Source organism: Lithobates pipiens, unplaced genomic scaffold (genome assembly GCF_037356315.1).
Source record: "Lithobates pipiens isolate NorthernLeopardFrog02 unplaced genomic scaffold, aLitPip1_a1.2 Scaffold_16, whole genome shotgun sequence".
In the NCBI taxonomy this organism is placed as follows: domain Eukaryota; kingdom Metazoa; phylum Chordata; class Amphibia; order Anura; family Ranidae; genus Lithobates; species Lithobates pipiens.
Genome location: NW_027507748.1, coordinates 119,460,273 through 119,604,451, shown reverse-complemented (window position 1 = coordinate 119,604,451; position 144,179 = coordinate 119,460,273). Strand labels below are relative to the sequence as shown.

Here is a 144,179-nt window from a genome sequence, read left to right as displayed (position 1 = left end):
ATTTATAGTGTACCCTTTTTGTATTCTAAACAAAATAATTTCTCTTCCACCAATTATTGGCTCCCCTGAAGAAGCCTAATGATAGGCGAAACATGTCGGGAATATTCCAGCTGTGTAATGTGTTGTGGTTTTCAACATGTGCTTCAGAAACAGCTCCCGTGGAACAGTCCATAATGGTCTTACCGTATTGTGTTTTTCAACATGTGCAGAAACAGGTTCTATGGAGCAGTCCATAATTGTGTTACCGTGTGGTGCTTCCCAACACGTGCCGCTTTGCCACTGAGTGATACACCACCATCATTCTTCAGCGACAGCTTCCATGCCACCATTCTGGATCTTCGTATCTTCAGGACGGCAATACGGGCAGGGGGTGTCCATTCACTCACCAGCACACATTCAGAGTAACATATCAACCAGCTTTCAAATACCGAGTCTTGAGGAGGGCCTTTCTTGCCCATATTACTAGCCTACAATATCCATAGGTCACACTCTACCACAAAAATAAATCAACTTATTACCATAATATATACATATGTATTACGCACCCTGCTCCCAACCTCCTATAGCCCTTTACTGTAAATACGGGTTGGGATTCGGCAGGCTTGCTCACAACGGTATTGCAGGGCTCTGACTTGACCGCAAAGTCTCTAACTTGTACACAGAGACCTTACCGTCAAATCGTCCCTCAACTTGCATAGACAAATGGGAGACCCTTCTAGATAAATATCGCTTAACTACACATATAAGTTTACAACAATTACCCAACCCACACAATTCCACCCCTGTGCCTGTATTTCAGAGATCATGCCCATTGTATACCATGCACCTCTACCTACGGTTAGGTTCAAGGAACCCTCTAGTTCCATGACTAACACTACACCGGTAGAGCAGTATCAAATTCTTATCCACAATATCTGCTCGCTTACCATGTTTACTTATAGTTCCCTCCTTGGAGCTCAGGATCTCAGTATTCCTGGCTTCTGCAACTCTGACCAAACTATCCAAACAACCATGACCTCTTTAGGCTGAACCCACTGTAAAATGGATCCCCATGGTATGATCAAAAATGTTTAAAACTGAACGTCAATGTTGCTTCTCAAAAACTTCAAATTTTACAAGCAACAAAAACAATGCATCTATCTGTATCTTTACGATGTATGCACTACCCCCTTTCAGGTGACTGGTTCTAACTGAGGGCATTGTCAATTCCCCCCCTTTCAGGTGGATTAGACCTACTACTTTTCCACCTGAATAAAAATATAACTTACATAGAGGACTAAACCAATATCAGAAAAAAAAATTTTAGAAGAAAAAAAAAAAATAATAATAATAATAAAAATAATTAAAAAAAATGTAAAAAAAATTTAAAATCTGGCCATGATCATACAAATAACATGACAAGACAACCACCATACAACAATGACAAACACTCAACTTTTAGTTCATAGCCATGGACTTTTCTCCTGAAAAGAGTGCTCCTTCCGAACTGAAATACAATTAGTTAGTGGGGAAACAAAAACAAAACAAAAACAAAACAAAGCATGTGTATCTCATCACAACATTGTAGCTTCATTTATATCTTTTTAGTACTATTTATTTTTCATTGTTTGCAAACAATTACTAACTAATGAGCTCATGGTACCATGTGATAATCGATTATGCATTTACAATAACCTAACCCATGTTCTGCTATATTTTACCACTGTTGTTCTCACTTTGACAGACCTGCAAACAAACGCAAATGTTAGTATCTAAAGCCGTTTAACTTCTTCCATGGTTTCTGGAAGAAAAAAAAAAAACACAAAGACAGTGATTACACACAATTATCATGACGATTGACTTTTTAAGTCCCCAAAGCCTTTCCCATTAATGCAATATAGTTGCCATACCTTTCTATATTACGCAGTGGTATTGGAAATCTTTGCCATATTACTCAAGAAAAATGTCAATGCCATTTGCGTCCAATTACATACAAGCCAAAATGGTAGATTAGCCCAGGGCGCAAATATTGGAATGTTCATCCAGTCTTGTTGCTGGCTGTGCTTAGGGTGTGGATTGTCATTTCTTATCTCTCCTTCAGCACTGTGTAATCTGTCCTGGCTGCTATCTCTCATATCAGGCCTTTGAGTTACGCTGTCCCTGTCCTGGGTGGGGGTTTTCATTGTAGATACCTGTACTTCTGGGGTTTCCTGTTCCATGCTAGCAATTTTAAGGGCTTTATGAAATCTATGTCTATGCCTATTCCATTTACTATGTCCGAACTTTCTCTGCCTTCCTGTACCTCTGCTTATTACGGACACATCTGCCTTTGACCCATACTCCCTTTCCCTGGATTCTTGACAGAAGTCGCGTAGGGTATTGACAAAATTTTGGTAGGATCTAGCATTCCTCAGAGCCATTCTAGTGGGATAGCTTACATAACACTTATTGGCCATTGAGTATATGAAACTTGCATCGTCCTCCAATAAGTCAGGACAGTTGAACACTTTCATATACAATGCAAGATACTCACTGCAGAACAAAATTGGGTCATCTCCTCTCCTAAATTTCATACGTTGCAAATCACTCATACCATTATCACGACTGTCCACAATACGCTGCAACTCTTTCCTCCGCCCCTCTGCATCTGCTAAGTTATCATTAACTTGTGCCGATAACTGGCCTACCGAAGGTCCTGGTAGCCATGCTTTCAGAAGAGAGCATGCATCCTCATTACTCAAATGGAATTTAACTACTAGAGCTTCAAATTTATTGGACAGACTCATTGGTGATTCCAGGGCATTAAATTCACCCAAAATCTGGCACAAAGTAAGTCTCTCTTGGATTGTAATTAAACTCTCATTCTGTCTTGAAGCTATAGGTGCCATAGCAGACTGTGTTTCATCACGGCCCTTCTCCTCATTGATTGAGCAGATATCGGCCAATTGGCATGTTCCTTTGTGCTCATTGAGCGATACAATAACTTTCTCTGTAGTAAGAAGCTGGGAGCGTACATTTGCTAATTCTCTTTCTAAAGACATAACCAACTCTTCCATCTCTGACAACTTCATTCGCAATGACTCTAAAACTTTGCTCTTCATATTACAGTCCATCCTGTAACTGTGGAGCTGTTCTTGTAGTTCACCGTTTCTCTCTGACAAATCTCCTGCTTTTGCCCGCAATTCATCCATCTCATCACTGGAGGCTGTTGCAATCTTTAGAAGGTTTTCACTGACTTTCACTATGTCCTCACCCAAATGCCTCCTCTCTACTTCCCACTTCCCCCCCATTTGCTCAGATATAACTTTAATTCTGAGCAAAACTGCAATTTCATTAGCCAACTTTTCTTTCTTAACTTTTTTTAGCTGTTTGCCCGATAATCTGCTATTATGTTGCTGACACTGAGATCATAGAATCTTATACTGGCTTTCAAGAGTTTCATCTGCACATGAATGGTAACTGGCAGAGGCATACTTTTTAACATATGTATACACAAGTTCCATTTCACAACCATACAATCCACACAATACACACTTCTATTTGTACTAACGTACCAACACTGCATTGAGTACTAAATCAAACTCAATTATCGTTAGCTCTTACAACTCACACAAAACAAAAACAAATCGCTCTTCTAGCATTCACTATTCTTAATTCGTTACCACTTTTACCTGATATCATTCAAAACAATTCAATTTTTGCCTATCCATAGTACAGACTCACCACACTTATTGTGGCATTATCAGCTGCCTTGTACCTGAGCACTTCTGTCCTGTAAGTTCTATGCAGCTTTTAGGATTGCCACATGTTATCTGGGGTGCCAAATGAAAGACATTTTGTGCTCTACAAACTATTATTGCCTTGTTTCTTCCCATAATTATCTAGTTTACACAACCCTACTAGGCACACTGATATAAAATTACTTATGAAACCACACACATTGCTGCTAGTAAAACACTATCTTATTTATTTCCCAAGAAATTAGGAAAGCTAACAAAGTAGTAAAAGGACATTACAATATCACGCAGCTTACAATCAGAACATATAATACAATAATATGAAAGATACTTATCACACGGTCCTCCTTGAGGCTTTGCTGCATCGGCTAGGCTCAGACCAGGAGAGGGCCTTCACCATGAGGTTTAGGCCGGAGCCATCTCCCAAAGTAGGCCGAGTCACCACATGGCAGGGTCTCACAGCAAACAGGAAAACATTGTCTGTGTGTGAGCCTTTTCATACAAACATACACACCCACTTGTAGCCACCCCCGTTTGCCTTCCATCCAATAGATTTCGCCAAGAGGCATTCCTTCACATGTATGTCCATTCTTCAGGAAGCATGCTGTATTGTCCACTATTGATCAGTGTTTTCAACGATGAGCCACCCAGCTTGATTTTACTCCCTTTGAAGCCTGCAACCACACACACATCACAGCAGGGGGGGTCCGAGTCCAGCTATTGTTCTTCTGATTACAAAGCTTTCATGTGCTTCATTCATTTGAGGCTAAGTGGCTACCTCAACAATGAACAGATAACATAAGTATTATATGAATTCAATCCAACAAGGGAGGTCTGGTGGGGGGGGGGGGGCTGGGGAAAATGCCCCTTTTGCCCCATTATAAACCCAGCACTGGCTGTGATCAGACTTCCTGTTAGAGGGTGGCTGCGTTCATTCTCCATGGTCCCTCAGTATGTTGGAATGTGGCCACCCTTTCTTGCTCGCTCCTTAACATGCACTGCTGGGGGGAAAAGGAGAGGTTTGGGAGCTCACAGTGGATGTTAGAGGGAAGCAGAAAAAGTCAGTGAGAAACAATTTCTTGAGAAATAAATTACAGGGCCAATAAGTAGTGGGTGTGTATAGATTATTTTTGGAAAATAAGGATATTGTTCAGTGTCACTTTAATACAGCATTAAATATATTTGTTAAACACAAGCAATTTAGCAGTTGAATATCTCTTGTGGATTCTGTATAACAGAGCTGGAGTATGAGAGGAGGAATCTGTACATGAGCCAATCAGTTCATAGGCTGATAAAAAAGCATGCGAATAGGAGGAGTTACAGATGGCTCTGGCTGCTGTCTCAGCCAATGAGAAGAAAAAGACCTGGGAGAGCCGCTGCTCTTGTGTACATCGCTGGATCACTGGGGTGCAGGTTCCAGGGTCCATCAGCACAAAAAATGTGCTAAATACTGCACTGTCCAAAAAGGTGTGTGGGGGGGGGGGGAGCACCGCAAATTACAATTGAAAAGAGTAAAAGTGGAAAAGTGATGGTGCAGTGCCAATAACAATTTGAAAATATAAATGGGTGATCTAAAGTGCATACATAACCTGATACACAATTAATGTATCAAAGTTAGAATAAGTGTGAAGATATCTAACAATATACATGTGCAGTATTGACATGATATCAGGTGATTAAACCAATGTATACCATACACATACAATTCAGTGATATCAGGTGAATAAACCAATATATACCATACACATAAAATACAGTGATATCAGGTGATTAAACCAATATATACCATACACATAAAATACAGTGATATCAGGTGAATAAACCAATATATACCATACACATAAAATACAGTGATATCAGGTGAATAAACCAATATATACCATACACATAAAATACAGTGATATCAGGTGAATAAACCAATATATATACCATACACGTAAAATACAGTGATATCAGGTGAATAAACCAATATATATACCATACACATAAAATACAGTGATATCAGGTGATTAAACCAATATATATCATACACATAAAATACAGTGATATCAGGTGAATAAACCAATATATACCATACACATAAAATACAGTGAACAACTTATTATAAACTCAAAAGCAATAATAGAAAAAAATGAATAAAGGAAAAAGTCCACTGAGTGAGAAAGGGTGTTTGATCAAATGGAAATGTTCAAAACGTATGTATCTTGACACCCCAAATAGTAATTTTCAAGCCACCACTGAATGTGCATGAAAAGGGGAGATGGAACACCACCACCAATAACACTGAGGCTTACCGGAAAGTATGGATTCAGTAGGACATACGCTCTATGAATCAAACAGACTTGTCGCTGATTCTACACCAAAAATAGTAGACCCCGGATAGATATAGGCGTTGATATAATTGGATAAAATAATCTTCTCACAAGGACCACCGGTCAACAAGAAAGGAAGCTCCAAGATGTATAAAATGTCATGTGGATTCAAACTTATAGGGCCAAAAAGGAATAAAAAACGCACATAGCGTGAATCTGCATAACACAAAATGTATTTTTAAAAATTAAAGATTTACACTCACATTTTGGAAGAGGTAAAACAATCGCTTGTTAATCGATAAAATGACACAATGGGAACAGCAGGCTCGACCTATATCCATACGGGCTCTACTATTTTTGGTGAAGAATCACCGACAAGTCTGCTTGATTCATAGGGCGTATGTCCTATTGAATCCATACTTTCCGGTAAGCCTCAGTGTTATTGGTGGCGATGCTCCATCTCCCCTTTTCATGCATGTTCAGCGGTGGCTTGAAAATTACCATTTGGGGTGTCAAAATACATACGTTTTGGACATTTCCATTTTTTATCAAACACTCTTTCTCATTCAGTGGACTTTTTCCTTTATTCATTTTTTCTATTATAGCTTTTGAGTTTATAATAAGTTGTTCACTGCATTTTATGTGAATTGCATAGATTGGTTTAATTATCTGATATCATTATTTCAATACTGCACATGTATATTGTTAGCTTGATATCTTCACAATTATTCTAACTTTGATACATTTAGATGTGTATCAGGTTATCCATGGACTTTAGATCACCAATTTATATTTTCAAATTGTTATTAGCGCTGCACCATCACTTTTCAAATTATAACTTTTGAGCAAACCAATCAATATACGCTTATTGCGCTTAACCGCAGAGGTGATCAAATACCACCAAAAGACAGCTTTGTGGGGAAAAAAAAAGAACATCAATTTTGTTTGGGTACAGCGGCGCATGACCACACAATTGTCAGTTAAAGCGAAGCAGTGCCGTATCGCAACAAATGCCCTGGTCATTAAGGGAGTAAATCTTTCCAGGGCTGAAGTGGTTAAAGTGATCTAAATCCTCAGGTTAAAAACAATATTACTTACCTTTTTTCCCTAATCCTATACTTTTTTACCCTTTTCCATCATGTTTTTTTTTTATGAAGCAGCAAAATCTTTAATTGGAAGTCTTGCACGCACTATATTGGGCGGCACTGTTGTGACCCTTCCATATGTGTTTCCATACACGTGCAATGAAAGAATGGCATGATAGGACAGGCTGTCCTGCCACACCATAGCTAAGATGGCACATAAAATCCCTGTACCTAGAGGGACCAAAACAGTCCTCCACTTGAGATAATTGGCATCCCATTTCAAAATGATCCTCCAAGGCTGCCACACATGTGGTTCGGTTCACATATATGCAAACGTGATGCCTTTTTAACCGCATCCAATTTACATAACGTGAATCAGATCGGCTTTCAATGGAGCCAGTTGCCACAGCCACGGTGCAGTTTTAAAAAGGGTCCTGTGCATTTTTGGGCCTGGTTCAGGTGCGAATTCAGGTAAAACTTCATAGCTGAACAGGTGAACAGAACCACACCGGACTGCTGCACTGAAACAGTGGCCGCATATGTGTGAACCCAACCTGAGTCCACTTCAGATGGGGGTGAAACAATGCTTCCAGAAAAAGAATAATAGTACATTTAAGTGTAGCTTAATATCACAATTGACAGTGATAACATTTTGAAATGTATGGGTAATTAAAAAAAAATATGGTGTGTTATATTTTCTCCTCTGGTTTGATTCCATGTTTAAGGCTGGGTTCACATACACTGTATCATCAAAAGTATTGGGACACCTGCCTTTACATGCACTTTAATGGCATCCCAGCCTTAGTCTGTAGGGTTCAATATTGAGTTGGTCCACCCTTTGCTGCTAGAACAGCTTAAACTTTTCTGGGAAGGGTGTCTACAAGGTTTAGGAGTGTGTCTATGGGAATGTTTGACCTTTCCTCCAGAAGTGCATTTGTGAAGTTAGGCACTGATGTGAAGGAGAAGGCCTAGCTTGCAGTCTCCACTCTAATTCATCCCAAAGTTGTTCTATCAGGTTGAGGTCAGGACTCTGTGCAGGCCACTCAAGTTCCTCCACCCCAAACAAACATACTCATCAGTGTCTTTATGGACCTTGTTTGTGCACTGGTGCACAGTGATGTTGGAACAGGAAGGGGCCATCCCCAAACAGTTTCCACTAAGTTTCCACCAGCAACCAAACCCCTCAAAAAAAAAAGGGAGGGGGGTAAAAACTCCAACATTCAATGCTCAAGTGACTCAATGGCATTTGAACTCGTACCACCATTATAAATAGCTAATAACCAACTTGCCGTATACACAAATAAGTGAATCAATAAATAAACGTATCCCACTACTAGGCAGTCCCCGCTACAGACACAAAGAAAAATGCTTCTTGTTCATTTAAAATGCCTGGAGCGCATACCACCATGTATGCACTCCAGGTCACAGAGATGGGGGAGGGAGGACAGGCCACAATCCAAGAGCTGCAGCACTCAGTAGACTGCTCAATAAAGCTGCTCAGTTTGTACAAGCCGGCATTACAAATTATAAGTCATACATAGGCGTCCTTACCATAAATGTGGATATGTCCTCCCCTAGCTGTGCGGGCACTGCTACAAGCGCGTCCGCTGTATGAGCACTACTTCCTGTGAGTACACAGTCCCTGGAAAGAATGCTGCCATGTCTGCTATCCAGGGACAGGAAGGGGTGGGTCCGATGTCCCTACCACGCATCATACTGTGCTCACAGACGACGCAGGTGGCCAGGGGATGAACGCGGCCATATTAGTGCAGACTGAAGCACAGAGGCCAGAGAGACACCTGCCTCAGTCACACAGGCACCACCAAAAAACAACAAACAAATAATAAATAATGGATTATAAATAATTCATTGGATATAATGAGAAAAATAAATAAATAAATAAAAAAGGCAATACTGACCACAGTGCCACAAATATGTGCACACACATATCACTACTAGGTGGTGGGGGAGTATCATATGTATATATATATATATATATATATATATATATATATATATATATATATATATATATATATATATATATATAATATATTATACACATTTTTATATATTAAAAAGATAAAGTCACTACAGGAGTGTCATAGCAGACATACCCAACTAAACGGGATGCTGAAGAGGTGAACATAAGCTGTAATAGATAATTATAAAAATAATAATAATAATAATAATAAAACAACAAATCACTCATGAGTATAATACATTGAACTATATGCAGCATATGAATGTGACAGTAACAAAACAAAACAGTAAAACATTATTCATAGAATTGGACCATACTCGTGGCTGGTGACACAGCAAAAAGCAGTAATAGACCAACTAACTAATATTAATGACACATCAAGTCACATAAACCTACAAAAAACTCCATAAATATCACTAATATATAACTAATATATAACTATATAATTAATTATAAAAGGCTGAACAAAAATAAATAATTATTATACTAAATATCCTAAAAAAATGTAAATGGAGGGGGTAAACACCTCAACAAACTTATACAATTTTGTGAATCTCAGGGTCTTCATTGAGCCCCCTGGGGGTCAAACTCCAGAGGGTGAAGATCCAATACGCTTCACGTTTACAGAGCCTCTGATGTCTTCTACCTCTAAAGAGGTCATTCCCTATCGACTCAATCCCAAACAGCCAACAGTGTCTACAGCCAACAGTGCTGGTTGTGGGTACTGTGCATCCTCAGCACCTGGCCGTGGGGCACGCTTGTCCTTTTTTCCTGCAGCTGGCCATGTTATTGAGCCACAACATGCAGAAGAATTGGTGGAATGGATAACAAAGCCCTCCTCATCCTCTGTTTCCCAGGCTCAGAATAGTTTGCCTGCCAATGCAGCTGCCAAAGCAGCCTATTCCATCGGCTCAATGTCATCAGTCACCCTTCCCTAGCCCCACCATCATGCACGGAGGATTCCCCTGAACTGTTCGAACACAGTATCAGGTAGATGCTGCAGGAGGATGCGCAGTGTTTTGAAGGCTCTGATGATGGTACCCCGGTTGAAGAAGGCAGCAACGTGTGCCCAGAGAGGGGGTGCACATAAAGGACAAGAAACCGGCAGTCATGTTCCCCCAGCTGCAGCATACTGCCAGGTTTGCTCCAGTGACGAGGAGGGAGGGGATGATGATGTCACTGACTCTATGTGGGTGCCTGATAGAAGAGAGGAGGAGGAGGGGGAGGCGGCACATCTCCAACGGGGCAGGTTAAGGACAGCCATCTGACTGCATCACACTGCAGAGCTCCGCATGTCCAAGGCGCTGCTGACTCCCCACGTAGTTCTTTGGTGTGGGCCTTTTTTGATGTGTGTGCAGCAGATCGCACCGTTGCTGTTTGCAACATATGTCTGAAGCGTATCAAGCGTGGCCAAAACAGCAGCAGCTTGTTGTCGACCTCCCATGCAGTCTGTTGGCAACAGTACTTAAAAGACCCACACCAAAGAACAAGGCAGACCTCTCCTTGCTCCTCATCAGCTGGGATCTCCAATCCTACTATACCTTCAGTACTCTCATAAACCTGCACCGAGAGGAATGAAGGTGCAGAATTAGGTGTACCAAGTACTTGCGGGCAATCTGCTATCGCTACACCAACATCCGATGGTGTACGGTCCCAGCCATCCACATGCTCAGCAGCTGAATGCTAGCTTGTCTAAATTGCTAGCACTCCAACTGCTGCCTTTTCAGCTGGTAGACCCTGCCCCCTTTCATGAATTTGTGGAATGTGCGGTACCTCAGTGGCAGATTCCCAAACTCCATTTCTTTTCAATGAAGGTCATTCCGCCTCTCTACCAGCATGTGGAAGGCAATGTCTTGGAATCGTTGGACAGGGCGGTCAGTGGTAAGGTGCATATTACCGTTGACTCATGGTCCAGCAGGCATGGACAGGAGCGTTACCTTTATTTCACAGTATAACTCTGCTGGCAGCTGGGAAGGATGCAGGACAGGGTGCAGTATTGTTGGAGCTTGTTCTGCCACCATGCCTCCAAAATACTAGTAGTGGTGATTCTGCCACACCTCTCTCCTCCACCCCCTCTCTCTTCTTCTTCCTCTGCAGATTTGTCCTTGGAACCAGCGGTGCTCCGTAGGCGTTCAAGGGGCTACACAAGCACTCAGGCAAAAAGATGCCATGTGGTGCTTGAGTTGGTCTGCTTAGGAGACAGGAGCCACACTGGGGCAAAGATTCTGTCAGATCTGCAGGGGCAGACTCAGAGGTGGTTGACGCCACGCCAGCTTCAGCCAGGAATGGTGGTTTGTGACAATAGCACCAACCTCCTCTCCACCCTCCGACACGGACACTTGACCCATGTTCTCTGTTTGGCTCACTTCCTTAATTTGGGGGTGCAGCAGTTCTTGTGCAGGTACCTGGGCTTACAGGATCTCCTGAGGCAGGCCAGGAAAGTCTGTGGGCAATTCCGCCAGTCATATAATGCCAGTGCACGGCTGGCTGACCTTCAAAACAAATGTGACCTGCCCAAAAACCGCCTCATTTGTGATATGCCCACCAGGTGGAACTCAGCACACGCAGCACAGGGTCATCAATGAGTACCTGTGTGAGTATGGCACCAGGACAGGGTCAGGGGAGCTTGGCTTTTGTTCGCCATGCCAGTGGCTGCTGATCAAGGATGAATGCACTGTCCTGTCAGCATTTGAGGAGTCCACAAGGATGATAAACAGTGACAGCGCATGCATTAGTGATACTGTCCCTCTTGTTCTCCTGTTGGAGCACACGCCTAGTGGAATAATGGAGAGGCCACTTGAGGCAGAACAGAGGGAGGAAGAGGAGGACTTCCTTAGCTCTCAAGGCCCCCTTTATCCAGACAGTATATGGAGGTGGAGCTATGCACTCAGCATTAGCAGCAGTCTTCATGGGATCGTTTTCGGTCCCCAGAAACCCATGGACTTGTACGTGGCTGGGAGGAGGTGCCTGTGGATCATGTCATCCTTAGTGACCCAGAGGACTCCAGATCGAATGCCTCAGCAAACCTTTGCTGAATGGCCTCCCTGATCCTGCAAAGGCTGCGAAAGGACACCTCAGATTTGTGGTATCAAGGAGAGGCATTATTACTGACTGGCTGAAAGGTTTGTGCAATGCGTTTCCAGAGCCTAGGAGGTTACAATTTCCTGGCCCTCCTGGACAACATGTTGCTGAGACTTCGGTCAGTCACAGAAGGAGCGGTGGAGAACGTGGTCATCTGACCGATGCGTTCAGACAATTCTTTAGTCCACAGCCCCAAGGTCTGATCGGTTCCAGCAACCATTGCCAGCATCTGATTTACAGGTTGCAAGAATATCTAGGGGCAAGATCAGACTTGGAGACCTTTCCAACCGAAAACCCACTGGTTTGCTGGGTGTTGAGGACGGATCACTGGCCAGAGCTTGCACAATATGCAATTGAGCTACTGGCCTGTCCTTCATCCAGCATTCTTTCTGAACGCACATTCAGTGCTGCTGGAGGCTTTGTAACCGATCACAGAGTGTGCCTGTCCACAGACTCAATTTATCTGCTCACCTTCATAAAAATGAATCACTCTTGGATCATCAGCTACCAAGCACCTGATGCAACCGATTAATTTTTCTATGAATGTGAGATCCCTTGAAGACTGCCTATGCTGAGTGACTATTCAGTTATGCTGAGTGACTATACTATTCCTCCTCAATGTTCATGTTGATAGCTTCTAAGAACATTTTTGTTTCAGGGCACCACCACCAGTGCCTAAGGCCCAATTTTTCTGCCCCTATTTAACAGGGGCGTATAATCATAATTTTTGCTGTAATAGTTTGCAGCAGGGCTTGTTCTTGCGCTCAACTACAGTATCTGAGAGGGGTTGCAGTGTTGTGGCACCACCACCAGTGCCTAAGGCCCAATTTTTCTGCCCCTGTTTAACAGGGGCATGTAATTACAATATTTGCTTAAATATGTCACACCAGGGCCCGTTCCTGCGCTCAACAGTATCTGTGAGGCTTTACAGTATTGTGCCATCACCACCACCACCACTGCCTAAGGCCCAATTTTTCTGCCCCTGTTTAACAGGGGCATGTAATTACAATATTTGCTCTAATATTTGACAGACGGGCCCGTTCCTGTGCTCAGCAAGAGTATCTGTGAGGCTTTACAGTGTTGTGCCACCCCCACCACCCAAGGCCCAATTTTTACGCCCCTGTTTAACAGGGGCACGTAATTACAATTCTTGATATAATATTTCACAGCAGGGCCTGTTCCTGTGCTCAACAAGAGTATCTGTGAGGCTTTACAGTTTTGTGCCACGGCCACCACCACCGCCTATGCCCCAATTTTTCTGCCCATTTAACAGGGGCATGTAATTACAATATTTGCTCTAATATTTCACAGCAGGGCCCATTCTTGCGCTCAACAAGAGTTTCTGGGAGGCTTTACAGTGTTGTGCCACTACCACCACCGCCTGAGGCCCAATTTTTCTGCCTGTTTAACAGGGGGCATGTAGTTATTATTATTATTATACACGATTTATATAGCTCCAATAGTTTACGCAGCACTTTACAATGTATAGGGGGGACAACACAATTACAGTTGTCACGATCTGGAGTCAGGCTCAGAGACCAGTAGCTATAGCAGTAGAGCAGATATTCACACAGGTCACCCTGGCTGATGGCACGGGTTCACCTGAGGTGCGGGGTCTAAGCACTAACCGGTATTCACCAGAGCTCCCAAAGGTGGAGATGGGCTTGGCTGCGTGTTAGTGCCAGGTCGCGGTCCTCAGGATAGCCCCACCAGGAGGTGAGCAAGCCGGGGGTCTGGTAGCAGATATAGCAGGTAGAGATCAAGCAGAAGCGTAGTTGAGAAACAAGCCAAAAGTCGGTAACCAATAGTTGCAGGTTGGGATTCAGCAGAAGCGTAGTCCAGGAGCAAGCCAAATGTCGGTAACGAAAGGTAGCGAGGATATGGTCGGCAGCAGGAGAGATAGAAGCAAGATATTGGCTGGTAAAGGCACAATATTCTGGCAAGGAGGAAGTGCAGAGACATGGCTTATATCAGGAAGTTCATGGGAGGAGCAAAGGGTTCAAGGTTCAAGGCAAACAAGATTCAAGAAAAGATCACTAAAGGAATTGTCCAAGGAGCTGTCCAAGGAGCTGTCCAGCATTCCAGGTGGCTCAGCAAGCAGAGTCACTGCCAGACACACCAGAGGTCCCAGGTTCAAGCCCAGGTCCTAACAGTACTCCCCTCCTCCCAGGACGTCCCTTGGACGTCTTAGGGCCAGGTTTCTGAGGAAACCTCTGGTGGAATTCCCTTGTTAATTTAGGGGCATGAACATTCTCCTCAGGCTCCCAAGAATTTTCTTCTGGCCCATATCCTTCCCATTGAACCAAATATTGCAATTTGTTCCTAGAGATCCTGGAGTCAAGAATTTTTCCCACCACAAATTCTTCTTCACCCTGTACCTCGACAGGTGGGGGAGGAGGATAAATTCTTCCAGAAAAAGTATTTTCATGAAATGGTTTGAGTAGTGATATATGAAACACAGGGTGAATCTTCATATTGTCAGGAAGTTTTAGGCGAAAAGTGACCGGGTTGATTTGAGCAGAAATCTCAAAAGGTCCCATAAACTTTTGACCCAACTTAGCACATGGAACTTGAACTTTTAAATTTTTGGTAGATAACCAAACTTTCTCACCTACTTGAAAAGTGGGAATAGACCTACGATGTCTGTCAGCAGCCTTCTTGTAATATTCCTGCGCCTCCTTCAATGTATCAGTCAATTTCTCCTGGATCTCATGTAATGAAGTTAGTCTGTTGGTAATAGCAGGAATTGAAGTTGAGATGGGGAGATCAGGAATAAAAACTGGATGATACCCGGTGTTTAAGAAAAATGGGCTTTGGGATGTGGAACTATGTTTAGAGTTATTATAAGCAAACTCTGCCGTAGGAAGGTAGTCCACCCAGTCATCCTGAAGATAACTCACGAAGCATCGAAGGTATTGCTCCAGAGTTTGATTGGTCCTCTCGGTCTGACCATTAGACTGCGGATGAAAAGCCGAGGACAGATTAACTGTTACACCCAAAGCTGAGCAAAAACTTCTCCAAAATTTTGAGGTAAACTGTACCCCTCTGTCAGACACCACATCATCAGGAATTCCATGAAGTTTAAAAACTTCTCTAACCATTACCTCAGCAGTATGTTCGGCGGAGGGTACCCCTTTAACTGGAATAAAATGAGCCATCTTAGTGAGACGGTCAACGACTACCAGAATGGTGGTCATCCCTTTTGAAAGAGGAAGGTCAACCACAAAGTCCATAGAAATTGACCCCCATGGTCTTGATGGAACAGGTAGTGGTAGAAGTAACCCCAGAGGAGAAGATCGAGGTGTCTTATTGCGAGCACAGGTTAGACATGAAGCCACATAACTCTTAACATCTTTCTTGTACCCAGGCCACCAAAAGGAACGTGATAAGAGTTCTTCTGTTTTAGAAACCCCAAAATGACCAGCAAGCTTAGAGTCATGTACCAACCTGAGGGCTTCTACCCGAACTGATTCAGGTACATAGAGGCAATGCGCTTGAGTCCAAAAACCATTGTTGTACTTGAGGTTAATGTCCTTAGGAGGATTATTAAGAAGTGGGTCATTCTCATACCCCTCCTTGAGAAGATTAAGAAATGTCTTTGAACTCATGGCCCCTAGAAAGTTCTTTTGAGGCAGGATTTTACATTCAGAGGTGCTTTCCTGGAGAGGCCCAGACAACATCCGTGATAGGGCATCAGCCTTACCATTCCTTGACCCAGGGCGGTATGAAATAACAAAATTAAACCTGGAAAAGAAAAGGGTCAAACGTGCTTGTCTAGATGACAACCTTTTAGCAGACCTAATAAATTCTAAATTTTTATGATCGGTGAGAACGGTTACAGGGTGCTTAGCTCCTTCCAGCAGATGCCTCCACTCAGAAAATGCTTCCTTAATTGCCAGCAGCTCCTTGTTTCCAATGTCATAATTCATCTCGGCTGAAGACATCAGTCGAGAGAAATAAGCACAAGGATGAAGCTGCATTTTTTCTCCCATTCGCTGAGAAAGGATAGCTCCCACAGCAGAATTAGAAGCATCAACTTCTACGATGAAAGGTAGTTCTGGATCTGGATGTACCAATATTGGTGCAGAAGTGAAGAGAGTTTTCAGTTTACTAAAGGCAGCCTGTGCCTCAGGTGACCACAAAAAGGGCACCCCTTTCTTTGTCAACTGTGTGATTGGAGCAATTACCCTAGAGAAATTCCTTATAAATCTTCTGTAAAAGTTGGCAAATCCAACAAATCGCTGTATCTCTTTAACATTCTTAGGGGCGGGCCAATCCACCACAGCTTTGATCTTATCGGGATCCATGCTTACCCCTTCAGAAGAGATTATGTATCCCAAGAACTGGATCTGAGTTTGTTCAAACTCGCATTTCTCTAATTTTATGTAAAGTTGATTTTGCCTTAATCTCTCGAAAACAATACAGACATGCTTGCGGTGTTCTTCCAAAGTATCAGAGAAAATGAGAATGTCATCCAAATATGCTATTACAAACTGATCAAGCAAATCTCGAAAAGCATCATTAATAAAATGTTGAAAAGTTGCAGGAGCATTACAAAGCCCAAAGGGCATGACCAAAGACTCAAAATGTCCATATCTGGTTCTGAAAGCAGTTTTCCATTCATCACCGGAACGAATGCGGACAAGGTTGTATGCCCCCCGTAAATCTAATTTGGTAAAGAGCTTGGCAGAGCAGAGTTTCTCAAGCATTTCTGGAATCAGTGGGAGTGGATAGCGATTCTTAATTGTGATCTTATTTATATCTCTGTAGTCAATACACGGACGCAGGGTGGAGTCCTTTTTTGTCACGAAGAATAAGGCTGCGCCAGCAGGAGAGGTTGAGTGTCTGATAAAACCCTTCTCAAGATTCTCATTAATCCACTCCCTGAGCACTTTCAGTTCAGGTTCTGATAAAGAATAAAGGCGACCAAATGGTATTTCTGCCCCTGGAAGCAATTCAATGGGACAATCATAAGAGCGATGAGGAGGCAGCTGATCTGCGTTCTTTTTATCACAAACGTCCCGAAACTCAAGATATTGTGGAGGTAGCTTGTCGTATGACTGGATAGTTGCCAAAACTGCTTGTAAATCTTGGGTTGGTGGAGGGCTTATTTGATAAGATTCTTTGCAATGTTTCTTGCAATGGTCAGATGTAAAGCTTAAAGAACGTGTCTCCCAGTTGATGGAGGGATTATGGATAGAGAACCAAGGAATGCCCAGGATAATAGGGAACTTGGGTGATGTAATCAGCTCAAAGCTGATAGTCTCCTGATGGTCAGTTTCAATTAGGAGTTTAAGTGGGATTGTCTCGTGGGTAACAGGGCCTGAAGTCAAAGATGAGCCATCCACAGTTTCCATATCAATTGGGGCAAGTTTATTTCTTATTTGAATGTTATTACTTTGGGCAAATTCGATGTCAATGAAGTTTCCCCCAGCCCCTGAGTCCAGCATAGCAGAGCAAGGTATTTCATTGCTTTCAACAATAAGCTTTATAGGGATGACAAAATGAGTTGATAAAGAATTTACTTTATTTGCTTCCTGAATCAAAGGAGAGATGGACTGAGAAATTGAGTTTATTTGTTCAGATACTGTAACATCCATTGCTGCAATTGTTCTTTTAAATTTATTGGGACAATTAACTGTGTAATGTCCAGAGTCTCCACAATAAAGACATAAGTTTTCTGAACATCGTCTTTCTTTCTCCTCAGTAGTAATAGATCTTTTAATAGCATCCACCTGCATAGGTTCAGGAGTGTCAGAATCAGGAAAAACTCTTGGACCCTTAGGAGGATACTGAGTAGTAGAAAAACGCATGACACCATTACTGCCTAGGATTCCCAGTCTCTCCTTTCTCCTTTCAGTAAGTCTCTGATCAATTCGAATACATAATTTAATAAAAGCTTCAAGGTCATCAGGACTTTCTACTCTGGCAAGCTCATCTTTTACTTGTTCCGAGAGTCCTTGACGGAACTGACTCTTCTGTGCTGCTGGATTCCAATTGGTATCTGAGATCCAACATCGGAATTCAGTTGTGTACTCTGCAACAGAGCGTCTTCCCTGCCGTAAATTGTGCAATTTTGCCTCAGCAGTAGCACAGCGGTTAGGATCATCGAAAACTTGGTTCATCGCAGTCACAAAAGAATCAAAATTATCCAGGATGACATCATCTTTCTCCACATAAGGGGAGGCCCAGGCTAAGGCTTCCTCAGTCAGGAGGTTGATAATAAACAGCACCTTTTTCCTGTTAGAAGTGAATGCAGCAGGTTGCATCTGAAAGTATATACGACATTGATTAAGAAATCCTCTATAATGGCGGCGGTCTCCGCTAAACTTGAGTGGTAGGGGCATTCGTGCATTAGTTTCTATGGCAGCAGTATCTCGGGCATGAAAATCCCGCAATTGTTTGTGTAGATCAAGGATTTCCTCTTGTAGACCTTTCACTTCAATTTGTAACTCAGAAAATTTTTCCTGGTAGTCAACACCAAATGCCTGTAACTCAGCGATTTGAACCCTGAGAGGAGCCACGGCAGCTGATACAACGAGGATGGGAGAGGCTCTGGAGAAGTCTTGAAGGCGAGCATGGGAGGCAGTAACAAGGGAGCTAGAGAGCAGGAGGTCCTGAGAGGAGGGGGCGATTTGGGCGATGTCTGCAGATGAAGTTGGTGATGTAGATGGGGGAGATGTTGTGAATGGCATTGTATGTTATGGTTAGCATTTTGAATTTTACACTGTGGGGTAGGGGGAGCTAGTGAAGGGATTGGCAGAGAGGAGCAGCAGTCACGGATCAGTTGGTGAGGTGTATTAATCCAGCAGCAGAATTGATATTAGACTGAAGGGGGGATAGCCTGCTTAAGGGTAGGCCATTAAAGAGAGAGTTGCAGTAGTCAAGGCGGGAAATAATCAAGGAGTGAATAAGTTGCTTTGTGGTGTCATTAGTGAGGGAAGGTCGAATTCTAGAGATGTTGCGGAGGTTAAGGCGGCAGGATTTAGCCACTGATTGGATATGGGGACTGAAGGAGAGGTCAGAGTCAAGGATTACATCCAGGACCCTGGCCTGTGTGGAGGGACCAATGGTTGTGTGGTTGATATTAATGGTGAAGTCATGGGGGGGGGGGGGGGGGCGTGAAGGAGGAAATATAACAAGCTCAGTTTTAGAAAGATTGAGTTTGAGGAAGTGGTGTGACATTCATATCGATATGTCCTTCAGTAAGTTTGAGATCCATGAGGAGATCGAGGGGGTGAGTTGAGGAGCGGAGAGATAGATCTGGGTGTCATCAACATAGAGGTTGTATTGGAAGCCATGAGAGGCTATCAGCTGGCCCAGGGAAGAGGTATAAAGTGAGAATAGGAGAGGCCCAAGGACGGAGCCTTGGGGTACCCCAACAGAAAGAGGAAGGGGAGTGGAGGAGATGGAGTTGTAAGTGACACTGAAAGTGCGCTGAGATAGGTAGAAGGAGAACCAGGATAAAGCAGAATCACGGAGGCCAAGGGAGTGTAATTTGCTGAGGAGGAGCAGGTGGTCAACTGTGTCAAAGGCAGCAGAGAGGTCTAAAAGTATGAGTATGGAGTAGTGTCCATTGGTTTTAGCAGTTAGTAAGTCATTGGTGAGTTTTAGTAGTGCACTTTCAGTAGAATGTTGTGGGCGGAAGCCAGACTGTAGGAGGTCGAGAAGGTTGTTATCCGTGAGGTAGCAACTCATTTGGTCATAGACAAGGCATTCGATGAGCTTGGAGGCAAACAGAGCAGGGAGACGAGTCTTAAGTTATTCAAACAAGTGGGGTCTAGGGAGGATTTTTTGAGTATAGGGATAACCAGTGCATGTTTGAGCAGGGAAGGAAAGGTGCCAGAGGAGAGGAAAAGATTGAAGATGTGGGTTAGGGAGTTTAGGAGTCCGAAGGTGGTCACAGTAAGAGAGGGGACAGGGTCCAGGGGACAGGTAGTGAGGTGGGCCATGGAGAGGAGTTTATCAACTTCATCTGTGGTAAATGGGCAAAAGGAGGAGAGTATGGAGTGTGGCGTTCGACCTGATGTGTTGGGTAGGGGAGGAAGTTGAATGCTGGATATCTTGCGAATTGGGTCGATTTTGCTATTGAAATGGTTGGCAATCGGTTGAGCGGTAAGCAAGTTTGTGGGTGGGGGCAGTGGAGGGTGAAGTAAGGAATTAAGGGTAGAAAAGAGTTGACGAGGTTTGGATGAGAGTGTTGTAATAGGTTTATTTAGCAGTGTGGAGGCAGGAGTTGTATTTGAGAAGGGCAAATTTGTAGAGGGTAAAGTATTGCAGGAATTTAGATTTATGCCATGCTCGCTCAAGAACACTGCTGTGTCTCTTGAGACTTCTGGTGTCGTCTGTTTGTCAGGGTTGTGGCAGATGGGGCCTGGTTCTGCATGGAGAAAGAGGAGAAAGTATGTCTAGGGAGGATGACAACGTGGTGTTGTAGATGGAAGTAGTTAGGTCTGGTCAGGACAGGGGTGCAGTTTTGTCATAAAGGCCATCAGTAGCAGAGTGAAAACGGGAAGGGTTGAGGTTGTGAAGGTTTCTGCAGGTAGTGGTTTGTGGGTTGGCAGCATGGGATGTAGGAGACAAGGAGAGTGTGAAATGGATAAGGTTGTATTCAGAGAGAGGAAAGGGTGTGTTAGAGGAATTGCAGGGAGTGCAACGGTGGGAGAATACGAGGTCAAGTGTGTTGCTGTTGGAGTGAGTGGTGGTTTGTGTCCATTGTGTTAGGTTAAAAGAGGTTAGGTTGTGATCAGAGAGAGGAAATTACAATATTTGGTCTAATATTTCACAGCAGGGCTTGTTCCTGCACTCAACAACAGAATCTGTGAGGGGTTACAGTGTTTTGGCACCACCACCACTGCCTCAGACCCAATTTTTCTGCTCCTGTTTAACAGGGGTGTGTAATTACAACTTTTGATCTAATATTTCACAGCAGGGCCCAATCCTGTGCCGACCAAGAGTAACTGTGAGGGCTTACAGTGTTGTGACACCACCACCACCACACCCCCACCAAAGGCCCAATTTTTCTGCCCGTTCAACAGGGGCATGTAATTACAATTCTTGATATAATATTTCACAGCAGGGCCTGTTCAAGCTCCTATCAAGAGTAACTGTGAGGGTTTACAGTGTTCTGGTACCACCAACACCTAAGGCCCAATTTTCTGCACAGTATATAGGGCAGGCCTACTTTCAAACATCTGACTTACAAAGGACTCCTACTTACAAACGGAGAGAGACAACAGAAAGTGAGAAGAAATCTACCCCTTGGAAGGGAAATTCTCTCCTGTAAGAGTTAATATGGGAAAAGCTGTCTACACTGATGCTTTATCACCAAGCCCTGTTTCCCTAATAACCCCAAATTTTCAAAATCCAATTGTCATTGGAACAGAAAGTGAGGTGAAATGTTCTGAACAGGGGCACAGGCAGCAAAACAAATGTTACAGGGGTGATAATCCTTCCCTATGTTATCCAAAAAGCTTAAAAATAGATTTTTGGCTTGAGCTACACTTACAAAATGTACCAACTTAAGAACAACCCTACAGTCCTCCCTGTCTTGTTTGGCCTGCCTGTATACTGCTGTTCAGAGTATATAGGGCCTGGGTGCCCCACTCCTTTTCTTTTTTTAATTTAGGTGCGGGGTTCCCCTTAATATCCATACAAGACCCAAATGGCCTGGTAATGGGCTGGGGGGTGGGGGGGTACCCATGCAGTTTTTCTCAATAATTTTCATCCATATTGCCGGGACCCAACATTACATTACAGCAGCAAGCAGTTGTAAGTGACTTTTATTCCTTTAGAAATGTCATTTTGTGCAGGGACTGTTCTAAACACGGGAAACACACCCAATTTACAGGCATACTATAGTCACCCCCCAGGTACGATATTTAAAGAAATATTTCACTTTTATTTTTTCACTTTAAGCATTATTAAAATCACTGCTCCCGAAAAAATGTCAGTTTTTAAAACTTTTTTTTGCATTGATACTTGTCCCCTGGGGCAGGACCCAGGTCCCAAACACTTTTTAGGACAATAACTTGTATATTAGCCTTTAAAATTGTCACTTTTGATTTTTCACATTCAGGTCCCATAGACTTTAAAGGTGTTCACGCAATTTTTCAGTCTGTTCGGATGTTCTGCTGCGAACCGAACTGGGGGGTGTTCGGCTCATTCCTATTCAATACTTCTATTATGAAAAAAGTTTTGTTGAAGGTGTTAATGTAATTATTTCTCATCAGGCAATGTATGCCTTTTCTGAACTCTTGAAATACCTTATCTTTGCTGACCTCTTTTAAATTGTTGTTTTGAACAAACGTGAAGTGCTTTCTAAGCAAATTGCACAAGGTCTTTTCTCCAGAGTCTGCTGAACCTTGTAACTCACTGGTGGGACAATGAGGAAGGGAAAAAACAGTGGAAATGAATGGCACAGTTTAGACATGAAAACAATGGAAAGATTTAGAATACTTTGAAATATTAACCCCTTTATGACTTGGCAATAAAAACATGACCCTTTTTTCCGTTTTGCCAGGTTTGGTTTTCTCAGCATAATAGGCGAGCTTCTAATGCATAAACTGTTATGTTAGGATAAAAGCACTAGCACTAAAATACATCAAAAATGTTACATGACTAATTGGTCTCAACTCACAGGGCACAGGAAACAATACACTAGACCAGGATTATGCAGACATTGTACTACTTAATGGTTGACCATTAAAGTGAATGTCTTTCATTCTGATTGTCTGAAATGAAAACTCCTTAAAACCTGTCATTCCCTCCAACGTCCAAAAAAGCCTCTTCAGCGTCCGGACAGAGATTGCCTTCAATTTTCTAGGGAGGTCTCAACTTCAGGCTTATTCCCCATCCTGGCATTAACCTCTGCCCACTTACTAATCCCATGCACAATTAAAGTGCCTTGCTGGTCAGTTACAGCACTCACATACAATTGGTGATGGCATATTGCATTAGGGATACATATAGACTACCGGTGCTGCTGTCACTCAGGTCAGAATAACGGTCTATTAACCACTTCAGCCCTGGAAGGTTTTGCCCCCTTCCAGAACAGAGCACCTTTTACAATTTGGCACTGCGTCACTTTAACTGATAATTGCGCAGTCATGCAATGCTGTACCCAAACTAAATTTGTATCTTTTTTTTCCCACAAATAGAGCTTTCTTTTGGTGCTATTTGATCACCTCTGCAGTTTTTATTTTTTGCGCTATACACACAAAAAGAGCGACAAGTTTTTGAAAAAAAAAAATATTTTTTGCTATAATAAATATCCCCAAAAATGTTTTTAAAAAATAAATTTCTTCATCAGTTTAGGCCAATATATATTTATATATTCTTATACATTTTTACCAAAAATAAGGAACCCCATATACACACACACACACACACACACACACACGGTTTCACGCAGCAGTGCCATTGTGTATATGCATGTGAGACGGTTGGGAACCGGTTAAGAGCTCCTCACAGAAATAGTTTGCTTTTGATAAATCACAAAGTTTACATTAGAAATTTAGTTTTCAGAGCCTTGAGATTAGGAGGAAAACCATCACGTTCCTTAATTTAAAAGGTAAAATAACACTTTGGGGGCATTTTACTTTCTTTGAATCTATAGAGGATTTTTTTAGTATATTATATTTTTTCAGCACATACAAGCTTTACTTGGAGTTTTTGGAAGCACTATGGATTTTTAGAGTGAAAATGCAGCAGAAGCTACATAGCTTTAGGAGGAGTTTGTCTGAAGCCTTGGAGAAAGACATATGCGGGTCAGGATGAGGAACTCCCACTCCAATTTGTTACCTTATGTAAAATTTTCAGCTTGAACTACTAAACTATGTAAACAGTCTTTGTAAAACAGGAGAAACTGAATAACATGTGAAAATGACCCTAAAGCTCCATCTGCTGGCTAGATGTAATACATAATAGGCAGTATTTCACATTTTCCAAACTGATGGTCCACAAGTACAACCCACCCTCACTTGTACTACCACCTCTGTGCTCCTGGATAAGTGCAATGTGATTCCTACAGCTGTCACTTGGATAAAACAAATATGTGAACAGTATTTAATCCTCTATTCAAATGGAAAAAAATAGTGGAATAAATAGTGGTGCTAAAACTAAAAACCATAAGTGCAAAAATTATTATTGATGAAATGACACAATATTTCTCAATGAAGAGAAACAGTGAATGAAATAATAATTGTGTTATAATTGTTAAATTACCCTGTGACTGGTGCAAAACAGATATACAAAGGCGCTCCAATAGTGTGATACCCTATAAACAAGTTATTAAAAAAGTTTAGTAATCTACCACCATTGTACTCACATAAGTAAAATTCACTGCACGCAAAAGATAATCACAGCAAGGAATTCCATGCACTAGTTGAGCCATATATTGCAGTCGCGGCGGAACCAAGGTGTGTGGTGGCTGATGACACTCTCACCCACTCCTAGAACAGAGCCTCCACTTCCCGGAGCAGCGTGTCACATGACAGCATCTTACGTTACGCATCGGTGATTGCCATACAGCCACCCCCGGATATGTTTCATCACAAGGACTTAATCATGGGATTCACATTTACTCAACCAAATTTATTTTTATTTATTTATTACTCCTGAGCATCCAAAAAAAAAAAAATCCTATTTTATAAATAGCTGTGACATTTTCTAAAATCCATAGCAGCAGTGATGGTATTCTATACAATAATGGTAGCCAATTAGGGATGAGCTGAACACCCCCGGTTCGGTTCGCAGCAGAACATGTGAACGGACCGAAAGTTTGAGCGAACATTCGAACACCATTAAAGTCTATAAGACCCGAAAGTGAAAAATCAAAAGTGCGAATTTTAAAGGCTAATTTGCAAGTTATTTTCCTAAAAAGTGTTTGGGGACCCGGGTCCTGACCCAGGGGACATATAAATGCAAAAAAAGTTTTATAAGCGGCTGTTTTTCGGGAGCAGTGATTTTAATAATACTTAAAGTGAAAAAATAAAAGTGAAAATATTCCTTTAAATATCGTACCTGGGGGGGTGACTATAGATTGCCTGTAAAGTGGCGCGTGTTTCCCGTGTTTAGAACAGTCCCTGCACAAAATGACATTTCTAAATGAGTCATTTAAAACTGCTTGCGGCTGTAATGTAATGTCGGGTTCCGGCAATATGGATGAAAATAAATTGAGAAAAATTGCACCCCCCACTCAGCCCATTACCAGGCCCTTTGGGTCTTGTATGGATATTAAGAGGAACCCCGCCCCCAAATTAAAAAAATAAAAGGCTTGGGGCCCCCAGGCCCTATATACTCTGAACAGCAGTATACAGGAGGTCCAAACAAGACAGGGACTGTAGGTTTGTGCTTAAGTTGAATCTGTTTGTAATTTGGAACAGGTACATTTTGTAAGTGTGGCTCCAGTCAAAAAATAATTTTTTAAGCTTTTTGGATAACATAGGGAAGGATGATCACCCCTGTAACATTTGTTTTGCTGCTTGTGCCCCTGTTCAGAAGATTTCACCTCACTTTCTGTCCCAATGACAATTGAATTTTGAAAATTTGGGGTTATTGGAGAAACAGGGATTGGTGAAAAAGCATCAGTGGAGACAGCTTTTTTCCCTTTAATAACTCTTACAGGAGAGAATTTCCCTTCCTAGGGGTAGATTTCCGCTCACTTCGTGTTTTCTCCCTCCGTGTGTAAGTAGGAGTCGTTTGTAAGTAGGGTACCATCTGTATATACTATATGGCCTACCCTATATACTCTGCAGAAAATTGGGCCTTAGGTGGTGGTGGTACCAGAACACAGCAAGCCCTCACAGTTACTCTTGGTGGGCGCTGGAATGGGCCCTGCTGTGAAATATTATATCAAGAATTGTAATTACATGCCCCTGTTGAACAGGGGCAGAAAATTGGGCCTTTGGTGGTGGTGGTGCCACAACACTGTAAGCCCTCACAGTTACTCCTGGTGGGCGCAGGATTGGGCCCTGTTGTGAAATATTAGAACAAACTATTGTAATTGCATGCCTCTGTTAAACAGGGGCAGAAAAATTGGGCCTTAGGGGGTGGTGGCGCAACACTGTAAAGCCTCACAGATACTCTTGTTGAGCGCAGGAACGAGCCCTGCTGTAAAATATTAGAGTAACAATTATAATTATACGCCCCTGTTAACCAGGGGCAGAAACATTGGGCCTTAGGCACTGGTGGTGGTGCCCTGAAGCAAAATTTTTCTTAGAAGCTATCAGCATGAACATTGAGGAGGAATAGGATAGTCACTCTGCATAACAAGATAGTCACTCAGCATAGGCAGTCTTCAAGGGATCTCACATTCATAGAAATATTAATTGGTTACATCAGCATCAGGTGCTTGGTAGCTGGTAATCCAAGACCGATTCATTTTTATGAAGGTGAGAAGATCAACCGAGTCTGTGGACAGGCAACTTCTGATCGGTTACAAAGCCTCCAGAAGCACTGAATGTGCATTCAGAAAGAAAGCTGGATGCAGGACAGGCCAGTAGCTCAGTTTCATATGTGCAAGCTCTGGCCAGTGATCCATCCTCAAGACCCAGTATCCCGTTGGATTTTCGGTTAGAAAGGTCTCCAAGTCTGATCTTGCCCCTAGGTATTCCTGCACCATGTAAATCAGACGCTGGTGATGGTTGCTGGAACCGATCAGACCTTGGGGCTGTGGACTAAAGAATTGTCTGAATGCATCGGTCAGACGGTCACCTCCACCACTCCTTCTGTGACTGACCGAAGCCTCTGCAACACGTTGTCCAGGAGGACCAGGAAATTGTAACCTCCCAGGCTCTGGAAATGCACTACACAAACCTTTCTCCAAGACCTCGCAAAGATGTTTCATCCTCTGCTCCCTCTATGAATGCTGGATAAGTTTTGCAACCTTACCCTTGTAACATGGATCAAGAAGGGTTGCCAGCCAGTAATGATCCCTCTCCTTGATACCACAAATCCGAGGGTCCTTTCGCAGGCTTTGCAGGATCAGGGAGGCCATGCAGCGAAGGTTTGCTGAGGCATTCGATCCAGAGTCCTCTGGGTCACCAAGGATGTCATGATCCACAGCCATCTCCTCCTAGCCACGTACAAATCCATGGATTTCTGGGGACTGAAAATGATCCCTTGAAGACTGCTGCTGAGTGCTAGGCTCCACCTCCATGCTGACACAATCCTCATCCTCCTCCTCCTGTGTGATCGGCAGGCCCGCAGGAATACTGTCTGGATACAGGGGGCCTTGAGAGGTAAGGAAGTCCTCTCCATTATTCCACGAAGCTTGTGCTCCAACAGGAAGACAAGAGGGACAGTATCACTGATGCATGCACTGTTACTGCTCATCATCCTTGTGGCCTCCTCAAATGGTGACAGTACAGTGCATGCATCCTTGATCAGTAGCCACTGGCGTGGCAAAAAAAAAAAAAAAAAAGCCAAGCTCCCCTGACCCTTTCATGGTGCCATACTCACACAGATACCTATTTATGACCCTCTGCTGTGGTTCTTGGGCAGGTTGTATTCCTTTTGAAGGTCAGCCAGCCAAGCACTGGCATTATATCACCGGTGGAAATGCCCAGACTTTCCTGGCCTGCTTCAGGAGATCCTGTAAGCCCACTGCATCACCAAATTAAGGACGCAAGCCAAACAGGGAACATGAGTGAAGTGTCCCTGTCGGGGGCGGAGAGGAGGATGGTGCCATTGTCGCAAACCACAATTCCTGGCTGAAGCTGGTGTGGCGTCAACCACCTCTGAGTCTGCCCCTGCAGAGCTGAAAGAATCTCTGCCCCAGTGTGGCCCCTGTCCCCTAAGCAGACCAACTCAAGCACCACATGGCCTCTTTTTGCCTGAGTGCTTGCGTAGCCCCTTGAAAACCTATGGAGCATCGCTGGTTCTGAGGACAAATATGCAGAGGAAGAGGCCATAGAGGAAGAAGAAGAAGAGGGGGTGGAGGAGAGAGGTGTGGCAGAATCATCACTACTAGCATTTTGGAGGTGTGGTGGCGGAACAAGCTCCAACAATACTGCATCCTGTCTTGCATCCTTCCCAGCTGCCATCAGAGTTACCCAATGTGCCGTGAAAGAAAGGTAACGTCCCTGTCCATTCCTGATGGACCATGAGTCAGTGGTAATATGCACCTTACCGTTGACTGCCCTGTCCAACAGGGCCAAGACATTGCCTTCCCATCACATGCCGGTAGAGAGCCGGAATGGCCTTCTGTGAAAAGAAATGGCGTTTGGGAACCTGCCACTGAGGTACCGCACATTCCACAAATTCACGAAAGGGGGCAGGGTCTACCAGCTGACAAGGCAGCAGTTGGAGTGCTAGCATTTTAGCTAAGCTAGCATTCAGCCGCTGAGCATGTGGATGGCTGGGAACAAATTTCGTTAGATGTTTTAGCAACTGGGGTAGGGAAATTTGGCTGCTACAATTGGATGTTGGGGTAGCGATATCAGATTGCCCGCAAGTACTTGGCACACCTAATTCTACACCTTCATTCCTATCAGTGCAGGTTTCTTAGAGGACTGAAGGTATAGTGGGGTTGGAGATCCCAGCTGATAAGGAGCAAGGAGAGGTCCTCCTTGTTCTTTGGTGTGGGTCTTTTAAGTACAGTTGCCAACGGACTTCATGGGAGGTTGACACATGTCTGGCCAAGCATGTGGTGCCCAAGCGGCTGCTGTTTTGGCCACACTTGATATGCTTCAGACATATGTTGTAAACAGCAACGGTGAAATTTGCTGCACACATATCAAAGAAGGCCCATACCAAAGAATTTTTCAAAATATGCGGGGAGTCAGCAGTGCCCTGCACACGTGGAGCTCTGCGGTGTGATGTAGTCGGATGGCTGCCCTTAAGCTGGCCCCAGGAGGGCATTCTGCCCCATTGGAGATGTGCCTGCTCCTCCTCTCTTCTATCAGGCACCCACGTAGAGTCAGTGACCTCATCATCCCCTCCCTCTCATCACTGGAGCAAACCTGGCAGAATGGTGCAGCTGGGGGAACATGACTGCCGCTTTCTTGTCCTTCGTGGGCACCCCCTCTCTCTGGGCTCACATTACTGCCTTCCTCAACCTGGGTACCATCATCAGAGCCTTCAAAACGCAGCACATCCTCCTGCAGCATGAACCCACAACACTATGGTCGAACAGATCGGGGGACTCATCCATGCATGATGGTGGGGCTAGGGAAGAAGTGACTGATGACATTGAGCCGATGGAATATGCCGATTTAGCAGCTGCAGTGGCAGGCAAACTACTCTGAGCCTGGGTGACAGAGTATGAGGAGGGCTTTGTTATCCATTCCACCAACTCTTCTGCATGTTGTGGCTCAATAACTCGGCCAACTGCAGGAAAAAAGGACAAGTGTGCCCCACAGCCACGTGCTGAGGATGCAGTGTTCATGACCAGCACTGTTGGCTGTAGACACAGAACCTGCTTGCCCTCTTTTAGTGGCCTGTGAGAGTCTGCCTCTCCTTGGTGGCCTTCCAGACATGCTGTAAAATTATTAGTAAAACTGCCTTAAGTTTACTAGAAAAAGTAGACCAGCAATGGCCTGCAGTCAGATATAGGCTTGGCTAGACTAGAATGCAGTGGATATATATGTAGGAGACTGTATATATATATTTAATGCACTGCAGATCACTGAATCACCTGCCTGCCTGAACGTGTATTTGAAAATGTACACCAGGAATGGCCTGCAGTCAGATATAGGCTTGGCTAGACTGGAATGCAGTGGATATATATGTGTCAGGGCTGGCTGAGCCCTTCCTTCTCTGAGCTGGCTGCTCAGCTGTCAGCTAATTTCCAGCTCTCTCCACAGTTACCCAGCTGTTCCTGATCCTGCTCGTCTGACCTGCCTACTTAAAGCTGTCCAGCTCACTTCATCTCTGCCTTCGCCTTTGTCACATTACAAGAAACCATCTCCTGCGTTCCTGTTTAAAGACTGGCTTTGCTGACATCCCTTCTGGCTCCATATTCTGCATGCTGTTTCTCTACTTAGATCCCTGACTTCTGGCCTGGCTGATTACCCGATCTGGTTACTGAACTCTGGCTTGGCCGATTACCCAATCTGGTTATTGAACTACGCGTGCTTGCACTTCCAAGCTGGATTCAGTTCCGGTTCCTGTAATTCCTCCTGATCGTATCCTGGCTACGGTTCGCACCAGTCTTACTTCTCCTTTGGGTGACAAAATTCTTGCTGCTCAAGTCCATGCTCCTCCTGAGAAACCTTGTGACCACTGCTTTGTCTATGAGAGTCTCCATAGGGCTGTGCTCCAGACTTACCATTCTCCCAAGGCAGCTGGCCACCCTGGGAAGAATCAACTGGTTTGGGCTATTTCCCAACAATTCTGGTGGCCTAGTCTATGGGCTGATGTAACTGCCTTCGTAGCTGCCTGTTCTGTGTGCTCAGAGTAAGACTCCAGGACACTTTCCAGTGGGCCTCCTACAACCTATACCCAATGGAGAGAAGCCCTGGACCCACCGGTCTATTGATTTCATTGTGGAGTTGCCCAACTCCCAAGGCAACACTGTTATCCTTATTGTGGTTGACCGGTTCTCAAAGATGTGTCATTGTATTCCACTTAAGTTGCCTACTTCTAAAAGGAACTGGCTTCCATTTTTGCTCGGAAGATCTTTCACTTACATGGGCTACCCAAGGTGATTGTCTTGGACAAGGGCAGTCAGTATGTGTCCCAGTTCTGGTGAGCCTTTTGTGCACAGTTGGGAATTCAGCTTGCCTTCTCTGCGTATCACCCGCAGTCTAATGGGGCCGCAGGGCGAGCCAATCAGTCCTTGGAGCAATTCCTACATTGCTATATTTCTGACCATAACAACTGGTCAGACCTATTACCATGGGCAGAGTTTGCACACAACTGTGCCTTGAATTCTGCCTCCCGATTGTCTCCATTTATGGCGAATTATGTTCCATGTTGCCTGACTTGTTTTCTCTGCAGAGTATTCCTGCATTAGTGGAGCATCTCTGTGGTCTTCGTTCCACTTGGGTACAAGTGCAAGAGGCTTTGCCTGATGCTACATGCTAATGATAGGTACAGACTCCATGCTGACCTTTCTACTAGGTTGAGGACAGGGTCTGGCTGTCATCTCGCAACCTCCAACTTCGTGTTCCCTCACTGAAATTCGCACCTCGATTTATTGTGCCTTTCCGTATCCTTCGCGGGATTAACTCAGTGGCTTACACGTTAGACCTTCTTCCTAACATGCGCATCTCAAATGTGTTTCACGTCTCCTTATTGAAACTGATTAACCACCTTGGGGCCACGTTCTAACTCTATACAGGGTGAGAACCATGAGGAGTATGAGGTACAATCCATTGTTGACTCCCGTAGGTTCCGTGGGTGCATACAGTACCTGGTGCATTGGAAGAGGTACAGTACGGAGGAACGCTCCTGTGTCTTCTCGGGTGTACATGCCCCCGCCCTCCTCCACAATTTCCATAGACGTTTTCCCCTCAAGCCCAGTGGTCCTCCAGGGGAAGGGATCGTTGAGGAGGGGGTACTGTCAGGGCTGTCTCAGCCCTTCTTCCTCTGAGCTGGCTGCTCAGCTGTCGGCTAATTGCCAGCTCTCTCCAGTTACCCAGCTGTTCCTGATCCTGCTCGTCTGACCTGCCTACTTAAAGCTGTCCAGCTCACTTCGCCTTGGTCACATCACAAGAAACCTCCTTATCCTGCTTGCTGTTCCTCTACTTGGATCCCTGACTTCTGGCCTAGCTGATTACCCGATCTGGTTACTGAACTCTGGCTTGGCTGACTACCCGATCCGGTTACTGGACTCTGGCTATGCTTTGACTAGGCTTACTCTATTTACCTTTTTTTTTTTAATTAATGAAGTGAGATTTTACTGTACTTCTGTCTCGGTCTGGTTCATGGTTTCTAACAATATGTAGGAGACTGTATATATATTTTATGCACTTCAGATCACTGAATCACCTGCATGCCTGCCTGAGAGTATATTTGAAAATGTACACCAGAAATGGCCTGCAGTGAGATATGGGCTTGGCTAGACTGGAATGCAGAGGATATATATATATGTAGGAGACTATATATATATATATATATATATATATATATATTAAATACACTGCAGCTCACTGAATCACGTGCCTGCAAGAAGTATATTAGAAACAGTACTCCAGGAACGGACTGCAGCCAGATCTAGCTAAACTGGATACAGAGAGTGTGTGTGTGTGTGTGTGTGTGTGTATATATATATACACACACACACACAAGCCTGGATGTATATTTATACTGAATACACTGCGGTTAACTGAATCTCCTGCCTGCTCAATCTAAATGAAATTACACTTTTGGTCAACAGCAACACACTACACAGGGCCGACGTGCAGGCGGCCTTATATAGTGTGGAGCATGGACTTAACCCCCTGAGCAATAATTGGCCAAAGGCACCCTGCCTTTGGCCAATTTTGGCTCTTTGCTGACAGCGCTGCGATTGACCAAAGCATGCGGGTCATAGTGCATGCTTGGCCAATCATCAGACAGCAATGCACTGTGATGTCGCTCTGCTCAAATGTGGCGTAAACGCCCCATAATGTTCGTATTACTACGAACGTTTGAACAGCCAATGTTCGAGTCAAACTCATGTTCAACCTGAACATAAAGCTCATCGCTATAGCCAACCTTTTGGACCCCCAACATGAATTTTACATGCCTTATACACACACAATGCTCTGGCTCTCTGCCCCCCACCCCTCCTTATTTAGCCATGTGCCTGAGCTCTGCGCTTCCTCCCAGTCTGTGATCAGCGCTGGCATTGGAAGTGCCCTCCTTTACCTCCCGCTTTCTGAACTTCTCCTGACACCTTCCACTGAGTTCACAGGAGCAAAACTACAAGAGGAGGCATTGGTTATCAATGTCCTGTGACAGTATTGACTGTCAGCACGCATTGAGAATAACACAGGAAACAGCATTGGGTGGTATATATCCGCCACAATGTTGATTTGCAGCAGAATCTCTGGGGAGCACTAAAATTTTCCTGGAGATATTGGTGACCGCCGCTATACAACATGTACAGCACACCCCATGAATGTAATTTTCTTTTTATTTACTTTTCTGATTGGATTGCTTATTTTGTGGTCACAGGAATTATCTAGTACACATTTAAGTATCCACCCAAAAAAAAAAAAAAAAGAATGCAGTGAAGCGTATTAACATTCTTTCAATGCATATAACCCACACAGATATTTTTTCTCTTCTTATTGGAGCTTCCCTTTATCCCCTGGTTTACATTTACCTGATCTGCATAATACTTTGATTTCTCGCTTCAAATTTACACGTATTCAAGCTGTTATTTATGTTAATTTCTTCAGAACCATTATTTTCAATGTAGCAAGTCCTACCTAAAATTTGTCGGAACGGTTTTGAAAACAAATGAAGCTGATGGGAGGTTCTTGGCAGGGCTTGCAGAAAAGATATAGAGATCAGGATGGATGTTTCCAGAATGACAGGAGGTGAAATCATGGAGTCAGAAGAACTGCATATTCCTAAAAACAGCATGACATAACATAAGGAGGAGACAGCCCGTATAATTAAGTTGAGTTCCACCCCAAAAAAAACGAAAATGTATTAATGTGCTTAAAAATAAAAATTTTTTTGGAGAAATGTACACTTCCCTTGGCATAGGAAGGGAGATCGCCTCCCCCCCCCCCCCCCTCCTGTCAATCATCTGGGACATGTGACCAGTCCGTGATGATTGTGCAGCCAGTGACGGCTCGTGCATGCGCAGTGGATGCTAGGCTGTGAAGTCACATCCGGGCACCCACAGTTAAAATGGCGAGCAGGGCTTCGATCCCCCCTGGACCCCAGGACAGGCAAGTGCTGCTGTATTTGTAGCTGCTGACTTTAATATTTTTTTTAAGTGGGAACCCCTCTTTAGGTCATATGGCTGGAGTTTTAGCTTAAAAAGAAACTAAATTGTTTATTTTATTTTTAGGAGGTAGAGCTTTTTGGCAAAAAAAAAAAAAAAGATTTTTTTTTTTAATGTCTGAAGGTAACTGCATGCACAGGGTGAGTGGCTGAAGGGGGAAGATGCTGAACTCAGAAGAATTGGCAGAAAACATGACAGCAATGGTGCAAAAATTAGCATAAACCTGTCAATGACTGAGGCAATTTAAAATTGAAAGAACCATTATGAGCTTCAGTAACAATATCAAACCACACATGTAGCAAAGGGTAAATCAAATTTATTAGCTTTACTTAGTCAACCCCATTTAAGCATTGAAATGAAATACATATAGACATCTATGAAAACATAAGTCTTAGGTTGCCAATCTAAAATGCCAACATACAACTATAAAATGTAATGTAACGTTACTTCTCAGTCACTTCAAACACCCATAAAAAAATAAAAAAAATAAAGCAAAGAACATACTGTCCAGCAATGCCTACATCATAAAAAAAAAAAAAAAAATAAAATAAAAAGAGTCCCCAACGTTATTAAAGTAGTAGAGGGTCAACGTCATGCATGCTTAAAGAGCAATGTAGAGCGTAGTGTGAGGAGAGAAGATTATTGAAGTGACAGGAGAGTCCAGAGAGAGAAAGAGTGGGAAGAGAGCTATCCTATCCTGAGGTAAAGACGTGGGCGGGCAGGAGTCACATTGTATGAAATGGAAGTGCAGCGTTCTTTCACCCCCCAATACACAACCAACATCGTTTGCGGTATAATAATATGGACAGCCCTCGATATATCCATGATAGTCATCAGGGTTTTATACTTTGATAAATGCCCCATGGAGCCCAGGATCCCCAACTCCCTTATTCTGGATGGAGCACTTACTATACTACATTTCTTGGTCTCCGCACTGAAATTTCATTTTCGACAAATTTAGGTATGCCGTAGAGGGGATTCTGGCCCCGATTTCAGTCACTTGGTTTGTTGCAGGAAGTGTCTGGGTGTTCTCTATCTATAATGTCACCCCCAGAGACTGCGATAACACTGTATATAATTTGGCACTGGCAGTCTTATTGATCCATTATATACCCTTATGTGGCATCATATTTTGCCCCTGCCTTTGCCCATGCCAGTGCTGGTTCAGTGCTAACTGTGCAAGATGCATGTGCAGCCTAGACTGGATGGTTAGAAGGGAACTTCTTTCGCCCAATGAGGAACCCAACTCCACCAATAACCCAGCGGCCAGGATGGATAGGCAGGTGGAGGGCGGTCCTTTTGGGGCAGAGTGCCATGTTCTCCAGATGGCCCCACCCCCCCCAACAAGGGACATTGAAGTATCGGCTGTAGAGTCCCAGGGGATGGAGAAGCATGAATGCATGGAGAGGGGCAGGCAGGAGAGGGTTTAAAGATGCCAGCTTACACCTTTAGTGCACTTTGGATCTTGTTGTACAGTTTGGGATTCCCTAGTTCCCACACATTCCTTATTCACTCAGCACACTCCCCCAAATCCCTGTACTCAATGCACTTCTCTACTCAGAACACAAGGTTATCTCCCCCCCCCCCCCCCACCGGTTATTGCTTTGTGATTAAAACAATTAATGTAAAAAAAAAAAGAAGAGCAGCAATGTAGAAGCACGCCAGGGACTGGACTGCATTTGCACATGCTTGTAGAGGATAACTTTCGAGAATATGTAATGTAAATGGAGACGTAGTTACTACCCAATTTTACTTGATGCAAATTAAACATGTGCATGTTCCCTTCAGGTTTATGTCTTAATCCAGTTTAATGCCCTTCAAAAGGCTTTGAAACCAGCCTTATCACATTAATAGAAGCAGGCATTAGTGCTATGCTCCAACCTGGGCACCTGGTCAATATAAATGGGGTAGTGTGTACTTCACTTTGGGTTTACAATAGTACACTAGCGTGCACCCCCTAAGCAAGCATTCTACATACCCAAACATTCCCATCACCATAATACATGTATCTTTGCTACGCCACAGTGAAGAGGACACAAATGAGAATGCAGCTCAGCCAAGGCCAACTGCCACAAAAATTTAGTCATTAAGTGCTTTGTGGACACCAGTGATAACCAGTGCACATTTTTTTTTTTTTTTTTAACTAAATTTTGTCTATAAAAAGGCTGCCCTCTGAACGTCAGGTGCTTTATTTTTTTGCCTAATTTGTTAACGTGATTGTTATTTTTATAGGAATAAAAACAAGACTTTACAAACATGTTATATTTACCTGCTCTGTGCAGTTGGTTTTGCACAAAGCAGCCCTGACCCTCTTCGGTGCTCCTGGCCCCTCCCTACTGTTGAGTACCTCTCACAGCAAGCAGTTTGCTCTGGGGGCATCCGAGCTGAGCCACAGCTTTGTGTACACATTCAGAAAATCTGTAAGCTGAACTTGCACTAGACCCCCTCCCCATCTCCCCCCGGTCCCACCAACCTGGAATCCGGTGATTCCTCACACTGACAGCTTGCATCGCCACTGTACCGGTCTGGGGATTTTAAATCTCGGCGGCTCTTTTTCCTCTTTGCTCGCGGTGACCGTACAGGCTACGCAGGCCCTGATTGGTCAGCACTAACCAATTAAAATGCTCCTAAAAGCACCTCCTGACGAGGTATTACCCAGGGGGTGGATTTCCAAGTCCTGTACGGTGAGGCGGCGACCTGTGTCAGTGCAGGTGATCGCTATGCTCCAGGTCAGCAGGGCTGGTGGGGGGGGGGGGGTGATGATTGAGGAGGGCATCCTGTATAAGTTTACCTTAAAAGTTAAGTACAGAAAAATCTAAGGGCACATAAAACAGGACAACATGGTTCAAAGCGAAATATTCAGGATTATATAAACATCTTTTCTGCTTCTTTAGAAACTGCAAGTGGGGGCAGAGGCAATAAAGCTTGATGTGAATGAGCCAATTTAGAACTTAACGTTATTGTGTCCTTGACATTTAGAGGAGGGTAACCTCTTTGCATTATCATGCCTTTTACAGGCGTTTATCTGCATAAATACAGCATTGGAGTAACATATGAGGCCTAGTTATAAAGACAAAGTAATCGTTTTTCATTATGCTGCACTTTGCCCAATTTCACCTCTGAATCATGAAGAAGGCAGCATAAATTGTCCATTCAAATTTTGCTTAAAAAAAATAAAAAATAAAAATAAAAGGGGGGGGGGGGGGGGGAGGAGATTGAATGATGCAACAAAACAAATGCCCAAACCTGTTTTATAAAAACATGTACCCGTCAAAAGCAAGAACATTGAAAAATATAAAACTTCACTTTTGAATAGAATCAGGATTTAAAATGATTTTTTTTTTCTCATTTGTATGCATGCAGTATATTCCAAACTTTAGACAGCAATGAGTTGGGGAAAAATATATAGGAATAGGTTTAGAGGCCAACAGGAGCTTTGAACATCTGCAGAACACATTTATAATTGCCTCAAAATAGGCAGTCTACAGACTTCAATTTTTTTAATAGTGTAACGATTTGCAAGGCACACACTACAAAATCAGGGCAACTGTGCCATTTATGCTGTAACGGTGACTGCAACATGATGTAAGGGGGTTGATTTACTAAAGACAAACTAGGTAGGTAGACTGCATTCCTTGCACTTTGTGAATGTAGTGCAGCATCATTGTGTAAAGAATACAATCAGGTGCAATGAAAATGGAAAAAACAAACAAAACAAAAACACACAGCATGTTTGCTTGAACATGATTGGATAATGGAAATTAGCAGAGCTGCACCACATTCACTAAGCTCTGGGGCAAATTAGTGCAACTGCATTTGCACAGTCTATTTTCCTTTAGTAAAACAGCCCCATGATGTGGGATGGCATCTAAAGCAGGATATAGCTAAAATTGACAATTGTCTTGAGTCCAGCTGGTTAGCCAAACTACAGCTTAGGCAGATATAACTGGAAGAGCTTTAAAGGAGATGTACAATGAGAGACATAAGGGGTCTGCCATTGCTGACTTGTTATCAATGCTAGTTACCTGGCTGTCTGTGGCTTCAATACTTTGAGTCACTGACCGGCAAAGCCTGAACTACATACATCTTCCAGTTTATGGTAACCATTCAACAGCCAGGTAACTAGTATATTCAGAAGTATAAGTCAGCAATGGCATGCTCAATATAGTTTCAATACAGATTACTTCGTTTCTCAGATTTTCTACTTTAAAAGTAGAAAAGGGGCGAGGAGTTCACAGAGAGCTTTAAGGTTTGCAGCCCTCAACATAAAAAGAATATAAACATCTTCTATATGTGCTACAGACGTGGACAACGTGTTTGTACCCTTACAGCTCATTAGGTAATCTTTATTCCTCCCAAAAAGTAATGAAATTAAAAGAAATTGTCTCGTGTATACCTGCATGCCTTTGTTATGACATAGGGTAAAGCAAAGAAAGTGTGAAATAAGATTTTTACTTATTCTACAGATATTTTAAAATGGTCTGGGCGGAGTTGTTGGTACCCCTAGAAAAGTTTATAGTTAATATGATCATAGTGATATTATAAAAACGTAGGCTCCTTTCACCCGGAGTGGAGTCAATTTCAATTTGTGAGCTGAATGAGAAATGCCACATCCAAGCCCATTTATTTTTGGCCCAACTGACACAGGCAGATCCCTGTCAGCTCTATGGGTGGCGGGTCGGCATAAACAGACTTTGCTGTTCATTTACACCAGGCTATCTCCAATCAGGCCCTCAAAAATGGAAAAGGCTTGTTTTTCCACACTTGGACAAACTCAGAGGTTGACGGATGTAAATTGACATTCGCCTGTCCATAAGGCTCCATGGACCTTCCAAACAGGCCCATCTGATCAGCATGCACAGGTGAAAAGGCACCTAATTTCTTTAAATTAGTATCACAAATATCTTCAGTCAATTCAAACTATGTATAAGAGCAATAGTTGTTTGCTTAGTGTGATGCACACAATGATACCACAGAACAGAGAAAGCACAGGAAAGAGTGAGCTGTCCAAGGAAAATGGGAAAGAAAATTATAGACCAGCATGTCAAAAAGGTAAATGGAACCATTTCACTTCATGTTCCTCTGACTACAGCTGCAAACATTTATTTTAAAGTCCATCAAAAAGCGTAGCCAACCTCCACAGACATTGTCAGAAGGGGAAAAATTGATGCAGATTCAACAGTAGAAATAGTGTGAATGATAACCAATGAGCTAAGGAAAACTTCCAAAAAAGAGATACAAGCTGAATCGCAAGGTACATTAGCATTGGCTCTAACCTCCCTTCACTTTTTGCGTGCCAGTGGACTCAATGGAAGAAAACCCAGGACAAAAAAGAAAAACAAGTTGCCTTTAAAGAAAAGAACACACAGTGCCTAATGTAAATTTTATGGAGACTCAGTTATGTTTTGGGGCTGCTTTGCTACCCCTGGCATGGGGTGTGTCTTGAATCTGTGCAAGACACAATGAAATCTCAAAACTATCAAAGAATTCTGGGAGGAAAACACTGCACGATTTTGAAATTACTTTCAACCCTGGGTCACATTGGTGCAACATTGAAATCGCACTACTTCAGCGATTTCATTGCAGCTTTGTTTAACAAAAGTCTATGCAAGTTGCAATGAAATTGGGAAAAAGTAGTGCTGGAACCTTACATAAATTGCTGTGCCATGAGTTGCGCTGATATAAAAAAAAGTTATATTGCCGGAAATGGGGTGCGACTTGTCATGCAACTTGGAAAGGTCAAATCACACTGGTGTGAAGCATGTAGTCTGGAGAAGGCACCCTTCAAACATGACAGTTGAAGCCCTTCTCTCAAGAAAAGTGGGCCAAACTATGTGTTAGTAGGTGCAGACGTCCCCCTGAAAGCTACAGGCATCACATTGTGCAACAAAATATTAGATTACTGGCCCCATCAGTTTAGTACATACAATTTTCATTTGTTTTATTTTGTACAATACTCTGCTATATCAAAAGCAAAGTCTGAGTTTCATAACTGCGGAACAAACAATGATGGATTCAAACTACTTTTGTCAGTTTCATTTTTTTTTTTCCAGAAGGGTTTTTTTTTTTTTTTTGGTCAGAAGGGTACCCACCAATTTGTCCACTGCTGTAAATGCCCTATGGACATAGTTCACATCTGTGCATTTTCTGGAAAGGGACTTTTTTCTGTTATTTGGTTCCATAGACTTCAATGGATCAAAAATGTGTATTGAAAAACGTCAACAATAGGTGTGAATCGGGCCTAAGGGTGGGTATACAGACATGCAGCCGCTATATGGTGCATTTATTGCACAGCAAAAACGAACGTTAGACTTTCCGGTAACTCTGTTTCTAGGAGTCGTCCAGGACAGCACTAGAGAGATAGGCTCCACCTCCAGAGGCAGGAAACACAATCCAGATCTTTAACCGCTTCCTGCCCGCCCTATAGCCGAATGCCGGCCTTAGGGCGGGCGGCTTCCCGTGCCTGGCCGTCCCTGGACGGCCTGGTGTTTACTTCCGCAATGCGCGCCGCCGCGGGCGCGCATCGCGGAAGTTCTGTGTTTGCCGTGTCCCCCGGGGACAGGCAAACACAGATCGCTGTAAACGGCCAATCACAGCGGCCGTTTACAGCGTGATCGGCGTGTCCAATGGGAGATGATCTCATATGTAAACATATGAGATCATCTCTCAGCGCCGCTCTCCCTCCTCACACAGACAGCGTGTGAGAGGGGAGAGAAGAACGGCTGCAGCAGCCGTCAGTGTAAAAAAGAAAAAAAAAAAAAAAAAAAAAGTAAAAAAAAAGTTTAATAAAAAGTGCCATCCTCCCCCAGAGCCATCCTCCCCCAGTGCCACCCCCCCCCCCCCAGTGCCATGCCCCCCCCCAGTGCCATCCTGCCCCAGTGCCATCCTGCCCCAGTGCCATCCTGCCCCAGTGCCATCCGCCCCAGTGCCATCCTGCCCCAGTGCCATCCGCCCCAGTGCCATCCACCCCAGTGCAATCCACCCCACCCCAGTGCCACCTGCCCGCAGTGCTATCTGTCCCCAGTGCCACCTGTTGTCAGTGCCATTTGTCCCCAGTGCCATCTGTCATCAGTGCCACGTATAAGTGGCATCTGTCATCAGTGCCACGTGTTATTAGTGCCACATAGTGCCATCTGTCATCAGTGCCACGTATTAGTGCCATCTGTCATCAGTGCCACGTATCAGTGCCATTTGTCATCAGTGCCACCTGTCAGTGTCACGTGCCATCTGTTGTCAGTGTCACGTGTCATCAATGCCACTTATCAGTGCCATCTGTCATCAGTGTCACGTGTCATTGGTGCCACGTATTAGTGCCATCTGTCACCGGTGGCACGTATTAGTGCCACGTATTAGTGCCACATGTCATCAGTGCCACGTATTAGTGCCACGTGTCATCAGTGCCACATATTAGTGCCACGTATTAGTGCCACGTGTCATCAGTGCCACGTATTAGTGCCACGTGTCATCAGTGCCACATATTAGTGTCATCTGTCATCAGTGCCACGTGTCATCAGTGCCACGTATAAGTGTCATCATTGCCACGTATCAGTGCCATCTGTCATCAGTGTCACGTGTCATTGTCCTGGTATTTCAAAAGTGTAATAAGTAGTCAACAAGTTAGATGTGTAATTTATGCTCCTAGAACACGTGATGGCGCTCCCTGCATGTTGGGCCTCTCTATGTGGCCAGGCTGCGAAAAAGTCCCACACATGTGGTATTGTAATACTCAGGAGGAGTAGCAGAATTTTTTGGGGGGTGTCATTTGTGGTATACACATGCCACGTGAGAGAAATAACCTATTACAATGACAATTTTGTGGAGAAAAATAAAGAAAATGAAAAATCTTCATTTTGCAAAGAATTGTGGGAAAAAAATGACAACATCAAAAAGCTCACCATGCCTCTTACTAAATACCTTGGAATGTCTACTTTCCAAAAAGGGGTCATTTGGGGGGTATTTGTACTTTCCTGACTTGTTTGGGTCACAAGAAGCGAGATAGGCCACCAGTACATCAGATGTGATCAATTTTGTGCGATTCGCACCACAGCTTGTAGACTCTCTAACTTTCACAAAGACCAAATAATATCCACTAATTTGGGTTATTTTTACCAAAGATATGTAGCAGTATAAATTGTGGCCAAAATTTATGAAGAAAAATTAATAATTTGCATAATTCTGTCACAGAAACAAAGAAATATGCGTTTTTTTTCAAAATTTTCGGTCTTTTTTCATTTATAGCGCAAAAAATAAAAACCCCAGAGGTGATCAAATACCACCAAAAGAAAGCTCTATTTGTGGGAAAAAAAGGACACAAAATTCATTTGGGTACAGTGTTGCATGACTGAGTAATTGTCATTCAAAGTGTGAGAGCACCGAAAGCTGAAAATTGGTCTGGGCAGGAAGGGTGTTTAAGTGCCCAGTAAGCAAGTGGTTAAAGGGTGGTCTCCGTCCCTTCCCCTTGTAACCGAGAACTTCCCCGGAACGGCTTCTGTAACAAAAACACTTGTCCAGCATTATAACAGCATATAGGGAGTAGAGGTCGACCGATATATCGGCCGGCCGATATTTGCCGTTTTTTAAATAATCGGCATCGGCCGATTGTGCTGCTAAAAAGCCGATTTATAACTACAGCGGGACTTTGAAATGACTTCTGTATAGAAGTCAGTGTAAGTTGCCTGAGTCGTCATAGCAACACTTTCCTCCTCTCTGGGCAGACTGCCAAGAAAAGAACTAAATGATACAATGTTTACACTTCAATGAATGAAGTCATCTCAGTGTGTAGAAGTTCTCAGTTTAACCATTTAAAGACTAAATCTTTTCTGACACTTGTTGCTTACAAGTAAAAATCCTGTATTTTCTGCCAGAAAATCACTTAGACCCCCCAAAAATTATATATATTTTTTTAGCAGAGATCCTAGGGAATAAAATAGCGGTTGTTACAATATTTTATGTCACACGGCATTTGCACAGAGGTCTTTCAAATGCATTTTTTTGGGAAAAAAATACACTATTTAAAAATAAAATAAAAACAGTAAAGTTAGCCCATTTTTTTTTTTTTTGTCCAAAAGTTTTGACTACCTGTTTTTATTTAATACATAGGTTTTTTTTTTTTTTTTTTTTTTTTATCTAAATCATACATACAAGTAAACTGATTGGAGGTTTGTTTTGTTTAATAAATGTTTAAATGTAAGAAATTTTCTGTATCACTTATGAAGGCTGCTTTCACACTGGAGCGGGCAGGCGTTGATGGTAAAACGCTGCAAGTTTTAGCGGCTCTTTACCATCATTTTAGCGGTGCTATTTGGCTGCTAGTGGGGCACATATAACCCAGCTAGCGGCCAAGGAAGAGGTTAAATGCGCCCATGAAGCACTGCTGCCAAATCGCATTGCATGCGCTTCGGCAGTGGTGCCCATTCATATCAATGGGCAGGAGTGGTGGAGGAGCGGTATACACCACTCCAAACGTGCTGCTTGCAGGACTTTTTTTTTTTTTAAGATCCTGCCATCGCATCGCATCGCCTCAGTGTGAAGGCACTCGGTCTTTCACACAGACTGCAGGGGAGCCATTTTGCAGGCACTTTACAGGCGCTATTTTTAGCCCAAAAGCGCCTGAAAAACGCCCCAATGGGAAAGGTGTGTTAGATCAAGGGGGATTAAAAAAAAAAAAAAAAAAGGAAAAAAATAAATAAAATAAAATCGGCCTAACATATCGGCCCAAAAAAATCGGCATCATATATCGGCTATCGGCCGCCATGATTTCTAAATATCAGCATCGGCCAGAGAAAAACCCATATCGGTCGACCTCTAATAGGGAGGGAATCCATGCTGTCCTGGACGACTCCTAGAAACAGAGTTACCGGTAAGTCTAACTCTCGTTTTCTCTAGTCGTCTGTCCAGGACAGCACTAAAGAGGATCAACGAGAACTTACCAGATTGTTTCTCCCAAACGCATGGTCTTGCACTGAGATAAGGTCCAATCTGTAATGCTTCATAAACGTCGAGTAGCTTGACCAAGTTGCTGCTCGACAAATTTGTTCTGGTGTCGCTCCAGCTCGCTCTGACCAAGAGGTCGATTCCATTTTCATCACTTTGTAAGCTTCTATAATAGCTTGTTTGATCCACCTTGCAATTGTATTCTTTGAAGCTTGTGACCCCAATTTTTTACCCGCATGTAAAACAAATAATGCATTTCATTTTCTAATGCTTTTTGACATCTCCAGATACTGTAAGACACAGGCTCTCACATCCAGTTGGTGAAACTCTACCTCCTTAGGATTAGTGGGGGACCCACAGAACGAAGGTAAAACAATTTCCTGTGTTCTGTGGAATTTTGTCACTACTTTGGGTAAAAACCCAGGGTCCGTGCGCAACACCAGCCCGTCTTCAAAATTTATCAAAAATGGCTCTTTCACCGAAAGTGCCTGAACCTCACTAATGCGTCTCGCTGTGGAAATAGCCACTAGGAACACTGTTTTGAGCGTTATTCATTTCAAGGAAAGCTCTTCTTCCTGTGACCTTTTTACCCATCCCTGTAAAACAATTGACAGGTCCCATTTGGGTAAAATTTTGAAAGGAACAGGTTTAATCCTGGACAACCCCTTAAAGAACCTGCTAACTAGCGGGTCTGCTGCCAGAGGTTGCTCCAAAAAACAGACAGGGCTGCAACTTGTACTTTTAAGGTACTAATGGCCAGTCCCTTATCCGCACGGTCTTGTAAAAACTCCAAGACTGTCGGGATACTTACAGGACACCTTTTTAGTGTCTAGCCATGAACAAAAAACCTTCCAAAACTTAAACTGCTTGGGTTAACTTCTTTCTACTAGAAAGGAGAGTTCTAATCACCCTATCAGAGAGCCCCTTAGACTTCAAGAGGCTCTCTTCAAACGCCAGGCTGATAACTTCAGGGTCTGTATTTCTGGCAACAGAACTGGGCCCTGGGACAGCAGATCCTCCCTCTCGGGCAGCATGAGGGGAGGCTCGTCTGTCGGGCCCAGCAGCATTGACAACCACAGTCTCTTTGGCCAATACAGAACCACCAGTATCAATGTGGTCCGTTCCTGCAGAAATTTCCTCCGGACTAGAGGAATTAGCTTGAATGGGGGGGAAGGCGTAGCAAGTGCGAAACACCCAGTTTTGTGCCAAAGAGTCTATCCCTTTTGCCCCTGCCTCCCTCTCTAGGGAGAAGTATACTGGGACCTGGGTGTTCACTTTCCTGGCGAACAAGTCCACCTCTGCGAGACCCCATCAGCTGGAAACTTTCCCTGTTCAGGGACCATTCTGATTCGTACACCTGGTGTCGACACAGAAAATCCACCAGGTGGTTGTCCACCCCCTTTAGATGGACCGCCGAAACAGACTCTAGGTTTTCCTTGGCCCAGTGCAGGATTGTACTTGTTAGTTTGATCAAGGACGGGCATCTCGTTCCTCCCTGTTTTTTTTTTTTTTTAGGTAGGAAACCGCCACCACGCGGTCCGAGGGGACCTGCACATGGTGGTCCCTCAGATCCCTGGCAAACGCCCTTAAGGCTTCCCAGGTCGCCTGCAACTCTCTCCAATTGGTCGACCTCTGGGACTGTGTCTTCCCCCAGCATCCTTGGTATACTTTCGACCCCAAATGGGCCCCCAGCCCCAAGCACTGGCACCCGTAGTGATGCGGACAGACACTGGAGGAGACCACCATAGACCCCGTACTAGGTTCTCCTCTTTCCTCCACCACCATAAAGACCTTCTGGTCTTTGAGGATAGATGGATAATCCCGTCCAGGGATTCTTGTGCTCCATCCCAGCTGCTCAGAATATTGGCCTGAAGGCACCTGAAATGAGCCCTTGCCCAAGGAACCGCAGGGATTGTTGCCACTAATAGTACCAACCCTGCCATAGCGGAGCGGAGGGAAATTGCCTGATTGGTCTGCAAAAAGGTTACCATCGTCTTCACCTTTTCTACTTTTTCCTCTGTGAGGAAGATTTTCTGTGACACCGAATCTACCAGGAAACCTAGATACTGTATGGCCTGTGTTGGTGTAAAGTGCGACTTTTCTTTGTTTATTAACCACCCCAGCCTTTTTAGACAAGAGATGGCTACCCTCAGATCTCTCTGCAGTTGGAGCTTTGAGGGGGCAAAGAATAAAAGGTCATCCAAGTATGGTATGACTGCGACCTCTTTCAGTCTCAGGGGAGCCAATGCTTCCGCCAGGACCTTGGTGAATATCCTGGGGGAGGAAGATAGACCGAATGGCAGAGCCCTGAATTGAAAGTATGGGGTCTGCCTTCCCCATAGAATTGCTATCCTCAAATACTTTTGAGAGTTCCCGTGAATGGGGATGTGTAGGTACGCGTCCCTCAGATCGAGAGTGGCCATGAAACAATTTGGAGGGAGTATTGACCTCACTGTAAAAATTGTTTCCATACAGAATTTTTTGTAAGTTACCCACTTGTTTAGTAACTTTAGGTTAAAAATTAACTGGAATTTGCCTGACTGTTTCTTCACTAAACACATGCGAGTAGAAACCGTGGCTTATTTCCTGTGATGGAACTGGCACTAGAACCCTCTGGTCTATTAGATCGCCAATTTGCAACAGCAAAGCTGTCGCTTTCTGAGGATCCTTGGGAGGCTTGGTCAGACACATCCTTGTAGGTGGGGTGTGTTTGAACTGTATTTTGTAACCCTCCCTGATGATCCTCAGAATAAAAGTATTTGGGGTAGTCTTTTCCCCACTGTGGGAGGAACTGCCCCAGTCTCCCCCCACAGGAACCAAGTCACTGGGATTTAGTGTTTTTTTTTTTTTTAGAAGAGGAAAAAGGATTACTTTTCTGTTTTCCTCCCATCCACTGTTTTTTTAGGTGTTGACTCCTTAGAGGTCTGTCCTTGTGACTGTCCCTGCCTTTGGGGACGAAAAAAGCGTTTACCTGTAGTCTTTTTGGTTTTAACAGGAAAGGCCTTCTTGTCCGCAGTACGGTCCAGGACCTTCTCAAGATCCTGCCCGAACAAGAGGTCTCCCTCAAAGGGGATGCCACATAACCTCACTTTTGAGGCTGAGTCTCCTGACCAAGACTTCAAGCAAAGTGCCCTGCGAGCTGCGTTTGCGAGGGTAGCAGTCCTGGCTGACAATTTGACCACTCCGCAGAGGCATCTGCCATATAACCTGCTGCTTTATGTAGCATAGGAAGGAATTTCAGGATTTCCTTTCTGGAGGTTCCTCCTTCCAAATGGCTTTGCAATTGTTCCAGCCAGACCTCCAAATTGCGAGCCACTATTGTGGCCATTGCAGGTTTTAAATTAGTCATGGTTACTTCCCATGACCTCTTCAGCAGCACCTCCATCCTCTTATCCATGGGTTTCTTAAGGACACCCATGTCCTCAAAGGCGAGGTCTGTTGATTTTGCACACTGGGAACAAGCGGTGTCTACTTTAGGTACTTTGTTCCAGACGCAAGTGGGGTCCTCACTGAAGGGGAATCTCTGCTTCATACTTTTAGGTAAAAAGAGCTTTTTCTCTGGCTCCTCCCACTCTCTTGATTGAATCTACCAGTGTGCTATGAACCAGAAAAACCCTGGCTGAATCTTCCCTTAGGGTTTGATATATCCGGTCATGTAAGGACAGGGAGACTGGCTCTTCTTTAATTTTGAGCGTCTCATAAATCACCCCCAGTAAGGCATCTACCTCCTCGAGTGAGAGCTTGTCCCTTGAGCAGGAATATCTCTGGATGATGCCGTCTCACTTAGGCCATCCACTGAATCGAATTCCTCTTCCCCTGAATCGTCACCTTCCTCTGGGGTGGAAGCAGGGGGGACTGCGGCTGGTTTTGGGGTCTCAAGGTTCGCTAGCATTGTCTTGATGGATTGAATTTCTTTCTGTACCCCAGAAATCAAATCCTTACAAGCCCCCGTAGCTTCCTTATAGACCAATTTATCTATGCACGGTTTGCAAAGGGGCTTAGACCATCCTTCTTTTAATTTATTCATACATGAAGGACATCTCTTCTTCCCCCCTGACCTCTCTGGTTCTTTGGGCAGAGCCTAAGACAAGAGAAGGAGAGAAGAAAGGAAGAGAAAAACAGACAAGCTAACATTAGCAAAAATAGGATGCTTTCACCAAACACCTATGTGCACCCCACCAACAGGATTCGCAAGACACTTTAGTCCGGATCCTGTTTGAGAGAGAGAGAGAGAGAGAGAGAGGGAGGGAGGGAGGGAGGAAAAGCACACCTGGACCATTTCATAATTCCTTTGCATTGATTAGTCCATCACTCCCAGCCCTGTAGGTACAAGACACCTCTGTGTTTGCCTACCTGAGCTGGTTCGGCTCCACTGCCACTCTCTACTGCATCCATATCAGTTCGGAATCTTGCCTGACCGCCTGGAGGCTTTTCTCTTAGTTTGCAATGCAGTACGATGGTTACGTGGCCGGGGCTTTTTAAAATAGCCGCCAAGGTTCTGACCGTCCACGCTCGCCATATGACCCGGAGCTGGAAGTGGATTGCCAGAAGTCCTCTGTCCTCCACAGGCCTGAACTCGATGTCTGTGCCCACCCCCCGCCTGACTTTGTGCCCAAATCCGAACCTATCGTCAGGCAAGGGAACACCAGCCCTCCCCGGGCTTCCAGAAGGAGAACGCCGGTTCATAGCTGCTGTCAACCTGACCGGAGGACCTCAGATGTCTGCTACCTAAACAGGTACACAGAACTCCTTTCCGGTCCCTTATGGGCACTCCCACCGTCAGGGAAAGGAGAGCTCCTGATCCAGCCTCCTTCTCCGGTGGAGGAAATACAAAGCCTGAAGGGGAAGGGATGGAGACCGCCCTTTAAAGATCTGGATTGTGTTTCCTGCCTCTGGAGGTGGAGCCTATCTCTCTAGTGCTATCCTGGACAGACTAGAGAAATATTAAATTATGGTTTTGTTTTTGCTGTGTCCTATTCCTTTTTAACCACTTGACTTCTGGATTGTTTTACCCCCTTCCCGACCAGAGCATTTTTTTTTGCTATTCAGCACCAAGCTACTATAACTGGCAATTGCACATGCAACATGCAGTACCCAAATTACATTTTTTTTCCCACACAAATAGAGCTTTCTTTTGGTGGCATTTGATCACTAGTGTTTTGTTTTTTTTTGTGATAGAAACAAAAAGAGACTGAAAATGTTGACCTCCCCTAATATTTTCTACTTTGTTATAAAACATTCAATAAAAAATCTCTTAATAAATTATGGTCAAAATGTATTCTGCTACGTGTTTTTTTTTTTATTTTTTTTAAACCAAACTCTTACTGGTCTGTGCAAAGGTTAGAGTCTACAAACTATGGGATATATACTAGACTTTATGCAGCTATGACACCATACTTTGTAAATGATGGTAAACAGCAACTTCTAGTGAACTGTGATAGTGTGGAGGACAATATGGCACTAGCTGATGCTGGCTGGAAGGTACACTAACTGACTGCAATAGTGACACTAATTCAGTGATCAATGCCAATACTGTACTCCAACACTGGCTGGCAAGGGTCTAACATCTAGGGGCAATCAAAGGGTTAACTGAGCCTATGTGTAATGTGTTCTGCTTTTCTTCCCTGATTTGCAGGGAGAAGTCAGACTGCTTTTCACAGTGCACAGTGTGTGTGATTGGCCGCAGCCGACTTCAGCCAATGATTTTGCTGCCAAACTCATGCTCTGTCCAATCACATCACAGGTGGGCAGGGGGCGCATGTAAGCACGCCATGAACCTGGAATAAATGGCCGTAATGTACAGGTACATTGCCCCGCCTGACATCTGCTTGTATTACAACTACTGTGAGTGGGCGGCAAGCGGTTACATCAATAAGGATCTCAAACTATAAATATTTCTGCCACCTGAAACCAAACAACAAAAAGGAGTGAAGAGCAGTGGCACAGTTAACTGGGCCTTATAAAATGTTGCAGTTCATGGGTTTTCCCATCAGTTCACAACTTTGTCATACTATGTGTCATATGCACTGAAACACAATAATTTTGCATGTGGGTGCTATGAAATATTTTACAAAAAGTCACATCCTCTGTGGAAATCATGTCCTGGGATACAAAAATAAGAAAACAAAAACAGTTTTTTACATTTTTCAGCCACAATATGGAACACAACCTTGACTCCGCTGCAGAGAAATGTTTTATTAACAAGTTATTGATTTAGAACATAATACTGAACCAGTATGTATTAACAGTGATGTACATGCCTTATTTCAACCAATAAAAACTAGAGAAGTCTCCACCCCGCCCTACAGCAGAGTGATCCCTCTGTTGCACATTATAGATTTTTAAATTGCACAAACAATAAAACATTTCCTGCATTAAAGGCCCAGTAACAAAAAAATGTAGAACACCAACTTTGTATCAAATAAAACATAGTATAGAGACAATAAAAAGAGCAAAATTGAGAATTAGCAAAACTGAAATGATTTTCTACTCAATAAGGTCTTCCAGATTAAACAAAAATCATTATAGATTACACGACATGTGAAAGAACCAAAAATAAGGACGAATGTTCTATTTGATTAGCAGGTAAACAGTTTTTGTATTACAGGCCTTTAACTGAACCACTAAACCAAGAATACAAGTCATGTAACAGACTAGTCAAGAATTTGCATTCACTTTCATCTTTGTAAAGATTTTAGGAACAGGCTATATTTTTTCCTAGTTACATCTTGCAACCCACCCAAAAAGGTGCAGTAGAACCGAACACTCCATTGACACCTGTTATACCATCCTATGGACATGGTCACTTCAATGGACAAACTGCACATTTCAGTTCTGTCACTGTGCCAGTTAGTTTTAGAACTGTTTTGCAAGTATACATCAACCTCCATTCCCCAAATAACTGAACAGAGGTTTCATTGTGTTGCAGACAACCACTGCCATCTGCATAGGATAGACATAATGAATATCAAATCATAAAGGCTTGACGCCAGGGCACATGGAGCCCAAGAGTCTGGGCATACTGTGTCTGTACTGGAGTTGCCATCAAGGTTACACAGGGAATAGACCTTGGCCAACTGTGACTATAAGACTGAAAAATGACTTGAGAGCCTGTATGGACTTCACTCTGACCAAAAGTGTTCAATAACCACCTGTCCTATCTACAGCACAATTAACCTACAAGCAGCAATGTTAACTTTGTAACGCAGGAACACAAACCCTAAATAAAAATGAAGGCCATCACGACTCATGACACATTAGCAGCATATAGTTTGCTGCGGTCAGAGGCAGCTATGTGCTATAACCGCATACAAACTGGCCGATTACTTGCAACCAGTTTGTTGCAAGTAAAACTCCATAGAAACGATGACCCTGGACACACTGTTTGCTTCCAGGTTTACAACCACCAGCATGGATTTATTGATTTTTACCAATCACCACCCCTAACTACTGCAATGAATGTAGCCTAAATTAAGAAAAATAGGCACTTCCTTTTCACTGCCTCCTTCCCTCTCACATAATTAAAAAAAAAAAAAAAAAAAAGTATTTAACAAGCTATAAAACTTTTTCATATTTACATGAATGCACTTCCTGAATCCTCACCTAGGCGAGGTTTTGTTCACCAACTTGCTGCCTCTTGGGACATCTATGTCACATCCCAGGATGCAGTATGTTGATGTTTCAGTGCTAATCTCACACATGCAAACATGACTCCCCTGCACATGCACAGATCGCTGTAGGTCTGTCAGCCTATGGCTACTGGCACAGAAGTGCAGCAGTCTGCGCATATGCAGAGCGATGCACAGTGTATATGCACATCTTGGATATTGTTCCAAGATGAAGGCATAGGAACCTTTTCTCTCTTTTTTTTTTCCATTATTTAGATACAGGAAGCAAAGTTCTTCTCCTTCAAGAACCTATCATGAAAGAAATAAGTGTGCTGCTATTCTCTGCCCCTTTACAATGCCAATTACCTAGCTGATACTAAATTTCAGATAGCACTTGCTATACCATAAACTAATAATACCCAAACAATTGTGACATGCTGTGAACACCGCTGCAGTGACAATAAGTACCACACAACAATACATAAACAAAAATGATATATAATTATGAATTAAAAAGTGACATAGTGCAAACAGTCCTTAATGCAATCTTAAGTGCACCGTGCCTCATTCCCAGGGTTCCACGTGTAATAAGTACACACCGCACAGATATCGGTGACTTCCTAGCCGTATAACAAGGAAGTTCAGCAAGGCTTGTAGGATACAATTCCTGGTGTCTCGTTTCCACTAATTCAGTGTTCCTCCCTGTTGCAATCCAAGAGGTTATCCCACATGGTTATTTGACAGATGAGGAATAAATGGAGAAATAGTCTCCTATAGTATAAAATCCTTTGTAATTTTAGAACAACAAACCAATGTATAAAATCGCAATATATAAATACCTCTGGTAGTGTGCAGTGATGGACGCTGCCTGGAGCCCGGCTTGTGTTCCACTCACTGGGCCGGAGATGAGGCATAGTAGCATCAGCTTGATGCGTTTCGTCAACAGGCAACATCAAAAGCAGCTGCTTTGACATTGCCTGTTGATTAAACGAGTCTTGACGATTCTCTAGTGTGTCATCTTTGGCCCAGTGAGTGGAACGCAAGCCAGGCTCTAGACAGCATCCATCCCTACATACTACCAGAGGGCAGTTTTGTATTTATATGGTGACGATTATATACACTAAAATTTTACAAGAATAAATCAAAGCATTTTATAGTATGGGGGCTCGCTCTTCATTTATTTCTCATTTGCCAAATAACCGTGTGGGAGAACCCCTTGGAATGCAACAGAAACACTGAATTTGTGGAAACGAGACACCAGGAATTGTAGGGAAGATCTACAAGCCCCGCTGGCTCTCCTTGCTATAAGGCCAGGAAGTCATCCACATCTGGTGAGTGCGGTGAGCACATATTATGTGGTGGAACACACAGAGGGAACCCTGGGAACGAGGCATGGAGCACTCCAGATTGCATTAAGGACTGCACTATGTCACTTTAATTCATAATTAAATATTATTATTCAGTACTCATCACTCCAGCAGTATGTCACAATTTTTTGGGTATTTGTTTATGGTATAGCAAGCGCTATCTGAAATTATCGGTTAACCCTTTTTGACACAACAGATAGCAGCTACATATAAAATTATCTAGTGTTTGTTTTCCCTGCGTGCAACCATTTCTTAATAATTGCTTAGCTAACACGTCTACTCACTCATTATAAAACTGTTGCTTGAAAAAAAAAAAATGCTGCCAGCTGTCGCTATACTGTCCTTTGAAGGGCAATCCAGAGCGGATCAATTTTCAGGAGGTGGTAAGCATTAGTGCATGTGAAAGAAGCTTCAGTTATCCAGTGAGCTATTGACTAGTTTGTAACGATGGAACCCCTGACTTACACACACTTCAGTCACTTACCCCCAAAAAATTGTGCAAGTCAAAAGGTTAGGTTAAAACATGTTTGTTCTAGGTTAGCTGAGGAGTGGGCTCAGCTTATTAAATCAGACTAGAGCTGAGCACTCCAGGCCTGTACAGCAGCCAACATTTAGCCGACATGCAAAAGGTATACAGCATTAATGGCCCATTCACACTGTTGTGGTGCACTTACATACATTACGTTGCAGGTCAACATGTGTTGCGTTAAGGCAACTAATTTATTTGAACAGAAACGCACCAAAAAAAAAAAAAAATGTTTCATGCACCATTTCTGGCAGCGCACAGCAGCACACATCCATTGGTAAACTGCACTGAGTTACCATTCATTTTAAATAGCATTTCAGAATTAATGCCAATGCACAAATGCAAGCAATGTTCGTTGACGCTTGTTACAACATAATAGTGTGAATGGGCCCACGGGAGAAGAATGGCAAAAAAATGTTATATATATATATATATATATATATATATATATATATATATATATATATAAATATCTCCATCCATATCCTGATCAGCTTGATGGCACTCCATGGACACTGCGCATCAGAAAGCTTTTCAGAGAGATTTGTATTGGAAATCTTCACATTAGGATAAGGTGTTGTGCCTAGACCATTTTGAGGAGTGCTTTGCTGGATTGGGAGCAGAGAGGTAACATTTGCTTCTGACCCCCTATGCACTCATCAATGAACCTTTTTCACCTGAAAATGTGTTACATTACGAACCACACTTTAAGCTTTTTTTCTGTCCCTTTAACATGTATTTTAGGTTTAGTGCCTGACATATGTTTGATTCCCAAATTTCAGTATGATGTATGAGACCATAAATATACAGACTATGTTGCAGACAAGACAAAGTAAAATGTCATTGTTTCATATGGCAAAGCTAAAACTAGCTTTAGTATGTTGCCAAATAAGAAACATTGATAAACATTTGTCGCCATTTACAGGCACTGTGTATTTGAGCATTAAGATGTCGTCCCACTTCAAGGACTAAAGAAAAAAAAAAAAAAAAAAAGATAAATTAAATGTATAGGCAACCTAAAATTTTATTTTAAAATGGTAAACGATGCTTTGGATGTCACCCACTTTTACACTTGTTGCATAAACTGGTGTTTCTACTAAACCAGAAAAATATAAATTGTAAAACATAGCAAAGGAAACAAGGCACAGGTACAGTACTGTTTTCAAACACCAAGAGTTCTGTGCATGTTTCCTGTGCTAAAATAACTGAAAACTAGATTTTAGGTGTTTAAAACAAAAATATTGGAGGTGAATGGAGCAACATTTACAATGAAATTTTCTCAGTGACAAATGCTTGCCAAGAGCAATGTGCAGCAAAACCTTTTTTTTGTTGTTGTTTATTAAAGTGTAACGCCATCTTTTATCACATTGACAACATTTTATATTACAAGGCAGGCCAGTAGTATAATAAACCTTGTGAATTCTATTATTTACCAGTTTGGTTACTTTATCCCTTTTTTCACTGTTAAAGTGGACCTTTCAATAAATCTACATGAATTACCTGCTACAATAAATAGCAACGGCATAATTTTTCAAAAAGCTCTAACTTTTTTTGCAGACTTTGCACTAAAACCAATTATTACATTAAGTCCCCCCTACAAAATCACAGTAAAAACAAAAACATATGCAAGGGAAAAACAAGGTAAAAAAACAAAAACCACATATGCCTGCCTTACTCCTTTCACCTAGGCAAGATGACATCCTAATACTTCCAGTATCTGGGAGCAAGCAGTGAAATCCTGTCACTGTGCTGGAATGTCAACCTGGACAGATTAGGAGATGCTCAGCACTAGTCAGAATCTTGCTGCAAGGATCGTGATGTCACCCTAGCCTAGCCACAAGGAGTGCCTTTTTTTTTTTTAAACAGGTGTCTTATATTACACTTTACCACTGCAATTTTGTATAAGGGTGGGGGTCATGATGTGATAAATGGACCCTTTTATTGCATAGCCTGCTTTAAAAAGCAGCCTTTGAACTCTAGAAAAGGCGTTTTGCCTAGGCCGAAACATCATCAGCTTTCTACAGGAAGGAGGAAACATCTTCTCTACACCAATAATCAAACTGCCATATTATAGAAAACCACAAGGTGAGAGACAGCAACAGGGGACTGATCGGTGTCTAACATTTATGAGCACAAAGTGCTGCACAGGCACAAAGATGGTGCCAGGCTTCAGAAGAGATAAGCAGATGAAGGCATTGCCATGGGGTGCTGTGAACTTTGTTAAAGGAATGCCATTTGTAAGTTTTGCAACTACACATTACCTAGCCTGCATTCACTAAAACAGAATTTTTTTTTTTTAATATCTTTATGATGTTGGGTCCATTATTGAAAGTATCCAATGTGCCGAAAAGGAAAATAAAAAATAAAAACACACATGAAAGTAGTACTATTATACACCAGTTGGCGAAATGGTGGAGCTGTCGCTGATGCTCTAGGGAATGAATATATATACACACACACACACACACACACACACACACACACACACACACACACACACACACACACACACACTGACCCTCTGACTTCAATGTCTTTTTAGTTACTTTACTGGAACAAGTATGCATGAGGAGTGTCAAAAGCCCTGCATTACCAATCCTGAATTAGTGGCTAAAAGTATGGAAGCAAAAGGGTTAGCATGACAGGCAAATAATGGGCAGAATGATTTTCAGCATTGACAGCTTTTATATAGAAAATAATTTCTTTTAAGTGAAGACCGCTGTAATCTGTTCACATTTTGAACACTTCACAGCTTGTAACAGAAGAAAACAGGCAAGGAATAGCACTAACAATCCCTGCTACTGGAACCATCTTCTAATGTCACTGTGCTCAGACCATGGACATTTGTTTTACTTATTCTTAACAATTATCAGTAAATGAGCTTTAAAACAAGCCTTTAATAACCTCTGTAGTCAGTCTGTAGGTACTGCGAAGCATTTCATCCTTAAAAGAACACAACCGAATGTGAAGCCCAGTTGCAGTATTGTTCATATTAGAAGGCTGCCACATCAAGGCTGCTAAAGAAAGCAAGGAGAGACATGAGCTGCAATTCCAATGTTTCAGTTGTGAAATTTGAGGATTTCTCTACAGTACTTGGGGTTACAGAGGTCAGTAAGGGCTTTTAAAGGTAATTTACTGGTTAAGAAAATGTAAAAAAAAAAATATTTAAATGTCCATATTCCGGGGACAGGTTTACTTTAAGTGTAGACTGCTGCAGTCAGACAACATGGCTACAGTTAAAATATGAACACCTCCTATTGGGCAAAATGGATACTTATAGGAAGTACAAGAACACAGGTGAGGAGTATTATTTAAATTCCTGTTAAAATTTGCCATTTCACTGTTCTGTTTTATAATATGTCTCTCTTTCTCAAAGAAAAGTGCAAAAAAGGCAGAGCTACACTTTAACCTGAAATTCAATAGTAAACTGGTACACAGCATCATCTCTACAATTGGTGTTTAGGGGACTTCTTGCAACCAAGAGATTAACCCCTTCAAATATTGGAGGGGCCCGCAACATTAAAAAATATTCTATGTATATAGCACCATTCTATTCCAAAAGACATTTTGTGTTTCATTTGCAGAGGCACTCACAACTATTGCTTGCATAGAAGCCCAGCTCTGTGCAATCCCAGGGTGCTCCGCGAGGCTGATCAAGATAAAGTAAACAGGCAAGGACACTGCCCAAAGACAACGCAACAGTTATAAAGCAAAAATGCCCTAAAAGGAGGCAAAATTTAAAAAAAACAAAAAAATAAAATAAAAAAAGTTTCTCTAAACCTGCACCCATTCTGTTACAACTCTTCTAGTAACCAATGCACTGCAGGCCACTCTAAAGGAAAGGGTCAATACCTTTATTGCTCAAGTCCCGCTTCCAATATTGTCCCTCAAGTGAAGAGGGAACGGCCAATATTTTTAGAAAATCATTAAAGACATTTGTAGCATACAGTTAAAAGGAAAAACTAAAATGAAAACCCATGGCGCCACAAATGTTGCTGTAGTTGGTGGATATCCATGAAACCCAAGGAAACATAAAAGCAGAAAACTAAATCGGATATTTTCAACACACAGTGGGATGAAGCAGCCATAGTGCACAGCTGCCTCACTCAACTTGCTCCCCTTTTATACAATGACATCAAACAGGGAACAGATTTTACTCTTTATATATCTTTTAAATATATTAAATGCCTAAATAGATTACTTTATTTTGAGTTCGCTATTTTTTTAAATCTATTTTTTTTTTTTTGCTTTTGTTCTTTACGTTTAAAGCATTTCTGTTTACTAGTCTTCAATGGATGGGACAAATTCCAAACGGTCAAACTTAAGAAACCTGCTTGTCCGAATAGTTTTTTTTCCAGAATTCAAAAAGTGCGTCTCCAGTTCCAAAAAATCGTGAAAAATTGTGTTCAAAGACAGCTGTTTTTTTTTTCCTTTTATAGTCGTTACTTTTGAAGTCTCAGAAGAAAACAGAAAGAATTAAAAAAAAAAAATTATATATAAACTGTTATTTTCAAACCTAAAAATGTTTTTTTTTTCTTTTTTTTATATTTTTTAAGCAGGGATACGTGTTGTATGTAGAAGCCAGTAACATAAAGATACATAAAGTGAAGTATAAGACTGTGGCTGTTGGAATATTCCTCAAACACGATGTGCTCTCTCTGGTTGTTGGCAAATTAAGCAGATAAGCAATATTTTTTTCTTCTTCATGAGACTCCGCACAAGTTATCCCAATGGTAAGAGCATGCCTGCGAAGATACTTGTCAACTTTATTCACTCAGTTTTTAAGATGATGGAAAAAAAAAAAAAAAAAAAAAATGAATGAAAAAAAAAAGTATGGTTTAAAGTGAGAAAAAAAAAAAAAAAAAAACAACATGTACCAGTGATTAAATAATTTTCTTTTTCCCCGGGAAAAGATGTTTTGCTTCCTGATTGGATCAAAGATTTTTGAATATCATTGCTACTTTTAAATTTGTTTAAATAACTATATATTTGTATATATATAGAATTTTGTATACATAGTTATCTAAACAAAAAATATATATATATATATTTGTATGTATATATATTTATTTATATAATTATATATCCAATGTCCTGATTTTTTTTTTAGGTTCCTTTTGTGTTTCTCTCCCTTGTGGTTAAGCGCACATTAAAGAACGGGGCATGATAGCCAGATATTGTCTCTCATGCACTGATGAAATGACTTAGGAAAAAAGCCAGCAATCCCAAGGCAGTCTCAGAGATCAGGGTGGTCCATGGCTTCATTATAAGTGATTATCCTATTGGGATCTGAAAAAAAAAAAGAAAAATTCAACTTTCTTGTATAATAAATCAATAATGCTTGCCAAGCCTAAACTTCCATATTTATTCTGTCCATTGGTGATCAAGCAGTATGAAAAATTGCAGAGCTATAGTACCAGGTGAAAGCAAACCAGAGGCTTACTATGCACCCTGTGTTGTGCTAGGGAACATGTGTAAAGACATAAAATTACACTTTCCTTTGACGTTGCCATCAATAATGCATTAAGATGATAGACATTTGAACTAAACCTTCAAGGTGAGCAACACGGCTCACCCACATATCCATTTCTCTTTTTTCCCCATTTCTAAAACAGTGGCCTTACAAGTGCACTGCCGCCAACATAGACATTTCCTGTAGTGTAGACTGCAGCTTTTTACCATGCATAAAGTGTGCTCGGGGGTAAATCTGTACCCAGAAAGATCAGCTTCTGATTAATGGACCACTGACAGGAGTCACATGATCACCAATTCTTCCTGCCTCCTGGGCATTCCCAACTATTTGAATAAGTACAGGTTTTAAGATTCTACAAATAATAATAATAAAAAAAAAAAAAAAAAAATCCTTCTTGAAACACTGACATTTTAATAGCGAAAGCGTTTAAAGGATAAGTTCACTTTTGGAACATGTTGCATCCATTTTTAGGGTGGAACATGTAAAATGTTCCAGTGTATACAGCTGTGCCCTGCTGACCCACTCCCCCCCCCATGACAGCTGGCTGGAGATCTTCTCTCTGCACTCACTGTCACTATTTAAAAACAGCGCCGCTTTGCACACACAGCCGTTTCATTCATTGTGCTTCCTGGAAATGGATGCCTACAAGTACCGTCAGGCTGCGCCTGACAGCTTGTAGTTTCCAATCAACAACAAGGACGTTGGCGAGCTTCCTTGTAGTCCACTGATTTTTCCTGTTTTCAGGTAACTGTCCATACGAGGTGCGGGCAGACAGCCATGCTGAGAGTCTGCAGGAGCTAAACATTGCACCCGTTGCCTGCTGATCACAGGTGCAATGCTCTACAGGTCCCTTAAAATAAAATAAATGCACATTCTTTATCCTGAAAAAAAAAAAAAAATGCATTTTATATTTTCTTTTTAAAAGGTGACCTGATCATTTAAAAAGGAAAAAATAAATCAAATAATTACTGATTCAATACCAGGGAACTGCAAGAAGATGCATCTGGACAGGCAGACATAGGTTTACTAGCAGCCAGTACACAGGGGTAAGTAATATACAGGCTAAAAAGGATTTTACACAACCCATTCAGCTCCCCTTCATATGGGTTTTGGGGAGTGGAAGCATTCTTTAAATCATATATGTGATTACAACTCAAGTAGAAATCTGGCACAATTTAGCTAATTCGAGTGGAACACCAGCTAAAACATTCTTAATTGTTAATTTATTCCTAATATGCAAAGGTTACAACCCCTGCCAGGTTCTCACTGCTACATCTCGACTAGGTTGATTTGACCTTGTCTTAAGGATATGGCAGAAAGCAGTTTGAAACCTCCCCAAAGTCAGAGAACCTACCATCTCTGACAGTTGTCAGCAAACCGATGCCCCCACTGGGACATTTCCCCTCTACTCAGGTTCCAGTTGGAACTATAAAAATCGGATTCCTTTTTTTTTTCTATTCCAGTCACAATGACCACCAGGACAATGAGAACCTTTCAGAACCTAACATTTCTCTAAAATTAGTGAGAGTTTTTGCTGGAGTGCTACATGATGGTAGAAACTAAAGTTATCCAAGGCAAATAATCATTAAAATTTTGTTTATAAACATAAGTCCTTACCTTGTTTTTGCAAGTTCAAAATAGATTCCATTTCTGTAAAGAAAACATAAAAATAACAGGTCAGGATGCTGGAATGAGGAAAGAGAAAATACTCAGGAAGGACATTCCTTCTGACAATTATTTCCTTGCCACATTAAACCGCAAAGCAACATGTGGTAAATAGTTATCCATGTTAATAGGAAGAGGATAGAATAGATAAATATAGCATATTGACAGTACAATTGCTTCTCATCAAGAATCCTTTATAAAGAGGTAATCTGTACCTCCATTAGAAACACACAAACCCGTTTAAATCGATTTAGAAAAGATAGTGGCACAAGGACATGAAAGATAGTTACATGAACTTTACTCAGGGACTGGCTACATTCCACAGATGGAAACAATGTATACAGAGGCTACAAAGGATTGTCCAGATTGCCTACCAGCGTAAAATCAAAATGTGCACAAGTGAAACAGAACTTTGCTTATACTTGGTGGTTTTTGTGGTTGGTGGTTTTTCTAACCTATAAAAAAAATCCTGAGCCCAATCTTGATCCAGCAGTAGCTCTCTTCATTGGATAGAAGCACAGCAATCTGGCTGTCAATTACAGCCGGTGGAAAGAGTAAGGGGGCGGGCCGTGCCTTGCTCGGTCTGTGTCAATGGACACAGAGCCGGTTTGGGAGGGAACACACACACTCAGCTTGCTGGGGGGGCACGTGGCAGGAACTCAGCAGGGGAACTGAGGAGCATTAGGGCTGAACTGTGAAAAAACATTACAAGGAGCAAGCAAGTAGAACATGTTTATATATACTTCCAGATAGTGGGCGACATTCCTTCCTGCCTCCCCACAATGCCACGCTTGGTATGTGTGCGTCCCACTGCCAGTTTATATTGGAAAGAACACAAACCTAGGTAAATGTTACCTTGCTCAGCACATGAATGGTCAAAGTGGAGGCTTGCTTTAAAAAAAAGTCTCAGAATCATGCTATAGCCCAGGGGTTGGGAACCTATGGCTCGCGAGCCAGATGTGGCTCTTTTGATGGCTACATCTGGCTCTCGCCTCTCAATCCGTGGATTGCGTGGTGTGCCGATCTGCGGATTGAGCCCATAGGAAAGGCCGCGGCTTCGGCCTAGCTCCGGAGCCGCAGTCATCTTGGTACACCCGGCGGCGGCCTAGGTGAGCGGCGTGTTGACGTCATCACCGCCTGCCTCATCTGCTCCAGGACCTGCCAGCAAGCAGAGTCAGACATAGGGAGGTGTGCATATTGTAGTGGGGGAGATGTGGATATTACAGGGGGGGGACGATGTGGACATTAAAGGGGGGGGGGGGGAGATGGACCCCCCCTCCCGCTGGATGCGGCGGTCCGTTTCGCTGCAGGAGCGATCTGGGATGAGGGGATGGCCGTTGGTTTCTGGCCATCCCCTCTCGATCGCTCCTGGCGAATGAGAAGCTTCCCCCGCTGTGTATAGTAAACACAGGCAGGGAGGAAGGGATGTCATTCTCCTCGGGGCGGTCTTTTTGACCGGACTACGAGGAGAACAGTGAAAGTAAGTGTGCACCAACACTACACTGACATGTAGGCACACAAATCCCCCCCCTCCCCCTCCCAGTCACAGTGCCACTGATTGTAGTGATCATTTATTTTCTGATCACTGCATTTAGTGTCAGTTGTGACAGTAAAAACTATCAGGGCAGTTAGTGTTAGGTCCAGGGTAGCCCCCTACCCCCCCCCAATAAAGGTTTAACTCCTAGATTGCCCATAGAGTTAACCCTTTCACCCCCTTTTGCCAGTGTCACTAAGCGATCATTTTTCTGATCGCTGCATTAGTGTCGCTAGGTAGCTAGTTATTTTTTTAGGTTCACCGCCAGGTTTTTATAGCGCTAGGTACCCCCATATACTACCCAATAATGGTTTTAACCCCCTGATTGCCCCTAGTTAACCCTTTCACCAGCAAACACCGTATAAGTGTCACTGGTGACGCTGGTTAGCCAGTTATTTAGGTTCCCCGTCAGGTTTTTATATAGCGCCAGGGACCCCCATATACTACCGAATAAAAATTTGAACCCCATGATTGCCCCTAGTTAACCCTATCACCAGTGATCACCGTATAAGTGTTACGGGTGAGTCTGGTTAGTTAGTTTGCTTTTTATAGCATCAGGGCACCCGCCATTACCCAATAAAGGTTTAACCCCCTGATCACCCGGCAGTTGATATCAATTAGGTTTTAGGGTCAGGGCCTGCGTCGCCCCAGGCAGCGCTAGGTTAGTGCCAGTACCGCTAACACCGACGCGCAAAGCATAAACCTCCCGTAGTGGTAAAGAATCTGAACAGATCAATATCTGATCTGATCAGATCTATACTAGCATGCCCAGCAGTTTAGGGTTCCAAAAAAACGCATTGTTAGCGGGATCAGCCCAGATACCTGCTGGCACCTGCGTTTTGCCCCTCCGCCCAGCCCACCCAAGTGCAGTATCGATCGATCACTGTCACTTACAAAACACTAAACACATAACTGCAGCGATCGCAGAGTCAGGCCTGATCCCTGCAATCGCTAACAGTTTTTTTTGGTAGCGTTTTATATTTAAATCCGGAAGGCAGTGCTTGGTTTCGGGGTCCCGTACGTGGCTAGGCTCCCATAAAGTCCCCCACATGTGGTATCTCCGTACTCGGGAGAAGCAGCAGAATTTATTTTGGGGTGCAATTTCACTTATGCCCATAGCATGTGTGAGCAATATATCATTTAGTGACAACTTTGTGCAAAAAAAAAAAATGTAATATTCCTGCAACTTGTGGCAAAATATAAAATATTTCATGGACTCAACATGCCTCTCAGTAAATATCTTGGGGTGTCTACTTTCCAAAATGGGGTCATTTGGGGGGGGGGGGGGGGGGGGTTGTGTTATTTTGGCATTTTATGGCCTTCGAAACTGTGATAGGTAGTGAGGAGTGAAATCAAAAATTTGCACCCTTAGAAATCCTGAAGGCAGCGATTGGTTTTCGGGGTGCCGTACGCGGCTAGACTCCCAAAGTGTCCCACATATGTGGTATCCCCGTACTCAGGAGAAGCAGCAGAATATATTTTGGGGTGCTATTCCACATATAACTATGGCATGTGTGAGCAATATATCATTTAGGGACAACTTTTTGTAAACTTTTTTTTTTGTGTCATTATTCAATCACTTGGGACAAAAAAAATTTAAAATGTAATGGGCTCAACATGCCCCTCAGCAATTTCCTTGGGGTGTCTACTTTCCAAAATGGGGTCATTGGGGGGGGGGGGGGGGTGTTGTACTGCCCTGCCATTTTAGCACCTCAAGAAATGAGATAGGCAGTCACAATTTAAAAGCTGTGTAAATTCCAGAAAATGTACTCTAGTTTGTAGACGCTATAACTTTTGCGAAAACCAATAAATATACGCTTATTGACATTTTTTTTACTAAAGACATGTGGCTGAATACATTTTGCCCTAAATGTATGACTAAAATTTTGTTTATTCGATTTTTCTTATAACAAAAAGTAGAAAATAAATTTTTTTCCCCTCGAAATTTTCGGTCTTTTTCCATTTATACTGCAAAAAATTAAAATGGCAGAGGCAATCAAATACTATCAAAAGAAAGCTCTATTTGTGGGAAGAAAAGGACGCAAATTTCGTTTGGGTACAACATTGCATGACTGTGCAATTACCAGTTAAAGCAGTGCAGTGCGAAATTGTAAAAAGACCTCTGGTCCTTAGGCTGACAATTGGTCCGGGGCTGAAGTGGTTAATCGATAAAAAAAAAAAAAAAAACACAACATTAAGACCAACCTACGATCACGTTTAATAGATGGAAGTCTCAACGTCTGCATGAAGCTTAACCTCACCACGTATCAACCAGACTACAAAACCATCAGCAAAACCATGCAGCACCAGAAGTCACATTAACTGCAAGAAGCACTTTATTCATCATTGGTTAGTAACAGCATAACAACGTTATTAAAAAGAATTCAGAGGTCAGGTCATGTTTGGCAACTTTGCCGTATTTCTTTGTTCTGTGATTTATCTCTTAATAAAGAACACCTGATTGTTTAATTCAGAGATTGTACTTTAAGGGCCGGTTCACACTGCGGGCGATGCGAGGCGACACGACTCGCCTCGCCGCAGTGTGACAAGTCGCCCCCGTTCTGTACAATGGAACCGTTCTGAGAGGAGCGACTCGAGTCGCTCCGACTCAGAAAAAAGGTTCCTGTACTACTTCTGGGCGACCTCGGGGCGACTTGCATTGACTTATATACAGAAGTCATCTGCAAGTTGCCGCTGAGGTCGCGGCAGGTCGCGGCGAGGCAAGTCGGTGTCGCCTCGCATCGCCTGCAGTGTGAACCGGCCCTAAAAGTGTTGGTCTTACATAAAATGTAAACATTTACTTGTATTTAGTTTGAAAAATAATGTATGGCTCTCACGAAATTACATTTTAAAATATGTGCCATTCATGGCTCTCTCAGCCAAAAAGGTTCCCTACCCCTGCTATTTTCCTACAACAGAGGAACCCGACAGTGACTGTTGATACCCTTTACCCATTTCTGGAGTGCCCCAAATCCAGAAGCCATCTAAAATATGCCCTCCTATTTCTTAATTGAACTGTATTTAAGTGTACTATCTTCCTTTATATTGTAAAGCGCTGTGTAAACTGTTAGCACTATATAAATCCTGTATAATGATATGCAAATTTCAACATGGTTGATTTGTATTTGCTTTCCCACTGGCCAGTAAGACTGCTTGACATTTTTCCTTCACTATGTTAGGGAGTTAGAATACACCTGAAAAGCATACTGTATGCAAGCCCCTCCCGCTACTTATGCATCCTATTTAGTACCAATACAATACTGACAAAAAGGCATGGTCACATAACTAATCCAGTCATCTGCTCTTGGCCTGGGAACACGATTGAACCTCCCATGCTTCACAGTACATCTGTGGTGGCCATTAACCGCTTCAGCTCTAAAAGGTTTACGCCCCTTCCTGACCAGTCCATTTTTTTCTTTTAAAGAGGGCCGGTTTAAAAAAAAAAAAAAAAAAAAATAACCACTTCCCGACCAGCGCACGACGATGTACGTTGACAGAATGGCACGGGCAGGCATATTGGCGTACAGGTACGTCCAATATTCAATGCCGCCCTGCCACGCTGGTCGGGACCCCCGTGAGTCCGGTCGCGGGACCCGCGGACTCGATCGCCGCGGGCATCCCCGCGATTGTCTCACAGAGCGGCCGAATGGAGGAAATGCTGTGTAAACAGCATTTTTCCATTCTGCCTAGCAACTAGTGACGCTGCAACCCCCCCACAGTTAGTAACACACCCCTAGGAACACTTAACCCCTACACTGCCACCCACTGGTTAACCCCTTCACTGCCAGTGTCATTTACACAGGAATCACTGCATTTATATAGCAGTGATTACTGTATAAATAACAATGGTCCCAAAAATGTGTCAAAAATGTCCGATGGGTCCCCCACAATGTCGCAGTCACAATAAAAATCGCTGAACGCCGCCATTACTAGTAAAAAAAAAAAAAAAAAAAAATGATTAATAAAAATGCTATAAAACCATCCCTATTTTGTAAACGCTATAACTTTTGCGCAAACCAATCAATAATCGCTTATTGCGATTTTTTTTACCAAAAATATGTAGAAGAATACGTATCGGCCTAAACTGAGGGAAAAAAAATGTTTTTTTATATATTTTTGGGGGATATTTATTATAACAAAAAGTAAAAAATAATGCGTTTTTTTCAAAATTGTGTTTATAGCGCAAAAAATAAAACAGCAGGGGTGATCAAATACCACCAAAAGAAAGCTCTATTTGTGGGACAAAAAGGACGTCAATTTTGTTTGGAAGCCACGTCGCACGACCGCGCAATTGTCAGTTAAAGCGACGCAGTGCCAAATCGCAAAAAGTGGTCTGGTCTTTGACCAGCAAAATGGTCCGGTCTGCAAGTGGTTAAAGTCAGCAGCTGCAAACACTGTAGCTGCTGACTTTTAATAAGCACACTTACCTGTCCAGGGCGCCCGATGTCGGCCGCCTGAGGCTGACCCGTCCCTCGGCTCTCGGGTCCCGACGCCGCCATTTTGGCTAAAGGAAACAGGCAGTGGACCCTCGCGGCTTCACTGCCCATTTCCTACTGCGCATGCGCGAGTCGCACAGCGCTTTGTGAATGGGGCGCGCTGTGTTCTGGGACACACAGTGTGACCCATTACCCAGAAGACGCCGCACGGAGGAGAGAAGACAGAAGATCTCCGCGGAGGAGGAAGAGGCAGATTAGGACGATGTGCCTAGCAACATTTTTTTTTCAGATTTTTTTCTAACTCTTAAACCACTTGGCACCCATACTACGTCTATTGACGCCATGGGCTTTCGGTGGTTATATCTGAATGATGCCTGAGGCCACAGACATCATTCAGATATCGGCGTTTTCAGCCGGCGATTCCCTGCACCATAAGAACGGTCATAGCGGCTGTTCCGCCGCTTGATCGTTCTTACAGGCGGCGGGAGGGGACCCGCCCCCTCCCTCCGGTGCTTGTACCGACTCACCGCTTCCATCGTTGAGTCAGTGATAGGATCCGTCGGCCGCCGCCAGTTACCATAGAGATTTCCGGCAGACCAGATCGTCCCCGGAGTCTCTATGATCGTTCAGAGGCCGGGCGCGATGTTATGACGTCACGCCCGGCCTCGGTATGCAAATTAACAGCGCGGATTTGGCAGGGAAGCAAGGATCTTTTTTTTTTTATTCTTCCCAGCCTAGAGGTGAGATATGGGGTCTTATTGACCCCATATCTCACTGTAAATATGTACGATCGTGCCATATTACGATTACAAGGGATGTTAACATTCCTTGTAATAGGAATAAAAGTCATCAATTTTTTCATCAAGTGTCAAACTAAAAAAATAGCAATAAAATTAACAATAAAAAAAAAAAAAAAAAAAAAATGTAAAGCGCCCCTGTCCCCGTGAGCTCGCACACAGAAGCAAACGCATACGCAAGTCCTGCCCACATACGAAAACTGTGTTCAAACCACACGTGAGGTATCGCCGCGAACGTTAGAGCGAGAGCAATAATTCTAGCTCTAGACCTCCTCTGTACCCCAAAACATGTAACCAGTAAAAAAAATTTAAAGCGTCGCCTATGGGGATTTTTAAATACCAAAGTTTGGCGCCATTCCACGAGCGTGTGCAATTTTGAAGCATGACATGTGGGTATCTATTTACTCGGCGTATCCTCCTCTTTCACATTATGCAAAAAAATTGGGCTAACTTTACGGGTTTTTTTTTTAAAGCATGAAACTGTTTTTTCCTGAAAAAAACATGTTCGAAAAATTGCTGCGCAAATACCGTGCGAGATAAAAAGTTGCAACGACCACCATTGTATTCTCTAGGGTCTTTGCTAAAAAACATATATAATGTTTGGGGGTTCTATGTAATTTTCCAGCAAAAAAATTAGGAATTTTACATGTAGGAGAGAAATGTCAGAATTGGCCTGGGCGCGAAGTGGTTAATGTATTTTTTTTTTTCAGGGTGGCCCTCCACTTTAACTGGAAAATTGCGTGGTCATGACGCTGTAGCCAAATAAAATTTTAGTCTAAAAAAACAAAAAAACTTTTCAACGAAAATTAAACATTTGTGTAAACACAGTATTATTCAAAAAATGGCAACTGCCACAATTTTACAAGGCCTCTGCTTTCATAAAATATCACAACGGGAGGGGGTTGAAAAGCAGTTATAAAAGGCATTTTTTTTCTCTTAAAATTACCAAACATGTATACTTACCTGCCCTGTGCAATACAATTGCACCTCCTCTTCTGCCCCTGACAGCACTCTTGGCTTCTCAAGTTTCAGCTACCACAAGCAAGCCATTTGCTATGGGGGCAGAGGCACAGGCTCCCTCCCGAACCAAACTGTGTGCATGCATAGACACATACATTGTGGCTCGGCCCCGCCCTCCCGCTCTCAGAATTTGATTGACAGAAGGAGCCAATGACTCTGGATGGTGCCTCTCTGCCTGTGGATGCATAGAGAAAGCCACTACAGATGGGCACAGCGCTGGATCGAGTAAGGACTTAAGTATTTAGGGGAATTAAAACAAAAATTGTTCAAATGCCCTAGGCAAATGGTTAAGCCAACAAACTTTGGATCAGGTAAGCAGCATAACATTATCCTGAATGTATTTCTGAGTATGTTTACTGATTGCAGCGATCACCTGGGAGCAGCAGGCCTTAAAGTGGATGTAAACCCTCACAAATACCCAGTGAACAGCCTCATGGTACACAGAGATGAAACAAATATCCCTACATAAGTTCTACATGTGCATCTGTTGTCTTTCCCTTTCTATATTCTTTAGAAAGTGCACCTTGTGAAATTTTTCTTCCAGTTTCAGCAGTGGGAGGGTAATCTGGGCTCACACTGTGTGAGAGCCGATTGGTGGAAATGCAGAGGAATGAAGAAACTTGCAGATCTGTACTCCGAATAGACAAGCTCTCTGACATTTCCAGCTGCTCTCATCTCATATGTAAGGGAACTTGTCAGAAGTTATCATGCGAATAGAGGAAGGGGGTATCAGAAAGACACAGCACATAAGAGTGTTGGAGAGAGATAAGTAAACATTACAGAGATGTGTGCAGGTCAAATTTCATAAATGGTGTTTACATCCACTTCGACAATAAAGCAATGTGTGGAAACAACAAACATTGTTTGAGAGGTAAACGTTATATTGTACATGTGGGAGGAAAAAACCCATGCATGATGATATTTGTACATGAATGTAACTTTTCCAAAGTGGCAAATACAACAGACTGAGCTAGTGTGCTCCTATGAGACAACCACTAGGCTTTACGCATAAGCATTCATCACTTTCTCCATTTTTATATTAACAGTGCAACACAGTAAAGAGGATTGATCCTGGTTCACACTGAAGCGATTTGTCATGTGATTTGACAGTTCTAAAATCGCATAAGTCCCACCCCATTTCTAGGAATGGAACCGATCAAATAGGTGGAACTCATGTCACAACGACTATGAAAAAGGTTCCTGCACTACTTTTATGCCCAATTTCATTGGGACTTGCATAGACTTCTGTTAAATGAAGTCGCAATGAAATCGGAGGTGCAAATTGCACTGGTCTGCAGCTTTGAAATCGCACTAAAAAGGGAGAGTGATTTCAAAGCTACACTGGTGTGATCCAGGCCTGAAAGACAAAGTACAAGCTGTTCAAATAGTAATAATTCTGATCCAGAAAGGGAATCCATACCTTGGTGAGGCAGCCATCAATTTATTTTTAAACATTATCTCTCACTGTATTAAAGAAGATTTGCAGACATTGGCATGTTATACAAAGTTACACTGGCTCAGCTTGGACCAGTGTAACTATGCATATGACATATCTGGTCAACATCACTGGAAATTACCAACACAACAACTTCAATCATCTCCACTTGCTTCTGGGTCTCATGCTGAGTGGCCAGCTTGATGCACTGTGAATACAGGCAGTCGACAGTTCAGCACAGGTGCCATTCAGAGAATGCTTTGCATCTTCCTAATTAATGCAAAGCTTTCTCAGGTTGGATGTGGTGAGTTGGGCGGTGATGTCACACACTCCACCTTGTCCAATTACCGAATGCTTTGCATTCAAGGGATTCTACAAATTATACCTGAACAAACAATTCTTAAAACACTCGGTACAGTTCCTTGCGAAAGTATTTGGCCCCCTTGAACTTTTCAACCCTTTGCCACATTTCAGGCTTCAAACAAAGATATAAAATTTTAATTTTTTGTGAAGAATCACCAACAAGTGGGACACAATTGTGAAGTGGAACGAAATCTATTGGATATTTTAAACTTTTTTAGCAAATAAACTGAAAAGTGGTGCATGCAAAATTATTTCAGTGCAGCAAACTCACTCCAGAAGTTCAGCGAGGATCTCCGAATGATCCAATGTTGTCCTAAATGACTGATGGTGATAAATAGAACCCACCTACGTGTAATCAAGTCTCTGTATAAAGGCACCTGCTCTGTGATAGTCTCAGGGTTCTGTTTAAAGCACAGAGAGCATCATGAAGACCAAGGAACACACCAGGCAGGTCCGTAATACTGTTGTGGAGAAGTTTAAAGCCGGATTTGGATACAAAAAGATTTCCCAAGCTTTAAACCTCACAAGGAGCACTGTGCAAGCGATCATTTTGAAATGGAAGGAGTATCAGACCACTGCAAATCTACCAAGACCTGGCCGTCCCTCTAAACTTTCAGCTCAGGCAAGGAGAAGACCGATCAGAGATGCAGCCAAGAGGCCCATGATCACTCTGAATGAACTGCAGAGAACTACAGCTGAGGTGGGAGAGTCTGTCCATAGGACAACAATCAGTCGTACACTGCACAAATCTGGCCTTTATGGAAGAGTGGCAAGAAGAAAGCCATTTCTCAAAGATATCCATAAAAAGTCTTGTCTAAAGTTTGCCACAAGCCACCTGGGAGACACACCAAACATGTGGAAGAAGGTGCTCTGGTCAGATGAAACCAAAATCGAACTTTCGGCCCACAATGCAAAACGATATGTTTGGCGTAAAAGCAACAGCTGATCACCCTCAACACACCATCCTCACTGTCAAACATGGTGGTGGCAGCATCATGGTTTGGGCCTGCTTTTCTTCAGCAGGGACAGGGAAGATGGATGCAGCCAAATACAGGACCATTCTGGATGAAAACCTGTTGGAGTCTGCAAAAGACCTGAAACTGGGACAGAGATTTATCTTCCAACAAGACAATGATCCCAAACATACAGCAAAATCTACAAAGGAATGGTTCACAAATAAACGTATCCAGGTGTTAGAATGGCCAAGTCAAAGTCCAGACCTGGATCCAATCGAGAATCTGTGGAAAGAGCTGAAAACTGCTGTTCACAAACGCTCTCCATCCAACCTCACTGAGCTCGAGCTGTTTTGCAAGGAAGAATGGGCAAGAATTTCAGTCTCTCGATGTGCAAAACTGATAGAGACATACCCCAAGTGACTTGCAGCTGTAATCGCAGCAAAAGGTGGCTCTACAAAGTATTAACGCAAGGGGGCCGAATAATTTTGCACTCCCCACTTTTCATTTTTTTATTAGTTAAAAAAAAATTCAAAAATCCAATAGATTTCGTTCCACTTCACAATTGTGTCCCACTTGTTGGTGATTCTTCACAAAAAATAACAATTTTATATATCTTTATGTTTGAAGCCTGAAATTTGGCAAAAGGTTGAAAAGTTCAAGGGGGCCGAATACTTTCGCAAGGCACTGTATATAGGATATATAAAATATTTTTTGGTGTGTGGGGCGGGTGGACGGTGTCTTTTGTAAAAAAGTAATAAAAATTATATGTATGTATGTATGTATGTATGTATGTATGTATGTATGTATGGAAGAAGAAAGAAGAAAGAAGAAAGAAGAAAGAAGAAAGAAGAAGAAGGAAGAAGAAAGAAGAAAGAAGAAGGAAGAAAGAAGAAAGAAGAAAGAAGAAAGAAGAAAGAAGGACATGTGCCACTGTCACGACATTAAAAAGTATGGGCATTGGAGAGTACTTGAAAAAGAAAAAAGTATCTTTACTGGTACTCGGTCTTAAAAAAAAAACGGTATCGGAACAATCCTAAAAACTACGGAGCTCAAATATCTGCAAAAAGTTAATAACTGATTAGAATGAAAATATTTTTCAACAATTGCCGTTCTTGTGTAATTGGGCATGCATGGCTTCCAGTGGCACTGGGTCATTGGTGTTTATTGATGTGACAGAAGCAGCCAGATGAATTCTGCAGTGTTTCGAGATTTGCGGTCAGCCCAGATTCAGCTAAATGCAGCAAAATTGATTGGACAGCGCTTCACAGTACAGATGGACAATGATCCAAAACACACTGCAAAAGCAACCCAGGAGGCTTTGAAGGAAAAAAAGTGGAATATTCTGCAATGGCCGAGTCAATCACCTGATCTCAGCCCAATTGAGCATGCAAGACAAAACAAAAAAATAAATAAATAAATAAATGAAAAAAAATATGTAATTAAAAGAACTGGAGACAGGTGCAGTTAGAGCCTGGCAAAGCATCAGAAAGGAGGAAACCCAGTCTTTGGTAATGTCCATGGGTTCCAGAATTCAGGCAGTCATTGCCAGTAAAAGGATTCTCAATAAAATATTAAAGAAAGTAACATTTTATCTAGGATTATATTCATATAGTCATTTGTCCAATTACATTTGAGCCCCTGAAAATGGGGGGAAGAGACTGTATAAAAATAGTTGCTTTTTTTAAATTTTGTACTTGATATTTATCTTCAACCCCTTGAATTAAATTAAATTTGGATTGTTTCAGTTTAATTTAGGTGGCATACAGAGACAAAAGTATGAAAATTGTGCCCGTGTCCAAATATATAAAAAAAGGACCCAACTGTAAGTATTGGAGACAGCTCTAGGTGCTCAGCCCAACCAGCTTACTCAGTCAGTCTTCCGATACAGGCAAGATAATGCCAGCAGCTCTGGAGCTTGAAAGAATGCCACAGCTCACTTTTCAGTCAGCAAACGCCCTTAACGGATGCCGGAGCCCAAAGGCTATCTCCCAGTCAAGTCCAGATGCAACACCCAAAAAGTCAGCCTAAAGACAGCTGAGCCAGACAGCCCACAGTGAAAGGGCAAGTTCTTACAATATTGTAATCAAGTTGATTTTGAGAGAAAAAAAAAAAAAAAAAAAGTTGCTAGCAAGACTAGGATTAGTCTAGTTGACATTCATTATCCTAGCAAGAAGTGCTGGGGCTTAGGCAAGACAGGTTTCCAGTAACTGGGCAAAACCTGCTGCTCTTGCCAGAAATGTAGGGCCCTTGTCACGTTCTGTTCATTGTACTGGAAGCATAAAACAATGTCATCTTTCTGTAAGCAAATTTTACAACCCCTATGCAAACACGGGGCAAACTAAGCTGCAACATATTACATTTTTTCTTTGGGTATAGAAACACTTTAGCAAGCATGCGCTTTTATATCTTAGATGCTAACCAGAAGTGGTCAGATTTCACAGCTCATGCAGGTCAAATATTTTTGGCTGGGTTCACACCATTGCGAATTGGATGCAGAATTTTCACATCCAAATTCGCAAGAGCAGGAGAGGTTGACTCTCTCCACAAGGAACCGGTTCACATATCTCCGCAGCAGGTCCGGTGTGCGTTTTTACAGAAAAACGTCTTTCAAGTCCAAAATTCGGGCCGAAAGCTGACCTGAAACTGTGAACCAGCTTGCACCGGGTTAATACCAAGTTGGAACCTCTCCGAGTACCAGCCCTAGCTCGCCTCCGTGGTTAACTTGAAAAGAAGAAACAGCTGCACATCCAGGGAGGTACCAACTGCCTTTTTTGATCACCGTAGTGACACTGAAGAAACCAGCATGCAGTCACGTAGACACGTTTCACACATACATCTTGTGCTTAATCATTAATGAGTGTAATGATTAATCACAAGATGTATGTGTAAAACTGTGTCTAGATGACTGCATGCTGGTGTCATGGGTGATCAATAAAAGGCAATTGTTACCTCTGGATGTGCAGCCATTTCTTCAAATCCACATTCTAAGACTAACCTAAGGAGTATACATACCTTTTCTGAAGCTGATCCGACCCAAACTTCAGGGGCAGAAGCTGTGCAGAGGACACAGCCAAAAACAGCTGTGAAATTAATGGGGAGCGACGTTACCCATAGACTTACTATGGGGCTTCCGTTGTCAGATGTGTCTTCTGCTGCCGCCTCCACATTGAAGAAGCGTCTGACAGCTCAGCTGCAGAAAAGGTATACAGATTCCTTGTTTACAGGGCTATATGGGTTTGCGTTAGATCGTGTATATCTGTAGATGCAGGGATTTTAGTTTTAGGATGGATTTCTACTTTAATATACAAAAATGTCTGTTTTTTAAGTTAGCTCTTTCATGACCAAAACTTTTTGAAACTTTTGTTTTTCTGGGTGTGACAAGGGCACTACATTTCTGCCAAGATCAAGAGGTACTTGTCTTGCCCATTTGTTGAGGTTTCAACTAACTCTGGAGGGCAGGGTAGACATTGGGGCCAATGTCTCCATAAAGAGTACCTGTCACCTGCCCAATGCCATCTCATGGGGGTTTGCAAACCCCTTGTGATACCAAGGATGATAAAATTTTATATGAAAAAAAAAAAAATAGATAGATATACATCTATGTGTGTATATATGTGCGTATATATATATATATATATATATATATATATATATATATACACACACACACAGCATCCCAGAGAGTCGTGAAAAGTCATGTTCAGGGTTTATACGTCTCCCAGGCTCCTCTCATATAGGGATCTCTCCTCAATGGTCCAATTTGTCTCAAGTGAATTTAAATTGGCCTGGGGAGAGGACCAAGATTCAGACAGCCAGTGCCCTTGGCCTGGGAACCTCAGACTTCTGTCTAGGAGAGCAAAATGTTGGTAAAAGCCATTAAGCTGTATATGTGGATACTGACAAGCTGTAGGCGGACCTGTAAATATTGTGTAGTTAGTGCCGAGACACGGCTAGGTTTTTGTTTGGCTATTTTTGTTCCCAATAATGGTTTTCTGGAACACTGTACAGCACCTTTATATAGTCCTGTAATAAAATAGAGAGAGAGATATATATATATATAGAGATATATATAGATATATATATATTTTTTTTTTTTCCTCTATATATACATCAAACATTGCACTGTTTGTCACCAACTCACTGAATTTGGTACAGTGCCTTGCAAAAGTACTCACCCACCTTCCTTGGCATTTTACACATTTTGTTACATTACAGCCTTTAGTTCAATGTTTTTATAATCCGAATTATGTGCAATGGATCAGAACACAATAGTCCAAGTTGGTGAAATAAAATTAGAAAAATATATATATACACATAAAACTAATTTTTCAGAAATTAAAAACTGATAATTGGCATGTGCGTATGTATTCACCCCCTTGTTATGAAGACCATAAAAAGCTTTGGTGCAACCAATTACCTTCAGAAGTCACATAATTACTGAAATGTATGGAGGAAGGTGCTGGTCTGACGAGACTAAAATGTAACCTTTTGGCCAAAAGAAAAACGCTATGTCTGACGCAAACGCAACACATCACCAAAGAGCACCATCCCCGCAGTGAAACGCGGTGGTGGCAGCATCATGCTGTGGGGATGTTTTTCAGCAGTCGGGACTGGGAAACTGGTCAGAGTTGAGGGAAAGATGGATGGTGCTAAATACAGAGATATTCTTGTGCAAAACCTGTATTACTCTGTGTGGGATTTGAGGCTAAGACGGAGGTTCACCTTCCAGCAGGACAATGACCCCAAACACACTGCTAAAGCAACACTTGAGTGGTTTAAAGGGGAAACATGTAAATGTGTTTGAATGGCCTAGTCAAAGCCCAGACCTCAAGCCAATAGAAAATCTGTGGCCAGACCTAAAGATGGTTGTTCACAAGCCCAAACCATCCAACTTGAAGAAGCTGGAGCAGTTTTGCAAGGAGCAATGGGCAAAAATCCCAGTGGTAAGATGTGGCAAGCTCATAGAGACTTATCCAAAGCGAATTGAAGCGGTGATAGCCGCAAAAGGTGACTCTACAAAGTATTGACTTGAATAGTTATGCACATTTACTTCTGTTATTTTGTCCTGTTTGTGGTTTGCTTCATAAAAAATAAAAAAAATGTATAAAATAAAAATAATAAATCAATCTTCAAAGTTGTGGACATGTTCTGTAAATTAAATGATGTGAATCCTCGAACAATCCATGTTAATTCCAGGTTGTAAGGCAACAAAACAAAAAATGCCAAGGGGTTGAATACTTTTGCAAGGCACTGTATCTGTGCTTGAAAGACTGCTCATCCCAGCGAGCTTTGTACCTGCTACCTGTCCCCCAAGTTTAATATGGTGGGGGCTGCAACCAGCAGTAGTAAGTTACTACTTAAAGGGCCAGTTCCTAAAGTGTCTAAACATGGAGGAAATCCTCAAATAAATGGTGATATCCAACGCTGCACTAGAGCTGCCACGACACGTCGACATAATCGACTACGTCGACTAAGAAAATTCATCGACGTGCGTAAATGGCGTTGACGCGTCACGCACGTGTCATCTCGTGGGTAAATGGCGGTAATGGTGGCGGCAGCTGCTGCTCCTGCTCCCGGGAATGGGGAAAAAAGTTCCGGTGCAGCACGAAAATCCAGACCACGACTTTCAAAGGTATGGGAATTCTTTAAACAGAGGCCAGATAAAATGGACCTTTGTTCCTTCTGCAAAACCGAACTGGCGTACCACGGCAGCACTACTGCGATGCGCGAGCACCACAGAAGAAAACATCCTGGCGCACTACGGCCTCAAACGGACGAGTCCTCTTTGCAAGTACTTACTAGTATTTTGTTCATTTTGGGAGTAATTTGTGGTCAATATTTATTAATATATTTTATATGCTCATGCTGCTACTGCTAGCAAGTAAGATACATATTATTAGTGCATGCTCAGGGGCCAGGGGTACATATTTGTTGCTGTGCTGCTTTGCTAATTTCTTTTTTTTAGTGGCCATCTCATGTTTTTTTTTAATGTTTCACATTCACAAGGCACTTTTTGCACTGCAGCCCTCTTGCTGATCTGGGGATCCCTCAGGGCATGGTTTGACAACTTCCTGCAATGTATGAGCTGAGAGAAGAGATGCCATGCTTTTCTTCCAATACACAGAGCAGCAACAATATAATATTAATTTAATTGCAGACAGACATTTACTACACTACCCATCCCGTACCCTCTTTTAAATACGCAGTACAGGTACATTATTAGCAGCATTGAGCATTCATGTTGGTTAAACTTGGTTCAGGTTCCTAAATGTTTATTGTGTGTCTTTTTTCTTTTCTCAGGAAGAGGCAAAGTTGTGTACAGGAGTACTTCTTCCATAAAAAGGATGTCACTGTTTGCTCACCCCAAATGGCCGTTGCATATACCAATAGCATACTCAACATGATTGTAAAAGATATGAGACCAATTTCCATTGTAGACGATCAAGGATTTCGTGAGATGATCAACACGTTTTACCCAGGATACACACTTCCCTCCAGGTCCCATTTCACTAAGCTGATGGAGAAGAAATATGAGGAGATTTTTGAAAGATTGAAAGCATCACTCAAAGATGTGAAATCAAAAATAGCTCTCACCACAGACGCATGGACCAGCATTGCCACAGAGTCATACTTGGGTGTCACATGCCACTTCATCAATGAAGACTGGAATCTTACATCGTACAATCTGACCACTATGCCACTTGAAGATCGGCACACAGCTGAAAACATTGCTAACTGGGTGGAAAAAGCAGATGAAAAGTTTGAGATATCCATGGCCAATGTAAATGTAGTTGTCCATGATAACGCTGCAAATGTTGTCGCTGCTCTGCGTATTTTGGAAGAAAAGCATGGCATCTCTTCTCTCAGGTGTGCTGGTCATACATTGCAGTTAGTTGTCAACCATGCCCTGAGGGATCCCCAGATCAGCAAGACCCCAAGGGCTGCAAAGTGCCTTGTGGAACATTTTAAAAAAAGTGAGCTGGCCACTACAAAGCAGCAACAAATGGGTACCCCTGAGCATGCACTAATAAATGATGTATCCGTAAGATGGAACAGTACTTTACACATGATCAGCCGCCTGCTTGAACAGGTGGCCTGTGACTGCAACTCTTTCCGATCCCGATGTCACACCATGAGGGAAGCGCTTCCTAGATTTAAAACATGATCAGTGGCGCTTACTTGAGGAAGTGGAACAAGTCCTGAAGCCATTTGAGTGTGCTACTGTTTTCTTGAGTTGAGAGTCCTACCCAGTTTCCCCTAAAATAAGACCTAGTGTGATTGTCGGTGATAGCTGCAATAAAAGCCCTACCCCCCAAATAAGCCCTAGTTAAAGTCCTTGTAGGTCTTCTTTTCAGGGTAGGGCTTATTTGTGAGGAAACAGGGTAGGGCTTATTTGGGTGGTAGGGCTTATATTGCAGCCAACACCGACAATCAGGCTAGGTCTTATTTTAGGGGAAACAGGGTATGTGACTGCTTCCACTCTACCTCCTCTGGTAAAGGGCCTCCAGAAATCCATACAGAGCACAATTTGCGAGACAGCAGCAGTCAAAGCTTTCCAAAGTGTTGCTGCACAGGAGATGACATCAAGATGGGAGCGGGAAACTAAATTCAGAGATGATGGTAGAGAAAATATATGTCTTATTGCAGCAGCCCTGGACCCCAGATTCCGCAAACTAAAACGCCTGCCAGCAGAGGACAGTTTAAAAGGTCACCTCAAGCTCCAAGCTCTTGCTCTTGAAGTGAAAAGAAGATACGAGGAAGAGCAAACACAACATCGATGTGAGGAACAACGGTCAACCAGTGCAGACATGAAATTTTCTAAGAGGCAAGTGTCTCCGTTAGACACTTTGCTCGGTTCTTCAGATTCAGATGACCACCACAGTAATGGCGAAGATGACATGACTGGTCACATCCAAGATCAAGAAATCCACAGTGAAGTTGTGTGGAATGATACACATGTATTTCAGTGAGCAGGCTATTCTAAAGGAAGAAAATCCGCTGAAATGGTGGAAGGAAAATTAAAAGAGGTTTCCCATCTTGGCCATGCTGGCAAAGAGTTACTTGTCTGTGCCTGCAACATCAACACCATCTGAAAGGCTTTTCTCAGTTGCTGGCAACATCGTGACTAAAAAAAAGAGCAAGCCTAACATCAGAGCATGTTGATATGCTAACCTTCCTCCATTGCAATGCTAAAATATAGTAACACAGGCCCCCAACCTTTTGCACTTGTCATGACTGTGTTGTGTTCTTGTTGGGCTGTATTAGTGTATTTATGTTGAGATGGCTCATGGCTGCCTTCAGTGTTGTATTGGCCATATTTTTGCACAGCCACACAGTGTTGAGCAGTGCTTTTGGTGGGCTTGGTTCCTCCTTGCTTCCTTCCTTGAAAACTTACCTCCTCAGGTATGTTTTACATTACAATTAAAGTAACACACCACAAAAATACTGCTCAATCAGCACTGCAAATACTGTGGGCTTGACAAACCCCGGGCGCCAGGTGCAATAACACTATATATTCAATCATCAATGATTACAATTACATAGTGTTATTGTATGTTGACCAGCATCTTTGTGGTGTTAAACAACAACACTTTAGGTCAAGAGGCATAATGCCATATAAATTCTGCCTAACACTTTGCAAAAGATTCATTCTGAAGGCATTATGTGTGGTTGAGGAGTAGTAAGGTTACCCAGCACAATGCCTTCTGAATTCATCTTTTGCAAAGTGTTAGGCAGAATTTATATGGCATTTTCATGCCTCATACCCTAAAGCGTTACGTTTTTTTTTGGGGGGAACTTGTGTTTTTGCACAGTGTTGAGCAGCAGTTCAGACTTCAGACTCAGAGCAGCAGTGCTTTTGTTGGATATGGCTCCTTCTTGAAAACTATGTTACCTCCTCAGGTATGTTTTACATTACAATTAAAGTAACATACCACAAAAATACTGCTCAATCAGCACTCTGACTCTACAATAACACTATCTATTCAATCATCAATGATTACAATTACATAGTGTTATTGTATGTTGACCAGCATCTTTGTGGTGTTAAACAACAACACTTTAGGTCAAGAGGCATAATGCCATATAAATTCTGCCTAACACTTTGCAAAAGATGCATTCTGAAGGCATTATGTGTGGTTGAGTAGTAAGGTAACACACAATGCATCTTTTGCAAAGTGTTAGGCAGAATTTATATGGAATTTTCATGCCTCATGCCCTAAAGCATTACCTTTTTATTTTTGGGCACTTTATTTTGGTATATTATGTCTTTCATGTGTTTTGTACACACTACACAGTGTTGAGCATGAGCAGCAGTGCAGAGCAGCAGTGCTTTTGTAGCATTTTTTTTAATGCTTCAGGCTCTGAATTAATGGCAATGGCATAACCATTATTCGTGCCTGATGCTAAAGTGTTGTTTACATTTTATTTTTGGCACTTTTTTTATACTGTAAAAACTTTACCACATTGAAGTACTTTTTGGAAAAAATTTAATAAAAGTTGAAATATTATATTTAGTTGTACGTATCATTTTTTTGTAAAGTTATCCAAAGGATTATCTAATCACAAAAAGAACACACTAGATTCATTTAAAAAAAAAAAAAAAAAAATTATATATATATATATATATATATATATATATATATATATATATATATATATATATATATATATATATATATATATATATATATATATATATATATATATATATATATATATATAAAATCGGATAGTCGTTGACTAATCGAAAAAATAATCGATAGATTAGTCGACAGACGAATTAATCGTTAGTTGCAGCTCTACGCTGCACAACAGCAAACTGACAGCTAGCCACTGACACAAAAGCGAATTGGAAAACCCCAGACTAAGGTTGTGGAGATGCTAGCATAGTGGTCACCTGCTAAAATTGATAATGTTGGAGACAAGCCCTCAGTCATCCATGTGGGTCGATTTCTTTCAAAGATGACTGCAGATGATGATCCAGAGGCCTTTCTGCCAACATTTGCATGCACCGCTGAGAGGGAAGGTTGGCCTAAAACCTAGCGGGCAGGACTTGTTGCCCCCTTGCTTTTTGGAGAATCGCAAAAGGCCTACTATGATTTGGAATGATCAAAAGGTCAAGCAGGAAACCTTGGCGCAACTCGTGCCACCTTGGCAGGTCGAACACAGCGGGTCCACAGCTGGTTCTTCCAAGACAAGAGACCCCCTAGATCGCAGATGTTCGACCTAATCCACCTGGTGTGGAAATGGCTATAGCCAGAGTCCCTGTCTGGGCCACAAATAGTGAAGTGTGTGGTCATGGACGGACTGCAGGAGTCACTACCAGTTCCCCTGCTGAAGTGGGTGAGTCAGTCAAGGAGACTCCAAGTCAGCCACAACCTGGGGGAGCTTGTGGAGAGATTTTGCTGCAGAGATCATGGTCACCACCCTTACAGCCGCAGACTTTCCACCGAAAGCCATTGTCTCCCCAGGCAACTGATAAGACTGTTCCAGGGGAAGTACATTGTAAGCTCTTCTGAGAAGGGCCCTCTTAATCCTCTTGTATTTTATTGTATTGTATCTGGGATCCTCCCGACTCAGTCACAGTAACTGACTCCGAGCAGAGATAAGTCCCTACCCTTGCCGGGGCCTGGGAAAATGTAGTACTGAATAATGATGTACCTGTTAAAATCAGGGGACAGGCCCAGTTTTCCTTATTTCAGCAGCAATGAGGATTTACTGGCAAGAGTATGTAAAAAGAATGATGAAATTGCTTTACAGTTGGTGGTCCCTAAGACATACAGACGGGTGGAGTTGGAACTTGCTATGTCATTAAGTTGAGAAAACCACGGAAAGGGTGTTGAGCAGGTTTTACTGGCCCGGGATACAGAAAAATATTGAGAATTGTCAATCCTGTCCTGCGTGTCAAATGTCAGCCCCACTACCCCACTTCCGAAGTCCTTTAGTGCCCTTACCCATTACTGAAGTGCCCTTTGAGAGGATCGCCATGGACCTTGTGGGCCCACTCCCCAAGTCTGCCCAGGGTCATCAACATATCTTTGTAATTTTGGTTTATGTTACTCGTTAAGTTTAGTTTAAGGTGACGCAGTTGCGAACCTCTGTGTACCACCCTTAAACTGATGGCTTGGAGGAACGCTTCAATAAAACATTAGAGAGCATGTTAAAGGGGAAAAAAAAAAAAAAAACTGACTGCCGATTCCATACTTGAAGTTTAGTAAAGGTTTTTAACCACTTCCAGCTCAAGGATGTCATAACGCCCTGGACTTTAAGAGGGGATATCCGAACGATGCCTGCAGTTACAGGCAGTGCTCAGATCTATTTCAGCCAGCGTTTCTGTGCACCACAAGAATAAATAGCAGTTCAGCCGCTGATCGTTCTTACAGGCAGCAGGAGGGGACATTCTCTCCCCCCGTGCTACTACCGGCTTGCCCGTGCCATTGGCAAGCTGGAGAATGTTGAGCATAGACATTTCTGGTGACCAGATGGTCCCCAGTCATCTATATGACCCTCAGAGGCCCAGGCGCAACGTTATGACATCATGTATGGGCTGGCAAAAGTAAACATTGCCAGGGACTCGGCTGGAAAGTGTTTAAAAAAAATTGCTGTGCAAATACTGTGTGGGCTTGACAAACCCCGGGCGCCAGGTCGCATTTGCAACTAGAATTAGTGACCTGGCGCATCCTGTCTACGTGCACTACCCTCCTGGCGCGATTGCATTGGGCCACGCCGGCCAGTAATTGAGGCCGCGGCTTTGCGGCCTTCTGCAGTCCTATGAATGTAAAAATCCATTGTAATACAAAAAAGCATGACAGATCCTTTTAAATATGAGATCTGGGGTCAAAAAAAGACCTCAGATCTCATATCTATAATAAAATGCAATAATAATAAAAAAAAAAAAAAAATTGAAATGTCCCTTTAAGAGCAATGGGCTAAAGTGACAATTTGACGTTGCTCCCACCCTGCAATGACTTGGAGATGGGCGGGGGGCCCCCATCTTCCCATCACTCACCTCCATGTCAGGCCAGGGACAGGTCCAGATCGCCTCTGCCATTACCGATGGCCACGGTAAGCAGTGAAGGGAACCGGAGGGTGGTGGGAGGGAGGCCCCTCTCCCGCCGGTGATAAAAGTGATCTTGCAGGGAATCCGCCTTAGAGACCACTTTTATCTGAAAGAGAACCGCAGGCTCTTGAAGAGGATACTGGGGTGATGGTAGCTACCTGCCACCATAACAGTGTTTCTCTGCAAAGACAGGTCATACATATAGAGTTGTCCTGCGGGAAGGAAGCAGTTAGTTAAAATGAAATTATTTGTCATCTCCCTGCTTGGCCCCTTTCACACGGGCTGTCTGAGCAGGTTCGCCGGTCAGTTTTTCAGGCGGACCCGATTGGTCTTGTGTCCCTGCAAGGCAGGAAATAAAAGCAGTCACATTCGTTCTAGTCTGTGTAAATTTAAGATTGGTTAATTTTTACATTTGAAAAAAACAAAAAAAAGAAGCCGTCGCCTAGATTCCAAGCAAATTTGTCCAGCCCTGTACTGTGCAATGTAAAGAGTTGCAAGGACCAGCATTTTAGGCCCCTTTCACACGGGACAGATCAGTAATGATTCGCCCCGTGATGATCCGCTTGCTCAGCGGGGATCGCTCCGTTGTCCCCGCTGAGCCGGCGGATAACAGGAGCGGTCCCTGCACACTCCATTCTCCTCTAAGGGGGATCGGACGAACACGGACCGTCTGCCTCAGAGATGCTGCCGAACTACTCGATGTCCAGGCTGAGGAGACTCCAAGGATCTATATTATCCAGTTTGTCACTCAGCCTGGCTGCTGTTGATTGTAGATCACAGAAATCAAAAATGCATAAAAAAAATAAAAAAAGGACAAAATTCTCAGGATCAATGGTCCCACTGGGAGCCAGGACCTTCTACACTAGGCAGAAAAAAACTGAGCTGCTGGGTGCAGTGTGAGGGATTTTAACCTGTAAGACTGCCCCCTGGGTGGTACTGTGCAAGTGTTGCCGTTTAAACACTTTCTGTCTAGTCCTCTCCTAAAAGGGGTGATATAACCCTAAGGTGAAGATGAGATGCTGTGCCCATCAATGAACAAAAAAGAAAAAGAACGTTAGGTTTAATATTGCTTTAGGTCATTTTATGACCAAAAATGCAGATTCTTACGTGTGCAAAAAAAATTAAATCATGCCCTAGAGCAGAAGTGGTTAATTCATTTTTAATATTCAAAGCAAACCCACCCATCCATGTCCCCATGCTTAATTTTGTGATGAAAAACAACCCACCCCCAGCACTTCTAGTCATGGCCATCTTGAGTAAGGGCAGATCATCAATGTAGCATTTGCTTACAGGAATACATTTGTACTTATTTCAAGCATGCAGGCATTCCGTCAGATTAGGTGACCTGTCAGAATGTGCAACGGAAGTGACATTTCGTCGCTGCCATCTTGCTTCACCCCGCACCCGTCCACAGTAAGGATACAGTGAGAAGGGGGCATGCGGACACATTGTTACGCCCAGAGTTTTGCACTTTACACTTATTTATAACAGTAAACTGAGGTTATATAATGAAATACAGTACTTAAAACTGTCTGACTGTTAAGATGTTGAATTTTAAAAGCAGCGGCAAGCCTGCTAATCTGACAGATGTTGGCTGCTTTTAAAATTTGACATCTAAACAGTTAGTTCCAAGTACTGTATTTCACTATAAAACCTCAGTTTACTGTTATAAAGTGTAAAATGCAAAACTCCGGTGGGTGTAACAATATGTCCTCTTGCCCCCTTCTCACTGTATCCTTACTGTGGATAGGTGTGGGGTGTAGCAAGTTGGCAGCATTGAAGCGTCACTTCCGTTACACATTCTCAAGAAACTCGGGCAGTAGGGTGTGCTTAGCCGAGAAAATCCCTCCTCCAGATGAGGGAAAATAATGCCCATGAAGGCTCCTGGGATTTATGACCTAGGCCAGAAAACAGGAAGCAACTGAATACGTTAAAAAAACATTATATACAAAAAGTGACCCACAACAAAATATACCTTCCTATCTATACACAAATGCTAGCAGCAAAAGGATTAATTTTTTTTTTTATTGTTGATTGAGAGAGTTGAGCTCTGCTTTAAAGTTGTATTTGTGTCATGAAGGCGTTAAAGCTGAGATCTTCTCATGCCTAATTGGATTTACCAAGTTCCCTGTACCTTCCTCACACTGTGTCTACTTCAATGACTACAGACGAATTTAAGTTTAACTTTCAGAAGCCATAAAAAAAAAAAAAAAAAAAAAAGGGGGCCAAAAATTCCTTTTCTGTATATGGAAGTGCTAAGCAGTGCATTTTCACATAACAATCCTACACAAATCAAATACACACAAATAGATTTAACATTTTCATTGATAACACAGAACCAAACATCTTACACAATCTTTACCTTTAGTGTGATAGATAATAGCAGCCCTCAGGTCAAAAGAACCCCAGCTATCTTTGCAATCAAGATCTCCGTGGTACCTCTTATCTTTGGCGGAGGTCTGTAAAGTGTTTTTCAGGGAGGTCTGAAGAGTTACTTCTATTTCCAAGACCTTGGACTGAAACACTAATGAACCCTGGCTAGCAGCTTCAGGCTTTTGCAGCTCTCCTAAATGGTGTGGTTCTAAAGATAACACAGTCCCATCTCCCCCTGACCCATGAGCTGCTTTCAGCATGGCACCATCAGGAACTTGAGGGCTAGTCCGTTTCTCCAGCTCATAGGCCTTGGGGAAAACTGGGCGCTCATTTCCTGAGGAAACAATTTCCGCCCCCTGTGAAACCTGTGGGGTAGAGTTCTCCCAGACCATAGGCCCAACCTCTGTTTTGTCTGTTCCAGCCTCAGGGCCAGCACTAGGTTCATTTATAAAAGACAAGCCCCACTGATTCTGGAAAATTTCTCCCAAGCTGTGTTGATTTGACGGTCCAGAAGACTCTCCCTGCACCACCTCAGGCAGGGCATGTTGCATATTTGAAGAAAAAGTAAAAAGGCCAGATTTCTTTTGTTCAGGGGGATTTGAAGAGGCAGGAGAGGATTCAGTAGATGAAGGCTCTGCTCCCCCAGGCAGTGTGTGTGATACAGTACTAGCAGCAGCAGCCATAAAACTCCCATCAGCTCCTACTAAAAGGGGTCCATTGGCAAAGTTAACTGTAGATACAGACTTCATGGCAGACATGGGAACCTGGGACACGCAGTTCGAAGGTGGAGTTTCCCCAGCTTGAGAAGGGAAAGTAAGGGAAGAGGGTGACACAGAGTTGTTCTGGGCTGCTTTGTTGAGGTTTTCTTTAACTTTGCTTGCATAACTTATTTTGGGAACTATTTTAGCACTACTATTGTCAACTGGAAAAACAGGAGGTGGTTTAAACAGTGTCCAGGAGTCCTCTTTAGAGGAAGTGACTGGGGAAGCCTTCCCTTTGGGCCGGTCATCAAACTTTTTCCCGGCAATAGGTTTGGCATCTGAGTTTTTCCTCTGTAGATCACCAGAGTTTGGTTTTCCCCGACCAGTGCCTGTAGAGCCAGACTCACATTTCCAAGAGGCTTTACCATTGTCCAGTCTAGCCCCTCCCTTCTGCTCTGCAAAACCTTCAGATTTTAAATTGTCAGAATCCAGCTTAATTTCAGGGTCTGACATTTTGCCAGTCAGAAGGTTGGAGTTCTCAGCAGGCTTGGCATTGGTACACTTAGCTTTCCTTTTCTTGGGTGTGGCATATCCGCTCTCAGACCCACTGCCATCATTCTCTGCACCTTTGCTCACATAGCCATTAGTTATAAAACCAGAGTTATTTGAAATCAAACCATTTTGAATAAGCCCAGCCTCCACTTTCTCTGTGCATTTGATATCTTTAGGTTTGCTTTCATAGGTCTTGTCATTTTTTTTGTCCATACTGTTTTTTTGGAGCAAGGTTTTAGTCTTGTTACTCGTTTTGCCAAAATTAATAGTCTTGGCTAAGTGCCTAGAATTGGTGTTAAGGTCAGCAGTGGTCTGCTGGCTGCCGTTCGTAACCCTAGAGGCAGTCTGGTTTGCAGATTTCTCAGAACCCAGGATCCTTGTAGGGTTGTGTCGGTCTCCTGTAGTACCATTTATCTCTCCATGTCCTACAAAAGACAAAAACAAAAAAAGTTATGTGGTATAAATTAAAACCTGTACGGCAGGTAAAAGCTCCATGCCACTGGAGTATTTCACCATTAATAAATAAAAAAAGCAAACTGTATAAGAAAAAAATAAATAAATAAATAAAAAAAAAAAAAAAAAAGGGGTACTACCCTTTAGGTGCCCCAAACGCCTCACTTAAGCCCCCAGTTCACACTATTGCAATGCGGAGACCAGAGCGGGTTCCCACATTGCATCTCCCTCGCAGGCAGTTCACATTGCCCTCTGCTAACCGCTGCAGGTGTCAGTACAAATTTAAAGACACCCCCAGATCGATTCACAGATTGCAGTGCAAACTGAATTCGGACAGGAATCGGATCGCATGGATGTGCGGGGGACAAAAAATAAAAATAAAAAAAATCCATGCAGCATTTTCATGCGAATGCAGTGCAAGTTCAGCCATACAAACTGTATGGCTGAATTTGCATTGCACAGATATTGCATGTGATCTGCACAGCAATATGAATCACATGCAATGTCTCTGTTCGCAATAGTGTGAACCCAGGCTAAAGCTCAACACCAAAAAAATTTTTGGACATTTGCCATCCAGAAATAATTTGCCTTTAAATGATGGGTGTCCCATGTGTGGATGCTGTTGTGTGAAGTAAAAATCTATGATGCACTATAGTAAGTACCGAACTGCCAGTGCCAAAGTTTAAAGAATACGTTCACTTTTCGTAACTTGTTACACTCATATTTAGGGTGCAACATGTTACAAACAGACCGCTTGTAGCTTAATGGCGCTGTGATAGTTCAATTAGTCATCCTGTCACATTGTACCTGCTTGGCCATACGATGTACAGGCACAGAGATACACTGACAGCTCTGAGATCAGATCGCTGGTGAAATACTTCAGAGGCTCCAGAAACAAAAAATAATAAATGTACATAAAAGCTGAAGTTTGAAGCCGATTGGTTTCTATGCAGAACTGCACCAGATTTTGCACTCTACAGTTTTAGTAAATCAACCCCATAGTTCCAGCTCTAATTCAGTGACCATAGTGGGCTGCTTGCTTTTCACCTCCCCCATTTACAAAACATCTTGTATTAGTTTCACAAGATACACAACATTCTGTGAATGGACAAGGGGAAATAAGGGACTGATAAACAGGATCTCCTGTAATCCATTTGCAGAAGATCCTGGATTGTGTGAAAAGAATACAAGACATTTTTACATAGTGAAATTTTTTCCCTGGAGTTAGTCATCAAAGTGCCATAAACTTTGCTGTGGGAGTATAGGTACAACACCCACATCCTACAATATAGAGCTCAGTGTCTGAGCAGCCAATCAACACATCCAAGTACTACCACATTAGGAGTATCGATGCTCTCCTATAGAGCGTCTCTGAAGGGACTGATCATTACTGAAAAAAAACGAAATCACCTTATTTTGCCTGCATTCCTCTAAGCCCTTGTACACACGGTCAGACATTCCGACAACAAAATCCGTCTCATTTTTTCCAACGGATTTTGTCCGAAAGTGGTGTTGCATACACACAGTCGGACAAAGTTGTCGGAAAATCCGATCGTTCGGAACGTGATGATGTTTGTGCCTTGCGACGGGACTACGTTGCGGCTAGTAGCCAATAGCTTTGGTCTCATAATTTGATCTGAGCATGCGTGGCACTTTGTCCGATCGGAAGTCTCTACAAACGATCGGACAAAGTCCAATCGGATCATGTTGTCGGAAAAATTTATAGCCCAGCTCTAAAAAACTTTGTCGGTTGGATATTCCGACAAAAACAGTCCAATGGAGCCCATACACGGTCGGATTATCCGACAACACAGTCGGATCGGACATTTTCCGTCTGAATATCCGACCGTGTGTACAAGGGCTCAGCACTCTTTTACATTTCAAATAAAAGGTTCACAAAAAAAAAAAAAAAAAAAAAAAAAAAAAGGACACATACACTAGTGATACACAAACATTTACACTTCAAGGAATATCTACTTTCCAAAATTTTTAAACCAGAGAGTTTATATTTCGGATTTGTTTCCTTTCACTTATTCAAACTCCATTGGATTTAGAATGTAGAGAGTTTCCAAACTGTTGCTGCCTGGTTTGTACCATATCCCAAAATCAAAAAATTTAACATACGCGGGATATGAAGTGGTTAACGTGACACAAAACTATATCCCTATTCTTTGAAAAAAAAAAATCCATATGTATGCACAACTCAAAGTTCACTTTTAAAAAATAAAAGCAGATCACTGGTGCCATGCAGGTTTCTTGCAGATCTGTGTCAGTTTAATCGGCTTGCTCGTACTATATATAAATTGTGTAATTATTTCTTGTTTTATCTGCCTCCATGTCCTTCGTGAGCTCCTGAACCTCTCCCACCATGCAGTGGGACCATGGAGGAGATCGACCACAGCCATCCTCAAAACAGGAAGTCAGATTACAGTAGAAAAATATAAATGGAAAAAAATAAAAACAAATGGAGATTTGGAGGAGGTTGAGAGTAGAGATCGACCGATATGGGTTTTTCTCTGGCCGATGCCAATATTTAGAAATCGTGGCGGTCGATATAAAAAGGCGATTTTTTTTGCCCTGATATGTTAGGCCGATATTTAATTTATTTTTCCTCCCCCCCCACCCCCTTCATCTCATAAAATCTAACAGACACCTTTTCCACTAGGGTATTTTTCAGGCGCTTTTGGGCTAAAAATAGCACCTGTGCCTGCAAAATGGCTCCCCTGCAGTCTGTGTAAAAGACAGAGTGCTTTCACACTGGAGGCGATGAGCTGGCAGGATGTTAAAAAAAAAAACAAAAAAAAGTCCTGCAAGCAGCACAGTTGGAGTGGTGTATACCGCTCCTCCACCACTCCTGCCCATTGAAATGAATGGGCACCACTGCCGAAGCGCATGCAATGCGATTTGGCAGCGCTGCTTCACGGGCACATTTAACCTCTTCCTCGGCCGCTAGCTGGGTTAAAAGCTCCCTGCTAGAAGCCGAATAGTGCCGCTAAAATGATGGTAAAGCGCTGCTAAAACTAGTGTAAAGGCAGCCTTAAGTAATAAGCAATATAGAAAATTTCTTACATTTAAACATTTATTAAACAAAACAAACCTCCAATCAGTTCACTTGTATGTATAATTTAGATTAACAAAAAACTGTATATTAAATACACAAAAAACAGGTAATCAAAACTTTTGGACGAAAAAAAAATAGGCTAACTTTACTGTTTTCGTTTTTTTTTTTTTTTAATTAGTGTTTTCCAAAAAAATTGCATTTGAAAGACTCCTGCGCAAATGCCGTGTGACATAAAATATTGCAACAACCGCTATTTTATTCCCTAGGGTCACCGCTAAAAAAAAAATATATCATTTTTGGGGGTTCTAAGTGTTTTTCTAGCAGAAAATACAGGATTTTTACTTGTAAGCAACAAGTGTCAGAAAAGATTTAGTCTTTAAATGGTTAAACTGTCGCTTCTATGAAGACTCAGGCAACTTGCATTGACTTCTATTACAGAAGTAATTTGCAAGTTGCGCTGTAGTCATAATCAGCCTTTTTATCAGCACAATCAGCCGATGCCGATTAATTAAAAAACTGCAAAATCGGCCGATATATATCGGTTGACCTCTAGTTGAGAGCAACAGAAGGTCATTTTTAAACTAGGAAGTCATACTTTTTACACCAGAGTTTAATGTCACAAGAGAATATCGTAGGCTGCAATTGCCAATCTCTCCTACTGAGAATGCTAGATCCGTGGCAATAATTCTGGTGCTTTGGTTTGAATGTTGCCCGAGTTGCTGAACTGAATCAAACAAAGCAGGTTCAGAAGGACACCAGCAAACGGCAGCTCTTGCATCCCTCTTGACGGCACATAATAGACATTCGTTTCTCAGGGCTTTGGGGCGATCCAGCACCTACATAAAGAGGTATGCAAGCACTTTGAAGTGCCTTCTTTCAAAATCTCCCACCAGTTTCAAATATTTATAATAAACATGTTGGACAGAATTGCATGTTACTTTAGGGACATATTGTCCTACTGCTTTTACACTAGTTTCTCAATTTAAATTTGTTCTAATGCTATAATTAAAAATAATGAGTTCTGCAGGATTACCTATTTAGGCTGTACATGGCAAAATGGGTCAACCTCAGCGAGACCAATATGCAGCAAGCAGTAATAAAAAACACTACCTGGTCATGTCATCTAAATGACTGCTCATCCTTAGCATGAACGTGTGGTCGTATTCATCATGAAAACAAAAAACGGCAAGGCCAGAAGAACAAAAGGTGAACAAACTAATTGTCTTTGTGAAAATGTCCCTTGATAACTCAGGGAAATGTTACATCTTTCACAAGTCATAGGAATGTGGGATACCTTGCTCTTATTTTTATACCCCTGTATAAATGCTAACGCATCAGAGTGGCGATTGTCAACCTTTTCAAATGCCACACTAGGTTCAACACACTTCAGATGGGTATAGATGGATTGAAATGCGGTCAGGTCAGCAGGGACTGGTCAAATTTTGATCAGTACCTGGCCCTCCCTGTTTGGCAGAAGTCTGTTGATGGATGGATTTCAGTTGAACAGCCACCCTATAAAAAATGTTAACAAACAGTGGATGCATTCTCTGATCAGTGTATTCTGACAGTGGAGAGTCCCTGCTGTCACAATACAATGTCGCGGGGTGGGGGGGACGGGGACGCCTCTATTGATGGGGGAAATCATTTTTTTTTTTTCACTCAGCCAGCGAAATCACGCAGTGGCTGCAGCATCAGGAACAGGTTACATGTTCCACTCTAAAAACGGGTGGAACGTTGAACATGTTCCCAAAATTGAATGTCTCCTTTAAGCTTTAAAAGCATTAAACACTAGAGAAAAGGCCAACGCTTTGAGCCATTTCAGCTTTGCTGCATGCATTTCTGCTGATGAGAGAGCAGGAGGAGTTTGTTGCGCCGATTGTTTTCTGTGCAAATCAGCAGGGTGGAAGAGAATCTGTGACCTGCTGTAGATGCAGGAGAGACTTCTGCACTGGCTAGACTGAACACGGTTTAAAATTTGCAATGCATGTTAAACTGTGCACACACACACACACACACACACACACACACACACACACACACACACACACACACACACACACACACACACACACACACACTACAACTGTATTTAGCAGTTCGCCTGAAGTTCTGCTTTGAATAAAAATTAAATGACTACTTTGACCTGCAACCAATAAGGTCAGCGCCACTCAAAGCATGTTTTAGATTTTGGTCGCTACTGAATCACATATTGGCCTCATATACCTTTTGAGGACTGGAATGTTAAAATATCACAATTCTCAGTTTTATCCTAGAGGCCTCCATATGGTAGAAAACAAACAACTTCAATATGGCATTGCAGAAAAGGTTGAAGACACAGACTACTGAAGGGGAATCTCACTACTGGAAACACAAATGTGGGCAGACAGAGTAGATGCTTCAACAAACTGCTGCCCATCCAAAACCGAAAAAGTTGTTCCTTGAAGGTTTTTTGTTAACCACTTAAAGACCAGCCTCGTTTTGAGATTTTGGTGTTTACAGGTTTAAAACAGTTTTTTTTTTTGCTAGAAAATTACTTAGAACCCCCAAACATTTTTTTTCTAACATCCTAGAAATTAAAATGGCGGTCATTGCAATACTTTTGTTCACACCGTATTTGCGCACCGGTCTTACAGGCGCACTTTTTTGGGGAAAAATTTCACTTTTTTGAATAAAAAAATAAAAAATCACAACAGTAAAATAAGCCCATTTTTTTTTTATATTGTGAAAGATAATGTTACACCGAGTAAATTGATACCCAACATGTCATGCTTCAAAATTGCGCTCGCTCGTGGAATGGCGACAAAAAAAACTTTTACCCTTAAAAATCTCCATAGGTGACATTTAAAAACATTCTACAGGTTGCATTTTTTGCATTACAGGAGGTGGTCTAGGGGTAGAATTATTGCTCTCGCTCTACCGATCATGGAGATAACTCACATGTGTGGTTTTGTCCACCGTTTTCATATGCGAGCGCTACTCACGTATGCATTTGTTTCTGCATGCGAGCTCGGTCGGGACGGGGCTTTAAAAAAAAAAATTTTTTTTTTTTTTTACTTGATTTTATATTTACACGGTTAATAAAATAAAATTAGGTCACTTTTATTCCTATTACAAGGAATGTAAACATCCCTTGTAATAGAAAAAAGCATGACAATATGAGTTCTGGGGATCAAAAAGTCCTCAGATCTCATATTTTGACTTAAATGCAAAATGTACCTTTAAGGAGGTATGGACGGAATTGATCACTTCCGCCCTGCTATGGAGACAGGTGGGGGCCCATCTTGCCCTCACTCGTATCCATACCAAGCAGGAGACCGGACCCGATAGCCTCCGCCGCTAACAACGGCTGCAGCAAGCGGCGGAGGACGTGGGAGACAGGGTGGTACCTCTCCCGCCACAGATAACTGTGATCTTGCAGCGAATCTGCCGCAGAGACCACCATTATGGTAAACACGACCGACGCTTGAAGAGATGGATACCTCGGTTGTGGCAGCAGCTGCTGCCGTTACCGAGATATGCCTCTTCAAAAAAAGGGACGTACATCGTTGAGCGCTGGTCGTAAAGTGGTCAAGCAGGGAGTTTGGGGGAATTAAAGATTTTTTTTTATTTATTTTTTTAAACAAACCCCTGCCTTTACAAACATGTTTTACTGATATGCTCCATGCAGCTGGTTTTGCACAAAGCAGCCTAAATCCTCCTCTCGGTTCCCTCTTCAGCTCTCCTGGCCCCTCTCTCCTGTCAAGTGCCCCCAGTCAGCAACTTCCTATGGGGGCACTGTAGCCAAGTCACAGCTCCGTGTGTCCATTCAGACACGGACCCCCAACCTAGCCCCCTCTCTCCTCTGATGAGCCGACTTCAACTGACAGCCACGGGAGCCAATGGAACCGCTGCTGTGTCTCAGCCAATCAGGAGTGTCCTGTTGTCAATCACAGCCAGTGAGGAAAGAGTATGGGTAGGGGCCGCGTCACACTGTGTGTGAATAGACAATGTCGATGGAGCATGGGAACGAGCCTGCTCAAATGTCCCCATAGCAAGGGGCTTGCTATTGGCAGCAATCAGCATGGAGGAGGAGCCAGGACCGCCAGCAGGGGACTCAAAAAATAATAAAAAAAGAGATGATTGGGGCTACACTGTGTAAAGCCATTGCATGGAGCAGGCAAGTACAACAGGTTTGTTTTTGTTTTTTTAATTTAAAAACAAGTCTTTAGTATTACTTTAACCCATGGGTGCTCAACTTGTGGCCCTCCACCCGTCACAAAACTACAAGTCTCATCATGCCTCTGCCTTTGGGAGTCATGCTTGCAACTCTCAGCCTTGCAATGCCTCATGGGACTTTTTAGTACCGCAACAGCTGGAGGGCCACAGGTTGAGCACACATGCTTTAAGCTTTGCAAAAAAAAAAAGAAGGTGGGGGCAGGGGAATAGTCAGTCAGCTTCTATGATTTTCAAGCAAGCTGAAGGTGGAAGTCAATTGGTTGTCTACTCCAGTTCGGTCAGCTCCGATTTTGACAAATTCCCATCTTTATCTCCAAAATGAAAAGTTGCAGCAGGTATAATGTGTGACACCAAAACCCGTGCTTGTAGTGCCAAAGCCTGCCCTTTTCCTACCTCCTGAACATTCCTGTTGGCCATTAAGACAACCCATAATAATGATGGGCAGAAAATTCTGACATATCTGGAAGTGTGGAAGCTTGGTCTGGCAAATGGCCTAGCGACTATCGGTATGCTTCAGACTCACCACTAGGGAAACAAATGGGACAGATTTTTTGAACTTTACTTTATTTTTTTTTAGCAGAGACCCTATAGCAGTGATGGTGAACCTTGGCACTCCAGATGTTTTGGAACTACATTTCCCATGATGCTCAAGTACACTGCAGAGTGCACGAGCATCATGGGAAATGTAGTTCCAACACATCTGGGGGGGGGCCCAAGGTTCGCCATCACTGCCCTATAGAATAAAACGTTTTTTGCAATTTTATGTCACACTGTATTTGCACTACGGTCTTTCAAAACGCAAGTTTTTTTTTGGAAAAACACACTTTAATTTAAAAAAACAAGCAATGCTCATTTTAGCCATAATCGGCTAATATATTATATCATTTTCAAAGATGTTGGTTTTTTTGTTGTTTATAGCGCACAAAAAAAGGGGGTGTATCTTCTGGAGGTCAAATAAAATGATACTAAAGTCTTGTTTTCATTTTTTTTTTTTTAACTAACAGGTTATACTTAACTGCTCTGTGCAGTTGTTTCGCACAGAGCAGCCTGGATCCTCCTCTCGGGTCCCTCTTCTGTGTCCCTGGCAAGCAGCTTGCTATGGGGGCACCTGAGCTGCTGTTCACTGTGTCCATTTAGACATACTTGCGGGGGGGTACATTGACAATTGCATTGTCATGCAACACTGTACTCAAAGTGAGGAAGGGAGTGAGTGAAAGTACCCTGTATTGAAATGGTTAAATAAAGGTCAGTTTTTTGGCATGATCAGTCTTTTTTGTATATGGCCTATTGTGTGTCTATACATGTAAGGCCGATTATGTGGAGGGGGGCTGACATGAAGAGACTCCTCTGAAGGGGGGGGAGATTAATGTGAAGGGGGAGACTGCTCTGATGTTGGGGTGGGGGGGGGGGGGAGAGTCTGATGCAAAGGGGATGTGAAGGGGTGGGGGAGACTGATGATGGGGAGACTCTTCCAATGTGGGGGGGGGGAGTCTGATGTGAAGGGGGAGGGGAGTCTGATGGGGAGGGGAGTCTGATGTGAAGGGGGGGGGGGGGTCGGATGATGGGGAGACTCTTCCGATGTGAAGGTCCAGTGATGAATGCTACGTTGGCCGCCCCCCCCCCCCCGTTGGATGTACGTATCCTCCATAGGGGTGTAGTCCTCTCCCTCACACACACACACACACCTGTCCCCCGTCCTCCTCGTCCTGTCTGTCTATGGAAGGAATGCCACCTCAGCACGGCTGGCTCAGCCCTTCCCCCGGCCGGCACACGGCGGTGACACTGATCTCCGGGCTCGCTCTCCGCCCTCGCACAGCTTCCATCGGTCACCTTGACAGCCGACTCCCAAGTCCGAGGCGCAGCAGAGCGCCGGGGTGGATGAGGGCAGCGCCGCTGGCCATAACAGTGTCGAGCATACTGCTCGGACAATGACGCCCCACTCCCGGCCTCTCACTGCCGCGCTCCTCTCATCCCGGAGCCGCCCTGACTCCTGCAGGCCTCAGCACGGTACCGTCTCCCCTCCGCACACCATTCAGCGGCACCGTGCCGGAGCCAGGAAGTCTCGCGTCACCACAACTTACTCATCGCGCGAGAGTCCGGCCGGCGCTACACGCACGCGCAGCCTTGCACGATGACGCGAGAGGTCAGCACGCGAGCCCGAGTCAAGGCGCATGCGCGAGGTCACGCCACTCAGGCTGAGAAAGCGCAGCTTTGAACGTGGCAGCTCATGCGTAAAACGCTGCTGTGTGTGGGGTTTAAAAAAAAAAAAAAAAAAAAAAAAAATCAGTAAAGTTCAATAAAGTCTGGGAACCTGAGCAGAAATGGGAGCCTCAGAGAAATATGTCCCTCTATTCTCTCACAACGGTCTTTATACAAAACAACACAGCAATACTTGGACCTCTTTAACACCGAGGACGTTTTGCAGGCGCTATAGCGTTAGACATAGTGCCTGAAATCCACCCTAAAAAAGCTGCACCATTGTTTGTAGTGTGAAAGTCCGAGGACTTTCACACTACAGCGGAGCGCTGGTAGGACGTCAGGGAAAAGTCCTGCCAGCAGCTTCTTTGAAGCGGTGAAGGAGCGGTGCGTTTACCGCTCCTCCACCGCTGCTCCCCATTGAAATCAATGGGGCAGTGCTGTAATACCACTGGCAAAACGCTGCTATTGCGGTGTATTGCCGGCGGTTTTAACCCTTTCTCGGCCGCTAGCGGGGGTAAAAGCACCCGGCTAGTGGCCGAAATGCGGCAGTAAAACGCCAGTAAAAATAGCGGAGCTTTACCGCCCACGCTATGGGCGGTGTGGTGTGAAAAGGGTCTTAAAGCGGAGTTACACTCACATTTTGTACTTCCACCTTGGTAATCACTCTGTACCATTTCTCCTTGGACACTTTTCCCCCCCTGTAATCTATGTACCTTATTTGAAGGAGAAAGCTCCCCTTCCTCCACCGCAGCGAGCTACATTATTTCCACCTACACATTGGCTCCTGGGATAAGAGTGTCATCAAACCCAGGAGCCAACAGGCAGCCTCCGTTTCCAGGAACGTGGTATTTCCAAAGCCACGCTTCGTGCGCAATGTGCATGCTCAAGATCGGGAGGTGCATGCGAACGAACAAGTGGGCCTTCAGATGCCCACACTGGAGATGGAACCACACTCATTGGGGACAATGGAGTGAATGTTTTTAAAAATAAAAAAGTATGATAAACATACCTTTATTACCAATACCATTATGTTATATGATTTATCACAATGATCACATGGGTGTAAAAAAAAAAAAAAAAAAAAAAAAAGCCCACACACAAACACCGCTTTAAAGTGGACCTTTACCCATAACATAAGTGGTTATTAGGGGCTATTGGCGCTACCTCAAAATAATAGTTATACTGTTAAACCTCAGGTAAGTGACCATTACCAATACACAAAACTAATTCTGTAATATAAGTGCGAAACTTTCCCTATTATCTCTCTCTCTATTATATCTCTCATATCTCTCCCTCTAGCTCAGGGGTCTCAAACTGGCGGCCCTCCAGCTGTTGCTAAACTACAAGTCCCATGAGGCATTGCAAGGCTGACAGTTGGAAGCACGACTCCCACAGGCAGAGGCATGATGGGACTTGTAGTTTTGCAACAGCTGGAGGGCCGCCAGTTTGAGACCCCTGCTCTAGCTATATCTCTCTCTCTCTCCCTCTAGCTATATCTCTCTCTCTCTCCCTCTAGCTATATCTCTCTCTCTCTCCCTCTAGCTATATCTCTCTCTCTCTCCCTCTAGCTATATCTCTCTCTCTCCCTCTAGCTATATCTCTCTCTCTCTAGCTATCTCTCTCTCTCTCTAGCTATACATCTCTCTCTCTCTCTAGCTATACATCTCTCTCTAGCTATACATCTCTCTCTCTCTCTCTAGCTATATATCTCTCTCTAGCTATATCTCTCTCTCTCTAGCTCTCTCTCTCTCTCTAGCTCTCTCTCTCTCTCTAGCTATCTCTCTCTCTCTAGCTATCTCTCTCTCTCTAGCTATCTCTCTCTCTCTAGCTCTCTCTCTCTCTCTAGCTCTCTCTCTCTCTCTAGCTCTCTCTCTCTCTCTCTCTAGCTCTCTCTCTCTCTCTCTCTAGCTCTCTCTCTCTCTCTCTCTAGCTCTCTCTCTCTCTCTCTCTAGCTCTCTCTCTCTCTCTCTCTAGCTCTCTCTCTCTCTCTCTAGCTCTCTCTAGCTCTCTCTCTCTCTAGCTCTCTCTAGCTCTCTCTCTCTCTAGCTCTCTCTAGCTCTCTCTCTCTCTAGCTCTCTCTAGCTCTCTCTCTCTCTAGCTCTCTCTCTCTCTAGCTATCTCTCTCTCTAGCTATCTCTCTCTCTAGCTATCTCTCTCTCTAGCTATCTCTCTCTCTCTCTCTCTAGCTCTCTCTAGCTCTCTCTCTCTCTAGCTCTCTCTAGCTCTCTCTCTCTCTCTCTCTCTCTCTAGCTCTCTCTAGCTCTCTCTCTCTCTAGCTCTCTCTCTCTCTAGCTATCTCTCTCTCTAGCTATCTCTCTCTCTCTAGCTATCTCTCTCTCTAGCTATCTCTCTCTCTAGCTATCTCTCTCTCTAGCTATCTCTCTCTCTAGCTATCTCTCTCTCTAGCTATCTCTCTCTCTAGCTATCTCTCTAGCTATCTCTCTCTCTAGCTATCTATATATACACACACCAGTAACTATACTGGTCATCTATCTATCTATACATACTGGTGACACCAATAGTGAACATCTGCCACACATATACAATAGCCTCCACAGATAGGTATAAAGATGTATATAAAAAAGAATCCTCAAGTCAAGAGTTATCCAAGAGCAAAAAAATAGGAAAATAGAGGAATAAAAAAACCCTTAGAGTGCCTTGTGAATAATTGTGATTAGTTCCACTAAATGTAGAAATGCAGCATAAATTATCCTTGTAAATAATACTTCTACTTATTCCCCCTATAGATAGTATTCTCAATAGATAGTAGTGCAGTGCAGACCCTATCTATAGGGGGAATAAGTCTAAGTATTATTTACAAGGATAATTTATGCTGCATTTCTACATTTAGTGGAACTAATCACAATTATTCACAAGGCACTCTAAGGGTTTTTTTATTCCTCTATTTTCCTATTTTTTTGCTCTTGGATAACTCTTGACCTGAGGATTCTTTTTTTATATACATCTTTATACCCATCTGTGGAGGCTATTGTATATGTGTGGCAGATGTACACTATTGGTGTCACATATATATATAAAAAATAGGGAAAGTTTCACACTTATATTACAGAATTAGCTTTGTGTATTGGTAATGGTCACTTACCTGAGGTCTAACAGTATAACTATTATTTTGAGGTAGCGCCAATAGCCCCTAATAACCACTTATATTAATCTCTAGGCACGGACTTCAACGAAAGCCCATGCACTCAGGGGCGGCTGCAACCTGTTTGTATTTTCTCTCCTCTGTGCAACAGCACCCATTATTATTTTTCTGTTTTTCCTGTCTATTTCAATAAGCGCGGCTATTTCCATAGATCTACTTTACCCATAACAGCTTACTAAAAATTTATGTTCTTCAGCAAGGAACATACATTCCACATGAATCATTATGCTACCAAAATTCATACCTCCCAACTTTTTGAGATGGGAATGAGGGACACCCATCAGCAAAAGTATGTAGGCATAGGACATACCCCTGGCCACACCCCCTTAAAAAGGAGAATATACAACTATATAGATGAGGGACAAATGATGGACAGAGGGACAAATGATGGACAGAGGGACAAATGAGGGACAGAGGGACAAATGAGGGACAGAGGGACAGTTGGGAGCTATGAAAATGTGAGTTCGCTGTAAATTGCCTCCAGCATGGTCTCGGTCTCCTCTTGCTGGAGGCTGCCATTTTGCTGAAGCCCAGAGCCCCTGGCTCATAAAGCAGAACTAAACCAATCCAAATAACGGTTTAAAAAAAAAAAAAAAAAAGAAAAAGGGAAGTGACATTCCTAGAATGCCAGGATTGCCAACTAACACATTTGCTTGTTTCCTCAACCAACTGTCATTTTGACAAGTGTCATAACTGATCACATAAGTAGCACCATAGCAGTTGCAGATCAAACAGAAGTAGCTTCCTTGACTGGCAATTCTTTTTTTAAACTTAAATATAGTTGCCATCACCCCAGGTGGATACAGAATGTCCCCAAAAGACAGTTTTGTTGGCTGCAAAGAAATTGTACCAGACAGCGATTACAAAGACCAAAGCATGTTACCACAAAATTTGTAGGAAAAAAAATAATAAAAAATTGTACCCTGAGGCATTGATAAAGACAGCACACACTCACTATTTATCCGATTACAGCAACCCTATGGTAGCAAAACCCACAGCCAATACACAACCCATTAGTTTACTTTAACTACACAATTTCACACCAAAATATAAAAAAAAGTAAATAGATAAACGGCCAAACATCGGCCCATTCTGTTAGAAGACCCATACCTAAAATCTTCCATTCCCCCCAGACCAAAAGGTCTCATACAGAAAAGCAAAAACCATAACAAATCTAGTAGCCCCCAGCAAGTTTAAAACTTTACCCACACCAGGACCGAACACATTGCTACATGCCAATGAAGCACAATGTCATTAAGCCCGACTTGCAAGCATGTAACCCACGGGCAAAAGAACTTCACTGTAAAAGGAAAAACATATGCTATCAAACAATTCCACAACTGTTCGTGAGTTTGTAGTTTATTGCCCCATGTTTTCTTGTGTCTCTTATGTGGGAAGAACCATTACGACATTGGGGATGAGATTTGATGAGCATCGCAGTTTGGTAGAGGTAGGCTGTTTCATCTGAGCAAAATCCTGAAAACATGACCTGTTGGGGCACCTTGAGGACTGGAGCTGAGAAGCACTGTTCCAGCGCACCATGGAAAATCCACAGAGGGTCTAAGGGTGTGGGTCATTGAAGCCATATAAAGGTCACTCATTGGCAGAGTGTTACAGACATCTCTGCCAGCGAGAAATCTTTTGGATCTACACGCTGAATTCTCTCACGCCTGGCGGCCTGAACGAGGAGATAATGATAAACGCTCTACTCTAAACCTGGTTGACATCCTCCTGCCCACTGCCTTGTACTTTCCTCCACACATAATCTACCCCGGATCATATTTCACACCTGCACTTAGCCCAGGGGCCAACTAGCCCCTCTCATCTCTATTAGCCAACATCAATGTACCATGTATGTACTAAATCTAGTGGTATATTATAGTGGCATTTCTGAGTTTTATGCTTTGATAACAACTAATGTATAATTTTTGTCTAGAGTTATATCCATGTCGTTATGGACCCTTAGAGTCCGTTCACACAGGGGCAACTCCTGATCCGACTTCAGGTCGCCCCTAGTCGCCTCAGGTCGGACAACATTTAAAAAGCAATGTAAGTGAATGAGAGCCGTCTTAATGCACACTACTGAAGTCGCTCCGACTTCAGAAAAGGTTCCTGTACTACTTCTATCCGACTTGTAGGCGACCGGTACCCATTGATTTCAATGGAGATCGCCTCCAAGTCGGATCTCCGTCTATACGGAGGCGACTGACAGAATTATCAGCTCTCAAGAGGGAACTCCACGCCAAATTTCTGAAAAAAATTTGGCGTGGGTTCCCCCTCCGAGAGCATACCAGGCCCTTAGGTCTGGTATGGATTCCAAGGGGAACCCCCTACGCCGAAAAAACGTCGTGGGGGTCCCCCCCAGATCCACACCAGTCCCTTATCCGAGCACGCTACCCGGCCGGCCAGGAAAGGGGGTGGGGACGAGCGGGCGCCCCCCCCCTCCTGAGCCGTAGCAGGCCGCGTGCCCTCAACATGGGGGGGTGCCTTGGGGGAGGGGGGGCGTGCGCCCCCCCACCCCAAAGCACCTTGTCCCCATGTTGATGAGGACAAGGGCCTCTTCCCGACAACCCTGGCCATTGGTTGTCGGGGTCTGCGGGCGGGGGGCTTATCGGAATCCGCGAGCCCCCTTTAATAAGGGGGCCCCCGGATACCGGCCCCCCACCCTATGTGAATGAGTATGGGGTACAATGTACCTCTACCCATTCACCTGTGAAATAAAGTACAAAAAAAAAAACACAACACAGGGTTAAAATATTTTATTGCACAGCTCCGGGGGTCTTCTCGCCGGACTCCTCCGCTATCTTCTTGTAGCTCTTTTGCTAGCGGAGGAGTCCGGCTTTCTTCCTCGCCGCCGGCCTCTTCTCCCGACTTCGGGGGTCTTGTCCCCCTCTTCGGTTCTTCTGCCGGGCCACCGCGCCTTCTTATAGCTCTTTTAGAGGCGGTGGCCCGGTCTTCTGTCGCCGCCGCCGCCTTCCGTTCTTCTTCTTCTTCTTCTCCTGGAGATGTTGACACGACGCTCTCTCCGGCCACAATGCCAGGGACGCGCTCCGCTGCCACACGGTGACCCCCGCCCCCTTACCATGTGACATCAACCCATGTGACCAACCCATGTGACATCAACCGTAGGGGGTTCCCCTTGGAATCCATACCAGACCTAAGGGCCTGGTATGCTCTCGGAGGGGGAACCCACGCCAAATTTTTTTCAGAAATTTGGCGTGGAGTTCCCCCGTGAGCTCATTCTCTGCTTGGCCACGGCAAAAGTCGCCTAGCCTGGGGCGACTTGTAAGTCGTCCCAAGTCAGGTTGAAGTCATCACAAGTCGTGTTGAAGTCGTCCCAAGTCGCGCTGTGATCTTAACTCAAGTCGTGTACAAGTTGCCTCACTCAAGTCACCTACAAGTCGTGTTGCCCCTGTGTGAACGGACTCTTAGGTCTATTGTTGAGCTCCTACATGTAAACCTTTTTGTATCCACAATGGATATATTACATGCAAGTATCTCGGTCCCTTTTAATGACCACTGTTTCTCAAGAATCATAAACAGCAAGCATAATTTATTCATATGCGTTTGTGCATAATCCACATCTACCACAATAAGTCTTTATAGACATAAGTGCACCACACAAATACACATATGAGAACAATGAATATATACAGTATATTTTTAACGCCAAAACATTTTTGTTCAGCTCTTTTAATATTGTTATTACTTTGCATGTCTTTTTTTGTTTTGTGATAAAACCTACATTTTAAATTTGCCCTATAACGAGTCAACCCATTGGGGCAGAGCATATCGCAAAGCTGTCATCAGCTGCGCCCACGTATAGCCCTCTTCCAACATGGCTACATCATGGCCTGCAGGAGCGCATGCTCCGCAAATGAGTCACCTTCATGTCAGCACTCAGCCTCTGGGAAGTGATGTCATCCTTTCTCCTGCCAGTGTGTTCCACGGACCTGTAGGTGCCAGAGTCCACCATCGCTGACTGTCCACTTCCTCCGACGGATGAAAGTGTCCCCTGAGGACCCCCCAGAGAGGGATGTACAGGGCAATCCCCAGCACGGTTCCTTTGAGACTACCCATGTCCATTTTACTGCTTCCCCTGTGAATAGTTCTGCTGTTTTTTTGCAAAAAAAAAAAAATCATATCCCACAGCTACACTTAGAAGGTGCCTATGTCTCTTCTCCTTGGCTGTAAAGGATAGGACGGTGTAGTTCCACTTTAAAGGCTGTCAGCAGATCAGCCTCTGCAAACTAGACAGTGCCTATAAAATGGAGATAAGCATGTGCAGAGCAGGGTGAGACTGTGTATTGCTGGATTTTAAACAGTGTAGGCACTTATTTTTAATGTTTTACATAGTTATACCTTAAAAATGGGCCAGAATGAAGTGATCTGACAGGACTTACAATTTCTGACTAAAGCTCGACTTTAAATATGCCTTTGCATTATGACCTCATTCACACAGGGCAAATCAATTTCGTATTCTGTGTGAGGGCCAGGTTTACCCACAGAGGGGTGCACATGTGTTCTGTGCATTTCCTTGCAGGCAGTCCCATTGATGTCTAGTGGGATGCAGCAGCTGCACAGACACAGCCGTTGCTCCAAAATTTGACAGCCATGTAGGTGACTTACCCCAAACACCCAAAGACCAAAAATAGTGGCTGTGTCCAAATAGGCATCAATGGGCCTAGACGTTTCATTCTGTAGTCTCTACTGGGATACCAGTGTCACATATACTTGTGTCGCTCCAACTTAGAAAAAGGTTCCTGTACGACTTTGGGGGCGACTTGTATAGACTTCAGGAGAAGTCGTTTTGTAAGTCGCCGCAGCCGTCGTGTCCAGGTCGCATGAGGCAGTCGCGCTGCAAGTCGTGCTGCCTCAGTGTGAACAGAGACTTAAAGCTGTCCAGCTCACTTCATCTCTGCCTTCTCCTTGGTCACATCACAAGAAACCATCTGCTGCGTTTCTGTTTAAAGACTGGCTTGCTGACATGCCTTCTGGCTCCTTATCCTGCTTGTTGTTCCTCTACTTGGATCCCTGACTTCTGGCCTGGCTGATTACCAGATCTGGTTACTGGACTCTGGCTAAGCTTTGACTACACTTACTCTATTTACCTTTTTATAAATAAACAAATGTGATTTAATTGTACTTTTGTCTCGGTCTGGTTCATGGTTTCTAACAACAATGCCCCATCTTTGGTATTATGGAGAGATATTGCCCCATCATTGGTGTCGGTGGGAGGAAGTGTGCCTCAAGGGCCAGATAAAGGCAAGCAAAGGTCACATCCGGCCCGAGTTTTTAGGCACAATTACCTTCACACAATCCAATCAATATGCATATATTGGGTTTTATATTTATTTTTTTTATACATCAAAAAGACATGTAGCAGAATATATTTTGGCCAAATTTCATGAACATTTTTTTTTTCTATTGGATTTGTTTTATAACAGAAATAAAAAATAAAAAATGTTCCCTCCTTTCAAAATTTTCAGGTCTTTTTCCCATCACAAAAAATAAAACCCAGTGGTAATCAAATACCATCAAAAGAAAGCTCCATTTGTGTGAAAAATTGAGTGAGAAATTGATTGGTGGATAGATTTCTGTACAACCACCCTGCCTATACATGTATCGCAAATCATCCGGTCCCTGCTGAACCAGCCACATTTCATTCCATGTATGACTCGCTACAGTGTGGCGTTTTTCCATACTAGATGATTAATGCCATTCACCACTAAGGCACATAGAAAACAATTCTTTATTGTGAGGCTAAATACTGGACATGTAATACATGTCATCAGCCTTGATACAACTTTTATTTATTGAATAGGTGGGAGTAGAGTATATGCCAAGGATGTCCTTACGGCACCTTACCCAACACACTGGCATTAATTTAATCTTTTTTCATAAACATACTGTATATTTTTCCTGCTCTAGAATATCCAAGACAATCTAACAAATGTTTAAGATGTGTAAAGGTGTAAATAAGGCTAAAAATACGTAGCAAGTGCCCAACTATGCACAAACAAATCACTGAATGCAGAAATCCATGTGTCACACATTTTCCTTGGCAGCTTCACACACGCAAGTTCATATATATCTAAAGCCAAAAAACTTAGGCTAGGTTCACATTAGGTTGTTGTCACCACATGACAAAGTGATGACATGGAGGCTGGCAGAAAGAACCAAGTGACAGCTGTGGGGGGCCACAGAGATTGACACTCCAGAAAGTGTTTACCAGAGAACTTGGGGCCAGTGGGTCATTTCTCAGTATCAAATAGGCATTCGGTAGCGCGCGCGCGCACGCACACACACACACACACACACACACACACACACACACACACACACACACACACACGACGTTTACAGGCATGCCCCGACCACAATACAGAGCAGCTTTTAAATTGTTTACCGGGGTTATAGCTGAAGCTTTCAGCCATAAACCCGTTTTTTTTTTTTCAGCCAGAGATTTTCTCAAAGCAATCAGAGCTGCCGATTAGCTGCTGGATCTTTTTAGAACCAGTGGGAGGGGATGCCCAAAACCTACCCCGCCATTGTTTCTCAGGCTTACCGCTCTTACCTGGCGAGCCCGGGAAAAGATCTGGCAGGCCAAACAGAAACCAGATTGTTTCTGATCACCTCTATGATTTGGGAGGACTGGAACAAAATCATGACATCACTCCCAATAAAAAAAAAAAAAAAAAGAAAAAAAAAGGGGGGGGTATCACTTTTTTTGAGCTTTTGCTTTCAAGGACAGATAAGAGATCCAGGGTCTATAAGACCCCAAATCTCTCCGTAAAGTGGACCGCTCATCCCATATTACTATAACAAGGGATGTTTACATTCCTTGTAATAGGAAAGACAAAAATAAATAAAAGCGCCTCCCATCCCTCCGTGTATGTATATGTAAACCGTGTACGCACCAGACGTGATGCATCGCTGCAAACATTAGAGTGAGAACAATAATTGTAGCGCTAGACCTCCTCTAACTCTAAATAGGTAACCTGAGAAAAATGGTCGCCTATGGAGATTAAGTAACGTAGTTTTCCCCCATTCCACAAACATGCACAATTTAAAAATGTGACATGTTAGGTATCTATTTAGTCCGCATAACATTATATTATATATTTTAAGTGCTGGATTGTGTTTTTTTTTTTTCCCCCAATGCATATCATTAAAATTTATTTTTTGCCCCCCCAAAAAAATTTGCATTAAAAAAACGGCTGCGCAAATACCGTGTGGCAAAAAATAAAAATAAAAAAATTGCAACAATGCCCATTTAATTTTCTACAATGTTTGAGAGTTCCAAGTAAAGTTCAAGCAATAAATAACTTATTTTTTACTTGTAAACAAAAAGTGCCAGAAAAGGCTTGGGCCTTAATTGTTTAACAAAGTGTCAGGGCCTCTTTAGTGCTTCCAGGCACATTCATTTAGATCTGACACAATGCTCCATGTCTTGGCTGCTCAATGCTCATACGTAATAAGCAATCTTGCTAGTCCCCCACACAGTAGCATTCATTCAGTGCACGTCAAGAACACGTGTAAATCATTCCACTTGTTTGGTGATCCCTAGATATTCGATTACCACAACTGACAGTCCATCAAATCTGTCATACCACAAGATCTATTCTACACTTGGCTTTACACATAAATGGCCATTGTATACGTGCACAAGATGTTTAAAAATTCATTAGGTGCCCCTATGGAAGATGAACGTGTGAGACTTCTAGGTGGCTTGTAGGCTAAACATAGACAGAAGCAAGCCTACTTACTGACAGTGTGAAGAGACAGATGAGTGGCGTAAAGCAGAAAACTACACAAGTGAATAGCTTCTCCTGGGAAAATGGCTCCAAGGGTCAGAGGTCTAGCAGGTGTGTAACAGCTCAGATTTCCCACTGCAAGACCCATCGGCCAAAGACCAACAGCAGACTTAGCAATTCAAGAATATAGGGACACACATGCCAGGAAAACAAGCAGGACTCGGGAATAATAAAGATTGGAGCCTCCATATTTTTTCCAACTGATCTACCAAAAGATATCATAGCATCAAAATATATCACTGAATGAGTGCATACATGACAAAGAAAAAAAAAAATCTAATTTCATCTTAGGCCGCGTACACACGGGCGGATTGTCTGCCCAACTAAGTTCGTCAGACAATCCGACAGACAGTCGGTTCAAATTTTGAATGAACGGACTTGACCACACACGATGAACAGACAGTCTGCTGAAAACTTGCGCGGTGACGTGTACAGCACGTACGACGGGACTAGAAAAACGACGTCCAATACACTGCAATGCAACCTTCGGCCGTGTAAATCCTTTCTGAGCATGCGCCATACTTAGTCCGTCCAACTTGCCTACACACGAGCGGACTGTCCGCTGAAACCAAGTTTGGACGGACAAAACCAAGTTTCAGCGGACAAAATTACGGAAATTCCGAAAGACAAAGTCCGTCAGACTGTCCGCTGAAAAAGTCCGCTGAAGCCCACACACGAGCAGATTGTCCGCTGAAACACGGTTCAGCGGACTAAGTTGGGCAGACAATCCGCCCGTGTGTACGCGGCCTTAGTCAATCTAGTATTTAAAAGTGACTGTCATGAGAAGTATGTGCACTGCCACTGAAGAAAATGCAAGCAGTTTGGCTGTGCCCAACAATAATTTTTGAGTCACAGAATGCATTAGATTGGCAAAAAAAAAAGTAAGTGTCACAATTCATCTCTATATCAGTTTTAGGTAAAGCAGGCCAATCATGGAAGGGATTTGCTCCATCCACATATTTGAGGTAAATGGAGGAATCCTCGCTACTGTACTATTGTATTCTGAAAGCGGGATGACACCTCTGCTGTCAGAATACACTGATCAACACTGCAACAAAGGGAAATTTGTTGGCATTCCCACTTAACAGAAGTTGATCTAGTGGGAATGGCCATAGATGGATTGAAATTCAGCCAGTCCCTGCTTAACTGGCCAATTGTTGAGCCATCTATGGCCAGCTTAAAGTGGTTGTTAAGCCACTTCTATAAAATGCTCCTATCCCCTCTGTAATATTACGATAATTTCCCCTGTGCCCGTGTTATATACTAAATATGCTTATCTGTACCGCTAAAACATCGGCTCCTGGAGCCTCCTCTCCTCTGCCCAGCTGACGGTTCCGGTGGGGCCGAGCACTGGCGCCAGCTGGGTAAGAGGAGAGAGAGCGGAGGAGTCACATGGATTGCAGGGAGCAGCTGTGTTAAAAATCGGTACAAATAGGCATATTATAGAACACCGACACAGGGAAACTTATTCTTATAATACAGAGGGAATAGGAGCATTTTACATTTAATATGAAAGCAGCAGGAGTGGAGGGGAAGGGCGCCGACACGACAGGCAGGGAGGGGGAGAGGGAGAGGCTGCGGCTGATGGAGGCACACACTCTGACCATGGTGTCAGGGCTCAGCAGCCCTGATATATCGTGGTCAGCTTACAGCGTGAGGATATAGCCATTTTTTTTTGGCGTTACAAGTGTCCAAATGACACAGCACAAGCACTGTACTGTACTGTACAACACGTGTTAATGGAACAGGTTCTGTGTTTTTGTAGGTTAAATGCTTTAACCACTTCAGCTCCAGAAGGTTTTACCCACTTTCTGACCAGGCCATTTTTTTGCGATACGGCACTGCGTTGCTTTAACTGACAATTGCGCGGTGATGTGACGCTGTATCAAAATAAAATTGATGATGTTCTTTTTTCCCCACATATAGAGATTTCTTTTGGTGGTATTTGATCACCTCGGCGGGTTTTATTTTTTGCACTATAAACAAAAAATAAATAAAACAGGCAGTCCCCGAGTTACAAACCTCCGACTTGCAAACGACTCCTACTTACGAACAGGAGGCGGCGTGACATTCTGCACATGCGCAGCTACTTGACAGAGCAGAGCATCGGGAAACAATGTCTTTGCCGTTCTGCGCATGCACTTCCAACTTACGAACATTTTCGACTTAACAAACCGGCAGTTCCTAACCCGTTCATAACTCAGGGACTTTCTTTTTTATTTTTTATTTTACTAGTAATGGCGGTGATTTTTAGCAGGAAAAAGAGAAAAAATAAAAAAAGAAAGAAGAGAAAAAGAAAGAAAGAAAGAAGAGAAAGAAAGAGAAAAAGAAAGAAGAGAAAGAAAGAGAAAAAGAAAGAAAGAAAGAAGAGAAAAAGAAAGAAAGAAAGAAGAGAAAAAGAAAGAAAGAAAGAAGAGAAAAAGAAAGAAAGAAAGAAGAGAAAAAGAAAGAAAGAAAGAAGAGAAAAAGAAAGAAAGAAAGAAGAGAAAAAGAAAGAAAGAAAGAAGAGAAAAAGAAAGAAGGAAAGAAGAGAAAAAGAAAGAAAGAAAGAAGAGAAAGAAGAGAAAAAGAAAGAAGAGAAAAAGAAAGAAGAGAAAAAGAAGATTGCCTCCCTGTCAGCTAATGCTACAAAGAATAAACAGACCACATCACATGCCAAAATAAAAAATAAAAAAGCCACATGTAAACACAATATGGAATAAATAGCAGAACCTTGGATGACCCCAGTACTGCAACATGTTGGATTGTCCTTGTGCTATCAGGGAGTTTGGAAAGTCTTTCTGCAGACTAAGCAGAGCCGAGTAATTTCTGGACACAGAAAACAGACACTACATGCCGGGATACAGTACTTTACGGCTTATTTTTTTAAGTGTAAAACCCACACAACCTCCTTGATAAGAACTAATGGCAAACCTAAAGTAGAATTCCATGCTAGACCTAACTAGTCTTAAAAACTCCCCTCCCCCCCCCTAACATCTATGCTGACTAACCTGTGTAAGATATACACAGTGTATATTTATAGGCCGCTTACACACTGCTCCAATGTAAAAATGCATATGCGTTTTTGGTGAGCTTTAAACTTGTGATCATAAAATGCACCAAAAAAAAAAAAAAAACAACCGCGGGTGCATTTATTATGCATTTTCCATTCATTGTAGTGAGGTGGTGTTTTTGGTGCAGTTTTTTTTTTTTTTACTGCACCTCACATGTGCCATAAATGCAGCATGCTGGACTTTTAAAAACACAACTGACAGGTGTGAGTTCCATAGAGTTTATGGTCATGCTGTCAGCTGAGGTTAACAAGCTGTTCCAGGCTCGGGAAGGATCCCAACAATAATGCTAGGATCCACCTAGATGCCTAATTTGATGCGGCAGTCACCGCTCTCTGCTCAGAGTAGACCAAGAACTGAGCGATGAGCAGGATATGTGGTCGGGAAGTTGTTAGACTTAGAGCTGGGGGCCGATGCTGCAGGTATATAGGCGAGCATGCGTGTGTAAGCATTACCACCTGTCTGAAAGTCCTATAAATAAGAAAAAGTCCAAAAGGATTACAATGCTGCCCCTCACTCTCCCAGTCTGTTGCTGTATAGGGGGGATCAATAGATTTAATATATATCTCTACATGAATGAAGACTTTCCGCTTTAATTCAAGGGGTTGAACATAAATATCAAGTACAAATTTTAGTAACTTTTTTATACGGTCCCTCCATTTCCAGGGGCTCAAAATGTAATAGGACAAATTAACATTTTATTTAGGATTATATTCATTTTTAATATTGTCGAGAATCCTTTTACTGGCAATGACTGCCTGAAGTCTAGAACCCATGAACCCATGGACTGGGTTTCCTCCTTTCTGATACTTTGCTAGGCTCTAACGGCAGCGGTCTCCAGTTGTTCTTAGTTTGTGGGTCTTTCTGCCTTTAGTTTTGCCTTCAGCAAGTGAAATGTATGCTCAATTGGTTGAGATCAGGTGATTGACTCGGCCGTTGCAAAATATTCCACTTCTTTTCCTTCAAAACCTCCTGGGTTACTTTTGCAGTGTGTTTTGGATCATCGTCCATCTGTACAGTGAAGCACCGTCCAATCAACTTCGCTGCATTTGGTGGAATCTGGGCTGACGGTACATCTCTAAACACTGTAGAATTCATCCAACCGCTGCCGTCTTCGGTCACATCCTCAATAACACACCAATGACCCAATGCCACTGGAAACCATGCATGCCCATGCCATAACACTGCCTCCAGCATATTTAACACGATTGTGTGCTTTGAATGAGGGGCTGCTTCAAGCCCTCGCCACACTTTTTTTTTTTTTTTATTCCTGTCATTCTGGTTCAGATTGATCTTTGTTTCACCCGCCCAAAGATTGCTTCTCCAGAACAGGTTAGACTTTGCCAAAAAAAAATAAAAAAAAATAAAAATAAAAAGTCAAAATTTGTTTTTTCTACTCTTCAGACTCACAAATAGTTTGCACCTTGTGGTGAACCCTCTGTAGTTTCTCTTGTGACGTCTTCTCTTGATTGTGGACTTTAACAATAATATGCCCACCTCCTGGAGAGTGTCCTTCACTTGTCTGGATGTGGTGATTGGGTTTTTCTTTACCAGAGAGGATCCTGCGATCAGCCACCACTGTTTTTCATAGACGTCCAGGCCTTTTCATGTTGCTGAGCTCACCCGTGTGTTCTTTCCTCAGAATGTACCAAACTGTCTATTTGGCCATTCCTAATGTTGCTGCTATCTCTCTGATGGATTGGTTTTGTTTTTGAAGCCTTACAATGGCATGTTTCACTTGCATGGACAGCTCCTATGAACACATGAGTAGGTTCACAGCAATAGATTCCAAATGCAAATATCGCACTTATAGTCAACTGCAGGCCTTTTACCTGCTTAACTGAAGAAATAATGAAGGAGTAGCCCACACCTGGCCATGAGACCGCTTTTGATTCAATTGTCCAATTACTATTGGTCCCTTGAAAAGGGGGGAGAGGGGCTATTTTTAAGAGCTGCAATTCATAAACCCTTCTTCCGATTTGGATGTACATACCCTCAAATTAAACCTGAGATTGTGCACTTCAGCTCCAATTGTGCCTGTGTCCAAATTTATATATCTCAATATATCAATCACACATACATATACACACACATACCATAATAAAAAAATAAATAAAAAAAAAAAAAAAAAAAAAAAGTCTGGCATTGGGTTTTAAGATTAGCTGAATGGACTGAGCTTAACAGAGTTTCAGCACTGGCTCAATAACATTTGCCGTTTTCAAATTCATTTCACGTGTTGCCTGGAAATGCTGTATAAAGCATTCTGTTTTATACCTGTAATCAGCAAGATATCCGATCCTATTTAACAAGCAGCTATAAACCTCCAAACCTTGGGAAGATCACAATAAGATAGAAGTTCAGAAGACGTTCTTTGTAGTCTTTGTGACAACCAACTCATATAGGATGCTGTGCGCTGGAGAATAAACAGCAGGGCTTGTCATGTTAGTGTGACAAAGAAGGCAAGAAATGCTTTTAATTTTTAATATGGGGGCATCGTTAACAATCTCTATTAAGGAGAAAAATATTGACTTTCTTTTGGAGCATTACTGTTTCTTTGTAACATCACCTGCTAGAAGACGCAAAAATAGAACAGAGCCCGAAAGCATGGTTTTCATGATCATTTATGAAGCCAATGGGAGGTCAAAGGGAATCTAACATAAAGCTACATACTAGCCTTTAAAGGTTTGGAAAAGGAAGGAAAGGTTACTTCTCCTGTCCCATTCAATTACTTTTTGGGACCTCACTTGGGAAATTGACCAACCCCATATTTCCTGCTATGGTCCATGGTCACTAGAGATGGGTGTCCTCCGACCATGGTTTTGTCCAAATTTTAAAGTTGTACTCTCCTAGTCCTGCAAGGAGCTGGGTCATTCTGCGCCCCACAGCATTTATGTATGCTACAGGACAGGGAATGACTCGCAGCTGACTGGACAATGAAAGAGCACAACTTTGAAGTTCAAACAGAAGTAAATTCAGAAGATGCCTGAACTCATTTCCAATTGTCACCTGCACAGAAAGCAACAAGAAATGCAACGTTTTACAGTGGTCACCAGAACAGTTTTAGAGGGGGCCATCTCCAACTAGGATAACTTTCAGGTTGCCAACTGAGTGTTGTGGTACATTGACATTTTTTCCAAAGGGTACACCAAGATACATATACATCATGGAAGAGCTACATCACCAGTGCCTTCCATCTCAGATCGCATACATAGGTGGAAATGTTGCACTCTCAAACCAATAATACTATTTTTGTATTGTATTGGGAAGTATTGACATTGAGGGCAAATTCTTCTCTCCCCCTTCCCATGTCTAACTTCACTTTAGACTTCATGTTCCCAATTTAGTTTGGGATTTTACAGCTGTGGTGGCAATTTTGCACAGAGTTTCTATGCTGAGCATTTCCTCCCCATCACATCTGAGCCACCTTTGTTACTATTAAGTCACATATGTGGTCGTATACACAGTGGTAAATGACAGCCTACTTCCTCCCTCCACCTCCATGTCCACTGACTAGCTTAACACAATGGGGTGGGATATTACATGTAGATTGATCATTCTAAGACCCCTTTCACTTTTGCGACTTGGGAGGGACAAGGTTGTACCCCATGATTTCCAATAATAACCATTCATATCTGTGCGACTTAAAGTAGTCCCTGCACTACTTTGGTCCTACTTTGATGCGAGTTGAGGTCCATAGACCTCAAGATTACACAAGCATGCCCTGAAAAATTGCGTGACTTTCAAGTTGCGGCAGTGTGAAAGGGGCCCAAGGCAGGTCATAGAAGGTGCAAATTACTTCCTCCACCAGGAGAAGACGGTGATTGCTAGTGGTTATAGCAGCCGATAGGCATAATCGCAAGTAAATCCGAAAGGTTAGTTGATCTATCAGCTTGATACATTCAGCCTGCCCATACATGGTTCAAATCTTAGCCGGTTCCTGCTGAACCTGCCGAGATTCGAGCTGTCTAAAGCCAGCCTAAGACACAGGCTGGAGGGGCATGACTAGTAGAATCTGCCATATCATGTTATTTGCACAAAATAATAAAGATTTGATTACAGATATACATAGAGGTCGACCGATATATCAGCCGACATTTGTCATTTTTTAATTAAATTGGCATTGGCTGATTGTGCTGATAAAAAAGGCGGAGCACGACTTGCAAATTACTTCTGTAATAGAAGTCAATGCAAGTTGCCTGAATTCTTCTGTGGAGGGACTCTCTCTTATCTGGGCAGTCTGCCAAGAAAAGAGCAGAGATATAATGTTTACACTTATGAATGAACTGAACTCAGTGTGTAGGAGTTCTCAGTTTAACCATTTAAAGACTAAATCTTTTCTGACACTTGTTGCTTACAAGTAAAAATCCTGTATTTTCTGATAGAAAATCACGTAGAACCCCCAAAAATTATACATATATTTTTAGCAGAGACCCTAGGGAATAAAATAGCAGTTGTTGCAATATTTTATGTCACATGGTATTTGTGCAGAGGTCTTTCAAAGGCAATTTTTTGGGGAAAAATACACGAATGATTAAAAAAACAAAACAAAAAAAAAAAAAAAAAAAAAAACAACACACACCACACAGTAAAGTTAGCCCATTTTTGGTCGTCCAAAAGTTTTGATTACCTGTTTTTGTGTATTTAATATATAGTTTTTTTTTAAATCTAAAATTATACATACAAGTGAACTGATTGGAGGTTTGTTTTGTTTAATAAATGTTTAAATGTAAGACATTTTCTGTATCACTTATTACTTAAGGTTGCTGTTGACGGTAAAACACTGCTAGTTTTAGCGGTGCTATTCGGCTGCTAGCAGGGCACTTATAACCCAGCTAGCGGCCAAGGGGCTAAATGCTCCCCGGAAGTGCCACTGCCAAATCGAATTGCAGGCGCTTTGGCAGTGGTGCCCATTCATTTCAATGGTCAGGAGTGGTGGAGGAGCGGTTTACGCCGCACCAAAGATGCTGCTTGCAGGACTTTTTTTTTTAACGTCCTGCAATGCATCGCCTCAGTGTGAAAGCACTTGGGTTTTCACACAGACTGCAGGGGAGCCGTTTTGCAGGCACTTTACAGAAAAAAATAAAAATAAAAATGTATATTATATATATATATATATATATATATATATATATATACACACACACACACACACACACACACATACACATACACACACCATCGGCAGCCGCAATTTCTAAATATTGGCATCTCGGCCAGAGAAGAACCCATATCGGTCAACCTTTAGATATACACACACAAAAAACTATTTAATCAAAAATAGGATTATAGGGCCATAGAGCTGCATGATTCTTTCCAAAATGAAAATCACAATTCTCACAGCGTAACGTCTTTCACATTATACAAAAAAATAAAAAATAATATATAAATTAATCTCTATCCCAATATATATCTATATATTCTGTAGTTGAACTACTCTGCCCTATGTGGATCATTGGCTGTCAAGATTTCCCTGGTCTGGTGTCTATGCGCTGCTCTGACAGACATAGCTCTCTTTTCATTATTGAGTTATGGTTACTTTCTGCATGCTGTTTTTTTTTTTAAATTGTTTTTGCTTTAAAATGCTTGTATATTTTTATGCATCCATATATACCTCTGATTATATGTATTCTGTTATCATAGATATAAGCTACAGATTTGGACCCCGTAAGCCCTCCGTTCCTGAAGAAAATCTGCATGTTTTTTTTCGAAGCGCGTTGGTCATCCTGTGCTTTCTTTGTAGCTGTTTCCATTATATGTGGTTACTGCTTTTATTCCCATGTTTTTGAGTAGCATTAATGCTTAATTATATTTACTATGTAACTGTTTGTGGTCCGTATTAAAGTCCCAACCTGAGGAACCAATTTTTTTACTTTATTTCTATTTAAAACTGAGTTTTTTTTTTTTTTTTAACAAGGTGATCATTTTATCACCTTAAGTTATTATGCTGAAGATAACTTAAAAAAAAAAAAAAAAAACACACATTCCGTACCTATTAAAAACATTGGCAGGGGAATTAAGGAATTATCCCACTTGCAGTGCCCATTAGAACTCTTCAGGGATATCCCAGTAGTGGTGCGAGACTTTCACAAAATGAAGGTGCCCAAGACATTTAGGTTTATCATCAATGTTATTGTGATCACCACCAAAACTGTGCATGTGATGGCAGATAAGCAAATTACATCACGGTTCGAACTATGTTGAAACGTAAAAAAGTAGGCACATAGGGATACACGAATGATCATTTAAAATCAGTTTGATTTATAAGAGATTGACAGGTTTTTTTTTTTGACAATTCCTATTGTGCTGCGCGACTCGCGCATGAGCAGTAGGGAACTGGGAAGTGAAGCCGCAATGCTTCACTTCCTGATTCCCTCACCTAGAATGGTGACGGCAGCAGCCGAGAGCTGAGCGATCGATCGGCCTCGGCATCGCTGGACCCTGGGACAGGTAAGTGTCCATTTATTAAAAGTCAGCAGCTGCAGTATTTGTAGCTGCTGGCTTTTAATATTTTTTTTCCCCAGTGCAATCCCACTTTAAGTTAAAATCAATGTTTTTTTCTAGAAAATGACTTGGAACACCCAAACATTAATAAAATAAAAATTAAGCAGAGACCCTAGGGAATAAAATGGCAATTGCTGCAATATTTTATGTCACACTGTGTTTGCCCAGCAGTCTTTCAAATGCAATTGTTTGGGAAAAATACACTTCAATAATTAAAAAACGAAAAGAAAAAAAAAAACAGTAAAGTTAACAAATTTTTTTTGTTTTAATGTGAAAGATGATGTTACGCCGCGAGAATCGTGATCCATCGTCTAAGCCAGGGCTCGACAAAACCCGGGCGCCCGGTCGCATTTGCGACTAGAATTCCAGACCTGGCGCCTGGGGCAGCACAGCTGGGGGGCTGGGGGTATGCTGTCTCCGCGGCCCCCCCCCCGGCGCGATCGCGTCGGGCCGCGCCGCCGCCGGCCGGTAATTTAGCCCCCGGCTTTGAGGCCTTCTACGATCCTATGGTTCCTTCTGTAATCTGGCGCCCTCTTGTGGTGGCCGTTGGAATTACAACCAGCAATGCTAATGGATGCAATGCTAATTTTCCCTGCCTGCCAGCCTATCTTCCTTCCCTTTACTCAGAACCCCTAAAAATTATATATATATTTTATTCTAACACCCTAGAGAATAAAATGGTGGTCGTTGCAATACTGTCTGTCACACCGTATTTGCACAGCGGACTTACAAGCGCACTTTTTTGGGGAAAATGTATTTAATAAAAAAAATAAAATAAGACAACAGTAAAGTTAGCCCAATTTTTTTTTAATATTGTGAAAGATAATGTTGCGTAGAGTAAATCGATACCAAACATGTCATGCTTCAAAATTGCGCCCGCTCATCGAATGGCGACAAACTTTTACCCTTTAAAATCTCCATAGGCGACATTTAAAAAATTCTACAGGTTGCACTTTTTAAGTTACAGAGGAGGTCTCTGTATTTTTTTTTTATTTTAACTTTTATTTTTATTTTTTTCACTGTTCTTTAAAAAAAAAAAAAATGTGTCACTTTTGTTCCTATTACAAGGAATGTAAAAATCCCTTGTAATAGAAAAAAGCATGACAGGTCCTCTTGTATATGAGATCTGGGGTCAGAGAGACCTCACATCTCAATTTACACTAAAATGCAATTTAAAAAAAAAATTGTCATTTGAAAAAAATAAATAAAATGTCCCTCTAAGAGCTATGGGGGGCAATGACTTGGAGACAGGTGAGGGGCTTGGGGCTATCTTCCCCTCACTTGTCTCCATGTCAGGCCAGGGACAGGTCCAGATCGCCGTCACGGACCCGGCTCCTAACTTTTTTAGCTGGCTCCTAGATTCCAAGCAAATTTGTCAACCCCTGGTCTAAGCAAAAAAATCGTGATTCTCATTTTAGCCAGAATCGTGCAGCTCTACTTTTAAGTACTCGTTTAAAAAAAAAAAAATTTTCAGTATGTATTGTCAACTCAAAAAAGTCCTTCTAGTGCTCTTGGCTTCCTCCAAATTCCTTCCATTTGGTGCTGTGGTCCAGCTATTTGTTAGAAGGTGGCCACATATGTTCTCCATGGTCCTACTGTATGTAGGAACGTAACCACCTTCACTTACTCCCAAGATGGACTAGGGATTATGTGTGCACATGACCACAAATAACATGCATCGCTCATTATAAAAGAATGGAAGTGAAGGGGAAAAGGAAAGGTGCAGGAGTTCATGAGCTCATGAGGGATGTTGCAAGGAGGCATAATAAACACAATAAGACAATTTCATGAAAAATAAAATTACAGGTCCATTAGATATCGGATGTGTATGGATTATTTTTGGAGAATAAGTACATAAATTGAGGGTCACATTACGCATGGAAAAAGCCTTGTGATTTGAGCACAAAAAGAACAACCTATGCAAGAAAAAAAAAAAAAATAAATAAAAATTTGAGAATATGCAAAGCTTTTGATGACTTGATTTATGTCTATGTCACCAGAATTAATACTTTAGTCATCCAACACCTTGAGCTGTGATATTGCCTACTAATGAGAGAATGACTAATGAAAGGACAATGATGAATTAGTATTGCTGAGCAAAATTCTTTTGACACGAAACAGTTATTTACATGAGAAGCCAGTCTTATATAGTCTGAGATCCTATTACTAGCACTATCACATTGTGTGTGGCCGGGGGAATTCCACATTGCTTTTTGTAGGTGCCAATGTAGAGGGCTGTAGATGCCCTGAAAAAAGAATCTGGATCAGATAGGCTGTAAAATCTATTAGATTGAAGAGCCAGAGTAACTAGGGCTGTCATTTCATTCACTTAAGGGGCCATTTACATTCTTGCAGAATGTTCAAGGAGAAGTCCAGCCTAAGCTCTTTTGGCTGGGCTTCACCTATGGGTCACAGGAGTGCAATTCGTTTTGCAGTCCTGTGCCCTGTTTTTAGCAGAGAGTGGACTGAAGGCCGCACTCTGCCGAGGTCACAAAGGATCAGTCCAGGCACCGTGTCATCCCAACTCTGGGAGTCTGGATCCACCAGGTGCCTGGACTGATAGCCGTCTCAACCTCTCAGGGAGCCGCTGGAACGGCCGCTCCCCACCCCTCCACAAGTTTAGCTCTCCAGTGAGCATGGAGGAGCAGAGCAGGAGAGCTGCTGATTGACAGTCAGCAGCTCTCTGCTCAAGGAACTGCGAGAACTGAGTCATCGGCAGCGTTTTCCATACTTCTTTTAATCAACATCATATTGCTCATTGCATTAAGGCAGTCCACTGAAATTAACTTGCAAAATAAATTGAACATGCACCATTTTGTTGCCATGATGCTTTGGTGTGCCATTCAAAAATGAATGGCACCGAACCACACAGCAATGCATTTAAAAAGGTGCTGCCACGCACTACAAATGCAATAGTGCAAATGAGCCCTCAACGTATATCCAAAAGCAGTTACACTCCAAGTTCAAAATAAAAAAGTTTTTAAAAGGGAAACACAGGGTTTGCATTCCAGATATTGTCATCTGCCTGGATAAACACAGGTTCACACTGAGCTGCGGGAATGAAGCCATGCGAGTTCAGCTGAACTGGCATGATTTCACGCCCGCATGTTGGACACGATTTCAGAGACGTAAAATGTAAATCGCAGGCTGAGAGAGAAAAATCGCAAGTAGTAGTACAGAAACTACTTTTTGAAATCGGTGCAGCGCCGCAACGGAATAGGACCGCGACATTGACGGCAATTTCCGCTGATTTGATGTGTCAAATCTCATGTCAAAACACTCCAGTGTCAACCAGGGCTTAGGGATAGAAAGTATTAAATCAAGAGGACCGGAATAACAACAATAGCAGTCTCTTCTATAAAAGGTTTACTTTGAATACAGAACAACAAATACAAAGAATGTGGATAGATTTCACACATACAGCCGAGACCATCCTGGGATATTATTCAAGTCCTGGCGAATCAAGGGTGAGTCCTGTGTGGAACATATCCTCCAACAAGGGTGTAAGAGGATATGTTCTGGAGGGGCGCTTTGGGAGAAAAAAAGAACTTGTGCTGGGAGGGGGGGGGGATTTGAATTTGAAATCCCCCAGAACATATCCGATCCCCCACCCCACCATCTAGTACAATCTATTTCCCCTCCCAATGCACACCACTCCCCCACATTATAGCACAAGCCCTCTACCTCCCAAAGAAACCCCCCGGCACATACTCAAAGCCTGGGTTTTGTTTAACCAAGCCCCTTAAGTCCCTGCCATGGAGTTTGGCCAAACCTACTTTTTGCCACTGCACTCTAGGCCTCTACCTCCCTCAGTTTCAAGCTTGAAAGTTGGGAGAAATAAAAAAAACAAAAAAATAAATAAAAAAAAACACACACCACACACACCCCAATCCGGCACATATACAAGGGGTTTGTAGACCTTTGGTTTTGGGGTGGGGGATGCCTCAGCCCCTTATGAGATCGCTAGGATTGGGTTTGGCCTACGATCAGAACACATCTGAGCTCATCCCTAGCTAGAAAGAGCCAAATCCAGTCTTTTTTTTTTTTTTTGTCTGTGTCTCACTCATTGAGGATATTTCCCTTCACTTCATATCCTAGAGATAAGACAGGGAAATTCTCCTCTTGAGCCCCATACACACTATCAGATTTTCTGCTGATTTTTGTCTTCAGATTTAGCAAAACCATGTAGTGCAAGGGCCTGCCTGATTGCATACAAACTGAAACTCCTAAGGTTTGACCTAATATATGGTTTTAGTAAATCTGAGGACAAAAATCAGCAGAAAATCCGATAGTGTGTATGGGGCTTAAAGACGAAGTAAACTCTCCCACTCTGATGCTTCTTTTCATTTAGTCCATTATAATAAGTAATTATCAGACTATAGCCACTATAATCCAGCCCAAATTGCATATTACTGTTTAAAGAAAGTTTAAAAAAAAAACTTGTTTCCAGGGGTTAGGCAGCGCTATCTTAAGTATTGTTTTCTGAGTCCACAGTGGAGTGTATTTCTGCCCTTACATTGAGCACTTCCTGTACTGTTAACCAAGCCTCCTTCTCAATCCAACGTTTCTATGGCAACCCTCCTTCCCTGTTCATAGCTTACTTGTTTATTTCATAGTATTTACTTGTGCCGATGTGTAATTGCCTTTGTCAGATTTATCAGCTTCAGCTGATAAGACTGCAGTAATGGCCAAGTTTAGACTGTATGTCATGTCACATGGTCACATGGTGTGTAGGAGGAAGCTCTGTGTGCTTAGCAGCCTCCTGGGAGTTCAGTGGTGTGCCATAGGAAGTCCTGATAACAGATAGATAAGCACATAGAGAGTGTGCCGTAAATCAGGGGAGATCGGAGCATGCTTAGTGACTTTATTCTACAGAACAAAAAGGATTACAACAATACTAAGCAAGTAAGGAGATATCTACAAGCAGTGTTCATTAGGGTTTTTTATGCTGATTTACATGGGACAAAGTTGTGGGGGAGGGTTTACAACCACTTTAAGACAGATAGTTGTCAGTGGAACAGATGTCCTCTTAATTGGGGGGGGGGGGGGGGGTTATCCTCACCTCTTTGTTGCAATGACTACTGTAAAATTGTGGATCTCCTGTTAAGCTGGTCATACATGGTTCAAAATTAGGCAGGTTCAGCAAGTACTGGACAAACGTCAATCCATGTACGGGTGGGGAGGTCTACCCCACTTATTCAACGCTGCTGGCAATAGCCGACAGCACTCATCAGTGTATTCTGATGGTGGGAAAGTTTTCCTGCTGTCAGAATACAATAGCACAGGGGGGAGGATTGACCCATCAAATGTTTGGATGGGGGGGGTGGGGAGTATTTTTTTTCGTTCAACAGGGGAAAAAAAAAAAAAAAGAGGGGGGGGAGGGGTTTGGACACGCTGGGCTTTACAAACACTTTGTACCTTTCTTCACATTTTAAACAAACGTAATAATGTCACATTTCAAAACGAGTAATGTGAGCCTGAGTAGTTGATTCTTAGTAATAATGATCTATTCAGTTTGTACACAAGTCTTTATTGGGAAATACTAAAGTTTTGGAATCTGCAGCAGAACTGTCGTTGCAAGCATTCCTATTGCAGATAACTGTACACTGAATGAATAACCCTCCCCATGGAAAAACAGAAAAGTTTAAACATTATTCACTGAACACAAGACATACCTAAAATGCTTGTAGAGGCTTAACATAACATGAGGCAGAGTGCAACACCCATGGCCCCCTAATGACCCTTTCATCTGTGATCACAGGGGTGGCGTGATCACTTCTGTCTCTGTTCATAATAACACTATATTTCAGATTAGAGTATAATAATATTTTGCTGTCCCCTCAAAAATAACTCAGACACACAGCCTTTAATGTCTAAACCGCTGGCAACAAAAGAGAGTATACCCCTAAGTGAAAATTTCCAAATTGGGCCCAATTAGCCATTTTCCCTCCCCAATGTCATGTGACTTATTATTACAAGATCTCAGGTGTAAATTGGGAGCAGGTATGTTAAATTTGGCATTATCGCTCTCACTCTCTCATACTGGTCTCTGGAAGTTTAACATGGCACCTCATAGCAAAGAACTCTCTAAGGATCTGAAAAAAAAAAAACAAAAAAAAAAGAAGAAGAAGAATTGTTGCTCTACATTAAGATAGCCTAGGCTGTAAGAAGATTTCCAAAACCCTGAAAACGGAGCGGCAGCACAGTGGCCAAGACCATACAGCAGTTTAACAGGACAGGTTGAAGGGGTGGGGGTGGGGGTGTCAGCCCGTCATTGCTCAGACAATACGCCACACACTGCATCAAATTGGTCTGTATGGCTGTCGTGTCAGAAGGAAGCCTCTTCTAAAAAGATGATGCACAAGAAAACCTGCAAAACAGTTTGCTGAGGACAAGCAGATTAAGGACATGGATTACTGGAACCATGTCCTGTGGTCTGATGGGACCAAGATAAACGTAGTTGTTTCAGATGGTTTCAAGCGTGTGTGGAGGCAACCAGGTGAGGAGTACAAAGACAAGTGTGTCTTGCCTACAGTCAAGCATGGTGGTGGAAGTGTCACAGTCTGGGGCTGCACGAGTGCTGCCGGCACTGAAGATCTACAGTTCATTGAGGGAACCACGAATGCCAACATGTATTGTGACATACTGAAGCAAAGCATGATCCCCTCCCTGGGCCGTAGGGTAGTATTCTAACATAATAAGGACCCCAAACACCTCCAAGACAACCACTGCCTTGCTAAAGAAGCTGAGGGTAAAGATGTTGGATTGGCCAAGCATGTCTCCAGACCTAAACCCTATTGAGCATACGTGGGGCATCCTCAAATGAAAGGTGGAGGACCACAAGGTCTCTAACTTCCTCCAGCTCCGTGATGTCGTCATGGAGGAGAGGACTCCAGTGGCAAACTGTGAAGCTCTGGTGAACCCCATGCCCAAAAGGGTTAAAGGGGTTGTAAACCCTCGCGTTTTTTTCACCTTAATGCATCCTATGCATTCTGCACAAATGCTGGACTCGGGAGCGTGCCCGCAAGGTAACCCCCCCCAGGATAGCGCATCTCCTAGGGGGTTATACGATGCAGTGAGGAGATACCATCACCGCTGGGGGACCCCAAAAGGAGGAGGATCGGGGCCACACTGTGCAAAACGAACTGCACAGTGGAGGCAAGTATAACATCTTAATCTGTAATAAAAAAATAAAAATAAAAAGTGAAGCTTTACAATCACTATAAGGCAGTGCTGGAAAATAATGTCCGCCACACAAAATATTGACACTTTGGGCCGTACTCTTTTTGTTGCCAGCGGTTTAGACATTAATGGCTGTGTGTTGAGTTATTATGAGGGGACAACAAATGTACACTGTTATACAAGCTGTACACTCACTACTTTACATTGTAGAAAAGTGTCATTTCTTCAGTGTTATCACATGAAAAGATAGAATAAAATATTTACAAAAATGTGAGGGGTGTACTCATTTTTTGTGAGATACTGTAATGCACCCCAGCCCTAGACTAAAGTACTGCTTTCAGGCAGGCTCTATTGCAAAAAAAGGCATGCAATGTCTTGTCTGCAATTAAAGTGTACCTATCACCTGCCCACAGCACACCTCAGCCTACATCGCCAGCAAGTGTTTTTTTTTGGGGGGGTGGCAAGCAATGCACCCACACACCCTCCCCCCCTCCCACCCCGGCCAGCGTTGGGTCACCTGCGGTGTTAAAGGGACCTACTACAAGCAAAGTTTGTGTGGAATTCATGAAGTTCTCAGAGGCAGGTCAACACAATATGACCTCCAGGGTGAAGATCTGCTTTAAGATGCCAGTCACGCCGCCGTGCAGCATTTAGCTCCCGTGCCTTCAATCCTGGCACAAGTCTCCAGCCCCACAACCTGTCAAAGTCTATGGCTGACTAAAATACTATGCGGTTGGACTGTCTGAACCATAAACTGAGTGGTATTTGCGTTTTTGGGCTCTATGTGTTCAGGGGCGACTGTCCAGGACATATGCCTAAAGCTTTATTCATCCTTTACTAGGGACCTCTACACAGGACTCCTGGGCTGAGAGGAAGGCGCTGGCTGTCATTTCCCTGAGCCCCCGTTCACACTGGTGTGACTTGCGATTTGACATGTCCAAATTTCATGACAAGCCACTACCTATTGTTGGCAATAGAACTGTTCAAAGCAGTGCTACACCAATTTTAAAAAAAAGTTTCTGAATTATTTATTAGCAAATTCAGGTGCGACTTGCATCAGTGGCTTACCAAATGGGGGCAGGGCATTCTGCCCTGGGTGCCACACACTGCGGGGGGGGGGGGGGGGGGGTGTCAGGCTGGCCGAGGGAAGCAGTGACAGTGGGGCGGGCTCAGGCAGTGAGAGCTGAGCTGTGACAGGGTGTGGAATGTGCCACTACCCGGGGGAACATCTAGAGACAGCTGAGTGGTGCAGTAGAAAGAAGACACTCCCTCTCCTGCTATACAGCAGGAGGAGAGACAGTGAGCAGCGCTTAATTGAGGAACTGCTGGAGTTAACTTTTTAGGTTAATCAGCAGGTGATTGGTTGCTTTGCAGGGCTCTTAATGAGTGGGCACACCTGGGCATTGCCCAGAGGCCCCTGCACTTTCTCCAAAGCAGCTGGTCCTTGAGCCCGCGCTGCCCCAAAATTGGGGGTCCCATGATGGCACTGAGAGTGATTGATAGATACACAGGGGAGGCAGGCTGGCAGCAGTGAGTCTGTGCTGTGCAGAATGATACCTATTATTTCACAGCCAGCAGGGAGAGGCAGGGCCGGAGTGCCAGTGATGCTCTGACCCCACCCCATGCAGCTTGAATGCTCAGGACTTGGAGGCCGCGAGGTAGGAGCTGGAGTGGGAGCTGCTGAGTCAGCAGCACTGAGAGCCCACCTGCGGAGGTAGCATTGTGGATGGTGTCATGGTGAGCCCAGCTGTCCAGCACAGTTTGCACCGAAGGGCTTGGAATGCCCGGGATACTCCCTCCTCCGCCCCTCCTTCTGGTTGCTTGATTAGTATAGACGAATCCAGTGCTGGATGTGGGCACATAGCCAAAATTCTACATGCACTGCATCTCCACTGGAAAAGGGGGTACTACATGGCTGGAATAATGGTGCTAGGAGATATCAGATGTAGCGAGGAAACAGTGTAGGGGGGGAATCAGGGATGTAGTGGGGTCACAATACAAGGGCTATCTTATGGTATATGGTAACAGTGCTGGGGGGGGGGGGGTATCTAGGGCATACAGGGGCCATAGTTCTGGGGAGGAATCAATCTAGCAGATATATGTACAGGACAGCTTTATGTACAGTGGTGTGAAAAAGTCTTTGCCCCCTTCCTCATTTCCTGTTCCTTTGCATGTTTGTCACACTTAAGTGTTTCGGAACATCAAACCAATTTAAACAATAGTCAAGGACAACACAAGTAAACACAAAATGCAATTTGTAAATGAAGGTGTTTATTATTAAAGGTGAAAAAAAATCCAAACCATCATGGCCCTGTGTGAAAAAGTGATTGCCCCCCTTGTTAAAACATACTATAACTGTGGTTGTCCACACCTGAGTTCAATTTCTCTAGCCACACCCAGGCCTGATTATTGCCACACCTGTTCACAATCAAGGAATCACTTAAATAGGAGCTGCTTGACACAGTAAGGTCCACCAGAAGATCCTTAAAAGCTACACATCATGCCGAGACCCAAAGAAATTCAGGAACAATTGAGAAAGAAAGTAATTGAGATCTATCAGTCTGGAAAGGGTTATAAAGCCATTTCCAAAGCTTTGGGAATCCAGCAAACCACAGTGAGAGCCATTATCCACAAATGGCGAAGACATGGAACAGTGGTGAACCTTCCCAGGAGTGGCCGGCCGCCCAAAATTACCCCAAGAGCGCAGCGACGACTCATCCAAGAGGTCACAAAAGACCCCACAACAACGTCCAAGGAACTGCAGGCCTCACTTGCCTCAGTTAAGGTCAGCGTTCATGCCTCCACCATCAGGAAAAGACTGGGCAAAAATGGCCTGCATGGCAGAGTTCCAAGGAGAAAACCACTGCTGAGCAAAAAGAACATCAAAGCTCGTCTCAATTTCTCCACAACACATCTTGATGATCCTCAAGACTTTTGGGACAACATTCTGTGGACCGATGAGACAAAAGTGGAACTCTTTGGAAGGTGTGTGTCCAAGTATATCTGGCGTAGAAGGAACACTGCATTTCATAAAAAGAACATTATACCAACAGTAAAATATGGTGGTGGTAGTGTGATGGTCTGGGGCTGTTTTGCTGCTTCAGGACCTGGAAGACTTGCCGTGATAAAAGGAACTATGAATTCTGCTGTCTACCAAGAGATCCTGAAGGAGAATGTCCGACCATCTGTTCGTGTACTCAAGCTGAAACGAACTTGGGTTCTGCAGCAGGACAATGATCCTAAACACACCAGCAAGTCCACCACCGAATGGCTGAAGAAAAACAAAATGAAGACTTTGGAGTGGCCTAGCCAAAGTCCTGACCTGAATCCTATTGAGATGTTGTGGTATGACCTTAAAAAGGCCGTTCATGCTCGAAAACCCTCTAATGTAACTGAATTAGGACAATTCTGCAAAGATGAGTGGGCCAAAATTCCTCCAGGACGCTGTAAAAGCCTCATTGCACGTTATCGCAAACGCTTGGTTGCAGTTGTTGCTGCTAAGGGTGGCCCAACCAGTTATTAAGTTTAGGGGGCAATCACTTTTTCACACAGGGCCATGATGGTTTGGATTTTTTTTCACCTTTAATAATAAACACCTTCATTTACAAATTGCATTTTGTGTTTACTTGTGTTGTCCTTGACTATTGTTTAAATTGGTTTGATGTTCCGAAACACTTAAGTGTGACAAACATGCAAAGGAACAGGAAATGAGGAAGGGGGCAAACACTTTTTCACACCACTGTATGTAGTATTTTCCCACTGTTTCTTTTCTGTACAGAATGAATGTTCATATAGTTAATGCGGAGCTCCAATTGTCTGCCGCCTACATACTTGATGTCTGTTTACCTGCACTGTCGCCATTGTAGGGGCTCCAGAACATGCAGGGGCATGCTGCTAATGGCGATAGTGTGCCTGCGTGCCACTGTCTATGGCGCATGCGCCGCAGACAGCGGTGCCTCTCTTTTTGTAAATATCTCCTAAACCGTGTAGGTTTAGGAGATATTTCTTGGACCTACAGGTAAGCCTTAATGTAGGCTTCATAAAAATTATATAGTATATAGCTCTCGTAAATCTATTGTCCAATATATACCATATTGACAGCGCTAAAACAACAAAACAATCAATCTTAAGAGGGTGATCGTCCCATGGTTATAAAAAGTACCACAGTAGTGTCCTTAAAAAGTCCCACGCATCTAAGGATGGGATTTCAGTTGAAACAATCAAATGATGAGAAACAGAAAGAAAAGTCCATCGCCAAGATAAGATAACCAGTGCAAAAAGAGCTTGACAGCCGGTGACACCCCTTATGGTAACACACTCACCAGAACCCAAAGGGTTAACAGGCACTTCGTTATGAGTAATCTTTCTCTGGTGTTCCTCTGTAACAAATTCCTGTGTCATCAACGATCAAAGAAGGTTCTCAACCTCAGATTCTTTAATATCGCATCAATAACAGATATTCCAGGATTTTTTATACTTCACTCCCAGCAGAAGGTTTGCATATAGGAAACAACAAAAAGAGAGGTTCCATAGTGCAAACTGTTTTATTCATTAAAATATTCGTGCGCATATACACCATACATACATAATCATTTAAAATTCATTCACAGAGATGTCACTACTAGAACGACCGGATTTGTCTCACCGCGGCTCCGGGCGTCTTAGATCAAATACAGGCTCGGCTTCCACGGCGGGTCCCGGGAGAACGTACAAATCGACCGCTCTGTAGTTACGAATAGCTGCTTGATCACGCCCATACGCGTTTCGTCATTACGTCTTCGTCTGTGGGCGTCAACGCCCACAGACGAAGACGTAATGACGAAACGCGTATGGGCATGATCAAGCAGCTATTCGTAACTACAGAGCGGTCGATTTGTACGTTCTCCCGGGACCCGCCGTGGAAGCCGAGCCTGTATTTGATCTAAGACGCCCGGAGCCGCGGTGAGACAAATCCGGTCGTTCTAGTAGTGACATCTCTGTGAATGAATTTTAAATGATTATGTACATGCGCACGAATATTTTAATGAATAAAACTGTTTGCACTATGGAACCTCTCTTTGTTGTTTCCTATATGCGAACCTTCTGCTGGGAGTGAAGTATAAAAAATCCTGGAATATCTGTTATTGATGCGATATTAAAGAATCTGAGGTTGAGAACCTTCTTTGATCGTTGATGACACAGGAATTTGTTACAGAGGAACACCAGAGAAAGATTACTCATAACGAAGTGCCTGTTAACCCTTTGGGTTCTGGTGAGTGTGTTACCATAAGGGGTGTCACCGGCTGTCAAGCTCTTTTTGCACTGGTTATCTTATCTTGGCGATGGACTTTTCTTTCTGTTTCTCATCATTTGATTGTTTCAACTGAAATCCCATCCTTAGATGCGTGGGACTTTTTAAGGACACTACTGTGGTACTTTTTATAACCATGGGACGATCACCCTCTTAAGATTGATTGTTTTGTTGTTTTAGCGCTGTCAATATGGTATATATTGGACAATAGATTTACGAGAGCTATATACTATATAATTTTTATGATTTATTTATCTTTTGTATGATAGCAGCTTGCAAATTATATCATCCTTGACTCTGTGGGCGCTGGGATCAGTGGGGAATATTCTTAACATTTTATGTTCAGGTTGTTTGCCAGTGATATTAGTACTTCTTAATGTAGGCTTACCTGTAGGTCAAAGTGGTTTGTAAGGGTTTACAATGACTTTAAGATGGCCCTGGTTGCTACTGGTCCTAGCAACCAATCATGAGCTTGTTATTATGAAAACTACCTCCAGCAATTCCTCTGTTCAGTGCTGCTGTATCTTTCCCTTTGGCTGCATGATTAACCACTTGCTGCCCGCCCCAATTCTCGTTTTGGGTGGATGTCATGACGGCCCTCCAGAACAACTGCTCTCGCATAGTGGCAATCGGTGGTACGGTGTGTCAGTCTGGCACACTGCTACACCGATCTTGTTAAAGAGCCTCTGAGCCATGGCTGATCACGATGTAAACAGGAAGAGCCGTTGATTGACTTTTCCTCATTCGCATCTGGCAGACATGAGTAGAGGAGAGCTGATTGGCTGCTCTCCTGGGGGGGTGGAGTCTGTGCTGATTGTTTATCAGCGCAGCACCCCCTCGGATCACCAGGGATTAGCGCCACACTGGACCGCTAGGTATGCCACCCTAGACCACCAGGGAAATGCCAATCAGTTCCCATCCACAATGCATGCCAGTACCATCAGTGATGCCTATCATGCTGCCTCTCAGTGCCACTTCATCGGTGCCGCCATATCAGTGGAGAAAACTTACTTATTTACAAATTATTATTATTTTTTTTGTTATAAAAAGTCAGCAGCTACAAATACTGCAGCTGCTGACTTTTTATAATTGGGCACTTACCTGTCCCAGGGTCCAGCAATGCAGGGGATCGAAGCTCGTTCCCCCCCCCCGTTTGGCAGCGCTGGCATTGTAACTGTGGCAGTTACACAACCAGGCACCCACTGCGTATGAGCAAGCGGCAGCGCGATTGGCCACACAATCATCTGTTACTTGTCACATGTCCCAGATGATTGACAAGAGGGGAGGGAGCAGAGCCCTTCCTGCGACGAGGGGAAGTGACGTCAGGATCCCAGGCACTGAAGGAGGCAGACTATGAGAGACCCCCTAGCAACAGCTATTTAGAGCGGAGTAATAAATAAAAGAAAAATCCAATTTTTTTTTTTATTTTAGGATGGAACTCCACTTTAAAAAAAAAGGTAGGAAGGGGGGCTCTCTATGTAACATGCAGGGGGTCCAGAGGTGCAGGGTGCTGTGTGAAAGGGTCCAGAATTGTGGGGACTGTGTAACATGCAGGGGTCCAGAGGTGCAGTTGTGGAGAGAGGGTACACAGTTGTGACAAAGATATTGGGGGGATGCAGGGGGCACAGTGGGGTATTTTTATATTTTAACATGGGGGGGTGCCAGATGCTCTAGGCACGCCCCTGACTTGCATAGACATCTGTGCATGAAGTCGCACAAATGCCAGCCAAGTCGCTAATAATTAGGGGTTCTGACTGGATTTGCTGCATGCTTGTTCCAGGTCAGTGACAGAAATCAGAGGATCAGTGTGAATCTCATAATGAAGTCAGCAATGGCAGCCTCCTTCCATAGAACTCTCTGGACTTGCTTTATAAATCCATGCAGGAAAAGGATGGCAGGTTATGTAACACACACTGCCACATCTTCTAGAATATTCGTGTGAAGACGAGCCTGCTCCGACGGAGCTTCACGCTGCACCAGCAGGCCATGCGAGTCCTTATTAACACCGCACATGGACTTGCCCCGGACTGCCTGCAGCCCCGTCTAGACGGGCAGGTGGTGGCCGGCGAGTGCCCGGCTCCAGCTCCCGGAGCAGGCCGCACTGACCAGCTGACTGGAAGGGGAGGAGAAAGCGCAAAACTGGCCAGGATGATTCCATGAACCCCCTACAGCAGTCCGCTTTCCAGAATTGTACACCGGCCGAGGCCTGCTGATCACTGTCAGCCTAGATCCGCGACTGCACGCCGCCATTTGGGGAGAACGCTGCACAGTAAACACCCAGCTCCACATCATCAGTCATCACCGGCAAACACTGTGCTCTATGGATCAGTGATCATCAATGTACAGCGTATGACCTATAGACCAGTGCTCATCAATACACAGCATATGGCTTGCAGATCAAATTATCAATATACATTGTATAGCTGATAATCTAATTCACAAGGTATGGGCTATATATCAGTGGTCATCAATGCACATCCTATGGCCCCAGGCCTATAGATCATTACCCATCAATGTACACTATATCAGAGCTCATGAAACACTATGGCCTATAGATCAGCACTCATATTGGACACTATGACCTGTTGACCATATCAATACACACAATAAACAACAATAGATCAGACCTCATCAATGGACACTACATGGGCCTATAGATCATAACTCAATTATTCACACTGTATCGCATATAGATCAGTGCACATATGAGCTATAGGTTAGTAATCATCAATGCACACTGTATGGCCTATAGCTCAGTACCCATCAATGCACATAGTATGGTATATAGATCAGATCGATATACAGTACATAGCCTATAGATCAGCACTCACATTGTACACTGTATGACCTGTAGACCAGATCAATGCACACACTGTATGGCCTGTAGATCGGTGATCATCAATGCACACTGTATGTCTGGCCTATAGATCAGTGATACTGAAGGCAAAGGCAAATCCACTTTGCACCACAAGTGCAAACTACAAGCGCAAAGTGCACTTGAAATTGCACTGAAAGTGCAGTCGCTGTCAATCCAAGGGGCACATCCGAAGAAAATAAACAGCATCTTAGCTTGCACATGACTGGATGATAAAATCAGCAGAGTTTCCCCTCGTTTTAGATCTACCCCTCAGATTTACAGCGACTGCACTACCAAGTGCAAAGTGGATTTGCCTTTCGTAAATAACCCCCTGTATGTCTGCCCTATAGATCAGTGGTCATCAATACACACTGTATGGCCTATAGATCAGTGGTCATCAATGCACACTGTATGGCCTATAGATCAGTGGTCATCAATTCACACTGTATATCTGGCCTATAGATCAGTGGTCATCAATGCACACTGTATATCTGGCCTATAGATCAGTGGTCATCAATGCACACTGTATATCTGGCCTATAGATCAGTGGTCATCAATGCACACTGTATATCTGGCCTATAGATCAGTGGTCATCAATGCACACTGTATATCTGGCCTATAGATCAGTGGTCATCAATTCACACTGTATATCTGGCCTATAGATCAGTGGTCATCAATGCACACTGTATATCTGGCCTATAGATCAGTGGTCATCAATTCACACTGTATATCTGGCCTATAGATCAGTGGTCATCAATGCACACTGTATATCTGGCCTATAGATCAGTGGTCATCAATTCACACTGTATATCTGGCCTATAGATCAGTGGTCATCAATGCACACTGTATGGCCTATAGATCAGTGGTCATCAATGCACACTGTATATCTGGCCTATAGATCAGTGGTCATCAATGCACACTGTATGGCCTATAGATCTGTGGTCATCAATGCACACTGTATGGCCTATAGATCTATTGACTTGTCATCAGAACCCGTCACTGAGCACAAAGTCCGCAGAATGCTCAGGAAGAGGTTCGTGATGTGAAATGGAACTTTGACATCTGCTACAGAAGCCAGGATGCCAATGTATCAGCCTCTGCACTATCTTCCATTGGCGGAAGTCCTCCGTGGATCAGAATGCAGATGTCAGGCTGAGCTGTCACAATGTATCAGAACACTCCTGTAGCAGACAGATCTGTAGGGCCGACCCTCAGCTATCAGTAGAAATACATGCGGACACAGCCATCGTTCCAATGATAAATACAGCGATCGGCCCTATAACCTTCACACCACAACGTCCACCCACCCATTAAATGTGAATGCCAGGCTAGAGAGCCAGGATCCATGGAGATCCCATACAGGCCACAGCCCATAGAAAGGCACACATGTACATTGCAGCCCATCACCCCCTCCCCCTCCAGTACCCTTTACCCCCAGTGCTCCTTCCCATCCTCCACAAGCGGACCTGTTTTCTTCTGGTGTGCTTCCTGGTGCTGTAGGGCGTGTTTGTGGTCATGTTTTAGCGGCTTTGGCTGATATCTGAGGTTGCCCTCTGCTCCATGCTGCAGGCTGGGGGTGCTGTAGTAGTAGTAGGTGCTGTGTGAGGACGATGAGTGGTGGAGGTGATGGTGGTGATGATGATGGTGGTGGTGGCCAGGCTGCTCCTCCATTGAAAGTGTCTGGGCTCCCCCTGTGCTGGATCCAGAGCACAGAGCCCCCTCTCTCTAGATGGGAGAGTGCAGATGTGCCTACTTCACTAGAACAAGCCGGTTGGCTCAGGGACTCTCTAGAAACGATTGACTGTTCCTCTCCAGCAATCAGGCTCCTCCAAGTGCCTCTGATCCCCGCCCACTACCCCCCTCCATGTATCCGCCCCCCTTGTGTCTCCGCCCCTCTCACCTTCCCTCCCTGCACAACTTTGCTTCTGCAAGCTCACAGGGCTGGGCTTCAACGTCAGCACTAGACTGGACCTTCCATACACAGCACACAGAAGAGTTCCTCTGCAGTACACAGCTCCATCTGGGACCACAGGCACTCATACTGCATGTGCATTGTGCTGATTGATCGCATGAGATGCAAGTCTGCAGTGTGTGTGTGGGGGGGTCAGCTAAAGATGGGATCCCAAAAAGAAAGGGAAAGTTCTCCATATATGGTCTAGGTGGCGAGAGGTTGTGCTGCACGCATAATAGATTCGATCTGGTCAGTCCCGGGTACAAAGCAAGCATTTGTTTGTCTCATTTCCTCTAGACCTGCCTTTCTAGGCTTTACAGTATTTATCCTGGAGGAGGAACCATTAAAGGAGAAGTTTGGGGTACACAAAAAAAACTTTCATACTCACTTCTATGCTGCAGCCGTCCCACGTTGGCGCTAAGCCCAAGAACTGAGCACTCACATGAGCGCTGATCGATAAGTTACACATACTGGTTGATTGCATGACATGAGATGCAAGTCTGCAGTGTGTATGGGGGATCAGCTAACAATGGCATTCGAAGGAAAAAGGAGCTGTCCATATATGATGCACTTGGAGCAGAGAGCAGTGATTGCCAGTCACTGCTCTCTGCCCCTTTAGTGATGATTGTTAGTCACTGCTCTCTGCTCTGCCCCTCCAGCAGTGGCCACCAGTCACTGTTCTCTGCCCTGCCTCTCCAGCCATGATTGTCAGTCACTGTTCTCTTCCCTGCCCCTCCAGCCATAATTGTCAGTCACTGCTCCCTGTTCTGCCCCTCCAGCCATGATCATCAGTCACTGCTCTCTGCTCTGCCCCTCCAGTGGTGATCATTAGTCACTGCTCTCTGCTCTGCCTCTCCAGCAATGATCGTCAGTCACTATTCTCTTCTCTGCCCCTCCGGCGGTGATTGTCAGCCACTGCTCTCTGCTCTGCCCCTCCAGCCATGATCGTCAGTCACTGCTCTCTGCTCTGCCTCTCCAGCAATAATCGTCAGTCACTATTCTCTTCTCTGCCCCTCCAGCGGTGATCATTAGTCACTGCTCTCTGCTCTGCCTCTCCAGCAATGATCGTCAGTCACTATTCTCTTCTCTGCCCCTCCAGCGGTGATTGTCAGCCACTGCTCTCTGCTCTGCCCCTCCAGCCATGATTGTCAGTCACTGCTCTGCTCTGCCTCTCCAGCAATAATCGTCAGTCACTATTCTCTTCTCTGCCCCTCCAGCGGTGATTGTCAGCCACTGCTCTCTGCTCTGCCCCTCCAGCCATGATCATCAGTCACTGCTCTCTGCTCTGCCTCTCCAGCAGTGATCGTCAGTCCCTATTCTCTTCTCTGCCCCTCCAGCATTGATTGTCAATCACTGTCCTCTGCTTTGCCCCTCCAGCTGTGATTGTCAGTCACTGCCCTCTGCTCTGCCCCTCCAGCCATGATCGCCAGTCACTGTTCTCTTCTCTGCACCTCCAGCCGTGATTGTCATTCACTGCCCTCTTCTCTGCCCCTCCAGTGGTGATTGTCAGTCACTGTTCTCTTCTCTGCCCCTCCAGCGGTCATTGTCAGTCACTGCTCACTGCTCTGCCCCTCCAGTGCTCACTGGAGTACCAGGCTGGAAAAGCCACAAGCTCAGCTGGCTTGGACTTTCAGCCAAGCGCTGAGAGTCAGCTGTAAATCAGAAAGCTGGGCAGATCCCAACAATATGATTGGGAACCTTCCAGAGCTTGGAGCAGCTCTGTGACATCCGCTGGTAGCAGGCAATAGATTGCTAAGGCAGGCCATACATGGTTAGAATCTCGAGCAGTTCAGCAGGAACCTGCTAAGATTCAAACCGTGTATGGGCAGGCTGAATGTATCGGGTATTGGGTACAACCATCATGCCATGTGTTATCTGCAATTATCGCTAGTGGATGCTATAGCCGCAAGCAATAATCACTGTCTTCTCTCAGTGGGGACAGCTCCCCCCACCCGGAGAAGATAATGGCTTGATAGGAGAGATTCCCGCATCAACGCTGTCCTTGTCAATAGGGAAATCAAGCGAGTTTCTTTTCTGCAACCCGTGGTTGCAGGAAATAAATTTGCTCGGTGTATGACCAGCCTTAGGGCCAATTCACACTGCAATACAAAGCAGCAGGAGCGATTCACTAATCCGGCAGCTCTGCATTGGCAGCTGTGCTAGGAGACAGTGTGGTGCACAATTCATTGCACTGCTCTCTTTATTTATTTGTTTGTTTTGTATGAGCTTTTTTTGAAGTATACAAACACTGCAATGTCTGGCAGTGCAATTCGGGCCGGTGCGCTGTTAAAAAAAAGCAGTACGTCTGCATTTTAACGCTAGGCTGAGTTGCAGTGTGAATGGGACAAACAATTGTTTCCTGTGTGTCCCTGGGGTGACAGATGTTTTACCATGCGGTAAACTGTCCATCACCACCCATAGTGTGAATTGGCCCTATAAGCTGCCTCTGGGTCACAGGAGAGCAAAAGTAAGCATACTTTTCTTTTATTTGCTGCAGTGAATTTTTTTTTACCAAAATGTGTTACATTAATGTTAATTTTTTCCCCGTAGCAGAAATTAAAATCTATTATTTTGCAATGCTTTATAACATGCCACAAAGCACTATGCAAAAATACAACCTGTCCTATATTTTTCTAGTGCACACCAATATATACAGCCCAATGCTGTCAACTGGAACAAGTGAAAATAATGTTCTATTTAGTCTCCTTGTTGAGCTATGCATCCTCCTATGCATGGTGTGAATAAGCCCTTTAGAAGAGTCATACTGAGCCGCCTGCTTTACATGCTGCTCTGTACCCGGACACTGCAGAATACTCGGCATGACTTCCCACTCTCTGAACTTTGCGTCACCTTGTAATCAGGGCTAGATTTACCATTTTCCTTTTACTGACTGTGCATTTTTCGTAATAATAAAGACATAATAAAATAAATACTTTTTACACACTGCCACAATATTTAAAACCACATTAAAGAATATGTTTTATGTGAAAAGGATTATAATACAACAGAGGGTATCACTATAGATGTCAATGATTTTGTGTCTGCATCAGGGAATCGCAACCAACCTACTAGCTTGAAATTTACTGACACAACACCCAAAATTTACTGGCACATCCAAGTTTTTACTGGCAGTTACAAAAGTTACAAAATTACAGATTTAAGTGCAAATTCCAGTATTTAGGCTATGAGTAAGTACAATATGCAATTAGCAATGTGATTTAGGGTAGATATTAATGCAAAAAAGCATATTTCTTATTTTATTTTGAATATAGTAAGTAGCTCAGGGACAGGACTCAGGGGGGCAATACATTGGAATGGGTGATGCGCACATGAAATGGACTCTCACTGTGATACTGACAGCAGTGTGCAACAGCACAGATCACCGACATGACATGCCCCTTCCTGAGTCACAGTGACATTCTCTCCCCATGCCAGGTGGTCCCTCCAGTCCAAACAACATTGACAGTCCCGCTCCTGGCTTGCCTTAATCCCATCCTGCAGACCCCCACATGAGGCTCTGGCTGCTCCGCTCGGCTCACTTGCACCATAAAATCACACAACGCGCTCAGACACCGCCTCCACCTGACCCGACCCCGCTAGCACTGCCTGAACACACTGTAGCATCACTTGGTCGGCTCCAGGGCTGAGCTGCACATGTGCAGTTCCAAGCCAAGTGTCACTGCCATATTTTTTACTGCCATCCTTTTCCTCTTACTGGCATTTACTGGCAGGAGAAAAGTGCCTATTTTTTACTGGCCGCCAATAAAAATACTGACGGTTGGCAACACTGATCGCAACCAGGCTTCGGTTGAACCCTATGCTTCCTCCAGAGTTTGTTAGGGGTTCCTTGAGCTTTGGCTGATTGACCTCCCATTTTATGTTACCTCCACGGTTCTAGATCCATCCCCACTTGGCAAAACCAGTGGTAGACACCAACAGACTTGTGCACAACAGAACATTTTGTTTAGTTTAGTTTTCATTTGTAAGATACACAATTTCATTCTATTAAATTAGTTATGTTACGTTAATTTGTTTTTAGATAATTTGTTATTTCTGTAGAGTGTCGATATTTGTTATACCAAATTGATTCGTTTTTTTTTATGTATATCAATTCAATATTTATGTATCTATATATATATATTTGTGATAACGATTCCTAGTTTTGAAAGTCGTTTGTTTATTAAATCTATTAACACACACAATGACAATATCTCTTCTCCTCTGCATAAATACAATACAACACCCTTCTCACTCAGTTCTCAGGAATACACTTTGCCAGTAATCCAACCTCCGGCACAAAATGAATCAGCTGATTGGATTGTACAGTTCACACTGGGGTGGCTTCAAATTCGTCCGACTCTACAGTACAGTGTGATTTCAGTGTGGCTTGCAAAACGACTTCTGTATAGAAGTCGCTCCAAAGTAGTACAGGAACCTTTTTCTAAGTCGGAGCGACTTGAGTCACTCCTATTAGAACGGTTCCATTGCAATGCATGGAGCGCGACTTGTCAGGCGGATAAGTCGCCTGACAGATCGCCCATGTGTGATCTGGCACTAAGAGTTACTCTGAGTTGACTTTTTGTTTCATTAGACCTTAACGAATGAATGTCACATTCATTTGTTATTTTCGCTATCATTTCTTTTGTATTAGTTGAAATTCGTTATTTTTTTTTCTTTGGACATTCAGATGCATCTGATTGTCTGAAAGATGCAAAATTTGGTAGAATTCTGATTCGTTGCATATGTCTAAAGACCAATAAACATTTACCTGTCTGTGACATTCTGACCACCACTGTAAGAATTTAAAGTGATTGTAATGCTTCCATTATTTTTTAAATAATAAACAAGTCATACCTGCTCTGTGCAATGGTTTTGCCCCATCATCCTCTTCAGGGAGTGCCCCATAAAAAGCCACTTTCTATGTCTATGGGGGTACTCATGTGGGCTCACTCCCGAGTCATGCTACCTATGTCTAAAGACACAGACATCGGGGCTATTTATTAAAATAAAGAATTGCACTTACAAACGTATTCTTTCTCATAAGCGGCTCTTTAGGCACTGCCCGTGTCTTCCGGGTCCAGCGCAGTGCGCGGTGATGTCAGCACGTCGCTCCTCCCTGGGTCCAGCGCAGTACGCGGTGACGTAAGCACGTCGCTCCTCCCCGGGTCCAGCGCAGTACGCTGTGACGTCAGCACGTCGCAACTCCTCCCTAGGGAGGAGCAACGTGCTGACGTCACCTCATACTGCGCTGTACCCGGAAGACACGGGCAGCGTCTAAAGAGCCGGCCGGCTTGTTGATTTTAACAGAGCGCTTATGAGAAAGAATACGTTTGTAAGTGCAATTCTTTATTTTAATAAATATTGTGTGTATGAATTACACTATGGAGGCATTCTTGTTTTCCACATGGGGGAGGAATATTGCCTAGAAAACATTGGTACCATCTGGGACGTTATTGTGGGAGCCACCCTCCGGATTCTTAAAGTGAACCCCTGTCTGTGAAAGGATTACATGCTTGTGCTGATCTCCTTAAAAAGAGATCTTAAAATCTGGTAAGAGACAGTGTGAATAGAGGTGGAGGATCTCTTTCTTGGAGTTTGTCATCACTTTTCGGGTGTTTATTTGCTATGTGATGTCACGAGGAATAGACTATTAAGGATATAAGCACATTTGGAGAACTTTGCTATATAATTTATTTGACCGGATGTCCGGGAATTCACTTATACATTTTTTCAATTTATCAATTGTTTATTTTGGGGACTGTGTCATTTCACGGATAGTTCAAAAACCTTTTTTCTATGTGTATTTAATTTTTTGTGGCAACTTATGTTAAAAAAAATGATTTTTCAGCGCAGCTAATTGGTTTGGAATGGTTATGCTAGTGTGGGTATCTCACGTAATTTAGTTGCAGCAGTTTAATGAGCGATTATTTATATTTTTAGGACAGCGCAGTATCACATTACTCTAATTCTGGTCTACAGGCTGTATTGGTGGAAATTTGAAAATTTTGGGGAAAATATCTAGTGAACTGTATATCTAAATACTATTTTCTAAAGTGTCTAACAAACTTATAAAGACCAACAGATGGAAGTTGCTATTTTTTTTAAGCCCGGTTCACACTATAGCAATGATTCCAGTGCTGGTTCCCACATTGCATCTCTCCCGCAGGCAGTTCACACTGCCCTCTGCAAACCGCTGCGGGTGTCAATACAATGTTAATGACAGCCCCAGATCGGTTCACAGATAGCAATGCAAACTGTAAATTCGGACAGGAATCAGATCACATGGGTCTGAACACCCATGCAATCCGATTCCAGTGTGGGAAAAAAAAAGTCCCTGCACCTTTTTTGTGCGAATCCCATGCGAGTTCAGCCATACAAACTGTATAGCAGAACTCGCATTGCACAGACATCACATGTGATCGGCACAGCAATGAGGGTGTAAATTACATGCAATGTCTGTGATCGCTATAGTGTGAACCCAGGCTAAGGGTGCAAGTGCCCAGGCTTGATCCGGTCTTCACTGCAAAGTAGTCACTGCCCAAACACAGGCATCTGGATGACCACTCCAGGGGCTGCAGCTGTGTAAAAAAAAAAATCAGCAATTGCTAAAAGTAGAATGATTACTGGTTGGTCAACATTTCCAGTATGTGGCACTGTAAATTCTTTCAAATGTTCCTTATTGCTCTTGAGTTAGAGAAAAACTCTAGAACGCTTAATTTGCCTCTAAATAACACAGTATACTGTACCTGTATAGTGTTTAAAAATTGCCCCCCCCCCAAAAAAAAATAAAAACGTGTCCTGTTATATTCTCAGTAATAACCCCCTGCAAGTAAAACTTTGTTTTTAGAGAGAGGACACATTTCTCAAAGTACTTGTTGCACATTAACCACTTTCAGACCGGACCATTTTGCTGGTAAATGACCAGAGGTCTTTTTACAATTTGGCACTGCGCTGCTTTAACTGGTAATTGCGCGGTCATGCAATGTTGTACCCAAACAAAATTTGCGTCCTTTTCTTCCCACAAATAGAGCTTTCTTTTGATGGTATTTGATTGCCTCTGCGATTTTTATTTTTTGCGATATAAACGTAAAAAGACCGCAAATTTTGAAAAAAAAATGATATTTTCTACTTTTTGTTATTAGAAAAATCCAATAAACTCAATTTTAGTCATACATTTAGGCCAAAATGTATTCAGCCACATGTCTTTGGTAAAAAAAAAGTCAATAATTGTATATTTATTGGTTTGCGCAAAAGTTGTCACATCTACAAACTAAGGTACGTTTTCTGGAATTTACGCAGCTTTTAGTTTACGACTGCCTATCTCATTTCTTGAGGTGCTAAAATGGCAGGGCAGTACAAAACCCCCCAAATGACCCCATTTTGGAAAGTAGACCCCCTAAGGAAATTGATAAGTGGCATGTTGAGCCCATTGAATATTTTATTTTTTTGCCTCAAGCGATTGAATAATGACAAAAAAAAAATTTTTTTTTTTTTTTTTACACAAAGTTGTCACTAAATGATATATTGCTCACGCATGCTATGGGCATATGTGAAATGACACCCCAAAATAAATTCTGCTGCTTCTCCTGAGTACGGGGATACCACATATGTGGGACTTTTTGGGAGCCTAGCCGCGTACGGGGCCCCGAAAACCAAGCACCGCCTTCAGGCTTTCTAAGGGCGTACATTTTTGATTTCACTTCTCACTACCTATTACAGTTTTGAAGGCCATAAAATGCCAAGATGGCACAAAACCCCCACAAATGACCCCATTTTAGAAAGTAGACACCCCAAGCTATTTGCTGAGAGGCATGTTGAGTCCATGGAATATTTTATATTTTGCCACAAGTTGCGGAAAAATTACAAACTTTAATTTTTTTTAATTTTTTTTTCACAAAGTTGTCACTAAATGATATATTGCTCACGCATGCCATGGGCATATGTGAAATGACACCCCAAAATAAATTCTGCTGCTTCTCCTGAGTACGGGGATACCACATATGTGGGACTTTTTGGGAGCCTAGCCGCGTACGGGGCCCCGAAAACCAAGCACCGCCTTCAGGCTTTCTAAGGGCGTTACAGTTTTGAAGGCCATAAAATGCCAAGATGGCACAAACCCCCCCCAAATGAACCCATTTTGGAAAGTAGACACCCCTAAATTTAGGGGTACACTAGTGAGACTAGGTAATAAATGGCGGGTGCCCTGAAACTATAAATAAATAACTAACCAACCAGCGTCACCTGTAACAGTTATATGGTGATCACTGGTGAAAGGGTTAACTAGGGGGCAATCAGGGGGCTTTATGCAGTAGTATATGGGGGTCCCTGGCGCTATAAAAAGCTGCGGCGAACCAAAAAAAGGGTCCCGTGCGAGTTTGCGGCGGGTGCGACACGAATTCAGCCATACTATCTGTATGGCTGAACTCGAATCGCACAGAGATCGGATGTGATTTGCACTGCAGTGCGGTGCGAATCACATCCGTTCTCATAAACCACTGCAATGTGAACCCAGCCTTAGTGACACTGGCGACGGGGGGTGATCACGGGGTTAAACCTTTATTGGGGGGGTTAGGGGGGTACCTTAGAACAAAAGGGGGCTAACCCTAACTGCCCTAACAGTTATTACAGTCACAAATGACACCCGCTGGGTGATCAGGGGGTTAAACCTTTATTAGGTAATAAATGGCGGGTGCCCTGAAACTATAAAAAAATAACTAACCAACCAGCGTCACCTGTAACAGTTATATGGTGATCACTGGTGAAAGGGTTAACTAGGGGGCAATCAGGGGGCTTTATGCGGTAGTATATGGGGGTCCCTGGCGCTATAAAAAGCTGCGGCGAACCTAAATACCTACCTGCCTAACTAGCGTCACCTGTGACACTAATACAGCGATCAGAAAAACGATCGCTTATTAGGCTGGGTTCACACTGGAGTGATGCGGGAATGCCACAAATCCGCGGCGGGTTCCCGCATCGCATGCCTCCCGGCGGCAGTTCACACTGCCCTATGCGAACTGCTGGGAGTGTCAGTGAAATGTTAATGACACCCCCAGATCAGTTCGCATATCGCAGTGCGATCTGCAAACTCGGATCGCATGGTGTGAACACCCATGCGATCCGATTCTGCTGCGGACCAAAAAAAGGGTCCCGTGCGAATTTGCGGCGGGTGTGGCGGGTGCGGCGAATGGCTGAACTCGAATCGCACAGAGATCGGATGTGATTTGCACTGCAGTGCGGTGCGAATCACATTCGTTCTCATAAACCGCTGCAATGTGAACCCAGCCTTAGTGACACTGGCGACGGGGGGTGATCACGGGGTTAAACCTTTATTGGGGGGGTTAGGGGGGTACATTAGAACTAAAGGGGGCTAACCCTAACTGCCCTAACAGTTATTACAGTCACAAATGACACCAATGCAAAAAAAAAAAAATGACATTGGTGTCACTGTGACTGGGGGGCAGGGGTAATTGGGGGGGTTCGGGGGGGTGTGAGTGTGCCTGGCATGTTCTACTGTGTAGTGTCGTGTTGGTGCAACTCACCGATCCTCTCTCCTCGGTGTCGGAACGAAAAATAC

General features: G+C 43.2%; 1 protein-coding gene across 1 annotated transcript; it reads right to left on the bottom strand.

Moving 5' to 3' along the window:
* Window positions 1–50,175: 50,175 nt before the first annotated feature.
* NUFIP2 (nuclear FMR1 interacting protein 2) lies at window positions 50,176–134,453 on the bottom strand. Its single transcript, XM_077480364.1, has 4 exons — window positions 134,121–134,453; window positions 85,603–87,291; window positions 60,591–60,623; window positions 50,176–58,789 (listed from the first exon to the last, which is right to left on the bottom strand). Exons 1-4 carry the CDS (start codon window positions 134,323–134,325, stop codon window positions 58,737–58,739), a joined length of 1,980 nt encoding a protein of 659 aa, XP_077336490.1. The 5' UTR covers window positions 134,326–134,453; the 3' UTR covers window positions 50,176–58,736.
* Window positions 134,454–144,179: the final 9,726 nt, after the last annotated feature.

What these genes read in the sequence shown, in the direction of transcription:
- NUFIP2 (XM_077480364.1), bottom strand. Translation starts at nt 134,325, where the DNA reads ATGGAGGAGCAGCCTGGCCACCACCACCATCATCATCACCACCATCAC. An exon ending in TATTATCTATCACACTAAAG is followed by an intron (nt 60,624 to 85,602) that starts GTAAAGATTGTG and finishes TTTTCTTTACAG; the next exon opens with AAATGGAATCTATTTTGAAC. An exon ending in TTTGAACTTGCAAAAACAAG is followed by an intron (nt 58,790 to 60,590) that starts GTAAGGACTTAT and finishes TTTTTTTTTCAG; the next exon opens with ATCCCAATAGGATAATCACT.